At 39.6% G+C, this 144,179-nt stretch overlaps 4 protein-coding genes across 9 annotated transcripts; 3 read left to right on the top strand and 1 right to left on the bottom strand.

Moving 5' to 3' along the window:
- Window positions 1–44,040: 44,040 nt before the first annotated feature.
- On the bottom strand, window positions 44,041–94,239 carry rai14 (retinoic acid induced 14). 3 transcript variants are annotated; one of them, XM_040053477.1, is made up of 21 exons: window positions 93,912–94,238; window positions 92,597–92,678; window positions 69,384–69,514; window positions 66,984–67,072; window positions 66,715–66,779; window positions 65,322–65,379; window positions 65,007–65,077; window positions 56,622–56,728; window positions 56,285–56,469; window positions 55,772–55,797; window positions 55,325–55,411; window positions 53,585–53,674; window positions 53,280–53,405; window positions 52,663–52,764; window positions 48,566–49,276; window positions 47,876–48,354; window positions 47,029–47,197; window positions 46,751–46,918; window positions 46,517–46,675; window positions 46,062–46,127; window positions 44,041–45,900 (listed from the first exon to the last, which is right to left on the bottom strand). In XM_040053477.1, exons 2-21 carry the CDS (start codon window positions 92,630–92,632, stop codon window positions 45,814–45,816), a joined length of 3,012 nt encoding a protein of 1,003 aa, XP_039909411.1. In that variant the 5' UTR covers window positions 92,633–92,678; window positions 93,912–94,238; the 3' UTR covers window positions 44,041–45,813. The 3 variants fall into 3 exon arrangements, with proteins under 3 accessions (XP_039909411.1, XP_039909412.1, XP_039909413.1); XM_040053478.1 differs by lacking the exon at window positions 93,912–94,238 and adding an exon at window positions 93,669–93,895; XM_040053479.1 differs by lacking the exon at window positions 55,325–55,411 and having other exon boundaries at window positions 93,912–94,239.
- Window positions 94,240–97,126: 2,887 nt separating this feature from the next.
- scarb2c (scavenger receptor class B, member 2c) lies at window positions 97,127–118,215 on the top strand. The gene is made up of 12 exons (XM_040053480.1): window positions 97,127–97,346; window positions 100,430–100,587; window positions 104,838–104,982; window positions 106,033–106,230; window positions 106,349–106,440; window positions 107,209–107,328; window positions 108,453–108,631; window positions 109,409–109,527; window positions 111,559–111,632; window positions 114,508–114,559; window positions 115,398–115,550; window positions 117,816–118,215. The coding sequence occupies exons 1-12, from the start codon at window positions 97,224–97,226 to the stop codon at window positions 117,852–117,854; spliced, it is 1,452 nt and encodes a 483-aa protein (XP_039909414.1). The 5' UTR covers window positions 97,127–97,223; the 3' UTR covers window positions 117,855–118,215.
- Window positions 118,216–122,044: 3,829 nt separating this feature from the next.
- Window positions 122,045–123,968, top strand: LOC120714506 (liver-expressed antimicrobial peptide 2). The gene is made up of 3 exons (XM_040000765.1): window positions 122,045–123,021; window positions 123,122–123,261; window positions 123,534–123,968. The coding sequence occupies exons 1-3, from the start codon at window positions 122,956–122,958 to the stop codon at window positions 123,565–123,567; spliced, it is 240 nt and encodes a 79-aa protein (XP_039856699.1). The 5' UTR covers window positions 122,045–122,955; the 3' UTR covers window positions 123,568–123,968.
- Window positions 123,969–125,407: 1,439 nt separating this feature from the next.
- LOC120714457 (iporin) lies at window positions 125,408–141,569 on the top strand. 4 transcript variants are annotated; one of them, XM_040000681.1, is made up of 11 exons: window positions 125,408–125,859; window positions 125,986–126,094; window positions 131,481–132,880; window positions 133,180–133,453; window positions 133,544–134,551; window positions 136,836–136,912; window positions 137,020–137,194; window positions 137,276–137,381; window positions 137,472–137,518; window positions 138,168–138,831; window positions 138,964–141,569. In XM_040000681.1, exons 4-11 carry the CDS (start codon window positions 133,411–133,413, stop codon window positions 139,073–139,075), a joined length of 2,232 nt encoding a protein of 743 aa, XP_039856615.1. In that variant the 5' UTR covers window positions 125,408–125,859; window positions 125,986–126,094; window positions 131,481–132,880; window positions 133,180–133,410; the 3' UTR covers window positions 139,076–141,569. The 4 variants fall into 4 exon arrangements, with proteins under 4 accessions (XP_039856615.1, XP_039856616.1, XP_039856613.1 ...); XM_040000682.1 differs by lacking the exon at window positions 125,986–126,094 and having other exon boundaries at window positions 133,544–134,452; XM_040000679.1 differs by lacking the exon at window positions 125,986–126,094.
- The last annotated feature ends 2,610 nt before the right edge of the window (window positions 141,570–144,179 follow it).

Genomic DNA, 144,179 nt, shown 5'->3' with positions numbered 1-144,179 from the left:
CTTCTTTATGAACGAGAACAATTTGCAGTTAACAATCAGGTCAAATGGCTTTGCAGTATTTATTATCTTGCAAAAATAGAAACATATGATGATGCTGTCACCTCTACTGGTAACTTCAGCGACTCTGTGATCTCAGCCAAAAATGTCATAAAAAAGACAGAAAGGAGAAAACATTCCCCAGAAACCTCGTGGTGGTGGGATGCACTACCATGAGGGTTAAGAATTTTTGAAAAAACTGACACTGATCAGACAAAAAGGGTAACAACACTAAGCTGTGAGGCTCTAACAGCAGAGCGGATGGTGGGACCCTGACACCTGCTCCAATCACATGGCAGCAGCTCAGTACATTTAGGCATGTACAGGTGGTAGAAAAGGACATGCTGAAATACAAACTGAGCATCAGAATTAGTGGCGTGCAGGTCGATACTAATACTGAAAAATCGATTCTTCCAATACCAGATAGTTATATTCTGCAATCGATTCCCATATTAAAATATCAATATTTTAGTAAATTGTGGTAGATTTGTAGTTTGTCTTTAACAGTAACACGGTGGACAGTAACATTCATATTGGGGTCGTCTAAATGATGGTAGGAACTACTTCTTCTTCCGCCTGTCAAAGCCATATGCCAAATATGGCTTTAAAAATGCGTCATGGCTCACGTGTTCTCGGTCACACAGTTTACAATAATGGCTGATCACAAACGGAGCCAAGACGCGGTTTGTGACACGTGTCAAAACCACAAACCTCGTCAAACACAAACAAAAGTAAATCATAACACGGAATTTGATGATGAGATTATGATGAGGCAAACTGAAGGGGAGGAGAGGGAAGGTCAGGGACAGGGAAGGTCTTTAGTGGTGCAGGCACTGTCCAGCTACAGAGCTGCTAACCACGTGTAGCAATGTTGCTCAATTTTGAAAGGTGGCTTAGGCTTATGTTGATGTTTAAACAGCGGGTATTCCCTGCATCCTTAAAACTACAGAATGACATTTTTTTCAAAGTGACATTAATAAATATGGTTCCAAAATATGTAATGAAATAAATACATGCCACAAAAAATACCTGTGCGAGCTAGGTGTCATTAAAATATGCAGTAAAAACAGCTATTATAGGCTTTAAAAATAAAAATACATATAAATATACACACAACTCAAAAACATTTCATACATATACAAATGTTTTCAGCCAGCTTAGATATTTTGTTAGCATTTCAGTCAAATTGTGTGGCAACTACTCAGTATTTTCCTTCTGAAAAACTAATCTGAAATGAGAGCCTTTATCGCCTTTTTTGACAAAAAAAATTGTTTTTGTACATGTTTTTTTTTTTATATTTTATTAACCACCTATTCAAATTTACCATTTACTTTTGTTTTTAGGCTTCCAAATGGCTAACATTTCTGTCTGGCTCAGCAACTGTTTTCACATCACTTGACCTAATTTTCAGCATTTCCATGTGGACAGAAAGTGGAAAATCCCTGTTTTGCAAAATACCCATGTAGGTGTGGACATAAAACACCCACATTATAAAAGTGACAACGTCTTCAGGTGGCAGACTTATGATTCGTATAAACAACTGAGAAGTGATCTGACACAGGACTTCTGTTCTTCGTCCACAACTGTCCACTAACAGTAAAAAGGTGATATTTGATTTCTTAGGGGCAGAAAAGTGTGACTCAATATGAAGTCAGCTAATTATAGAGCTAATTATATATTTGAAGGAAAGTGATGCCATATTTTAGTTTTCAGACACCAAACATCCCATCTGTGAAACAGACATAGCCCTCTGACATCTGCCTTACAGATAATATCCATACACCAGCAGCACTGATGCCATAATGAGCCCCACAGTCAAAAGAAGAGCACTGACAAATATTAACTTCACAGAGCACGGAGCAAGTGTGCGCAGCAGGTGTTGGGTGTTCCTCCTCAATCGGAAGTATCTGTTGCTTCATTTGTGTGCTGGCTCGCTAATGTCAGTATAAACTTCATTATTTAGCATTGTCATTAATGTTTAATGAGGTTAATGTTTAATGAGCATGAAGAATTGCTGTCAGTGGAAATGAGTCAGTCGAACTTTAGACAGATGAAACTGGTCCTGGTTTGTTATGATACAACCTTTACGAGTGAAGAAGCATTAACAGTTTAGGAAAAAGCGGACTCCGCTTTGGAGCACTTTCAGGTTTTGAATGTGACGTCACAAAATCTCATCAGATACGTCTGCAGCCAGTTTCACACTTAATTTATCACGTATTGGTTAAATTATAAACTGTTATTCTGTATATCAGCTGGTGCCGGGTCTGGGATTAAGTTTACATTTTGAAATGTAAACCCAAAGTTTGAAATGCTGCCCAAAGCACTGCTGACAGCTTCTTCGTCTTGTTTTAGGAGCTGGGATGGCTTCCATATTTTAATAATGTTACCTACATGGAAGTAATTATTGTGTGGCCCACGCAGGAGACTGAAAGCAGTCTGAAAGCAGGAATGTTAAACACAACTGCCACTGGAATTGTAAATCTCATGATGCATTTGCTTTGGTAGCGATGCTCATTTCCATCGCTTGACCGGCTGTTCACTTACTGGCAGCCAACTCAGTCGATGAAACGCATTTTGTGATATGACGCCTCATTTATAATTGTTGCATACGCACAAAAACACGGCTTGAAAGACGTGTGTGCCATTTCCGATGGAAAAGAGAAGAATTGTAAAAACATACTTGATGGGGCCATATGCCCACCTTTGTGGAAACTTTGATCGATGTATACAGACAACACAGATGCTGAGGCAGTGAACGCGAGGCTGATGTTTTCCTTTTTTTAATTTCATTTCATTTTCAAGGGAGAATCTGTGAAGCTGGAACAGGGGAGCTTAATTTAGATATTTTAAAGAATGGCACTGAAAGATAAAAACTGACAAAGAAAACATTGGCATTGAAAAAAAAGTGCTGATTTTTGTTAAAAATGAATTAAAACGAACTGTTCTTTTACATTTACAGGTTTGTCTGTTTGATTTTTACACTCAAAGTTTCTTTTTACATTTTTGCTATTCAGTTTCAATTCTGTGGCACTCTTTTAGCATGTGTGAGAGGAGCAGAGCGTTGTACGTCTCGTATGTCATTTTCATATAATTTGCATCCTGCCTTTTACACTTAAGTTTTTGTCTTTCAATCCCATTTTGTTTTGTTTTTTTTGTTTTTGAAAGCATCCTATGGCACTGTTCTGGCTCCATAGAGCACCAGATGTTGGCACATCGTCTAATCCTGGAAATCCTGGAAAATGAATTCAATAGTTTATAGAAGAGAACTTTTCTAGGTGCCTCATAGAGACCGTGATTCATTTTACAGGCAACCAAGAACACTGAGCTTTATAACGCAGTATTTTAATGCAACAATAATCTTTTTGAAACCCAATCAATCAGCTGGTAGAAATGTAAATACAGAAGTAATATGAGAGAAAATGCAAAGATAATCAGCCTGCAGGGGATTTAAACTAAAAGTCCTCACTAGTTAGTTGGTCTTGGTCCATAGTGACATGGCAACACATTCAAAGTTGCTGCAGATTTTTAAGTTGCACATCCATGATCTGAATCTGCTGTTCCACCACAACCAAATGTGCTCTATTGGATTCAAATCTCTTGACTCTCGGGGTCATTTGAGTACAGTGAACTCATTGTCAAGTTCAAACATTATCCTGTTGGAAGCAGCCATCAGAAGATGGGTACACTGGGGTTATAATAGGACGGACATAGCTGTGGCATTTAAACAATGCTCAGTTGAACTAAGAGGCTTAAAGTATGCCAAGAATATATCCCCACACCATTACATTACCCCACAACATGCAGGATGGATCCAAACTTTCTTGGTGTTCATGCCAAATTCCATCCCAACCATCCGAATGTCACAGCAGAAACTGAGACTCATCACACAAGGCAAGAACTGGTCTTTTTAAAATTTTCTGTTGTCTGATTTTGGTGAGCCCATGTGAATTTTAGCCTCTTTTTTCTGTTTTTAGCTGACATGACTGGCATGCAATACAGGTCTGCAGCTGTAGGCCATCTGCTCCAAAGTCCAACGTGTTATGCATCCAGAGATGCTCTTCTGCATACCTTGGTTGTAAAGAGTTGTTGAGTTACTACTACTCAGCTCAATGCAGTCTGGTTGTTTACTGCTGACCACTGGCATCTACAAAATACAATACAACATTTTAGACCATTCTCTGTAAACCCTAGAGATATTAACCTGTCAACCCTCAAACCTACCTGTCTACCACAACCCTGCCACATTCAAAGTTACTTCCGTCCCTTTTCTTCCCCACTCTGATGATGCACAGTTTGAACTTTAGCAAGTCAATTTGGGTTTTTTTTGGTGGGGGCGGGGTAGAGGATTTTCAAGCAGGGCCTCTGATCTGATTAAAACAAATCTACCTGCCTCTTTTGGTCATTTTGGCAAGATTTGTCAAACATGCATCGTTTAACTTCATCTCTCCTGTTATGATGTTTGAGCTAAGTCCAGTGGCGGGTGATGGGTCTTCACTAAAATATTAATGTGGGGACAGGAAATGTTGGTTCTGGGTGAATAATGCAACAGGTGGATTAGTTCTGGTTTCAGAGAAAGCGAGTGGGGGGATAAATTAATAATTATAGATGCATCCATCAAGGTTTTTAAAATTAAATGAATTAAATTAAATTAAATTATGATGGTAAAAAAGGGTTTTTACTCACCCCTTTAAGCATTTTAGTTGTAACTTTGAGGAAAGTAACTGGTTTTGTTGTTGTTATCCTGTTTCTCAATGTAAGCTATTCCTTTTAAACTTTAGGGATATGTTGTTTATTTGAAACAAGTTAACAGAGCACTTTTTATGTAACTGTAATGAAGTTTGACATTTAGCATAAACTAGCACATCTGTCACAGTCCAGACACATATGTAGTTAAAGAGAAACGACAGGAAAGAGGTTTACAAGAGTGAGAAGGAGAGAAGGTTTAGGGACACTGGGAAGTGGAACGTGTAGTGGGGGGGGGAGAGGGAGGTAATTGTCTTTGATGACTGATGATTCTCATGGCTTTTTGTTTATTTCACCAGCCAGGAAGTTCAAAACAGAGGAGCCCTGTGGCCAATCAGTGGTTATCATTAAAAGGCGTGATGAGTGCCAGAACCAATCAAATGCCGGGTGAAGGAGAAACAAGTACAAGATAAAATCCAGTGTATCATTATTCATTACTGCTTAAAAGCTTGGGCTCCTTAAAAAATGTCATTCTTTCCAAGGAAACATTTTTTTTTGTACTGCAAAGGAAAGTAAAACCGAGACATTAGTAAGGTTTAAGACAATTATTTTTCCTTAGAATAATTATTTTATTTTTTAAGCTTATTCATCACATCCCTGCAGACCACAAATGACAGTACTGATACTGTTCACATATGGACACGACAGTCATGAAAATTACACTACACTACATTAGGGCAATTATTGTGGTAGGTGGAATGTAGGTTTCCACCTAGAAACAATTTCTAAGCAGCAGCAGTTGAAAGGTCCTTGGTTACCACTTAAACATTTTGGAAGGGCAACCGTCTATAGGGAGGATTCTGGTGGTTCCATTTAAGAATAATGGATGCTAACGTGGTCCTGGGCACTGTTTGCCTAGACAAACCTTAGGCTACAGTCCCACACACCAACACGAATCTGAATCCTAATGAGGACACATATACAGGATTTCTTCTAGTATTTATGTAGCAAAACAAAGCAAAGATAAAAACCAGCTCAAAGAGACTTCACAGTGATCACCAAGGTGATTTTAAGGTAGAAATATTAACGTAAAAAGGAAAAGACTATCTCTCAAGTGCAGAGTGTGTCCTTGGGCAAGACACTTCACCCGTCGCCTACTGGTGGTGGTCAGAGGGCCCGGTGGCGCCAGTGTCCGGCAGCCTCGCCTCTGTCAGTGCGTCCCAGGGTGGCTGTGGCTACAATGTAGCTTGCCATCACCAGTGTGTGAATGGGTGGATGACTGAATGTAGTGTAAAGCGCTTTGGGGTCCATATGGACTAAGTAAAGCGTTATACAAATACAGGCCATTTACCATTGATTGATGGTCTACTGACCTCACAGCCCATTGTTCGTCTGTGGTGCTAGTTTCATTCATTGTGCAAAGGTACTGTTTATAAGGTTGTGAAAACCTGCATCAACTGAGACTGAAGAAGTCACATGTATGAGTGACGAACCATCCAGATGAACAGAATCAACTTTTTGGGATTTCCGTATCTGGATGATTGAGCATGCATCAGACATACGTTATGTAACTTTTTCTTCCTTTTCTTTCTTTCTGATGATCAAATAGTTCCAAGTGAATATTGAGTAATATGTTTACTCGAAATGTCTGCCACTAAAACACACAGTCAAACACATCCAGTTCCACAAGCTTTTTTCCTTCTTGGCCACTACCAAAGTTCACACGAGAGATCCTCTGTAGGGGACATCTGAGTAACTCCCATGACATGCAGGACTGTATCAGGCAGGAGGTAAAATGGAGGCCAGGTGTGTGTGTGTGTGTGTGTGTGTGTGTGTGTGTGTGTGTGTGTGTGTGTGTGTGTGTGTGTGTGTGTGTGTGTGTGCGTGAATGAGCAAGCACTCAGGGTTTATTTGGCTAAAATGCTCCCAGACCTTTCAAACATGAACACTCCTGCTTTTGACAGAACAGCACAACACCTTTTCTTCATTTTAAGGAACACCCTCTGTGTTCTCTTGACCTTGTTGCTTCCGCAAATGCACCCACCTACAAGCTTGCACACTTACTGACACATAAACACACACACGGAAACGGTATTATATACACAAACTTTTGTATAAAGGTCAGATGAGGGTGAGTCATCAAGGGAAAAAGTTCATCATCTCTTTCCTAATGTTACACTGGATTTTTGTAACCTCCAACCACACAGTAACAAACACACACCAACACACTTGCCCATTACGTTGTTCATTTGGAAGAGGACACCTGTCTTGTTCCATGTACTAAGGTAGGATTTCAGGTGTCGGTTTCAAGTGAGCCATCAGCACCTCCACCCACCTGCACACACTCAGTCAGCACACGACCAGCATACAACTTTAGCTTTATCTTCTACGTATATGAACGTATGGCAGGTGGAGACATCCCACCTCCCCCACAAAACACGCTAGTGAGGGGAGAGAGAGGGTGACACCAGTTGAAAGGATGAAATTATGTCTGGTCTCAGATGAGAGAACAAACTGAGGCAGACAAAGCGCTGTGATGTGGTGAAGCCATCCAGCCATCCCCGGGTACACAGGTAGACAAAAGAGAGTCAATTCAAAGCCCTGCAAAATGTATTCTGTCTAGACATGCGAAAAACCAAAGCAAAAAAGAAAAAAGTCCATACAGAGCAGAGGACATTCCTCTGTAGGTAAGATGAGAACAAAAAACTATAAAGCTCAAAATGTTTTAAAAGCACTTTGAGCACTTGAATTAACCTGTTAAGTATTTGTCTCTATAGTGGGCACTTTAAAGATCAAACATGTGGGATTGTTTTACAGTTTTTTCTATGATTTGAGGTATTTAAAAGTATAGCTCCTGTTTTTCTAAGACATCTTAAGGGGTTTTTTTTCTTTTCACTTAATTCGGCTAAGATATTGGATATGTGTAGGTCTTAAAAGTTCTTTCATAGGTCCTGAGAATATATTAAAGTCTAATTTATAATTGTTTGTGCCAGAGATAGTGGTTGCCATCTGTCAAATTACAGTCACATATTGTTAGCTAGATTTACAAGTAAATCATGAACTGCTCTCTAGAATATGTTTTCAAGTATAATATAGCCATTTTCTTGCCTTTTTGTTATGTTAGTGTTGCTACTGTAAGCATTTTTTTCTTACATCCATCCATCCATTCGCTTCTACTTATCCTTTTCAGGGTCACGGGGGGTGCTGGAGCCTATCCCAGTTGTCATAGGGCGAGAGGCAGGGTACACCCTGGACAGGTCACCAGTCAGGCTAACACACAGAGACATACAATCATTCGCACTCACACTCACTCCCGCATTCACACCTATGGGCAATTTAGAATAATCAATTAACCTATCCCCACAAACTGCATGTCTTTGGACGGTGGGAGGAAACCAGAGTACCCAGAGGGAACCCACGCAAACATGGGGAGAATATGCAAACTCCACACAGAAAGACCCCGGCCTGATGGTGGAATTGAACTTTTTTTTGCTGTGCGGCAACAGTGCTAACCTGCGCCTTGATTTGTCACACCCTTTTGTAACCCCAACATATCTTATCACAGCAGTGCAAGAGTTTTGGGGTGTTGTCTGGGCTCAGTTTCTGATTGACTGAACCTGAAAAGGTTTGCATTTAAGCAAGCCTGAGGTTTGCCTTTAATGAGAACTACTACTTGCTTGACCTCATTACGCTCCCCTTGCTGTTGTCAAGTGAAAAGGTCCAGAGTCCAATCAGCAACCCCCTGGCAACCAACAGTCACATTTCCCAGCCAGTTTGCAAGTGGTTGTTGGAGTTTGTGGGCATTTGTTAATCGGTCATAAAGAGGATGTTGCAGCAAAAAAACCCTTGCTTTGGCTACTAGCAGATGGCCATCATCATCTGTATTTTGCATAGAAGATGCCACCTTGTCTGCAGACACTCACCAACTACTCACTGAGCTGTAGTAAAATTATGAAACATGTGATGCAAACTAAGAAAAATTGGAAAATACACATTTTTCACTAGTAACCAGAGGTTGACAAGGGGTTGTCAAGTAATGTCTAGATCTATGTAACTAAAGTTGCTCAGTAATTTTTTAAAAAGCCTGAAGTCTTGGCATAACATAAATGGGGGGTTATCCGGGATCTTTTGGACTCTCTGGACTGTTTTTGATAGGGTAAACGATAGTTGACCTAAGATGTTCGCTATTATTGAGAAAACACTCTTAGCATTTACTTAGAAGTGATCACCTGGCCCGTGCTTCTCTGATACTCACTATTTTCTGCAAATCTTCCCAGTAAATTTCTGCTGAATATAGGCAGATGTTTCACAGGGCTGATTTCCAACCCTAGACACTATAAGTCTAGTTTATAACATAATCTAATTAGCATCACTGCACTGAATTTAAATTCATGTCTTCTATTCTTGATATAACTTGACATTGTCAATGAACACCACAGTCTTCTTTGCACCAACATAATGCTAACAAATTTATCCTTCCAAGTTTTTTCATGCAGTAATTTAAATGATAAAATACTTAAAGTTACTTAAAGAAATTACATAAAAAGCACAACTTCAGAAATCAAAGATCCAATAGTCTGTCTGATTAAAACTTAAATGAATTTATTACATACAAGCTTTCATTTTCAAGTATATTAAATGTCACCTAATGAAAAGTTTTTACCTTGAAAATAATCTCTTATCTTCCTCTCTTGTCTTGTCTTTCTTTAATCGTTCTCCATCACTATGTTGCACATTAATTTTTTTCCTCATCTCTCTGAAAAACGGTGACTGTATGTTTAGCTAACTAGACACACTGATACAAACTATAGGATGAAGATGAAAGAGTTTTTGTTTGTTGCACTGTTTGAAAAGTTGTATTTGAAATTACCTACCACTTTAAAAAGTGTTATTCCATTGATATTAACCCTTCTCGCAACTTTATTTACATCGCAACATGAACACATCACCTACGGTGGCCCTGAGAGGCCAAACGGACTGCAACTTCAGAAAACACTTGCAAAAAGAAAAATGCTGCAAAAAGAAAAACGCTGCAAAAAGAAAGACGCTGCACTGCAACTTCAAGAAAAACGCTGGACTGCAAAAAGAAAAACGCTGCAAAAAGAAAGACGCTGCACTGCAACTTCAAGAAAAACGCTGCACTGCAAAAAGAAAAACGCTGCAAAAAGAAAAGCGCTGCAAAAGCACACAAAGCACAACGGAAATAGGAAAAAAGACAACGGAAATGTTCCTGGGGAGACAATAACCCGACGGACCAGTTGCACGGTACCCCGCATGCGCAAATCTTACGTCACTTCCTCTCTTTGCCAACATTGCGACATTCAATATATTTGAATGACACGGTTAGCACCCATTTAGCTCCTAGCATTTCTCAGCCTTTTTGACTACCGGGACATTTAAACAATGGATAATCCGTAACCGCAACAAAGTTTTTCTTTTCTCCTCAACAGAGAGCGTTCCCCTATTGAACAACAGCACCGTCAAATAAGAAGAATGGTGCCTAATGACAGAGTTAATAATACAGACTTTATAATATGTCACGTGAAGGTTCATCAGCCAGATGAAGTGTTTACTGGCAATTGACAGTGATAGCGGACATCATCATCACTATTCCAACAATCCTCTCCACACAGACAAGCATAAACACACTCGATTATCACTAAATCAAATGTAACACACGTTTGTGATGACGCTAATTCAGTTTACAATAGGGTTCACTAGCTCAGTCAGCAGGTGGCGGTATCCTCGTACACTGGGGAGTAAACTGCCATTAAACGAACAGAAGAAGAAGAAAACCCCTGCGCATGCGGGTGACCGATCGGGTTTCCGGTACGGATCGGGTAGTGACAGACAGCTTGTTTTGGTTAAAAAAAAAAAAAAAAAAAAAAAAAAGACAGCTTGTTTTGGTTCGTGCAACTGGTCCGTCGGGTTATTGTCTCCCCAGGAACATTTCCGTTGTCTTTTTTCCTATTTCCGTTGTGCTTTGTGTGCTTTTGCAGCGCTTTTCTTTTTGCAGCGTTTTTCTTTTTGCAGTGCAGCGTTTTTCTTGAAGTTGCAGTGCAGCGTCTTTCTTTTTGCAGCGTTTTTCTTTTTGCAGTCCAGCGTTTTTCTTGAAGTTGCAGTGCAGCGTCTTTCTTTTTGCAGCGTTTTTCTTTTTGCAGCATTTTTCTTTTTGCAAGTGTTTTCTGAAGTTGCAGTCCGTTTGGCCTCTCAGGGCCACCGTACATCACAGAGATGAGAAGAAATAGCAGATGTTTAGAGGGCGCAAACAAGTCTGCGGAGTGTAATTATTTTCTTATCACTGAAAACTAATCTTCAGGCAGTCATTGGAAGCAACACCAGGCAATAGAGCACAAAAATTTAACTCATTCAGCAGTAATATGCATTAACCTGCCAATCAAATTTAATTCTCATTAAATAAAGATGCCAGAATGCCATTTTGGATCAGTCCAATTCCCTGTAATCTTGTTTGTTTGTTATTTGTCTTTGTTTTTTTAGTTTATGGTGTTTCATTGTTATTCTGTATGTTTCAAAGTTTGGCAATGTACTACATTTCCGGACTGCTGCCTGCTCACAAGTTTAGCCTTTAAAGCTGCCTTTGTGTTACCCAGCTTGTAAGTTTGAACAACGACTCACTCGAGAGTTTTTGGACACAGGTTTTAATTTTTAAAAAAGAAAAACACCAAAAAACCAAGACTAACAAAAGGAGTGTCCCTTGCACGCAAACCTCTGGTATGCTTTTATCCACACTTCATCAGGTGCAGAAAATAAGCAGTTAAGACCAGACAACACCCTAAAACACTAGCACTGCTACCCCAAGGCAACTAGGGCTTAGATGAATATGACAGCAGTCCATTGTTGATCTAATAGGTAATTGTTAACATAGTACTCACACATGCAAACACTGGAAACCAGATCACAACAACATATAAACAAAAATAACTAAAATAACCATCACAGAACTACTAAATTAACAATTTTAATGATTCCAAGGAGTCTTTAATATTTTATCCCTTTCTTTGTGCTTACTGCAAACTAAATGCTTTTTTTAATCATAAAGGTATCACCATTTACACTGTTCAGAAATCAGTTGAACAGTGTAATTGTAGCTATAATTGAAGCACTGCCAATAGCCACAGCTGCTACTAATAGGAAGTTGATCTAATAAACACACATTGTACAGTGAAGTTGCAGAGCCATTTCTTTCCATACCATGAATCAAATCACAAAGTGAAAATACAGAGATTAGGGTGTCCTAGTAATCCTGTGGATTTGGATAGTGCCCCCCCCCCCTTTTTTTTTTTTTTTTTTTTGCTGCTTTCCTGAATGTTCTATACTGTCACTATCAAATACGGACTGAAAAAGCTCAACATGCTTCAAAAGGTAGAGAAACTCGATTCAGGGCTTCATATGTTGAGTGGTGGATACTGAAGATTCGCAGGAGTGTATTAATTCCAGTATTATGTTCTCACATTTTGAAGTTTTACAGCATGTTATAAACTTACAGAAGTTTGTAACACTAGTTACCAAACTGCTGTTGCAGTGCGCTTGTGGCAGTGTGCAAAATGTCTACAACAAGCTCTACACTTTTCTCTCTTTTGTCGAGAAATGATGTTTTGACATTTATATGCAAACATCATGCGGCGTTCTCCTTCTAGTCCTAATTTGTTTGTGACGGTTGATTGATGATGTAAGTTGTCACTTTACAACAATAACAGACTTGCGAGCTTTTACAAGGCTAACACGAACACCTTTGATCATGTTCTGTGAGCCACTTTGATTCCATGCTGGGCCTCACAACAACAAATGCATCTGCAGCATCAGAAGAAGCGCTGCTACCAGAGATAGCACACACTTCCAGACGCACGGGAACCTGCGGCTTTCAAAACCACAACAAACACTTGCTCCAGAACTAATCCCATGTCTGTATGCAGTGTTTTCTCCTGTTTACACTCAGTAATGATAGGGCCATTAGACATGAGACTTGGTCTCACATAAAAGGAGTCATCACGCTTCATCATCACAGTGGTCTGTTGCGTGTAATGAACACAGTGAGGCTGGGCTTCCCCTCCTCTGCTAACTTGAGTCATGGATTCCCTCCACTGTTGCTCCTCACGTATCCTGGTTGCAGGTGAATCCACATATGTAGATGCTTTAGTCCTCAGTGGACCACTGCAAAGAGGAAAATAATAAATGAAGTTTGCAAAACAGAAGAAACATGTTATGTAAACCATCAAGGATAGGCAGACAGTCTATACAGACAGATAGATAAAACAACGTCAGTGCTGCCTTGTATTGATGATGATAGAGTTCATCTCCCAGAGCTACTCTATGTTGAGTGTGGAAATCACAGGGCTAAGCATTTGACTTGATTTCAACATCCAAAGAGATGTTTTACTAAGTAGAAAGTGGAATGTTACTGCGTTGTTTGCCAGAGTGGATTACATCAGTGCCCCACTCGTCATAGCAATGTAATTGCACTTCAATTTCAGTCTGTGTGCTGAAAAAGAAAAATAAGGAAACTCATCATGACCAGCATCTAGGGGATTGCACTGCAGGTATGTCCAATCTGAGTCTTGGAGAAAGGAAACTGGAGGCACAAAGAGACATAAATAAGTAATTCAATTCAATTCAATTTTATTTATATAGCGCCAAATCACAACAATAGTTGCCTCAAGGCGCTTTATATTGTAAGGTAGACCCTACAGTAATACATTCAGAGAAAAAAAAACAACAATCATATGACCCCGTATGAGCAAAAACTTTGGCGACAGTGGGAAGGAAAAACTCCCTTTTAACAGGGAGAAACCTCCAGTGGAACCAGGCTCAGGGAGGGGCGGGGCCATCTGCTGCGACCGGTTGGGGTGAGAGAAGGAAGACAGGATGAAGTACATGCTGTGGAAGAGAGACAGAGATTAACCCTTGTATGGTGTTCGGGTCTGTGAGACCCGTTTTCAGTTTTTCTCAAAAGAAAAATTAAACAATTAATTATATTTTCAACCTGAAATTCATTGGCTTTGGCTTATTTTCTGTGAAGAACATAAATCCGAACTAATTTTCAATGACCTCATACTGTACCTCCCCCCACGCATTTACATTACATACAAGGTGTTCGGGTCCACTGGACCCAGGTCTAATAAAAGTGTTGAAAGTGTAGGTCCTGTGTTCCCACACTCTGTCTTCCTCCTTTCTGGTGCTGCTGATAGTGTTTTCTTCCCCTCCTGCTCTCGCACAAAGTTGCAACATTGTTGAAAATTCAACTATCAACACCGTCTGCTCTGACATTCCCACACATTTTACCCTCTTTCTCGAGGGATCCAAATTTTATCTTCTCATACCCTGTCCCACCTGCAAATTAGGGGCATAATACTATAAATAAGACTTTGCCAGTGTGGTTCTTTATCACAACTGATCAAGATGGCAAAAGATTATCTGCTGCGAGGGCCATCCAATTGATTTTGGAAGAGAGAGGGGCTTCGGATGATGATGTTGACAAAGAGGTTTCAGAATATTTCACATTTCTGAAAATTCAGAGTCTGACAGTGACTTTGAAGAAGAGGATGAGGTTGAGCACCATTTAGTAACAAAACGAAGACGAGTACCCCATCTGCAGCCAGCTCCAGGACCAGAACAAGCCCACCAGACAGCAAGTGAAGAAATATGGATGTCAATAACTGGTGAAATTGAATGGTCTTCTTGCCCAAGAAATGAGCCACCCTGCAGAGCTGTTACTGTGATAAGCCAGGGCCAACACGGCTGACAGGTACTCATGTGCAGGACATCAAGTCTTCATTTGAGCTTTTCATCCCAGATTCCAGCCAGAAAATTATTCTGGATTGCAGTAATCTAGAAGGAAGGTGTGTTTTTGGAGAGAGGTGGAAGGAGATGGACCAAATTCATCTAAGAACCCCAAAGGCCTACTTTGGGGTTCTTATCCTTGCAGGAGTTTTCAGGTCCAAAGGGGAATCGACAGAATCCCTGTGGGATGCAGAAACCGGCAAGAACCTTTCCGTGGATCAATGTCTCTGGAAAACTTCCACAAAATTTCCAGGATTATCCATTTTGATAACCGAGACGACAGACCAGCTCGACGGCAGAGAGACAAGCTAGCTGCCATCAGGACAGTGTGGGATAAGTGTGTGCACCACCTCCCCCTGTTTTACATCCCTGGGCCTAATGTCACCATTGATGAGCAGCTGATCCCATTTAGTTGTGAAACATATTGCTTCACGTGTAAATGTGTTGTCTTTCCACTCACTCCACTTGATTACAACTGATTTATTTTTTTTATAACATTTTATTTAAAAAAACAAAAAAAACAAAAAAAACGAGAAGCACATTAATTCATAAATGTGATCTAACAAAGGTAAAGGGAAAAAAATAACCATGTTTGCTGTTCATATGGCTTGTAATTGGGATGAAGTAAACATCTGTTGAGTAATTTAACATAAAATTTTTTGATAGTGTTAATTTGGAAAGCCAAAACTCTAGCGGGTCCACCAGACCCATGAACACTGGCTGAGTAACAAAAATATGAACACCACACAAGGGTTAATAACAAGTGCAATTCAATGCAGAGAGGTCTATTAACACATGTTGAGTGAGAAAGGTGACTGGAAAGGAAATACTCAATGCATTATGGGAATCCCTCAGCAGTCTACACCTATTGCAACATGACTAAGGGAGGATTCAGGGTCACCTGGTCCAGCCCTAACTATATGCTTTAGCAAAAAGCCTAATCTTAAAAGTAGAGATAGTGTCAGTACTCTTGCTGCAGCATTTTGGATTAGCTGAAGGCTTTTCAGTGAGTTTTTAGGACATCCTGATAATAATGAATTGCAGTAGTCCAGCCTGGAAGTAATAAATGCATGAACTAGTTTTTCAGTATCACTCTGAGACAGGATATTTCTAACTTTAGAGATGTTGCTGAAATGGAAGAAATCTGTTGTTTAATATGTACATTGAAGAGCATATCCTGGTCAGAACAGCTCCAAGGTTCCTCACAGCGTTACTGGAGGCCAAGGTAATGCCATCCAGAGTAAGAATCTGGTTAGATACCATATTTCCAAGATTTTCAGGGCCGAGTACAATGACCTCAGTTTTATCTGAATTAAGAAGCAGAAAGTTAGCGGCCATCCAGGTCTTTATGTCTTTAAGACATTCCTGCAGTTTAACTAATTGGTGTGTATTATCTGGCTTCATGGATAGATAGAGTTGGGTGTCATCTGCATAGCAGTGAAAATGTATGCTATGTCTTCTAATGATGCTGCCTAAGGGCAGCATGTATAATGTAAACAGAATTGGTCCTAGCACTCAACTCAACACCTCTCTGCATTTAACTATTAGTTATTATTAATCTCTGGCTCTCTTCCACAGCATGTCTTTGTTCTGTCTTCCTCCCCTTACCAATATCCATTTTTGGCTGGTGGCCTCACCTCCCTGAGCCTGGTTCTGCTGGAGGTTTCTACCTGTTAATTAGGGAGTTTTTCCTTCCCACTGTCACCAAAGTGCTTGGCCATAGGGGGTCATATGATTGCTGGGGTTTCTTTGTGTTATTGTAGGGTCTTACAGTGTAAAGCACCTTGAGGCAACAGTTGTTCTTGTATGCTGCTATATAAATAAAATCTAACTGAATATAACTTGAAAAATAATTTTTTTTCTGAGAGAATTTAGCGTTACCAAATTATCAATAGTAGATACAGTGACAGAGACACCAAGTCCCCTCACTGACTGGATCAAGGCTTTTGGGTTTTTATCATTTTAATCACTGGTCTGTACAGTACTTTGCAAAGTGGTTTATAGAAATGTGCAAACAAACATAGACATCAGTTTTAAACACACTGGTTCAGATTTTCAAGATAACTTTTCACCCATGAAAATCATAGTAGGCAACACCTACCTCCAGACATGTGTTTTGTTTTTTGTTTTATAATCATTCATGATCAACAGTGTCAAAGTCTGACAACAGCCCCGTTGCTATATTACTGTTGTTTTTTTTATCAACAAACTATTAGTGCATATGCTGCAGTTCTGTTGGGTCTAAACTCATATTGCTGTTAGTGTAGCACATTATTTGTGACAAATACATTATACAGTCTCCTGCAGAATATTTTTTTATTATCTGAGAGAGTAATGAAATAGATCTCTAGCCTTATAAATTGGTACAATCTGTGTAGCTGTTTTAATTTTTTTTAGGAAAAACACCACTATCTAAAAACGTGTTACAAATGTAAGTAGATTCAAACCAAGTCCAATTATTTCTTGGCCTTAAATAAGTTTACTCTATCAATGATTTTCTTTTCATCGGTATCCCTCATAAAAACAACCCAATTACTTGTTAGTGTTATTCCTTTTTTTTTTCTTTTTTGCTTCAGTGATCTTCCCTCAGTTTTTGCAACTTCTCTGGCCAAACCGGGACCAACACTGACAATGGAGTCATTAAAACGATTTATAATTTCATGTGTCATTGGTAGCTGTATCTTTTATTAGGAAATTATTTTCGCATTCTAGTTTTGTTTTATTGGTTCGGTTGTTAAAAGTGTCAATTAATACTTCCCATGTGTTCATATTATTTTGTTATCCTTTAGTAGTAGTAAAATAAATTGATAGTAATCTATTTTATAATTTCTCACAGTTTTTCAATTTACATTTTAATTTTTATAGGTTTGATCAGTTTTTTTAATTCTTTACACAGCAGAATTGTTTTTCTTACATTCATGTTGCATTCTCTTAGTCAGCCATGGTTTCTTGACATTATCAGTATAAGTTGCATTGTTATCTGTAGACAATATCGACACCTATGTGTTTGCATAAACTGCAAAAGGCAACCTCCTTCTTCCGCAAGGTCTTTAACCTGGTCATACCTGGAGTATATAAAGAAATCTAACCAGTGAATGTAAAAGACAGTTAACCTGGAACATCAGCTAACAACAGCTAATGGGGGGGGGGCACTATCACTGTCACTGGTCAGTATCAGGCTCTTTTCAAAACGTTTTACAGCCTCTTCCAGAATAATGGATGCTTCTCACCATGCATTGACAGCTGAGGTAAACAGTGAACTGACAGCCTTCAACAGATAGGGAAAAACTCTGGGACACATCCATTTACCTCCCATGGCTGACTAAAACACGACTAAACATGACTAAACATGACTAAAAATTTGGAGGTCTAAGAAATCTCAGCTGACTGCAATCTGCAATCTACATCTAACAGTGAAAATTTTACACTGTAACTTTAAATATTAAAAACGTGCATTTCTTGAGTAAAAGGTTCATGGTTCTGTGTCACTTTGGTTCCAGTCCACATAAATGCACAGTGCTGCTGCTTTAAGTCTTACTAGAGTGACAGTTGTCAAAGTGTGGCCCACAGCTTTTTCATATCTACAGAACGGAAGGAATTGCATCTGCAAGACAACCATATTGTGTCGTTTACTGCAAATAATGTTATTTTGGGTCCGTGAGAAACTATTATTATAGCAGATCACACTGCAGTAATCTATTAGTACTATAAGGGGAACTTTTGCTCTCCCTAAAGCAGATTTGGGTAATTAATTTTCCCAAGGGGCTACATTAAAAACTAGTTCTGTTGTGGAGGACCTGCATATATTAATTGTATCACTTTATAAGCTTATTGGTGTGGCCCTTCACAACAGTCCCAGGTTCTTATGTGACACCCTTGGGAAAATTAATTGGCCACCCCCACTCTAAAGGATACACGGCTTTAAAAGGTTTAAACTCTTTCACAGGAGTATCAAATTGGGATTGTGCTGATTTGGTGTGTAATCTTTCTGTTGACTTTACTTTATGGAGGTTTTAAATGGAGCTGACTATAGTTTATAGTTTTCTGCTTCACACTGTACAGCAGCTGTAATCTATTCTGCGCTATACAAGATAATGGTATAAAAAAATATTTCTTGAATAATACTATAAGTATGCCATAAGCTGTTTCATATCTGGATGCCCTTTTACAAATATGACAGTGACATACAGTATTTGGAGCTCTGACATATCTGTGTAAATATCAAAGGGGCTCTTCATATGGCGGCCAGTGCAACTGGCAAGTTGACTTCTCAGTCCTAAACATCAGTATGTGTCAAGTTTGTCCAAGTCACTCATATGGAGGCAACAAAATAGAAATGACGGCATGAGGTGGACTGCCAGTTTCTGTCCGTCTCTCATACACACTGAGTGAGTCGGCAATATCCTTTTGCAGCTTGTAAAAAAAAGTGTCCAATGAAGCCAAATCCCTCATATGGAGGCAACGACACAGAAGAGACGAGATCTTTGATGTCTTAGATGCAGACCCAACTGAGGCCACATGTTTCCCAAAGAGATGATTAATGTCTGATAGAACCAAAGAAGGATTAACACAAATGACTGCAGTACTTGTCGTGAACTTTCTGCACAACAAACAAACATGTCGTGTGACATTTGTTTGCATAGTGGTTTGTTTGTCGGTCTCCTCTGAGCTGCTGATGAGTGATGAGGTAACAGGAGCATGTACAGGGAGAAATGTTGTAGTGATTGTCTGTGGTTGTGTGTTACTTCAGAATTAGCTAAGTAATGCACTACCTCTAGTCTAAAATACATACAGAAATCCTTGTTTGGTAAAAACCAGAGAGGTTATATAATAAATAATCAGGTTCAGGTTGTTTCCTTACCAGTTTTTTGGTTCTTTGTACTCAAAGTGCACTACAGTGGTGCCATTGCAGATAAAATATTTAAACTCCACCCATATTATTTTCTAGTTGCAGTTTTTACACCTAACAATGAGTAAATATGACTTAATTTTACACCAAGTCCATTGATGTTTGCAGATTTTGTCCATTTGTTTATAGCTTGATATTCTCTCTTTAGCTTTGTATGTGAGCAGCAAAACACAAAGTACTTTCCAGACCTCACAAACACAGATAGTTTCCTACATCAGCTCAACACATTCTCTAAAAACGTGGCATGATGATAATAAAACAACAAAAAGACTGGATGCTGTCAGCACTGTCTTTGATGTGATCTGTCAAGCATCTGTAGTAAGTAAGGCATATCATCAGCAGACCAATAAGCCAGCGTTAGCATTGTGTGTTTTTTAGCCATGTGGGCTGAATGACTGAGACAGCTGAGTAAGCTACTAAGTTAAACCTCTCTTGTCATTAACCACCTGCTGCTCTTATGGACAGGGCTTTTCTTCAGAAACAATCTCTGCAGAGGTTGTATCCTTCATTTCATGCTGTAAGTGTTGTGTAATTTTCCCTCAGCTCAGTTGACTCACCGGGAACACATGCATTACTGCTGCCTGGAGACATTTTCACACTTACAGCAGGCCTCGAGGGAAACAAGTGTATCCTGCAAATGTACAGGCAAGCTGTAGACTGGTGGAAAATACTCATGTTGTGTGCATTTTTAACAGTTTATTGACAGTATAAAAATGAAAAAATGACTAGTTTTCCCTTGTATGTTAAATATGGACCTGCGAGGCAAGACCACAGAGATTATTTACAGATGCAGTGAAAGAAGGGATGTAGAGGGTTGGTGAGACAGAGTAACCAAGGGATAGGGTAATGGGGTCCAAAAGAAGAAGGGGAAGATGTAATTGCCATTGTTCATTTTTAAATGATAGTTACATACAGAAGTTCAAACACTGATGTCAACTGGGAAGATGTTATGTAATTTGTCATAACTGTACACTCAAATTTCTAAAAATGACTGCACTAGTGTTAAGACAGTGTGAGCTTGTGTACTTAAAGCAATGAATTTAATTGTCGGCAGCATTACTGGAAGAGTTAATCGACTCATCCAATGTCAAGTCAGCAATTTACATTGAATTAAGTAACATTGAAGACTTAATTTGGATTAGATGACATATCATGAATATACAGTTAGCAGACACTTCATTAGTTGCATCTTCCTATGCCGAGTTGGACAGTTTTTTGCCTTCATGGCTGATTTAATTGTTCATGGCACAGATTCAATAAAGTGCTGGAAACATTCCTCTGAGATTTTGCTTCATATTGAGATAACATTGCAGCTGTTGTTGCAGCTCTGTGACATTCTGCATTCTCCTACTCAAAGCAACCAGTAGAAGATGGGTACACTGTGGTCATAAATGGTCACTAACAATAATCAGGTGTTCCCTGTTAGCTTGTAGCTGTCTGGCCATTCTCCTCTGACCTCTGACCAAGGCGTTACTGTGCAATTGAACACGTCCTGATGAATTTATGCCTCAAGTAACCTAAAGGCATTAGCTTTCAAGTCATGGGCATTGCAGACAATTCCCATGAGCCAACACTACTTCAGGATAATGGTCATCTGAAACAGTCGTGTTTTTACAGCACCTTGAACTGACAGCCTGACAACCACTCAGCCATTCTCCAATTGTGGACTTTATAGCTCTGTTGAAGTGGAGCACTCCTATGTTGTTTGTTCCAATATTTCATATATATTGGAACAAACAACCAATGTGACCGTTTACACAGAAATATCAGAAATATATATATATATATACACACATAACTTTGCTTTTTTTTTTTTACATATTTGACATATACATGTGAGATTTACTTGTTTAAAGGGCAACAGGGTAATCATAGAAAGTACATTATTGGAGTCCTTAGTCGCTCTCCCACTGAGCATAAAACAAACACACGTGATTTCATGACTACTCAACCTTTCAGTGGTGGAGATTACAGTGCTCTGTCCCAGTGGGCTGCTGGTTTGAAACCTCATTATATTGTGTCTGGTTATGGATTTAATCTCAGACCTGACATTGACTGGTCCACTGCACCGAGACAAGACTTCCGCTGTCTCAACAGGAGGGGCATGAATATTAGTCTCACATTCAGACATTTTTTCACCTCTTTCCACCAGATGATAGGCAGCTGTTCTTCTGATTTATCAAAGTAACACTTTTACCTAACAAGGACATGTAAAAAATTTGAATGGCATAGTTTAAAAAAAGAAAAAAGAAATCAAATTTATTATAAAAACGATGCCCATGTCTGTTTAGAAAGTCAAATGCCAAGGAGGTTTGCAGTGAACCCAAGTGTGACATTGGTAAATCAGGCATTCATGGAAGGAGGTTAAAGCAGAACAGTAGAGTCAGTGGAGGAGGAGAAAATGTTCAGAGCTTTTCCTCTGCAGAAAAAAACTTTCACATAAACACAAAAAAGTAACAAAATGCATCTAAAAGCCTTGATGGGCATCTCTTGGTGTCTTAAAGAATACGGCCATCATATGTTTTCTCCTGAGTCTAAACTGTGTAATGCTCTTAAAGCAAGGATTGATACTGAAAGTTTGATTGCTAATCCTGAAAAGTCACCTGAGCTCTCAATGGCAGCATCAGTTGTGAATTTTTTGTTTCCACCCAAAGGACTCAGCCTACTAATGCCTGCATCACATGTCATACATCATCTCTCTACTGAATAATTAGTTATCAGTGAAAAAAAGGAAAGACTGAGAAAATACTGTATTTTGCAAGAAAGATATGCAACACAATCAAAGTCATGGACAAATCATTTTGTCTTGCTTGTCTTGAACATGAAGTCATATGGGTCCTCTACAAATAATGGAATTCTTTGGTTAACTAACAAACAGTGCAGGTGTTTTTTTGCTCGGATCGAATGCATACACACATTTTCACATTACCAAACTTGTATTGTGAGTCTAACCAGAATCTCATAGAAGTGAAACAGAAATTGAGAAATTTCACCATGACTGCTGACATTTTTTAGTTCTTATGACTGAGACCGACTGAGCTTTTTTTCATCTTACTGTCACTCTCCAGTTTTCCATCCTCCCTAAAAGGGTCTGTTTTTCCACTATTAAGAACTTTTTGTTTTCCTTGCTGGCAGTGAATTTTATCCATTTTTCTGTATTACTCTAGCAGACAGAATTGAAAATGCTTGTCAGGGGCAAGTCATGAATTATGTTCCCCTCTGGTGAGTGGTTGAGGTAAATTTCTGTCTATGTGCACGTGTTTACCAATCAGGATTGTTGTGGGTCTTCACTGATTTGGTCACGTCTCTGCAACCTGCAGACAGAGGGAGCCCGGACCCTGTGTTTTGTGGACATCTGTGGCACAGGGCTGGAAATGCTCATTTGGAAAAATGCAAAATAAGTTAGATAACACTCTTTGACTGAAATCAGACTTATCGCTCAGATGCATTGTTATACAGCTGCACCCCATTTATTTTGATGCTAAAATGTAAAACAGCAAGTGCATATTTGAAATGAGCTTCAAAGGTATCTGGATTAATAATAGTTTAACAGCTTTGTTTGGCTGTGTGCAGCCTATTAAAGGCTTCTAAGAGCTGCTGTCACTTCAGCATGTGAGGACCAGCAGGTCATGCCAGTTAACTCAGTAAGAAAGAATGACCCAAATTCTTTTTACATTGCCTGGATTTCAGGCCCTGTCCAGCCTAGTATGTTGCTTTTGTCTCTTTTCTATATACATATTTTTCATGTCCCTAAAAGGTTACAACAGCATTGTTTGGAAGTGGTGTCAAACTGCCAGCCTTAGTGAATTCAAAGATACTGGCCTTCACACCTGTTCCACTGTAAACCCAGCAGATGCGGTGGCCAGTGTGGTGGTAAATCTGTCAGTGCGTCTGGCATCATATACGTCTGTCCGAAACTTCTAGCATATCCAGCCACTAGCGTGAAATCAAGAGGAGTCTGCTTGATTTGGGGAAGTGGGAAAATGATGCAGATGATAGAGAATTCGCAATCTTGTGAATTTTTTATTTTAATCTACAAAGTTACCGTTAGTGAACTCAGATCCAAAAGTAGGAAGCAACTGTTTGATCTCAGGTGTAAGTGAATACAATGGGTTATTCATGCTGAAACATGGCATTATTATTATAATCATTACTATTATTTCTCATTTAATCACTTGATTGACACTGCAACTTTTATACAGTGTTTACAGATGCATCTATGAGCATATAAGGATCGACAGGCAATTTTTTATGGAGTTCCCCAGTTTCAGAGGTTGGAATTCACAATTGCTTGACAAACCAAATGCAGCCTGGTGAGGCTAGTTCCCCAATGACTGTGGGGAAATAATTATTTGATCCCATGCTGAATTTGTAAGTTTGCTGACTTACAAAAAAAATAAACTAGACTAAGTCTGTTATTATAGGGTAGTTTCATTTTAATGGCGAGAGAGCAAAAAAAAAAAGATTACATAAAAGTTATAAATTGGTTCATTTCTTTGTAAGTGAGGAAACTTGGAAATTCAGTGGGAGATCAAATACTTTATCCGTCCACTGTATTCCATGACAAATTAAGAAGATAAAACGATCTGGAGCTGATTCCAAGTACTGAACTTTCATTTGGTTTCTGTTCACTGGAAATCTCAGTATGAGGTCCACATAGATGTTGATGCAAGTGAAGGAGGTCATCATTAGGCTGAAAAAATAAACCTATCTGAGAGATAACAAAAATGTTAAGAGTGGCCAAATCAACAATCTGGTACATTCTTAAAAAGAAGGAAGGCACTGACGAGCTCAACAAAGAGTGTCATTTGAAAACAACTCATTTGTGTAATGTAGTAGTCTCTTTTCTTATTTGAAAGGTAGAGGCTGAATATTGTTTTGGCAATATGTGGCATTTGATGTAGACGGTGATGTCACATTTCATCACATACTGACCATAAATACAGGTGTATGGTCCCTTCTTTACCTGCTAGGAAGATGAAGTCACCCTGCTGCTATTTTTCTTTCTTTCATCTTTTACTTTAGTCACTCAACAAGATACTTTTGTGCTCAGGTAGTTATTTGATGAGTGCTTTTTAGTTGTGACTGCGCACTTATTTTCACAAACACGAACTAACAAGGATGAGAAGTGATACTGGGCAATGAGCTGAAGCTTTGGGGATGTCAGCTCTCGGGGCTATTTGTGCTAAGAGGGGGAGTATCGAGATGAGTGGGTGGGCTGTGATATATGAAACAGCGAATGATGTCATGGCAGCAATTTGTCTGGGAGATAAAGACAAGTGGTGAAGCTGTTACAAAAGAAAGATGGGGGAAGAGAGAGAGAGGGGTTAAATGACAAATACATCACCACTGAGATACATTGTAAGATAACCTCAAGTCAATACTTTATGGGCCGAGAGGAAAAATCCATGTTTTAGAAAACCCGATACAAAGATGGTTTTAGTTTTCTGGGTTAATTTTTCTGCTTATAATCCGTGTGTTTGTTAATAACGTCATCGCTATTAATAACTTTTGTCCTCCAGTGTTGTATATGGAGACATGTCATCAGTGCTCTGCAGATAATGCCGCTGCCCAAGTGCTTTTCAAACTGTTGCAACACTACAGCACGCTCCTGCATTTCTGCGTTTGCAGAGCAGAGAGTTCTTGTAAAAGTCCAGCTGTGAAGACAAATTCCAAAGCTTCCAGGAAAAATGCTATCAGACAGCATAAGCCGAAATAACACTGCTGATTAATCATTTACTAACAGACTCTGACGTCGCCTCATAAGAGAGACATCCAAAGGCTAAGGCATTACTCACACCGCCTGGTGTTTCTGGTAAGACACACATACACACACACATACATGCATGACATCCATGAAGGAGCGCACAGAGCAACAATAACACCACTTTCGAGCTTGTACGTGTGTGCGCGCCGCTCTCAGGCTCTTTTGGCCTGTTACCTGACTGCAGCTCGCACACCAAGTTTGGTTTGTAATTCAAACCTAAGCAAATCTCCAGCAGGTGACAGAGACAGAGAGCGCAACGTGAACAAGACGCTGATTTGAGGTGGGCTTTTGTTTTTTTCCCCCGGTGAGAAATAAACTTCAGCCAGATAAACCGTGATTAATTTAACTGATCAGAAACACATGCTTAAGCTGCTGTAAGCCTCTGATGAGAAGTGAAACTAAGCGCCAGATACTCTAGATCCAATTCATTACTGTATATACATCTAAATTCATTCCCTCATTGACATGAGCGGATCAAAGCAGCGCCGTATCTGCAGATTGGATTACCTGATTTACATTAATGATGATTGTTTTTTACAGCAAGACAAAGGGGAAAAGGTAGGAGCTAATAAACAGCAGAATTTGATATCTCTGCCTCGGTAATCCTTTGTCTGATGACATTATTTTCATGCTGGTGTTTCCCACATTACAGTAAACCAGAACATATGTACGTGGTGTCGTTTGTTTGTGCTTGTAATTAAAGACCTGTCACTTAGCGACTTATAGGCCAAGACACACACAAAGGGAGATGTCTGTTAAATAATAAAACTAAATGAATCATTGTAATTATTGTCAGACGGGGGCTGGAAGGAAGCACCTCAGAGGCCAAGACTGTACTGTCATAAAGCCATTGGCACTGCTTTAGTATCAAAGCTCACTCCAGTAGTGGAGTGTGGATGTGTGTGGAGAAGCGCAAGTACCAAGCAAATACAATCGAGTTTTGAAATACTTGTATAAAATAAAGACATAGTGCAAAAAACTCAATATTTAGGTTAATAAAAATAATTTGCCATGAAAAGAAAATCTGAGACAAGCTGAGTCATTCTGAAGGAAAGATGGGGATCAGGTCAGCACACTGAGGAAAACAGTAGTGGAGACCATGGTGTTGACCAAAAGTGTACAATGAACTTGTAATCTTGTTGCCTTTGCAATGGTTGCTTTAGACATGGAGACCAGGTTTGCTACCACTCACAGCCATCTTCAAAGCAACTTTGGTATGCCATGATGGTAATAAAACAGCAATAAGATGAAGTCATTGGGGAGACCCAAACAGACGTGGAGAAGATCTGTCGAGAGCAAAGTGAAGGCCGCTGGAATGATGCGGACCCAGCTGAAGAGAACGGCCCAGAACAGAGTCCGTTGGCGTGGTGTTGTTGCGGACCTATGCTCCACCAGGAGTCTACAGGAAAATTGATTGATTGAAGATGAAGTCATCTGCTCTCTGCTTGCAGTTGAATGGGGTCAGACTGGCAATTGGATTGCAATCTATTTACAGTAATACAGTAATTAACGGATAAACTGGCAAAAAACACAAATCTCTTTTCCTCTAGATACACAGAAATTCACATTAACTACTTAAATTCAGAGTCCAGCCACAACTTCATAAATCTGAATTCCTCCGTGAACAGTGATGTAGTTACGGGCATGCTTTTATATCGAAGGATAACAGAATACAACCAGCCGAGTCGAGTCTTCTACCACAAAGAGATACCTCACAGATTTCACTCACCAGCACACACTGACTCAGACTCATTCCCAGTCTGTCTGTGTTGATAATTTAGATGGCAGTTACCTGCAAACCTTTACCAGTCTGACAGAGTCAGACAAGTCGCAGGTTGAAAAGTTGTGAAAGCTTGTTGTGCACTTAATCTCTGGGTAACCAGTTGATGGTCTGGTCAGTGGAACTACTTGCTATTGGACCAAAAATAAATTCTGTCCAATCACCCCGAAACCACCAGTTTTTCCTAGTAACACGGAGATTGCTGTCCTATTTTTACTCTGATGTGACTGAGCGATTAAGGACTGTGTGGGCAAAACTGTACACAGTTGGAGGTTTTGATTATTTACATGAAAACATAATCAATGATTACAGTCAGTAATAAAATAAACAATGGCAATGGCCTAAGCTAAAAGCCATGATTAAATGGCAGTGATCTTCAGTGCCTCAGGTCACACTGCATAAAGCACATCAAACTATCTAACTATCTATCATGCAAATAAAAAATGAAATTAAATATTAAATTACAAGTCTCTGAATACCTTATTAATAATCAGTGATATACATATGCAGGTTCTAGACCAAGCTCCATTAGCTTTCATTTCAGCAAGACAATACCAAAGCACATTCTGCTCACATCCCAACAGCATGGCTTCATGGTGGTGAACTAGCCTACCTATAGTCCAGTTCTACTAGCTATTAGAAATATTTTGAGCATTATGTAACAAGGAACGGGGGAGGGGGGGGTGCGACATGATTGTAAAGGTTTATGTCTATCCTCACATTTCTTGTGATTGTGGCACTTTCAGTTAAAAATAGTGTTTAAATATCCTACATACTGTATTTATTTACATTTTAAAATGTTTTGCAAGTCATTTAGAAAAGCGTTTTCAGCTGAATACTTTGAACTCTGTGCTCTGCGTTGTCTTCACATACCCTGCTAGCATGTCATTACACAAAACAAATAGTTTAAAGAGCAATGAAATATGTTTTTTAACTGTGGGGGGAAAAGAAAAGACCAAAGGGCCGTGGGCCAAGTTGATTCAGCTACAAATTATATTTTCATTTTCATTTTTTGGTGCTGCGGTTGGGTAAAATCCTCAGTGCAACTGCTGCAAAGCCATCTGTCCAACTGGAGTGTAATCAGTGTCAGGTGAAATAACATGGATGGACTATGAATCAGTGGAAAAATTCTAAAGCTGATTAAGAATCTGTTTGGGAAGTATAAGCAATGTTTTGGACTTTCTTCTTGGACAAGTGTTTTATTTTTTTCCAGGGTTCTAACATCGCTTTTCTGTGTGATCTGACTCCAGCTATCGTCCACCTGTCGCTGTGTGCAGCTTTCTGCATGTGGCTTAAACACCAGGAGTTATCTGAGGTCATGCTTTTGCCGTCACAAGCTTTTCCATTTACATACAGCACATTTATGGATATAAACTACACATTTACACTGTTATAGTTGAGTTTAGGTGGTGCAAACCTCCAGTGCTTTATTACTGCCAGAAGCTTGATCTGTAACTAACACTGGAGACCAAAAAGTTTTTTTACCCGACAGCAGCAGTATCAGAAAATATGAATCTGTCTCCTCTGGGTCTGGAGTGTTTAGTCTGAGAGCTGCAATCTGCCATCTGCTTTACAACTGCCTGTCAGAAGACCTAATTGCAACCATGATAATGTCCAATTGTCTACGTTATATTAAATTAACATCTAACACAACCAATCAGAAGGTCAGTTTAAAACTCACCAGAGAATCAATTACTGTCATGTTTTAAATGAACAGTTTTGGATACTGATATAAACTTCTGAAAACTTTTTCTTTTCTTTTTGTCATTTTATTGGCGACTAAGTATTATTTTTACTTTTGCTAATGTGAGAAGTACATAGGTGACATGTCTAATGCTCTTTAAGTGTCTGTAAAGTAAGATAAGGTCAAAACTACTCATTCTAAAATTATTAGATTATTAATTGTCTGGCTCTTTGATTAACTCCTGATATTCTAGGCCATCTAGTAGATTAGATACAAGGACAGACAATGTAGTGTTGGGCTAAAGGATCACCAAATCCATTATACAGAGAAATCTTGGGTGCACGTTTTTGTGGGAATTTGGATAAAAGATCAAAACACTGACCTGCTGGTTGCATTAAAAAAATAGAAAGACTCCAAAAATCACTGGGATTATGAATGTCACATTTCATGCCAATCCACCTATTAGTTGTTGGGACAGTTCTCTTATCTAATGTTCATCCATCAAATATTTACTTTTAGCAATCCCATTACCCAAAAAATACACCAGGATCAGCTACAATGCGTTACCGCTTTTACGCAGCCGTCGGAGCTGATAGCAGCTGCCTACAACAATGCTGTACTACAATGCAGTTCCACCAAATGAGCTGCTATTTGTCCGCATCACTCAAAAAAAGCACCGGGTCTACTTTTGACAAAAGCCATGCTGGTCCAGGGCTCTGTTTGAATTACCCATCCATCCATTTTCTTCACCACCTGTGACTCTGAACTGGAGAAGCTGTGACAATCATGTCTTTGAAGGTTCTCAGTCATCCAGGTCATCGTAGTCTAAGGAGCTTGGAAAGAAAAGCGTCTGGACTTCTTTAAGTTGCTTGAAGACATTTCACCTCTCATCCGAGAAGCTTCTTCAGTTCCAGGGTCACATGGTGGAGAGTCCCAGATTTAAGCCCTATGGGAGTATATCCCCAAGAGGGACATGGACCCCCTGTTGATCCTATTGTACGATCTACTGTACAATATAAAGCGCCTTGAGGCGACTGTTGTGATTTGGCGCTATATAAATAAAATAAAATTGAATTGAATTCTACCTGATCACACGAGACAAGGTGTGAAAACGGGTGTAGGTCACAATCAGCCAGGGTTTCGGGTGAACCCACTGTGAAACCTGGCCCCACCCTATCATGTGATTTCCTGAGGTCAGTAGGCCCAGGATGTGAGTGGGCGTTAAGGCGTCTGGGAAGGGATCTCAAAACTGGATTTTAGATGGCAGATAGTTGGTGTCGTAAACCACTGCCTCTGTTCAAAGATGGTTGTTCACAGTGGACATGAATGGCTTATTTCACTCCTCTTTCAAACCATCTGTCCTCTCTGTCCAAAATGTGAACAATGGCATCCTCGAAAGAGTGTCCTTTATCCTTAAGATGCAGATAGACAGCTGAATCTTGACCCGTCGAGGTGGCTTTTCTATGTTGTGCCATACGTTTATGAAGTGGCTGTTTGGTCTCTCCAATGTAGAGGTCTGAGCATTCCTAGCTACACTGCATACACTACGTTGCTAAGTTTGTGTTTAGGAGTTCTGTCTTTGGGATGAACCAGTTTTTGTCTGAGTGTGTGGCTGTGTCCGAAGTACACGGGGATGTCATGCTTGGAGAAGACTCTCCTGTATAAGCTTCTCAGATGAAAGCTGAAACATCTTCAAGCAACTTAAAGAAATCCAGATGCTTTTCTTTCCAAGCTCCTTAGACTGTCATGATCCTTGGTCATCTGACCCAGTGTTTTGAGTTTTAATATATTTTGATGTATATGGTTTATATTTAAGTTCTTTAGGTTATCTAAGTTCATTTCTATTACGCCGAGGTTGCCATCATAGTTCTTAGGTTTATTAGATTCCCCTTGTGTCCTCACTCCCCTGTGTTTAAGTCTCCCTCGCCCTTCATGTGTTTCATGTCTGCGTGTACCTGCGTTGTCAAGCTCGTGTTGTCATGTCTGCGTCTCCTGTTTCCTGTTTTATTTTGAAGAGGTCTGGCGTACCATGTTCACTGTTTTTAGTTTCAGTTCCCCTGTGACGTCATTATGTTCATTCATATCAGCTGTTTCCCCATCTGTTTCTACTTCCCCTGATCGCCTCCTGTGTTTATTTAGTCGGTGTGTTTTCATTCATTCCTTGTCCGATTGTTATCCTACCTTGTTTCTGCTTCATGCCATGTCTCCAGGGTTATGAATTCATGTCAGGTTTCTATGTCTATGTTCTTGTTCTAGGGTTTTGTTATGTTTAGATCACCCAGTTTTGGTTATGGTTTAGTTTTGCCTTTGCCTTTTCTGTTTCACCAGCCTTGAATAAACGGCTCCTTTTGTTGCACTCAGGTTTTGTCTATTTTATGTGTCCGCACTTGGGTTCACCTCCTCACTCCACACAGCCAGACTGTGACAGAAGCTGAACAACATGGATAGATGGATGAATTGTACTTGAATTGTCACACACCAACAAGCAGTGTACAGAAGCTGTAAACTGCATCCATCAACAAAGCCCATCATGCATTACAGCCCGTCTTTCTGTCTTCTGCAGAATGGCAGCTAGATATGGAGCTAATGGGATTTTGTTACTGGTGAGTCTCAGTCTCAGTCGGACACTGGCTCGTCTTTTGAAAAGGAAAAAAATACAAATAATTAGTTGTTCAGTCCCATATGCACTTTTAAGTTGCATATGGGAAACAAAAGTTGAACATTACACCTGAAAGAAACTTAAGTAGAGAAGATAACAAATGTGCAAATGTGTCAAACGTGCTTTAGCCAATAATCTGACATGTTTAAACAAAACAACAACATTTAATCACTATATGTGTGATGATGTTTTGTGCAAAGTTTTGCTCACATTGGCCCACCCATTAAGGAGCAGGTAGGGTACATACATAGTGACAGCTATGACAGCTGCAGTCAGAATTAAAAATCAGTTCCGACATATAGTTTTACAAAAATGGCAAATATGGCCATAAATGTGCCACAGCCATCAGTTGGTCCAGTACAGTTTTGGACTTGCAGAAGCTATTTGGTGAGTGAGTGAACAAGAAGACAGAGCCCTAGTCTTCAACAAGTGATGAAAGCACAGCAAGCCCTCCATCTGAGCAGTGGGTCTCTAAATTTTTCTAACATACAAATTGATGATATAGATTCAAAAGAAAATCAGTATTTTGAACTTAAAAAAGCTAGCATAAATATTCAACTCTATGTTTTTACCTAAACATTCACACTCACCTGCAGTGGCTCTTTCCCCGAGTTTAAGAACCAGTAAGTGTCATGGTGCTGGGTTGTTGACCCAGCGTTTTGTGTTTTATGATTATTTTCCTCTGTTCGGGTTCTAGATTTCCTGTTTTATTCTGAAGGTCTCTGTCTGTTGTCATTGTGTTCAGCTTGTGTCCTCCAGTCATCATGTGTATTAGGATCAGCTGTTCTTCCCTCCTGTGTGTGATTACCCGATTACCTTGTGTGTGTATATTTAGTGGATGTCGGTCTGTGTTTGTTGTCTGCTCGTCTGTGTTTCTAGGTGTCCTGGTCTGCGTCTCTCTGCCTCTCACCCCCGTTCGTATGATCTCCGGTTATTTAGCTTTCCCAGTTTAGGTTTGTTCTGTAAATTCTCTTCCCTCACTGCCTGTTTTTGCCACTCTACCACTTGTAAATAAACGTCACTCGAATCATCAGTCACTGCCTGCATTTTGGGTCCTCCTTTTCCTCCAACAACACACGGCTCGCCCCGGCAGCTGTGACAGTAAAGCTTAAGAATGATATCTCAAAACTACTGTCAACATTGACCTGGGAGACCTTTCATTGACTGCATATAAATGACAGAAGTAGCAGTCATGATGTAACATTTCTGGTCATCTAGAATCCTCAAGTATGGCACTTTGGCTTTTCCATCTTGATTTTTCAGTTAATTAATCAGAACATATTTGAATGGGTGGGCAGCTAATGAGTTATCAGCTAAATGTAGGTCTGGGTGTTAATCTGTGCTAATTTTGGCTAGGAAAAAAACAGCCTTAAATAAAACATACTTACTAGAGAAACTGATCAGCTGAGTGAGTTTCTATAATATCAAAATGCTGAGGAAGCCCCGCTGCGCCTGTCTTCAACCAAACAACAGGTTACTTCAAAGCATTGAATGCTAATTTTTCTTCTCATTGCTTCTGTTTCTTGATGGAAACATCTCCTCTTGTACATTCTTTCCTCTGATTTTCCAAAGAGCCTCCAAATATATCTGAAAATCGTGTCTAAAAACATCTAAGAGAGGTAACACTGAGCAGAGATTGATTTTTTTTTTTTTTTTTTTTTAATTAACTGTGACTTTAAGGGGTTTTTTGTCCTCAGGGAATTTCAAAATGATTGGTATAACCTCTGTCCTACGAATTCCCCTAAACCTCCAACATCAGTTACTCTTTTTCTTTTTTTTTCCTTCCTCCTCTTCATCTTCATCCTCTCACTCCTCTGCCCCTCAGCTCTGACACCAGCCTCGCTTTGAAGTCCTCTTTTAAGAGCACAATTAACCCCTCCTCCAGACACCGAACTCACTTCTCACCTTCTTAATAAGGCACTCATAGACAAGTGTTGGACCTTTTTATTCTTGCTCGCTGTCTCAGACGCTGTCACACACACACGTGCACATTTACAGCCACAGGTTCATACAACGCGCCTGTAAATTTTTGGTCACTTGGCCACAAACTAAGAGACCCCTTCCTGTGTGCATGCAGTGGTACTGTAAGCGTGTGAGTGTGTTTGTGAGAGAGTAGGCAAATGAAAGAGAGACAGAGGTGGTTCCTGGAGGTTTGACTCAGCGTTAATGTAGTTTCCGGTGCTTTGATACAAAGTGAATCAGAAGTGACCGGGGGTGAAATAAGTCATTAAGGCAGTGGACCACCTAATTGCCTCTCAGCATGTGCCCTTTATTTTTGTGCATAATTTGTGTGGAGTTCTGTTCAAGACAGATCATTTGTCTGTTTATTGCACAAACATACACAAAAGTATGTGGATACCCAAACATTATTCCAAATCGAAATCAAGCTACCCCCACTCTCGCAATTTGCCCCCCACACCACCACCACAATCTGTACTTGCTCAGTGCTTCCTGCTCTGGTGAGACACACAGCCTTGGGCTGCTTGAGTAATTTGGTGCAGGTGAATCTGGACTGTGTGACTCAGCTTCTAACAGAGCTCAGCTTGTTTCCTTTGTAATCCAAAATCAGGGCACTGAAGTGATGCACTGCGTTTTAGCCACTTCTTCTCGATTGTGCAGAACTAACAGTGAAAAGTGTGATCAGTAGGTTTTTTATTTTCTTTCAATTCACAGTACTTTGCCTTATGTTTGAAAGCTTCCTCTGTTTACTTGTGGTGCCTCAATTTTTCCCACAGTAATATGCATCACCTGATAGTTTGAGACATAGTCAAACAATATCAAAATGACCTATTCTTTATCCTCTTTTTGTTTTCTGGCTTTCATTGTTGTGTCTCCAGTTTGTTCAGGAAACTGAATGGACAAAGATAGGGATGCATCAAAAACCACCAGCACTTTTGTTCCAGCACCTTTGTTCCTCGGGCATACAGTCCGGAGGCAGTTTCACAGAGATCCAAGCTAATCTCTGTGAAACTACCTTTTAGCCACACAATATTAATATTATTATTGTTCTTTAAATGCATTTTCTTTCTTTCTTTTTTTGTAAGGCTATGGTGGCTAAATGCGCTCACCTCAATAAACTAAACACCTGACTCCTTTAATGGCTCAGTCACAATTGACGGAAACTTCTTTGTGACTGAAAAATGTGCGGTTGCTCAGTGATTGCACTGATTTATTTTGCTTTGCAGTTAGTTGTAGCAACAAAGTGGTGATCCAGAAGTCAAGCCAGCAACACCGTCAACCTCTGTTTGACCATTCACCAGGTGACTGCAAGGTGATTTCCACAGTTTACCTGGTGGGAGGCAAACAATTGCTGTCTATCTTGAACTAATTGCAATCACTCTCAGACAGATTGGTGAATTTTTGCAAATAACTGTCATCTAATTTGTAAGTCTCCTTGCAATGAGGGACTCAACTAATTATTTTATAAAAGCAGGGTTGCTGAGCAAGGTTTGCAGTTAAATTGCCATCCTGCAGCAACTACATCACTATTTATTGAGGAATTTTTTTGAATTTTCGCTGCAAATCTATCAAACTCTGACTGTTAATGTGAATTTCTGTATATATGTAAACAGCGAGAGATTAGAGATTTTCACCAGTTTGTCACAGTTAATCAGATTGCATATAATTGCCTACGCATTTAAACTCAAACTGATAGCAGCATGACTCCATCTTATTGTTGTTGTATTGCTGTCCTAGCACATTGATTCACTTTGAAGACGGCTGCAAGCGGTTGCCAACCTGATTCCTGTCTTTGAAGCAACCATATCAGAGGCAACAAGACTGGAAAGTCATTATACTGCTGTCTCCATTTACCAAGTCCTCTAGTGCGACTGCAGAATGATTGCCTGTGAGTGCAACCAGAAGGCGAACAAGACAAAGGTTTTGAGTGAAAATGGCCAAGCCTCTAATTATGCATAAAATAACTAATTTTTTGTTTTTGTTTTTGCTTTTTTGTTATTTCTTCTTAAAATTTGGATATTGTAACACTGGAGTCTGAAAAATAGCCCCTTTTGGAGCCAAATTCAAGTGGCCAATCGAGGAACTGCAGGTTTTAAAAGTTTTTTTGTCTTTAATTTGCAGCACAGAAAGTTGTCACTGACAGTCCTTTTATTGAATCCTTCCAAAGTCACTCTCTGAAGCATCAGCTAAAAGATGTCCATGTTACGAGCCAATAGAGCATGTGCATTAGCTGCCTCCTCCTAGCTAAGCCATCTGACAGCATCCGTGTGCTCTGCTGGCCGTGTGTGCTCACTTTCTGTTGGTTTCCCCCACCCACTTGAAAGAGATCAAATAAAGTGACCGTTTGAATTTACAAAGTGGATACAGAACGATTCGTATTCAAGTGTCATTTCTCTCAGACACACACGTAATTTCACTGAAAAATAGATGAGCTCTGCAACAAAAAGTTCAAAGAAGTCTACATATACTTGAAACACACACATTTTCCCAAGTCAGTGCATGAACCAGGGTCCATCCAGAGTTCAGCTGCTTTAAAATGAGTGACACGGGGCTAAGCCTGGTGAGCACTGAGTTAAATTGAGAGGATATTCCATATGCAAACACAGAGGTGCTCTTTTCCTATAATAACTTCCTCAGAAGCGTCAGCAGCTCAGCGTTGAGCTATTTAAGACCAGAAAGCCTTTGAGGAGGGTGGATTTTCCTCCTCCACTCCCCCCACCCTGAACACCACCCCACCCCACCCTACCTCTCTTCCTCTCTCTCTCTCTCTCTTTCTCTGTGTCATTAATAATATGATTATTGTCCCATCTGTCGGGGGAGCCAGCGTGGAGCACGTGTTTCCAGTTAGACTCATCAGAACCTGATGTGTGGAGGCTGGAGTGAGCGAGAGGACCTGAAACTAGGAAGCCTGGTCTAGAGTGAGAATGGCGGGGCAGAGCATGACAATTAAATCACCAGGCATCCAGAATGTCAGTGCATAGGTGAACACTGAAGTGACACGTACAAGCTGACAGTCCCGTTGGAGAAAAGCAGCCGATGGGCTTCAAAAGGTGATTCTCCTGCTTTCAATTAATAGTTGTTACAGAAATGTTGTAATTGTGTCCTCTTTTACAATTTGAAACAGCATGCTGCACTTTTTTTCCTTTTTTTTTTTGCTGTTGTTGTGGCTCCTTACCAAAGTTTATTTGCACACATTTTTCATGACATACACACGATCATGTGATACTCTTGTAGGATTTGTTTGGTTTTAAAGTGTAGGTGCCCTGGGACACATTCACTATTAACATATTTGTGAGATGCTTTAATGTAAAACATAAACATGAAAATGGTCTGATCAAAGGCCTTGTTCTGCCCGCTGCTATTACCCCACCTCCAGACTGTATTGCTGCAATCATTCTGTGCTAAATCAGATGCAGAAATAAATATCTCGAGGGGTTGCATCTGTAGCCAAAACTTGCTCAGATCAGGGAACTCATCCAACTATCCCACATCTATTTCAGAGGAAAACAACATGTTTAATCTGTGATGCAGCACAACGATTATGGCTTAAATACTATCAATATTTGAATATTTACTGTGCATACACAAACTGGTAGCTGGCTTATGTTTTCCTGAAACAGCGCAGTAAATGGTATCTTCTTCCTTCTCATGTAACTTCAGTGCTAAATCAGAACAGGCACCTTATCAGTAGCTCTTCTTGTGTTTGCAATAACTTAACCATGGCTTCTATAACCACTCGCAATGCACTGCTTGCAGTGTTTCCGTGGTGGACCCTCCTGCTGAACTTCTCTGTGTCTGCTGTGTTGCGGTCTCCCATAGTGGTGAGTGTAATTGTACCTCAGTGACCTGGGTTGCCACCGCAGTGAGCGCTATGATGTCAGGGAACATCATCGACGTGCCCAGAGATGGTGTAGCATTGTAAAATCCCCTTTTAAGGGACCCAACTTGCTTTTCTCCGAGAGCAAGAAACCAAAGAGTCAAGGACGTAATTTGTGATGTCATTCTAGCGTGCGGCCTGGAGCGACAATCGAGATGATGTTTTTCAAGTCTTCAAATGTACGTTTTTTGTTTGTTTGTTTTTCTCCTCCCCATAGGAAATGTTCCAGTGAACAGCTTTTCCAACTTTCCCAATTGATTCTTTATGGAACTACATGATGGTCACACATTCTTTATCGTTTTTCATCGGCGTGGGACAGCACCAAATGTTCACATGCTGCACCGTATCAGCTGTCCTGGAAATGTTATATTGTAATGGCTTAATTTAGAGGGGATCCCTGTGGTTTTTAAAACTGCTAAAGATCAAATCAGGCCTCTTTCCTGCCTCAATCCCCTCCCATACTGGTCAGCGTTTCTACTCAGTAATGCTTTGTGGGCTTTTATGAAGAGCCAAAAGGAGACTACTCCAAAGAATCTTTGCATTAATATCATCTTTTATCCATTAAACATGGCCGTAAGGAAATGCACGACGTAGATTTTGGATGGGTTTGGTTTGGTTTGGTTTCAGAGAGAAGTGCTTTTGAGTGTTCCCCATCAAAGGATGGCCTCTTGTTGAATTAAAACCTTGCTTTTCCACAAAAAAAAAAAAAAGCATGTGAACCCCCTCCTCCGTTGCCATGCTGTCACTTGGTAACACACTTAGACCAGTTTGTGTTTCCTTCAGTGTGTTTTCTACTTGCACACATGCTTGTGTGTTTGTGCTGGCTTTCACATGCATAAATGTGTGCGAGTGTGTTTGTAGGCCGCGGGCTGCAGGCGAGGTTACATCTTGCAGCAATTAAGCTGCATGCGTCTCTTACGCCCCTCCATTCGTCTGCTGCGGGGTCTTATTTCAAGGCCAGCCTGTGTTAGACAAACTGAGAACATTTGATGGCTTGGTGGCTGAACACAGCAAACATGTTCCACACATCACTTAATTATATGACAATAAAATGCGGTTGTATTAGATGGAATGCAAGTTGGCGCACAGCAGTGACAAACCGTGGAGATGTACAGCAGGGCTCAGGGGTGCAAATGTGAAAAATGAGGAGGTTGGAGATAAATGAGATAAAAAATTAGGTGAAGGATGTAAAGTGAAGACAGAAAAATTGGGACTGGAACCGAAAAAGCAGATTGAAATGCATAAAAATGTCAGACGTGTTTTATTTCACTACCATCAGACCTCCCATTAAAATACACATGTAAACACCCCTGTGGTCTCCATGTTCTTCCAAAAAGAGAGAGAGTGAGAGAGAGAGAGCTACGGATCAGTGAGAATTACTCTGGGGGTTTTTCACCGAGGCCGCTGATGACTTGAAAACATGCAAGTAGTTATCATGGCCGAAATTACTGACATACCGAAACCTTTAACTGTTGATAACAGGCCGGATGCCAAAAGCCAATTGTGCCTAGCATTTCTGAGAGGCACTTAACACAACTACATGTCACAATAGAATGGCTGGTCACTGAACTCAGCAGATGAACAACAGATAAACAATCTGTTGGAGGTGTAGAGTCGCATAAGTTGTTTACGGAGACAATGCATCCACCGAGAAGATAGCTCTATTTTTTTCCCCAGAAACTAGCATATTTAGCAAGCTCTGCTAGGCCTGTGGAAGATGGCTGTAAGATATTCAGTCAGGAGATTCTAATAAAAGTAAATGTAGCAAATCATAAACTACACCTTTATGTTGTTAATGAAATCTTCATTTAAAACACCAGTATTAATATGCTGGTATAACAGCCTCTATCTGGTTGCAGGGATTGGCTCCATCCAGCCAACACACAGTCCGGGAATATTAAGTTACCGTAATATATGCTTCAACTAATTTTCAACTTTTATTTTGGAAGTTCAGTTATTATTAACAGTCTACCATGGGTCTTCCTGTGCCTTTTTCCCCTCTGGCAGCATAGCCAGATCAGTGTTGTTGTGGTGGTCCTTGATATCCATCAGCTGCTTTCTCGAGACTTGCTCTGCAGTCTGACGGACTGCCACTTTAATTAGAACCTGGAATAGGTGGACAACAGTGCCACATGTATAGACAGTACAAATAATGAATGTAGCCATCACCGTAGCCCCACCCTCGTTAGTTTTTGACCCCATCTGAAACTTTACATCAGCCAGCTTTAGCAGCGAATTAAAATCCTTTGTTCGTGTGATGTTTTTGCAAGCTTTTTTTTAAAGCTGAATGCCAATTGGTGACAATCACTAAAATTACTCCTAGGAGATTGAGAGAGACACAAGATATGATCGGTGTTCTCTATGCCTGGCACCACTTATTCATTTTCATTGTTCTGGTTGCATATATAAAAATATATTCTGTGTTATGAGTAAAATAATCTGTCCATGGAGACTGCAGTCAATGAGAAATTGTAAGGGCTATTGGGGCCTGTTAGTGAGCCAAACCATGTAGCAGGAGGCACACAAGCAAATAATGAAGTTAGGAGTCAGAATTTGCTTGTCAAGCTAAAGTTCAGTTTTTCTTTTCACTCAGTAGAGTTTAGAACAGTTGAGGACCAATCCAGACATAAAAGTATCCCCATACTGTTGATCAGATACCTTTAACCTTTGCCTTTAAATATCAGGGGAGCAAATCAATATGCTTTCAGATGTGTGGCTACATGTTGGTGAACTTTTTCCTGGATTATTATTTACTCGTTTGTTTTTTTAAAAATTATTACTATTTCTCTGCTAATATACAGTACATGCTGATAAATATGTACCAAGCTAAACATAAGAGCCTGGTTAATCCCATTTAATCACCCTTAATTGTTGCTTTCAGGGTCACAGGAAGGCTGGAGCCTATCCCAGCTGCCATAGGGCAAGAGGCAGGATACACCCTGAACAGTTCTCCAGTCTGTCATAGGGCTAACACAGAGCAACAGCGAACCATTCACACTCACATTCACACCTACAGGCAATTTAGAATCACCAGTTAACCTAACCCCACTAACTGCATGTCTTTGAACTGTGGGAGGAAGTCGGAGTACCAACAGAGAACCCATGTAAACACGAGGAGAGCATGAAGACACAGAAAGGCCTCAGCCAGATGATGGATTCAAACCCAGACCTTCTTGCTGTGAGGCAACAGTGCTGCTTACACACACATTACTGACCAAAATATTTTGAGCCCTGTAAAATTACAGATATATACAGCAATGTTGCTCTGCACACACTTTTACATGTACAGACGACAAACTGTGTGCATTCTGTCTCTTTAACACTGCATTTTCACAAAGCAGAGAGGTTGATAGCAGACAGAAGAACCTCTAAGCACTCACGGTATCAGATTTGATTAGGGCAGACTGTTTTGCACCTGGCGAGCAGACACAACAATGCCTGTAAATAAATCTTTCTGTAAACTCACAGCAGTTCAAAGACAGGCAAAAAGAGTCCCGGTCCAGATGTCATTATTACCAGCCGAAAATATTCGGAAATAATTAAGTAGGAGAACAACAGAAACAAATACACGACACTTACGCTGACATTACAGGCCAGCTCTCTTAGAGCAAGCATGCGAGTTATGACGCACGTTAGCAAAAAGCCATTCAACAATATTTACTAAGAACACAAATCCTGATTAGCCGGAAATACAGAGTTTAAACAAACAGCAAAAGAATCAACAAAAAAACAGAGAACATTTTAAAAAATGTGACAAGGTGGAAGATCAAAATACACGACTTTATTGCTGCCATTTTTAATCACTAGTAAGTTATGGTTGTCAAGAAAACTAACAAGAGGGCTGACCTCTTCATCAGCAGCTTCCTCTCCTTAGCCTGCTCCTCTCGTGCCTTTGGCAGCTGAGTCGAGTTTGTACGCTACTTCAGAAGAGAGTCTCAGTGGTGGATTAGTCATCCTCCTGGTGATTCAACATATACACTTGTCCCTCTTGATCTGCTGCTCTTGCTTCTCCTTGGGGTTTTTTTGGTATTTTTTTGGCCACAAACTCGCCTCATTTCCTCCCTGAATGGGCTCCTTCAGCAACGGCCTTCCTCTCCTGGGCTTTGACCTTCTGGTATGATTTCTTCCCTTTTGCTTTACTCTGTCTCCTCACTTCTGAACTCTTTTTCACAAAACAGAGTTGTTATTTATTTGTTTGTTTTAGGAAATCTAGATAGTTAGGAACACTATGTTGTAAACGCATGCTCAAAATATATCCAGGCTGTGGTTTGGAGTTCCCCACGGTTCACCCCTGGGTCCCCAGAGATTTACTGTGTCGTGGATGAATCTTTCAACCTCTTAAATTTTTAGTATGACAGTGGTGTGTTTTTATTGTCAAAGAGTGAGTTTTAGGCATGGAAACATAACTGACAAAATTAACGTCCATGATCACACTTTGATATCTTTTTTTTTTCCACAAAAATACAGCTTCTGGTTTTGAGTATTTAAATAAAGATAGTATTGCAGATTAACAGATTATTTCCTAAATAAACCATCTAAAGGATGAAACTCAAAGTTTTTTTTCAGTTTTAGCATATGAAATAAGTAATAATAAATGGCAAATTTTCATACTTAAGCAGCTGCAACCATTAGCAGCAATAACATTGGCAGGATTTCACATTTGGCAGTAAAATACCTGAAATATATCTAATTATTTCATGTTTTATTTCCTGCTTTACCTACACTTGAGTCTTTGGAATAAGCAGATAAAGAAAAATCTACATTTGTGGTGTCTTTATTCAAAGTTAAAGCTTCAGGAAAACTGTGAAAAATCTGTTGAACTGTAGTCAAGTAACCAAACACAAACTCGTAAAAGTTGGGCTCTACTCATCATAAATCATAGCCTCGAACTTTTAGCCAAGTTCATCCTGCCACTCACAGACTCCAGACTTGGAGAGTTTTCTGCAGCTGTGATGCTTGACAAATATGAGTCCTAACTGGATTAGGGCCCACTAACACCCAAGGCCTGAGGACAGAACGTGTGTGAAAGCAAGATTGGGAGGAAGTTGTCGTGTAAAGGCAGAGGTGTGTGTGTTTTTGCATCCTTATGTGGAAGTGTGTCTTTGCCTGCGGGCAGAACACAGGGCCAGGGCAGGAAACGAAGTAGTTGTGCCACCGGTTAGAGGAAACAGAATGGCAGATACATTACTCAAGAGTCAGACTGGCAGGACTTCTGAGAGCCAAAGCTGAGAGGACATTGAAGGAGGACAGAGTGTTGACATGGAGGCTGGTGGGCCTAAACCAACAGAAAAACAAACAATACATCCTAGATTTTTTTTTTAATTCCCTTGATATATTAAACTCTGAAGTGGAGATTTGTGGAGATTTTTTTTTTAGGAAAAAACAATGTAATGTTGAGTCAAAATGGCCTCACTATATCACATACATACATTAGATGCTCTTTAAAACTCTACTGAAGTTATATAACACCAAAATACATTCCCTTGTTTTGTTTCTTGATGGTGTTGTTTGAAAGTCTTTTCCATACAAAGTGGTCAGTTTGGTTGAGATCTCAGCCTGCTTTGCAGGGTATCATTGTAAATTTTATCTCACTTGGTTGTCCCCTGTTAGATAAAGATATCTTTGTAAAAAACCACCTATTAGGATATGAAAGATCTAGTGTTAGTGATGGCCGCCATCTAGTGGTCATACATTACCTGTCCAGTAATTGTTGGCTGGTGATCTTTGCCAAGCATATGTGTGAGTTCATGTTTTAATGACTCTGAGATGAATGAAGAAACCTTGTGGCTGATTCTCTCAAAGTTGGATCCAAAACGTGTGTTAAATCTAATTTTGCTAGAATGACTTGGTGTTTGCAAAGGAGTATTGTAGCCTGCGAATATTGAAGTTGGTCAATACTGGTAAATACTTATGAGGCCAGTGCATCCTGTTAGTCGAGTCACATATACAGAGGTTTTTTGTTTGGTTTTTTTGTTTGGTTTTTTTGTGTGTTTGGTTTGTTTGTTTTTTGGGGCCGGGGGGGGGGTGTTCTACCAGAGGTGCTTGCTGACTGAAGTGCCAGATCCTTAAAGTGTTCTGGTGTACAAGTTCAATAGTTGGTTAGCGTAGAAGAAGTAGTAGAGAAGGTGCAACTCAACAACCACTTCATTAGGTACACCTTGCTAATAGAATATTCACATGACAGAATCACACAGTAGCAGCACTGCGGCATGATGGTTAGCATTGTTGTCTCACAGTAAGAAGGTCATGAGTTTGAGACCTTTCTGTGGAGCTTGCATGTTCTCCCGTGCCTGCATGGGTTCTCTGGGTACGTAGTGGGGTTAGGTAAATAAGTGATCCCCCCATACCATTAAACCACAACCAGCACCCTGAATTGTTGATACAAGCCAGGATCGATCCATCTTTCCATGTTGTTTACACCAAATTACGACATTGCTTTTCAAATGTTATAGCAGAAATCAAGACTCCTCAGACCAGGCAATGATTTTTTTAATCTTCTGTTGTCCAGTGTTGGCAAGTCTGTGCAAATTGTAGGAGTCCATTTCAATCAAAGTTACTTTTCTCTATAAACCCTAGAGATGGTTGTGTGGGAAATCCCAGTAGATCAGCATCAGTCACCATACTACATTCAAAATCACTTAAATCACCTTTCTTCCTCATTTGGACTCTCTGAACTTCAGGGGGTCGTCTCGGACATTTCTACATGCCTGTTGAGCAGTTGAATGTGTGCACCTAATAAATAAACCAATTATGTATTGTGTTATGTAGTGTTCATGTATGATCCCCAATCATATGATTTACTGTTGCCTTCCTATTAGCTATAAGCACTCAGTCATCACTCATTTTCTGGTTAAATGCTACTCTTTCTTAATCATAACAGAAAACAGGTAAATGTGCAGTATCTTCAAAATTTATTATGTGGATAAAATACAGTTGTCAAACAAGTTTCTCTTTTTACTACAAAAGTGTTAGAAAAGAAACAACCAACAGGACAAGCTGCTTCTTTGTTTCCCTTTCTTGGTAAAAACGTTTCAGTCAAGGCTTAGAGAAAACGAGAAGAACTGAAGACACGCATACGATCAAACAATTCTCAGACGGGCGATAAAGACCTGGTCAGTGAGAAACAAAGGTCAGTCACTTAGATACAATTTAATTCAGTATGACTCCAGTTAAACAGTGAACGGGTTGTGTGTTTTAAAAGTGTCCAAAAGAGTACACTGTACAGTGTTTTCCTGCACACACACAAAGGAGCACTGAGAGAAAGAACAGTATTACAAACTGAGGGAAGGGGGGGGGGAAATACAATTTCTGGTAAAGATAAATAAATTAAAAGATGGTACAAAGAATCCTGTTGAAGCTGCTGTAGAACCAAAAAAAATACTGTGTGATTACAGGCACATGATAGGAGAACTTGTGTTTTGTTTTTACACAACTCAACCATCTGATATCAAGCAATACGTTTTACATGCTTTTCATGTAAGAGATTGCAACTCTTAGAAGAGTAGAGGGAATATAAAAAGTAAAACTCTTATCCCCCTCTGTGTCAGAAAGACAAAAATATTCAGCCCACTGCTGGACTTTTGTTACAATTCAGATTTGTTACTTTTTTATTACAATAAACAGTTAACCCCTCATATGTAATAATAATAATAATAATATTAATATTAAGAGGAAAATGTTCTAATTCAGGTGCCACTGGAACAAATAGTGCGTTGTTGTATTCGAGGAAAAACATTGACACAAAACAAGGACATCTAAGATATTAACCCTTATCATTTAAGTACAGTTATTTAAAAAAAAAACAAAAAAAAAAAAAAAAAAAAACACGACAGGGTAAAACGGCTCAATAATTATTATTTTTTTTACAATTTTTTTTTTTAACTGATAGGAAAATATCAAACAGCATTTTGCTTTTTCTTCATACAAGTCCAGCAATTTTTGAGCTGCTGTAGAGCAAAGACTCATGCAGTTGTTAACACAGCAAAATTATTTTAATTCTATCGGGAAAATGTGGACAGTTAACATTTTACAGCAAACTCAGATAATACTAACACTGCTGTATCATAAAATAGACACTTGAACAGAAACGGACTCACTGTTTTCACTGGGCTGATGGGTGCATGTGTGGAACTGCATGTGATTTAGGGTTACTGCACATCTTCAGTGTAGTGTTAACATGTACACACTTTAAATTTGGCTGGTACACACACGATAAACACCTGGTTCCTCTGTTTATCTGAATTATCAGTGAGCTGATGAGCACAACCCTGACCTGACAAACATGCTAACATTAACGCCCCAATTCCACCTGGTATGAACATGCACGCTATATCTAGATCCTAACAGCCGGTCCATGAATGTTTGCATTCATCCTGGTATTAAAACAGCCTCTCATTGTCTTGATTGTGCCTGCGATGTGATTAACAAGAAGATGAGCTGGGAGGACACGGCCGACTTCAACTACATGTGCGTTCACATTACAGTAAGCTACCTAGACATGTTGATACCAGGTGTAGGTTAGGTAACTGGGTCAAAATGACATTAGGTAAAGGCAATGAACACCTGATTGTAAACCAGTTCCTTATAAACAAATCCTCAAGCTTCATCCGGAGGCACCGTGTGTCTGACAACATGCTTTTGGTAAAGCACTCCCTGCTTGTCTCAGGAGGCTTCGTTGGCTTGGCTTGGCATCTTGCACATCATCAGGATCTGCTTCAAGGCTTTCTGGACGTCCTCGTCCATCTGACCCTAATAATATTAAGTGACATTCATTTGAAAAACCTTCCAACGAATCACAAACAAAAGTATCTGAATGCCTGACTTAAAGTTAGTTAGGGCGACCTGATCCCTTAAAAGTGAACATCATTAAGCTGTAGTCCAAGAAGACATAAACAAATGGATGGACTTACCTGAACAGCATAGAGGAGGTGCATTCTGTAAACTGACACTACTTCACTGTGTTGCTTCTTTGACTCCTAAAAAGACATGAGGCAAACCCAAACTTAACTGTACTTTATTTATATCAAAGCTAGTGTAAGTAATTTACAGAGCCCCCAGAAGGTTGCACTGTTGTGACTCCAGTAAGGAATAAGCTCATCAGATCTCTCTGATTATAACTGAAGCCTGGGGGTGACAAACCTGGGAATGTGGCTGTTTCCATGACTGTGCTTTGGCTGTTATACGTGTGTGTGTGTGTGTGTGTGTGTGTGTGTGTGTGTGTGTGTGTGTGTGTGTGTGTGTGTGTGTGTGTGTGTGTGGTGACAGATTGTGCTGTAACTTATTACAAAAGCAGTTTAAGGGAACATTTCTGTGACCTTTGTGGAGCTTTTAAACCGATTCGCTAATTATTAATGAGAAATCTTACAGCAAGCTGGTACTGCAGTTGTTTGATTTGCTGCTGCATCGTCTCGAGTTGCTGATTTTGCTGCTGTCGTTTGGAGGGGGAGCATGAGCTGTAGGAGAGCTGTGATAGGCTGTTTAAGGCATCCTTCAGTTTCACCACCTCTCGAGACAGGTCATCTATCTACAACAAGATAGAACAAGTTGAACAAGTTCACCGTGAAATGAAAATACTTTTAGCTGCCATTTCATTACTGACCCTCTTGTTCTTTTCTCTCTCTGATGCAGTGTGATTCTCCACCAACTGTTTGAGCTGACACACAGCATCCTGGGACTCGGCCAGTTTGGAGGTCAGCGTCTGGTTCTCCTTCTCCTTTGACATAACTAGCTCCTGCAGGGCTTCTCGCTCTGCACCATTATCCCGTGCCTGATGGATGGATGAGCGGTTAAGATAAGTGTTAAGAATAGATAGTACTAAATGTTAGAGAGAAAAGAGCCTTTGGAAAGTGGATATGTTGTTTTTGCCTATCCTCCCACCTTCTGCCAGGCATCTGCAGCCTCCAGGGCCATCTCATCCTGCTTCCTGAGGGCCTCCTGGAGGAGGTGTGTCAGATGGTTCACTTCACCTTCCAGCTGCTCCCGCATTGTGTCATGCTCCACACGGGAGACTGAGTCATCTGGGGTGACATCCTTCTCAGCTGTCAGCCTGTTTGTGAAGGGGACACATGGTAGTAACTAGAACTAAAGTACATTTTATTCTAGCAGGGAGGAACATTTAATGGAAATGGATAAACCCAGTAACCCTGTAATTGATGTGAATATATTTTAATATCTTTTATTTTTTTCATTTTCATATTTAAAAAAAATGAGATAAATGTATTTCTCTAACAATCAAGATTAGTCAGCTTGTTTTTTTCTTTCTTTAACTTGCATAGTTACATCTGCAGGAAACTCAAAAATGAAGTGCCATTCTACAGATATACATTCCTAAACAAGCCATTTAGTATTAGCTGATAACACTAATACTAGCACTCTATTACCTCATTATGATCACTTTTGGCATCATTATGCTAAACTTGAGGCTGCTACACCACAAGACCTATCGGTGATTTTGTGGTACACTATGTGCATCCTTCTTTTATATATAGTCTGTGCCTTAATTTTATACTCATTTACTGATAATCATTAGTACAATATTAGGTTCTTTTACTTGTTATCATTTCACATTATCCAAAAGGTTATTTATACAGGTGCGTCAATGTATAAGTAAGATTTTTGTTGTAGCCAACCAAGGTGGAGCTCAGATTCCCACAAATAGGAAACATGTTCATCATCAAAATTAGACATATTTAGTTTTGTGTTTGTGTCGCTATTTTTCACTCACCTGTGTTGAAGAGCCTCCACCTGTGTGGTCTTTTGATGTAGCTCCTCTTTCAAGGCTTCCACCTCATTTTCCAGCTCTTTGATCGCATTACCCAGAGACGACATCACCTGCATTTGATCAGCAAGAGCCACGGAGCTCTGTGCCTGAACCTCTGCCGCCTTCCTCAGTAGTAAAATCTCCTCTTGAGCAGATGAATATTTCTTCTCAGCCTCAGCTAGCAGCCTCTGCAGCTCCTCCACCTTACTGTTTAACACCTGCACCTGTTGTTCCAAAGTTGGAGAGGGGGAGGTACTCTTCTCAGCTTGAGCTTCAGCCAGCTGTTTCTGAGTGGCATTGAGCTGATTTTTGGTTTCACTGTAGGAGCGTGAAAGTTCCCTGCAGCGGAGCTGCAGTCCAGTGATTTCCTCATCTCGGGCAGCCTTCATCTCTTCAAAGTCTTTGGCTGCAGATTCAACAGGCACTGTGCCCTTTAGAGCCTCCTAAACAACAGAAAGGGGATAAATTGCAGGCCATAAAGATGAATGATATGTGGTGAACTGCATTTTAAAAAGCAGTCTAAAGAAAAGAAAAAAAAAACTCTGCTCCTCTGATATCAGCTAAATCTTGAATTGTCAGCCTCAAGCAGAGATGAAACAGACTACAAAGGTTGGACAAATCAATTTTGTTCATATAGAAGAACCCTGCATTTACCTGGAGCACCCTGACTTCCTCCTGTGCCTCCTTGTACAGCTCCTCAAGTTGTGCTGCCCTCTGTTCTTTCTCTTTAGCGCTCTCTCTATCATCCTCCGTCTTCTTCAGTGCCTCTTCCAGACGTTTGATATGTTGTGTTGCTTTATCTACCTCTGACTCTGATTGGGCGAGCTGGGCCTTTAGCTGCGTTACTTCATGTTCAACTGTGGATGATGTAAGTCTCTGGCTCTCCTGGCCTTCTCTCGTTCCCACCTGTACTCTCAGATTCTCCACTTCCTCCACAGCTTGGTGGTATCTCTCCTGAGTGTCAGTCAGCTTGGCTTGCAGCTCTGCTAGACTCTCCATCAGCTCTCTCTCTCTTCCTCTCTCGCTTTCATTGTCCTCTCTTTCCCTGCTTCGCTCTGGCTTCAGCTGAGCCTGAAGCGACTGGTTTTCCTTCCTGGTTTCAAGCAGTTTTATCTGAACTTTCTCTAATGTCTGCCTCAACAATCTGATCTCCTCTTCGCCTCCTCCTCGTAGTTTCTCCCTCTCTTCTTCCTCCAGTATCACAGAGTCAGCTCCTGGATCTTCCCCTTCTACTTGAGTGGTGGAGGGGACTTGAGGCAATGACTCAAACTCATCCTGGGTAGAGTGGAAAGATGAGTTGGAGGCAATGCTGTTTGGACGACTCATCTCCTTCAGGTTTTCATTTCCTTGGAGGGATGGATGTTTCTGTGGGATGAGGGAACAGGCAAAAGTGAATGAAAGTGAGTGAGGCTGGAAATACAAAAAGCTCAGTAATGAAACTGCAGCTATGTTTTTCTCTCACATTCGCTTTGATTGATTAACTACAAAGCAAAAAAACAGAGGTATTTATTAGACATGACACGATACCACTTTTTATGTCTGAAACCGATATCATAAATTTGGATATCTGCCGATACCGATATGAAGCCGATATAGTGTATTTTGTAATCAATAAAACTGTTTTTTATAAATATCTTGCTGCATTTTTTATAAGTTCATACTCAAGTTTAAATAAACAACAACACTAAAGCTATTCTGTTATACCTGTATGCAAAAAATACACTGCACCCAAAATATTTCATAGTTCAGCAACACTGATCAATCTAATAAACTTAAACCTGCTCAATCCTCCCTATTCTGGTGTTTTAAAGAGTACTTAGCAGAAATATTAAACAACCTAACTAGCAGGGTTGCCAACTCCCAGCAAAAATATTAGGGAACCACCCCCCACGTCACGATGCTGAATCGACGTAATCAACTTTAATTTAATGCAAGTGTAAAACAAATGCACAGAAATCAGTTATTTTTCTGCAATAATTAAATAGATTCAACATCTTTCTTCAATTCTTCAATTGCAGACTGCACAGATGGTACCTTCCCAAAGGAAAAAGTACTATAGCTTACTAGGGTATATATTAGATTTAATAGTTACTATATACAATTATGGATTTCTATACATTTAATCAGATGACCACTTTAGTTGTAAGATTCAGATAACTATTTATTAAAAGTTAGTCATTTTAAATGAAATAACAAAGAAAAGTATTTTTTGTGCCCCCCTTTCCCTGTTAATGCCCTGCCTAGCCCCCCTGGCAAAACTTTGCTAGACCCGCCACTCCACAGTGACCAGCCGTCAGCTACATTAAAAAAAGGATCCTGGTGTTATTTGTCTCTCAGAAACAGTTCATAACTTCCCTTCAACTCATTCTTGTCACCTAAAAGGTAAACCTGTTTCTCAATCACTGTTCAGCTCTGATGATTCAGTAAGGACATCTGGTTTCATCTTCATGTTTCCCTCTCACCACATATCCAAACCGATATCATGACCAGCAGCTTTTACAGCCGTGGCTCCAGCAAACACCAGCGAATACTAGAAAGTAATATTAAATCAATTCTAACAACAGCTGATCACGCTTAAACGTGCTACTGTTGTTTATCCGCTGGTCTCCTCTTTCTGGCGCAAAGTGGGCGATAAACAAACAAGAAAGACGGGACTTGCAACAGAAAAGCCGACCAGCTGATCATTGATCAGTTTCATGGTTGAAGTAGCAACAGGGGAGGAAGGGGGAGAGAATGAGAGAAGAAGAGGCAGCTGTGCAGAAAAAAACAGAATAACTCCAGCTTTGTGTCTTTTTTTCCCCCATTCTAGCTGAAGTACGGGACAAATAGATTCCTTTTCTCCTCAATATGAAACTCCGATGGCCAGTCCAGCTGTCTCTCCAAATACCAGTTGTTTAGCTTAACGCGGAAATACTATTCAAACATTCAGAGATGAACTTATACACACTTGCTTTACTTCTCTGGGATAGTTTTCTCCAAAATTAAATGCCGCGGTTTGGAAGCATCTAGCGAGGCTCCAAATGCTCCACCAGACCGCCGACAGGTCTCGAAGAGACAGCCGCTCTATCACGTGACACATACGATACATAATATCGGATTGGTCCATCTCTAGTATTTATATAGCTGTGGGTGTCTTAAGAATAGGAGTCAAATTTTTCATATAAAATATTTTTTCAAATTTATATTTATAAAAAAAAATTATATGAATATGAAAATACACTATAAACTTTCACTTTTCTATTCTTACTGAACACTTAGGGCACTTCTTACTACAATCCACAGCCAGTGGCCATGTTTTCTTTCTATCACACACAATCTGATGGATTCAATCTCAGCCACATTTACACAATTTTAGGGCACAGTCACTTTATGAAAATACCACAAAGCTGGGTCAACTGTTTAATTTGATCAGGATTGGCAGATTAATTAATAATGCACACACCCACTAAATTAACAATTAGATATAAGATATTACACAAATGCATTATTGCTCATTTACTCAACTGTACTGAGCAACACTTAGCAGCATTAAGGGAGGACAGGAGGGATAATTAGAGTGTCAGCTTTGTTTATTTAACCTCCTAGGACCTGGCGTCCACATATGTGAACATCACATTTTGAGTTATTTAGACCAAAATATTTAATTTTTCTCTACTAGGGCCTGATATCCACTTATGAGGACATTATACTGCTACTGTTCTATCAAAATTTTAAACGAATATCCTCATATGTGGCTCTCGTTTTTCTTAGGAACAAAAAATCAGGTAAAAAAAAAAAAAAAAAAAAAAAAATCTGGTGATTCTTTGTTTTTACACTCATTGGGTCCCAATCAGCCCAAATATCAAAGAGAAATTAAAATCCATGCCGTGGTAGAGTTCGGGTCTTAGGAGGTTAAACAGAAACCAGTGTTGAGTAATATTACTTTTAAAAGTAACATTAAATTAAAACATGTAAAAGTTGGACTACATTTTGGTTACCAGAAATAAACACACCGTTGCACGTGACACATAAGCCAGTAAGGTCATTGCACTGATGCATATGCAGGTTGCCTATAGGTTGCCTGCTTTTAAGAATGTGCAGTTTGCTGGTAATCCTGTTGTTGTTGTTGTTAGGCTGAGCTTTTCTGCAGTTTTCCTAGTGCTCCCTGGCATTCAGCTAACCATAAAGAGTACACAAGTTATTACCTTTTTAATATGCTTTAAATAAGCTCTAGGACAAAACTTAGAACGGAAACACAAACAAAAGCGTAATTATTCTGTGTGTTTATTAATGTGAAAAACGAAACAAAACAATAGTATACTTGATGACGTAAACTGAATCCTGTTGTTCAAAGTCTTAAACGCTTTCAAAAACCACCGCAATCGTCTTCGTAAGCTTTTCAGGCTCCGGCTTAAATCACAAACAAATGTCACGTAATCTGTAGTTAAACTGACACATTCCTATTTCCTAAGTGTAACGAGCACGCTCAGTAAAGAGGCATTCATCATCTTCATGATTTCCCGCCGGGCATAAAAGGATCAAACACCGAAATACTGTAAGCCAACTTCTTCTGTGCTTCTGTTTTTCTCTACTTCTACTACATTATTTGTGGTTTGTTAAAAAACAGAAAACATTTTTTTAAAAATCTATCACTTTAAACAATCTGCAGTAGTAACGTGGCTTAAACAAGCAGTTTACTGTTGTTTCGTTGATTGTTTTTGGTTGTTTGTTTCATAGCTAAACTCCTGAGCATGAATGAATGGGTTACATACCTTAAGTTTGCTTGCAAGTTGCTGGTTTTCCAAAGTGAGAGCCATAATCTTGGCTTGCAGAGCAGAAACCAGAGCAGCAGACGCTGTGAAACTTTGCTCGGCCTGCCAGGACATACGCACACATACATTCACATACCAGACTGAGACATAAAGACAACGCTAAGGACCACTACCTGCCTACTGAAAAACAACACGAGTCGTGGCACGTCTTAAGCTTAGTATAGACCTCCTTCAAGAATGCTGAAAAGCTGTTGTGTTTGTTTAGCACTAAACTACAAAAGCAGGCTGGCTTCTTTGTAAACATATTATACGTAGAAAACAGTTTAAGATTAATCTAAAGTTAAAATATTCAGTTAAAAATATGCACAACACAAACATCTCTGATTCAAGTTTTTCCTAAATGCATGAAAAGAGATTAACTTTCATACAAAATACATATAAATGCAGTATATTGACTCTATGTGGGGTACTCACATGAACAAGGCATGCTAATACTTATTATTAATTTAATTATTTTTCTCCAGATAATTTGGTCTAGTCAATACACCCGGTTTAAAAACCTGCATATATGGAATTTAAATAAAGCACCAAAGTGTTGTCAACTATATATTAGTCACCTTTGTATCCAGCTCAGGACCCGTCACCGTCTCCACCGTTTGCTTCAGGTCTTCGATTGTTTCCAGCAGCATGTTTCTCTCCTTGTCAACCTCCTCTTTCAATGCTGTTCCTCTGATCTCATCTTCCTGTGAAAAAAAAGGGGAGGAGAAAGGAGTGACGAGTGGCAGAAAAAACTGGGAGGAAAAAAGACATCATATGAAGGCTGATGGAAAGAATTTACCCAAGTACTTAAAATGGAAGCCTAAAGGCTAATGCAGCTTTCAGTTTCATATTTCTTTTTTAATATCTTGTGATTTTCTGTTACCTTGTAGTTGAATCTTTTAGGAGTGTCACTTTTGTTGGATGCTGGAGTGCCAGTAGATGTAACAATTGAAGGGGAAGAGGGTCCAGAGCTCTAAAGGAGGATTGTTGCATTAATTTTCCTGATAAATTACTATCATTGATTTGTCCACTTTTAATGTCGCTACCATCTCTCAGACATTTTACAATCCCTAAGGATGGCCTGTACTGCACTGACTGTTTATAGAAACAGCTTGCAAACGCCACACTTTCCACAATTTTTACCTTTGGCCATTGGGGGGAGAGAGAGAGGGGGAGAGAGAGAGAGAGAGAGAGAGAGATTAAATGCTAAAACAGTTGTAATCGCTAAACTTTTAATTGAATTTGGATACAAAAACCTTACAATTAAAGCTGATGGTGTGCACTTTAAACCCATATGTATAACATAACTTACTTGAAATGTTTTAGTAAACAACTAAAATAACATAAATTATGTCATTGCATAAAATATACACACTGGCCACATTAATAGGTTACCTGTTAAACTGCTCAGTATACCTAATACTAAATACCTAATCAGCGAATCACATGACATCAACTCAATACATATAAGCATGTATATTTGGTCAAGACAACCTGCTGAAGTTCAAACTGAGTAACAGAATTTCTGATTATTAAAGAAACTGCTGATCTAATGGGATTTTCCTACAAAAAACATCTCTAGGGTTTACAGAAAATGGTCAGAAAGGGATAAAATATCCAGTGAGCAGTAGTTCTCCGGGTGAAAATTACTTGCTGATGCTAGATAACTGAGAAGCATTGCTGGACTGCGTTAAGCCAATAAGAAGACAGCAGTAACTCAAATAACCACTTGATACGATCAAGGCTTGCAGAAGAACATCTCCAAATCCTCCAAGAACAGGAACGCGAGGCTTTTGATTGGCACAGACTCATCAAAATTAGACAATAGAAGACTGGAAAAAATATGGCCTTGTCTAATGAGTATTGATTTCTGCTGCAAGATTCAGATAGCAGGGTCAAAATTGTGAGTAAGCATGATGAAAGCATGGATCCATCCTGCCTTGTGTCCAGACAGTCCGCATGTGTAATAAGTTCAAACTGAACATGAGAATGGAGAATCTGATGCTTGGCATATATTCTTTTTTTACTTTGCACCTATTACTAACAACTTAGCATCACTTAATACCTGGGTATTGTTGCTAACCATGTCCTCTAGCATAACATGCCACACCACAAAGCTGAAATAATCTCAAACTGGTTTCTTGAACATGACAAGGAATACAGGGTACTCAAATGACCTCCAATGTCACCAGCTCTTAACCCAATAGCGCAGCTTCAGGATGTGGTGAAATGGGAGACTTGCATTATGGACATCTGTGATGCTAACATGCCAATATGGACCAAAATCTCTGAGGAATGTTTCCAGCCCCTAATTAAATCTATGCCATGGAGACTTGTGGCAGTTCTGAAGTCAAAAGAGGCTCCAACCCAGTACTAGAAAGCTGTACCTAATAAAGTGGCCAGTGATTATACATGCACATCAACAGAAAAATTTGGCTGATGTTTTCTCACCAGAAATCAGTTAATAGTTTGTCGAAGAGACCTTTACAGATAGTATGTAAATAAGCAATCACTGATTTTGTTCTTATATTACTTTGTATGAATACACTACAAACATGCATTAATATTAATATGGAGAGTGGCACACTGGTACAAGCCGCCAGACAGAGACACATGCATTTACCTGAGGTGGGCTAATGGGAGGTGGAGGTGCTTTTCGTTTTTTGGGAGTTACGATCCGTTCATCACTTATCTTAGCTACTTGATCATGCTGAAGAGCCAGCAAAAGAGGCAGAGAGGGAAGGTGACAAAAAAAAGAGAAAGAAAAGTGGGATTCAGTGCTGGTTAGTAAGAGGAGTCAATCAGTGGGTGCTACAGTAAGAATTAAGATTTCTTTTTCAAAAACAGCAATTAAAGATTTTTTTTTTCCAAAGCTTGGAATTATGACACTAACATATAAGAGAAACTGAACTTATTTGTAGCTATGAAACTGAAATTAGTCTGAAGTTGGTTTTATTCCTTATTTTACTTCCTAATTCTATAAATCAGTTGGCAGTGCTAAAATGTTTATTCACTGTCATCCGCTGTGGAATTTCACATGTTTTAGTACTTTTGATGGTCGATATCTTACCTGGGGACTTTTAGGAGACTTCGTATCTGCCAAAAAAGATGGAAAGGTATTGTTAGGTACAACACACTAAACATCTAAGAAAAATTGAACAGTAACAGGAAGCCAACTGCAGGTGGCAGTGTTAACTTTGTGTTGAACCCAGAGCAGTATGGATCTCTGTCTCACAGGGGCAGTATGTGTGTTTTTATTGGCACTGATCAGGTTTTGGGAGGGCAAAAAAACCCTGAAAGCATTAAGACTGGATCTCACATTGTTTTTGGTTAGGGTTAAGACTGAGGTTAGGTACAGAGTAAGTTTCCCTGGAAATGTACTGGTTCTCTGCAATGCCCTTAAGGGGGGAGGGGGGAAAAACTAAAAACAAATATGCCTGCCTACCGCAGCCTGAGTGACATTGTCCACAAAATTTACATACAAACCTTTACTGAATACTTCCTCAACACTTGCATAAAGCCACCTGCACTCACTTCCTATCTTTCTCTGAACTGTAGGTTTGTGTTTATGCACAACTCTTACCTGAGACCAGATGCTTGTTTAGTGCAGCTGAAAGGGCAGTTTTGGTTTCAGAGCTGCCTGAGACCTTAGCGTAATGTAAAACCTCATGGCCTTCTGCATCTACAGCTGACAAGTCTGCTCCTCTCTGAACCAACACTTCAACAACAGATACTGCGTTGGACTCTGTTGCGAGCATCAAGGCCGTCCTACAACACAGACAACACAGCATACTGATCGCCACTTCAACATCAATCAATTTTTCCTACAATAAGCAACAATTTATTTGTAATTTTTTCCCTGTCTTATTGTGTGTCGACTTTGTTGGGGTCTTTTTTTGTTGTTTTTTTGTTTTGTATACCTGCCACTGTTGTCAGAAGTGTTGATTTCAGAACCAAAGTCGAGCAAAGTGCTGCATACTTCTGCATGACTGTGTTTGGCTGCCAACAGCAAGGAAGTGAGGCCATCCTATAGGAGAAACAAACATAAAAACGAGAAAACAAAATGACTAAAATCATCCTATAGAGAAAAATAAAAGACAAGACAACATGACACAGATTTAAATGGACGCACACCCACAGCAATATAACTAGTCACAGCGTGGGCCTTGACAGACTATGGTAACTGTGTAAGGTGAGAAAAATCTCAGGCCTGTGTAAAAAATGAGTGAATGTCTACTGCTCTAAATGAATTCCCCAGCAGATAAACAGAAAAAATTCAGATGGTATGTTTAAGATGAAAGAAATAAGAGCATGGGAAAATCCCCCAAATCATATTACTGATTGAGCTCAGCAGGTTGCAGAGAGTTGGTGGATGACTGCAGTATTTCATAAGACAGGCCATCTCATTTTTCTCCAGGACTGTCAGGGTCCGACCCCAAGTGTAACCCTTCACTTAACCTCAGTCTTGTAATGCTCAAGCATAAATATTTGACTGCCTAAGATGGATAAGGGAAATTCCCAGTCTAGAGAGAGCTACTTCATCAAAGGCATAAGGGTATACATTGGCTTGCAAACGTATTCGGCGCCCTTGAACTTTTCCACATTTTGTCACATTACAGCCACAAACATGAATCAATTTTATTGGAATTCCACGTGAAAGACCAACACAAAGTGGTGTACACGTGAGAAGTGGAACGAAAATCATACATGATTCCAAACATTTGTTACAAATAAATAACTGAAAAGTGGGGCGTGCGTAATTATTCAGCCCCCTGAGTCAATACTTTGTAGAATCACCTTTTGCTGCAATTACAGCTGCCAGTCTTTTAGGGTATGTCTCTACCAGCTTTGCACATCTAGAGACTGAAATCCTTGCCCATTCTTCTTTGCAAAACAGCTCCAGTTCAGTCAGATTAGATGGACAGTTTGTGAACAGCAGTTTTCAGATCTTGCCACCGATTCTCGATTGGATTTAGACACCAGACAGGTCAGGGATAAAGTTATTGAGAAATTTAAAGCAGGCTTAGGCTACAAAAAGATTTCCCAAACCTTGAACATCCCACAGAGCACTGTTCAAGCGATCATTCAGAAATGGAAGGAGTATGGCACAACTGTAAATCTATCAAGACAAGGCCGTCCACCTAAACTCACAGGCCAAACAAGGAGAGCGCTGATCAGAAATGCAGCCAAGAGGCCCATGGTGACTCTGGACGAGCTGCAGAGATCTACAGCTCAGGTGGGGGAATCTGTCCATAGGACAACTAATAGGACTAACTAGTCGTGCACTGCACAAAGTTGGCCTTTATGGAAGAGTGGCAAGAAGAAAGCCATTGTTAACAGAAAACCATAAGAAGTCCCATTTGCAGTTTGCCTCAAGCCATGTGGGGGACACAGCAAACATGTGGAGAAGGTGCTCTGGTCAGATGAGACCAAAATGGAACTTTCTGGCCAAAATGCAAAACGCTATGTGTGGCGGAAAACTAACACTGCACATCACTCTGAACACACCATCCCCACTGTCAAATATGGTGGTGGCAGCATCATGCTCTGGGGGGGCTTCTCTTCAGCAGGGACAGGGAAGATGGTCAGAGTTGATGGGAAGATGGATGGAGCCAAATACAGGGCAATCTTGGAAGAAAACCTCTTGGAGTCTGCAGAAGACTTGAGACTGGGGCGGAGGTTCACCTTCCAGCAGGACAACGACCCCAAACATAAAGCCAGGGCAACAATGGAATGGTTTAAAACAAAACACATCCATGTGTTAGAATGGCCCAGTCAAAGTCCAGATCTAAATCCAATCGAAAATCGGTGGCAAGATCTGAAAACTGCTGTTCACAAACTGTCCATCTAACCTGACTGAGCTGGAGCTGTTTTGCAAAGAAGAATGGGCAAGAATTTCAGTCTCTAGATGTGCAAAGCTGGTAGAGACATGCCCTAAAAGACTGGCAGCTGTAATTGCAGCAAAAGGTGGTTCTACAAAGTATTGACTCAGGGGGCTGAATAATTACGCACGCCCCACTTTTCAGTTATTTATTTGTAACAAATGTTTGGAATCATGTATGATTTTCGTTCCACTTCTCACGTGTACACCACTTTGTGTTGGTCTTTCACGTGGAATTCCAATAAAATTGATTCATGTTTGTGGCTGTAATGTGACAAAATGTGAAAAAGTTCAAGGGGGCCGAATACTTTTGCATGCCACTGTAGTTTCTAAAAACTATGAGGAGCAATAGATAAACAACTCAGTGCTGAAGAGTATTAACAGACATTTCCGCCGTGAAACATGTTTGGGGGAGGGGGATCCAAGTCTTTCCTGAAAAGAAAAAAAAAAAGTAGGAAAACGAACTTCAAGAAGCACCAACGTCTGTCAGCATAGTTTTGTGTGTGTTTTATATTACAAGGCTGCTGCTTTCACACACCACAGAGAACAGAACTATGCTCTGGGTTCCTCTGAGCTCTGCTAAACACTTTAACAGGCATGTGTCTGTGTTTGCCCTGTCTGTGTTTTATATTTCTCTGGAATCTAAAAGACAGAAGTAATTTTGTTCTTCTCTGGGTAATAGGTTCAATGCGTGTGTATAAAGGCATGTGGGCGCACAGGTGTATTACTGCTAGTTTGCTGGCATGTGTTACTCACTGTGTTTCTAACTTGCCGTCATCGTGTCTGACATTTAAAGCCATATTACCCAAATATGGGCAACAGTGTAAACGCTGGGCAGAGGTGATGCATGACAAGTTAACTGTTAGGACAAGGTGTTACAGTCAGAGAGGCCTGTCAATCAAGACAACTAAAATAAAAACACAGCTCTGCTTAAACCTGAATACACTCACCATGCAACAGTATTCTCAGCATTGCCATTATATGTTCATTTGCCACCTGAAAACTGGTTTAAATCCAAATAGTGTCTTTGTTTGTATGAACAGGATCCTAAAACCGTCAGTCTGCTGGTTGCATGTACAGTCAATGGCTACTTAATTAGTTACACCTTGCTAGCACTGGGTTAGACCTCCTTTTGCTTTCAGGCCCACCTTAATACTTCATGGCACAGATTCAACAAGGTGCTGGAAATATTTCTTTAAAACATTTGGTCCATATTGACATGACAGCATCACATAGTTCCTGAAGACTTGTCAGATGACACATCCATGATGACAATCTCCTGTTTCACCACACCACAAAGGTGCTCTGTTGGACTGAGATCTGGTGGCAATTCGAGTACAGTGAACATATTGTCATGCTCAAGAAACCAGTTTGAAATATGAGTTTGGTGAAATGGGGCTTTATCCTGCTGGAAGCAGTTAACAGAAGTTGTCACAAAGGGATACACATGGTCAGTAACAATGCTCAGGTAGGTTGTGGTGTTTTTTTAACAATGCTCAGTTGGTACTAAGGGACCAAAGTGTGCCAAAAAATATGCCCCCCAAATATTACACTGCCACCACAAGCCTGAATTGTTGATACTAGGCAGGATAGATCAATGTTTTCATGTTGTTTCCACTAAATTCTCCTCCAACCGTCTAAATATTGCAGCAGAAATTAAGACTTGTCAGATGAGGCAAACATTTTTCCAATTTGTCCAATTTTAAACTGCAATCTCAGTTTTCTGTTCTTTACTGACAGGACTCGCTTCCAGTGTGGTCTTCTCATGCTTTTTATATTTATAATGTAATAAAACTGAGACACACACTTGAAACTGCGCTTCTTTTTCTGAGCTATTTCTGAACTATAATAAAGGTTTAACTAAATTTCTTTACACTGACTGAAGGGGCACTTTCACTGGTCCGGCCCACTTAAAATCAAAATGTGCTATATGTGACCCAGAATATAAAATTTGACAGTTTAACTGTTCTATAGTGGTGGTTGTGCAGGAAAATCCCAGTAAATCAGCAGTTTTTAATATACTGAGACCAGCCCATCTAACATCAACAAACATGCAAAATTTAGTCACTTAAATCACCTTTCTTCCCCATGCTGTTTGAACTTCATTGTAATTTTAATACCGGTATGTTTGTCTGAAACAGGTCTTGCTAGTAAATGAGACATTGAGACTCAGTGGGGTTACCTCTATAAATTAACCTCTATAATTAAAAAAAAATAATAATAATAATCAGGTAATCTATATCTTAAAGGCACTGAGTTTCACAACAAGCAGCTGACCAGCTATACCTAATGAAGTTGTTGATTTTGGTCATTAAACATAGAAGATAATGGACCAGACATCTTGGAGCCTAACAAAACCAGATCATTTACAAGTAGCTGCATACTTTCATTTTCTTGTTTCATGTACACACTGATACTGCACATACATGCAGGCCTCTGCATGTGACTATTAAATGTAAGAACAACACCTCTTACTCATGAAAAATGGCAGGAAAATGAATCAGTGGGAAGAGTCTCAGTTCTCAGGTAGTTGAGCGCCATTAAAGACAACAATCATTTTATGTTGCAGAAATATTTATCTTTGTTTCCAATCTTGCACTCACCCAGCTACTTCCTTGTATACTGTATATGGATGTTCTCCACTATACGAGCCAAAATTTGACTCATGCTTTAATTTTAGCCATGCTGCCAGGAATGCACACAAATGCTGTAATTTTGCCATGTAGAAATGTTTGAGCTATGACTCGAAAGCAGGGTACACATATTACCCCAATGCAGATCACAAACTGTGTTTAACATAAGGAAAATGAGCAGTTACACAGAGCCAGTCATTATAAAGACAGGACAGCTGAGCACCTTGTGATGTGAGCTTTCAAAGGGACAGTTCACTTCAAAATAAAATATAAATTTTTTTTCCTCAGTTTGGTATAATTGAAATGGATCCTAACTGCGCCCACCAACCAAATGAAGGACACAGTTATAGTCAATTTCTACAATTTATGATTATTTCACAAGCAAGACTCTATGATTATGCCCTCCTTCACATTTTTTAAAGCCATCCTGCAGTGATAAAGTTGGCAAGTATATCACAGCTCAAAGGGCAACAGTTCCTACATGAAGCGGCTAACAACTAGCAATCAGTTCATGATTTCTGTAAAGAGACACCGCTTTTTCTGACTTTTTCAATGCATTTTCTTGTCTTTTGCTTTGAGCACCACACCTCTGTCTTCAGCAGGTAGCTCCAACATTTAGCAACTGAATCCTAAGCAATCTAGATGAATAAACAACACTACAGCTCAGAGGAACTTGTACGTTTATGGTATACTACAACCTCAGATGAAGCTTAATTGTGTTTGCAGCATTTCTGCAGTCTTAGACTATTTCAAACATATCTTACTACAACACTGTATTGCAGTAGTTGCTTGTGTATGATCAAGTTTATTCCCAGTTGCTCCGTTTAAAGGGGCTCCTTCAGTTATGTAAAAGTAGTGCAGAAATATTACTTTACAAGTAAAATGTAAACATACTTCATTACTCAGGTAAAAGTAACTTAGTTAAGATTTTAAGTGACCACAGTGAGCATACTCTATCCACAGTTGCTCTCTCACTGTGTGATAATTATACATCAGTGTGTAAACAATTTACTGCACTACTTGCTCAACCTAACTGTTTAATAGATAACAGCTGAATGTGTAATACTACATCATATGAATATATGAGCACATCATATCAATGTCAAATCATAACAGGCAATAAAAAAAGTATCTAGAAATGCCAAGAAACGGAGAGTAAATAGTAGAGTAAAAAATCTCAACCCACTCAAATCCAAATACACGAATGCTGAAGAATTATGAGGGCATAACAATGATTTGCGCCAAAGCTGAGCTTTAAATATTATGCTAATTTTCAGCTCCACAGTTTTATTCTTGGACTCTTCTACAGCTTTGCAGAGTTCAAAAATAATCCTTATTATATTTTAGTCATGTCTTAATCTATGAATATTTTGGGAAGAGATATTAAAGGCACTTAAAGAGGTACTCCACCAAATGATCTGAAGATGCCACTTCTTCAGATGGGTCAAATATTAGAGGAATACTGATGAAAGAGCTAGATGTAGGCACTAATCAAGTGTAGCACAGTTAGAGAGCTTAAACCTGAGCCCTTCATAGTATACCAGTTAGATCAAGAAATAGATATCAGGTGGAACCAACAACATGCTCCCCTAGACTTCAAAAAGATGTCTATCAAATGGAGGTGTCTGACCATGGTGATCATGACTTTGTGATTAGATCTGAATTCAAAACAATACAAGTATTGTTTAGTCCATCTTCTCATGCATACACACAACAGCAGGATTTTCGTTTCTTTCTTCTTTCCCTCTCTTACCATTACTTTTGTTTTTGCTGTTATTTATGTATATTTATTTTAATTTAGTTTGTCTATTTAATTATATCCTCCTGAGAACTGAGGAAATGAGTATCTTTCAGTTTAACTTTTTTTGTGATGTTCTGCCTATTTGGAGATAAAAGTGGTCACCCAAGCACACGAGATATCATTGGAAAGGCCAGGATGTCCTCTTTTGAGCACAACAGGACTTATTAGGGTAGCTCAAATAAGTCAAAAGATATAGACCAAAAACAAATGTCCATTTAAGAGGACATCAACGAAAAGGCTGGTTCTCAGGAGGTTATACCCATTTCCACAATCTGTGTATTTACTTTACCAGTTTTGTTAAGATTTCAAGCTATGGCACACATGGCTCCAAAACAGAAAAGCAGGAATTTGTATTGCACACACCTTAGTGCAGTCCTTCAGTTCATCTTCTGAAATAAGTCGTTTCAGCTATTCTAAGTTAGCCTGCCCTTTAAGTCAGCTTTCTTCTGATTGGCTGCTGCTCTGAAACACTTTTTTTTTTTTTTTTTAAAAACAGCAGGTAGATGGGACTGCTGCACTCACAGCCGGAACTGTGTGCCTGAGACGACCATACAAGGACATCCACTGTCAATGACATCATAGAAGAATCAAGAGTAGGAAAAAACTTTGGCTCACAGAGATTACTTGTACATATCCTGGCCTCTTTATCTGAAACTTTAAAAATAAATGACAGAAATCAAGCAAAGGTTTCCCCTCCCCTTTCATCCAACAACAGTAAGGTTTCATATTACAGTTTACTTTTACCTCTTCTCTTCTATACACATTCTTTGACACATGTCAGGCCTAGCAGCTGTCCCTCTGTTTCTTTCGAGATATTCCTGAGTCTTTGTTTAAGTCACAAATATATAATCAGGTACAGAGTTACTCCATAGTGTATTGCAAAGCAAAAGATCCCTGGTTAAATCCCAGGAGGAAACATCCCAGAAGGCATCCGGCATTTAAAAAAGTAAATAAATACACGCACACACATGCATGGAGCTACCTGCTGTGGTGACCTCTTGTGAATAAGAGAACAGCTGAAAGTAACTTATATAACCAGGTACAGATATATATTACAGCGTATGCCCGAAGCTAACATGCTGGCATGCATTCATGCATTCACAGTCTACATGTCCACAAAACAAAGAAAGAGCTTTGCAAACCTCACATACAGATTTTCAGATTTCGCTGGCTGGACCACTTTCATTCAACAAGAAAATATGAATACCAAAATTCAAATTGCACCACTATTTACAGTTAGTTTCTCACCAGTCCAATATGCATCAAGAAAAATGTTTTGTCTATTATTTATTGTCTATTATTGTCTTACTATTCCAATAAAAGTCACAAGAAACTGGCAGGGCCAGGATTTGAAACTACACTTAAGCTACAACTCCAAAAAGCACACGGTACAAAGTGGTCACAAGAACCAGTTTAAGAAGCTTGAACATACAAACTGCCATTGATTTAAACATGAAAAATTGCTAAAATTAATTTTAATCGGAAATATCAGGACATCTTTTCATATAGGCTGACAGACCATCAGTTTCTGTTGTACACAAATGCACACACACAAAATTTCATGCTCGCACAACCCCAGCCAGACAGAAACCACAGGCATGGTGCGTCACTGCAATGGAGACCACATGTCTGCGGCTTGCATTCCCACAGTACGCTGATTTTTTTTACCACTCACACACACACACACACACACACACACGCACACACACACACGCACGCATACAACCGTGCGCACACACAACACTACAATATTAATCCTCAAGCAGTCAGTTAATGAGGAGCCTTCATAATGTGGATTAACAACTATTTGACATAAAACAATCAGAGTCAATAAACGGACAATGATTCCTCAAACAAATTCAATACATTCCTCCCTGGAAATGGACTCATTGAAGCATTTTTGTGGTCTTTTTTCTGTTTCAGAGCCCCCCAATCTATTGAGCCAGGAAAAATAAGTCTAGGGAATGGACGAAAGAATGGAAGTACATACTGTGTCTTTAAGGTTGATGGGGCTTTTGAGTTCACACAGCAGTTGGACAATCTGGATGTTCCCGCTAGCAGCTGGAAGGGGGTGAAACAAAACAAGATAAATTAAAACAAGAGAGTGAGGAAAAATAGGATTGTGTTTAACAGAAACTAACTGGGCTAAAATGCATTTTAGTCACTTACGACCAAATATGATGATGATTTTATTCAAATAAAATTAGAGCTTAAAACTAGTAGATATTATTCCACATCCCCAAAGCATAGCAGCCTATTTTTTTTTTTTCTAAATCAGTGACTCTCAAGATCTTGATATACTTACCAGCGTGATGCAGAGCAGTCTTTCCTGATCCATCTACAGCATCGATAGGACATTTACTCTGGATAAAGTGGGAAAGTTATTAGTAACAATAGCATACAGTATACGCATACAGCATATGCAATGACTATTGTTAATCAAGTGAAATCATGAAAGGCCCCAAACAACTCAAAATATACGGTTTAAATTTGGTTTGAAGTATCTGTGTGTTGCTTGCTTAATTTCAATTTTTTTTTTTTTTTTATAAACTGTGTATACACACTGGAGTTTATTATCTGAGGAACTGATGCCACAATCTGTTTGCCAGTGGTGCTTCAGGCAAATGCAATTTCATGTAATATTAGGTTATACCATAAATTCATACATCTGCAGTAAACAATTGTGGCACGGGTGTGGTCTCTGTCCCGCTGCAGAGGAGGGCTGGCATGATGAGCTCCCGGGCTGGTGTTGGGGTCCAACGTCACAACAATATATGACTGAATGTTTTTGGTTCTTCTCTTTTTCACAGTACTGTGTTTTGCTATATACAAAAAGACTTGAATGACTATTTGATCAGCCAGGTGCATGTTGCAGAGATGCTGCCGACTATCACGAGGAAGTGAGGTCAGCAGATCAGAGCTGGATGTGTGTGTGTGTGTGTGTGTCTCTGCTAAGATCTGCTGACCAAAACCCAAACACGCACACACAAGAATCAGCAGATTGAAGAAATGAAGCAATAAAATTTTTTGGTTTCAGGCATCTTCACTGAACAGTAAGATGATTCAAGATGTGGGTTTCACACACTGTTATTCATAAACAAGAACAAGTGGTCCTGCTGGGTGACACTGACAGTCACAATCAAAACAATCTTAAGTTAATATTTATATCAGTTCTTTGTTGTATAACACATCTTGAAGTCATGTTGCCTAATCATTTATACCCAACATAATTTATAGCCCTTATATTAAGAACTATGTCAGCGGTCCCCAACCTTTTTTTGCGCCATGGACCAGTTTATGTCCGACAGTATTTTCACAGGCTGGCCTTTAAGGTGTCGTGGATAAATACAACAAAATAACACCAGTACCAGTACAAAAAAGAGAAGATTTATTCATAACACACAGGAAAAGACCCAGGGAAATTGAGTTAACGTTAAAAATGCTTAAAAAAAAAAAAAAAGAAGAAAAAAAAAGATAAAAACCCTGAAAACCATAAATTTCACACCCAAGCCTCAACTCTCGCGGCCCAGGGTTGGGGACCACTATGTCTCATCTTAACACTGAGAGACCAGGGTATATGTATTTTAAATATCTGGCTTGACAGACTGAATCAATTTCTTTTTAATTCAAAGGCATTTGGGGAGGGAAATTAAATAGTTTTAACTTAATAAAACCCAACTTCACTTCATGAGCTTTACCTGAATGAGTTTTCTGCAGCATTCGGTGTGGTTGTTTTTGGCAGCCAGGTGTAAAGGACTAAAACCTACACAAAGGGGAAAAAAAAAGAGAAAAACATGCACGCAGCAAGAAAACAGGCAATGAGGTGCTTGAGATAACGTATGTGAAATCTTATGTATCAGTCCAGACAGTACATTACACCTGTTCATGTTACAGTATTTATAGAGGGAAACTCTCAAATATATGCAGAAACTATTTTTTAAGTTATAGTGAATATAGCTATACATACCAGCAGCATCAGTGACTGACAGGTCAGCTCCATGAGCCAAGATGAAAGAGAGGCAGTCTATCTGACCACGAGCAGCAGCTACATGAAGACTACACACACACACACACACACACACACACACAATTAAAAGAACAAATTACACACACAGTACTTTGTTGCCAGTAGTTTTACAGCAACAGTTTTACAAATATTATAAAACATGGTGCAGCTCTGGTGAGAACCTTATGCTGCAGCAGTGAGTGCAAATAAAAGATTAAAAAAAAAAAATAATAAAACGTTCATCTACTTTTCTGATTGCTCGGCCACACTAGTCCTCCATCTACCACTCTAAATTACACTGAAGAGTGATTTCTTAGTCTCCAATTAAAAGTTTTCACATTTTAGGAAATAAAGTTATTTGCTCACTCGCCTAAGTTTAGATGAGAAGATTAAACTACTCCCATATCTGTTAAATACGACGCTCTGGTCCTTATAATGTAATACGCTTATGCTTAGTTTCTTTAATCCCTCTCAGCAACTTAGCCGACTCAGCGTCTTCCTAGAGCCTCCTCTTGATTTTCGTTTCTTTTTCCTTTTTTTTTTTTAAGCATGTGTGTTAATTGGAGGCTGTTGTATTTAGAATTCATAAACATTTGGACAGACCCAGTCTAGCTGTTTCCTTCTGCCTCTGGTCTTTATGCTCAACCAATCAGCTAAAAGCTGTAACTTTATATTTAGCAGAAAGGCATGGGAGCACCTCTTCTGCTCCAACTCAACATGAAACAAAATACGTGCACTTCCCAAAGGGTCAAACTATTTTTTTTTTAAACCGTGTAACGAGTATGAGATTTGATCTTGTTGATACAAAAGCCAGTATTAATTATGCTTACAGATCAGATCCTTTATTGAAAGTAAAATATCTATTTCTTAATTAATATTCACCATGGAGAAGAAAAAAGTAGGTCTTCAGAGCTTTTTGACTGTCAGTGTTTCAGCCAGTCTTACAGTAGAAGAAGGTATTCACGTGACCCAGGTATGCAAAAGCTCCACTGCCACTGTTTTGCAATATGCAACTGCCAGAAAAACATGTCAGCACTGATAAAAGCAATGGATAAGCTTGGAAGTGATAGTATTTTAGGGAAGCTTTAGCTATAGCAAAAATAAATAAGTAAAAGCAGTTATTGGGCACAGCTTCAGTTCTTGCAATATATACCCATTTACTGACCATTTCTAGAAAAACTGGTAAAGCGCTGACTTGTGAGCAGGAATGCTGTAAGTCGATATGACTGCGTATGCAAAAAAAAATTGCCCTGTGTATGCACTGTGTGCGCAGGTTTGTGCATATGCATGCAGCAAATGATCAATACGACCTCTTTCCACCTCAGTAAGATGAACGGGGGGAGGGCAAGCCTTCAGCCTTCCATCAGTGTGTGCGTAGGATACACATTCACACACACAAACACACAAGTATGTCTACATGCCTTTCAGTCAGGTTTTATCACCATAGAGATACTGTAGACTCCCCCTTCGTGCGTGCTGAAAAGATCGGAGCATTGCGATTCCAAGCCCACACATTTGCCATGACTTACAAAGGCTTTGCATGCATTTGGATGTGTGTTTCTGTGTTCTAGCAGCACACAGAGGAAAAGGCCAAGGATGTGAACTACAGGTGAATGGGAAAATAAATGAAAACCTACATATTTGTTTTTCACTGCATTTATTCCTGAGATTTGATTTTCCTGGCTTTGTGAGAGCTGCTCTACAAATCGAGGTCAGAGGTGTTGAGTTTCAGAAAAAACGAAAAGGGTCAAATATTAACACAAGCCTCTGCGTTATCACTAATACTAAGCGGTGACGCAACAGTAACCTCCACTGGCTCTGCGGAAGTGAACTTGCTTTCAAAACATAGAATCTCAGAGAGGCTGAATGAATGTCACCGTTTCAAGAAAAAGTAAGAGACATATTTTTAGATTGGCCATTCATTTTTAAAACTGTGCTGTGGAGCATGAAAGCAGTTATATAAGGCCATTACTTGAGAATCTGAGCATATAGTATAGACATATGTTTAATCTTTGAATTGAAAGGAAATGAGAAAATTCACTGTGCTTTGCTGGATATTTATTTTAAAACATGTGCAAGCTTGCCAGACATAAAACCATGTTGGTGTCAACACTTAATGCATTTCTCTGGTTTGCAGCCTCAAGTCAGTTTGCTTCCCCCATGTCATCCTCATTCTACAAAAGGCACTGCAGACTGTGATCTCTGTGTGTCTATATCAACAAATTAGTTTTTATTTTAAGCAAAAGTTATGCTTTGACTTTATCATCACCTCAGGAGAATCAAATGGAATTCTTGCACTGGAAACATAAACATTTAAATACCATCAGAAAAAAGTAAGTGGATAAGTCCAAGACCACTTACGCTGATTTGCCTTCACTGTCCAGCTTTACAGGATTGGCACCTTTCTTGGCAAGAAGGGATGAGACTTTCTCAACCTCGCCATGCTCCACTGCAGCAAGCAAGCGTTCATCGTTTTTGTTCCACTCATTTGTCTAAAGACAGAGGACAAAGAAGGAGAATAAAAGGTGGTGAAGAATATACGAAGACTACACAAAATATAAATATACAAATATATAACCCCATAAGGTTACAGTTAGGTGAGACGCTGTTAAATGGCAAGAATTTCATGTCAGCAACACATCTCAAAAAAGTAGGGACAGGGCCATGTTTACCACTGTGGAGATGTAGCGTTGACGTTGCCTTTCCACAGGCAATGATGCACTCCTGTACCATCAGAGATGGATGGTCCCTCTCCTCTTTAGCCCAGAGGACATTCTGTCCAGGTTTTCCAAAAAGAATTTTAAATTTCTGACGATAAAACTATGTTTCTGGAAGTGAACCCAAACAGTGACTTCCATGAAAGAATCATGCCTGTTTTTAATGCAGGGCCACCTGAGAGCCTAAATAATATAGACATCAGATACTGATTTTTGGCATTGTCACTTGCACACATAGATTTTTCCAAATTCATAGGATTTGTTGAAATTATGTACTGTAGATGATGAGATATTCAAATTTTGCACATTTTTCCACCATTTGTAAATGCAGCTTTTCAGACTGGTGAACCTCTGCCCATCTTTAATTCTTTAAATCTCTGCCTCTAAGATGTTCTTGTCATACCCAATCATGTTACTAACCTGTTGACAATTAACCTAATTAGACAGAAACTATTCTGCCAGCTTTTTCGTCTTAGTACCGCTTACTTTCCAGCTTTTTGTTGCCCCATGTAAACTTTTGAGATGTGTTACTGCCACCACCTTTTTTTTTTTTTTTTTTTTTTTTTTTTTATAAATGCTACACTATCCCAGTTTAAATATTTTCTTGTTTTGTTGTGAATAAACTATGGGTTTTATGATATTTGCAAATCAGTGTGTACTGTTTTTATTGTATTGCATACACTGTCCCATATTTTTCATATTATCAAAGACTTTTACTGACTTTAAGACTTATCTCCTATCTACTAACTTATCAAATAATATCAATAATAATGTGAACAAATGGTATGCTCCATTTGTTAACACTCATATCAGCATGTTTACTTTGCAGTCAAAGTCACTGTGATGCCCAAAATGTGAGTAATGTTTCTCACAGGGAGGAATGTTTCTCGGCTCTGCTGTGGCCCACACAAAACATTTGTTATCATATGTGTACAAGAGCACACACTCACAGTATCCAGTCTAGACACACTCACCAAAGAACGCATACACAAACCAAATGGCCCTTTATACCACTGATAGGCTGCTCACACAGAAAGAAGTCAGCTATTGGAAAGCTTCTAGCCTGATCTCATTCAAAGACCATCTTACTACAGAGCAGTTTGATAGTACAAGATACCGCACAGCAAGCTTTAATTGCAGGATACAGCTATGAAATGAGCAAGATTTGGCATAGCTGAAACACTTCTATAATGACCTACTTTATTAACAGGAAATGTATTTAAGGAAACCTTTACTGGGGAATATTGGAAGAGGTTCCTTAAATCTAATAGCAGAATCAGGGAGAGAACTGAATCAATGACCCCAAACATAACAGCAAACAAGTTCATGCGTCAGCTATTCCTACAAAAACCTGTGCATATTAGGATGCAGTACAGTATTAGATCTTGACCTGATAGCCCACTGACCTACACGTGACAAGGAGGTGAACTCTCTGACTCTAGAAATACCTGTGGTGGTAGACTGGACGCTATTTTAGGAGCGCAATAAGCAGGCAAAGCAACACAGAGTGTAAGTAACCTCTGTGGCAAACACCCAAATGCAACCACTGCAATACATTTTGCACAACTGGTGGAAAAATGCTGGGCTATAAAAATCCTGTCACTCCTGTCACCGAAAGAGCAAAGATGACCACTGAGCTCTGCAGCCTAATAAGCCACAAGGTAATTAACAGATTATTGAGTATGAAAAAATATTAAAATGTGTTTGTGTTTTCAAATGTAATGTGTAAGATGGCTGAGAACAGAGGAGTATTCCTGCTATTTTTTAAAAGCTAACTCTGGAAAAGCAATTCTTATCCAGCTGTAACTCAATACCACCCCCACGCACACATGATATCCATGTGGTAGCACGAGAAGGTTCTCTGACAGACTGGAAATAACAGATTGGTTAGAAAAACATTCAGCTGGACATTGAGAAGACACAGGAAAAAAAAGGGGGGTAAGATTTGAGGTGTGCAAGTTGAAGATGGGCTCTATCAGGCACATGTAATACATCCAAGAACCATTACAGATTTGATTTTAAATAAATTACAGAGAAACACTCCCTTAACACACATGGTGTTAAACTATAGCAACGTAACAAACAAAACCAAATAAGACTGGAAAACACCTGCACACATGCTGTACATGTGACAAAACATTTAATAAAGGGCTTTTAAATGTTTTATTAATCTCACCACACCACATACAATTATTAGTTCTTTCATTTAACCAAGAAGCACCACTGAGATCCAACTTCTTTTAAAAGGGAGAACTGTTTAAGGTGGGAGCCATATAAACTCAAAACATGCACAAAAACAAAAATGCACATTATATGTTAATGGAAAAAATACATGCAAATATAACTTCTGTTTGTTTACATGAATACACAGGAACCTTTAAATTAACAGGTTTTTACAGCTTTCGGGTTTTATTTCCACCAGAGGACTAAGATTTACAATGTATAGCACATATGGGCAAACCCAACTAAACCCAAAAATTTTGGGAGGAAAAAGCAAAACAAGGCCATTTTCACACATTAACTGCCATATATGTCACATGTTGGAAATTATCTGAGACATGATATTAATTAATTATTAGTTAATTAACTAACATTGCTTTTTACTTTTACATTATTGTAAGTCTGGTGATTTCCTACATGCAGAATGTACTTCAATCACTTATACAACATAGTTGTGCTTGGGATTGGAATAGAAATGACAAAAAATGAGGTTAGAAAATAGAAATTAATACCAACTCTGTGCTTGTTTCCCCAAAACTTTGACTAATATAAACAAACAAATATAAGTAGTTTATTTACACAATTCAAGACATTTAATTAAACAGGGACAGTACTTTAGTTTAGTGTGGCCAGTGCTTTCCTTATCTTGTTTTGTGGAAACCAGGAAGGGCAGAACCTACTGTGGTAATTGAGTGCCTTTGTAATCCAGAAATAGTAGCAAAACAAACCCACCCCCTTGGATGACAGACTGAATATCAAAGCAGTCAGAGACACTTATTACTTAATTATAAATACTTGCAAAAACCCACCCTATGTGCTCTCTGGGCACTTTTTCAAATTCTTCATTTCACATTTAGTGGCGAGTTCAACAAATTCCAGTATGAATGCAAATTTTGGTGAGTGTTAAAGTTACATTTGGTTGACATACGCTGAACATGTGACATGAATCAAATGCAAATGGAAAACGTAACAATGCATTTGCAGGGTTATGATGAAATGAACGTAATGTATAGGAAACTCAAAAGAGTTGGTATTTATAATAAACATAAAAACATATAGATGTACATAATTGCTATATGCATGGCGATGTTTGTGCAAAGTTTCATTCAGATTGGCCCACCCATTAAGGAGGAGATAGACTAGGCTATTTAATACAAGCTGAAATTAAACTAATGCCTTTTCCTTGAAATGTGATCACACCCAAGGAGGAATAAAGCTCCCCTTAAAGATGGTCAGTCATACAAGCCTAAGGATCGGTGAGCTGAAGTGATGTATTTTTTTCAGTCAGGAGTTTTACTCCGCTATAATAAACACCACTAGTACAAGCGTAGCAGCACCCTGCATATTTGCTTCAGTGGACATTTTTTCATGCTTTTGTTGGTTGTCAGTTACTTTGTTTCAAAGAACTTCAGAATATTTAGGTCACAAGAACAGAGTAGAATGGCCCACTATCCCCATCTTTTAATTACTGCCTACTTCACAACATCTTTCACTTCAAGTACACTTCATCTAAAAGCCTACAATGTCTACAGTGTAGGGCGACACTTTAAATCATTTTTACCACTTCGCACTATTTTCAAGCAAGTCTTCCTTCCTGTGCAATAAAGTACTATGCTGGTTCTTAAATACCTACACAACAGGTGATGATATAGTTGGGATACAGTGGGATAGTGAATGCTGTGGTCCCATTAACAAGAACTGCATGTTGGGATAAAAATTGCCACTAGCACTGATGTCTACTATAACATGATCGCTCCTAATGGCCTATGTGACTTTGCAAAGCCGAAGAAAGAATGAAGGGCAGTCGCATCAGAGCAGCATGACAGCGATAGCGTTAGACTACATTGTATTGGACAGATTTAAGTGGAGCGGAATGCACTGCTCCACTTTCAGCCACATACACAACCGGTGTCATCAACGGGAGGCTGATGAAATAATCATGTAGTGGCAGAGGTGATGTAATATCAGCAAAGATGTAAGCTCCAACAAAAAGGTTGAACAAGAAGTGTATTTTCAAGTTTTTCTACAACAAAAAAAATGTATACAAATGTAAGACAGGCTTGGGGCATCGGGGGATTCCCCAAGAGCATCTTCCTCAGAGGGCTCAACCCAGGGTTGCGGTCATGGCCTATTAAGGGCTCTGTTGGCTCTTAGGTGACGGTTTCCTCGTGGCTGCGTGCAGCGGGGCCAGGGGAGGGTCTGTGCTGACGGTTACTGACCTGGTAGCCTGGCTGCCCCTGGGTGGGTCCGGGACGGGCGTGGGGTTCTGTGGGTGCTCCGTCTCTGGGCTGGGGCCCTGGCTGGGCGTAGACATTGAGGGCTATCAGGAGGGGCTGTGCGCTTACCAGCTGCTCTCTGGCAGGTAGCTCCATGCCCTCCTGGGTTTTTAATGCACCTTAGAACACACATGCATCAACACTACATATGAGCGGGCGGAGGGAGGTTTGGAGTCTTCACACACCCCCGTTCTCCGTTGCCTGTTGGAGCGGGGGGTCTGGGAGGAGGTGTTGGCCGTCCAATTGGGGTCTGGAATGTGGGGCCTCCCTGCTGCTGCCGAGTCAGGGCAGTCTGCTCCTCTCCACCCCATGGAAAAGGGTAACACTGCCTGGGTCTGGGTGCAGTTTCCCCCTCCAGGGGCAAGGGTACCTAGATCTGGGGCTTAGAGTACGCTTGGGGAGTGTGATTGTGTGTACAGTGTCTCTTTATGTCTAGCTCCACGTTGGGTGAGTGTTGAGTAATTGCATATGAGAGCATGAGGGTGGGAATGGATGTTTGTATCTGTGTGTGCCTGTTTGTCTGTGTCCATATGTCAGGTCGGGTATCAGACGCCACCTCTCTAGGGACATCTCAGGCCCTCAAGGTATTGAGGCCTATCTCCCCCAAACACTTCCCCTGCCAGTGGCAAACGCCCTCAGACATCGGTGCATTGGTGGTTCTTGGTGTCCGGGGATGGGCGTCCAGGTACACACCGGCTCATTCCTGGTGGCTGCTTGTCGGAGCCTGGGGCTCGCTCGGGCCACTTCGGGGGTGGGGTGCCCTCAGCCTCTCGGCCTGGGGCTCTGTCACTCTGGCACAGCTGGCTGCCGGCGGAGCTCACGGGCACGTCACTGCAACCCCCCCTGGCTTCTGCTCCGCGGTTGCTGAGTGAGCCCTCATCTGGGGCTCTCCTCAGCTCTTTCTGGGATAGTGGCGCGGCTGCCCCTCTGTTGGTCTTCCTTGGTCTCTTGTTCTGAGGGTCTCTGGATGCCTGGAGTTTTGATCTCCTCCATACCTGCTTCATGCCCTGGAGGACGGGGCCGTGGCTCCCCACAATAATGTTTAATATTTAGTATTTATTCCCATAGATCATCGTGATGTTGTTTATTATATTGCTCTTTTTTTTTTCCCTTCTGCTTATTTTCTTTTTTCTTTTTCAACAGGTGATCCAGGTGATTGATATATGTATTTTTTGTCTGCTTATTTAGTTGGTTTTTGTTTTTTGCCCTTTATCCCCGTCCCTCTTCCCCACTGTTTTTCTTTCCCTCTTTCTTTCTCCCCTTTCTTTTCCCCAGTCAAGTCTGTCCCGTATTTAGCAAGTGAAAATAAAATAAAATAAACAATAAAAGGTGAATCAAATAGACCATTATGGCAAGGCTGGGACGGTCCATTTGGTAAAGTAAGTCCGTTGGGCATCTTTCTTCGCCTTTAGACAATAATTCTGATGGCAAAAGAGCCAAACGGGACAGGGAAAAAAAAAGAAAAAAGAAAAAGAAAGACAGGAAAATGTATAAGCTAGCACACCACCAAGGAAAGATGAATTATTATTTGTAATGCAGAATTTCACTTCATTGAGATTTATTAGTGAGTTTATTAAGGATTATTAAAGGATTATTATTAAAAACATGTCTAATATTTACAAGTATAATAGTATGTCAGGTATATTAGTATTTAAATATGTAGCTCCTGAAGGAAAGCATTTTTTTTTTCTGAAAAGGAAAGTCAATTTGAAGACAATGACGGGGTTAGATTTTGAGAATCAAGTCTTTAAAATGCACAGAAATGTTCTGTTTAGGTGATGCGCTGGGCACCTTGCCTCTACTCTCCTTATGTATGGCCTTATATAATCGCTATTACATTAACTGTGAGTCTGATCTCTCCCTTTCTGTTCCCACCAGCCAGCCAAACGTCTTTCATGTGGGTTGTTTGTTGTCTCTATGCTAATCTTTTTCCTCTATGCTCACCCTGCCCCAACCAGTCATGGCAGATGGCCAACCCGTCTCACAGCCTGGCTTAGGCCTATAATGCCTGAGGTCTTCCTGTTAAAATGGAGTTCTTCCTCACCACCACATCCAAGTGTTTGCTCACAGGGGATTGCTGGATCACAGGGGCTCTTTCTCTAATATTGTAGGACCTTGACCCTACACTATATGAATGTTTTTATCTACACCAAAAGGCAGACCAGTCCAAGTTTTTCTCATTAACCTTGAAGTGCTCATTAGAGCTGAAACAATTAGTTAACAGATTAGTCAACAAATATGATTTTACAGTGTTTTAACATAAACAATTATTAATCTGATCAAAGTAAAACTTGGCAGATTAATTATCACTGAAAAACAATAGATTAGCAGAAGTTTTGTTCCTTGTAATGTGTAAACTGGACACAATGAAGCAAAAAGCAAAACAGATTTGAAAAACACTGACATAAGTGAGTGCACAACACATGAACCCTGAATAACTCTGAATAATATACACGTGCTTTGCCTAAGCAACATGTCACAGGTCACTTATTCTGAGATTATTAACTAGTAAGACCCCGCCATACTGCTTCTACTATGGGTTGTTACTTCCTCTCTCTCTTGGTTTCAGTCAGTTTCCCCTGCCTTTGGCTGTTTGGCGGTGTTAGTTTTAAGATCCCCCTTCTTTCTATTTCTAAGTCTGCATCAAGTGTTTACACTGCACTCCGAGTGTGTGTTCCCTCTCTGTCTTTGCCCTGACGCTCATTAAGACACACAAAGACTGTGCTGATAACACTAAGCGATTCCTGTTTGTCCAAGCCTGAAGCAGGCAGAAAGGGCAAGAACAAGAGAGCAAGAAGCCAGCATTTAACAGTAGTAAAGACCCAAGAAAAAGGAACTGTGTTAGAAAAGATACTGAGAGACAGAAATATTAAAGTGGCATAACTCTGACTTCTGTTGACTTGTACTCTTTTCAAAGACTCACTCTTTTTCTACATGTGTTTCACGGGTATACATTTCTCTGTCAAGCTCTGAAACTCCTCTGCCCTTCTAAACTAAATAGCAAACAGATGCCTATTGGTTGTGTGTGTGTTTGTGTGCCTGTTTGTTAACCTAAAGATCTGTGCATAAACAATTTGTGTTTTCCCTTCTTCGTTCTCAGAAGGAAAAATAAACTAATATCAGGAAGTAGTAATTCCTACATCAGATTCTGTATGTTTGTAGAGTTGCACTGCTAAGAGCAGATGTAGTTTAACACATAAACATTTACTTTCGGAAACCCAATAGTATTACCCTCAAATGACATTCATGTTGATCTAGGAATGAAAAGGTGTTTGTTCTACTTTCACTTTTCATGTAGTTCTGTTTACTTTCAGTATGCTCTAAATCACTCAACAAAAAAAAAAAAAAAAAAAAAAAAAAAAAAAAAAGAGAACAGGACATCAACTTCTCTGAGCCAGCTGGTTAAGATTGACCCAAGAATCAGAAACACCAGAAGGCATCTGAGACGCTATTGTTCAACAGATCTATGCAAAACCTTTCCCAGAAATTCTAATGTATATCCATGGTAAATTTCATTGAAATACAACAATTGCTTTGCCAGATGTCCTGTCAAGGATTAGGGAGTCAAGGAAAACTCATAAAAAGCAAAATCTGCGTCTATATAAGTAGGTAACAGACAAGGTAAAAAACTAGACATTAGAATTAAAAAAAAAGAAACACTGTGCCAGACAGGTAAACTTATTTAGTCACACACACACTACACTACTCGATTTGAAACTTGCACCAGTTAACTCACCTACATTTATCTTCATTATGTTTACTGGAGATAGAATCTTTTTAGCTTTACTCACATTAAAAGTAGGTCAGACACAGATACAACAAGGTTTAACTCCAGTGGGGAAAAACACATCTATACAAGAAAGGGTATTTTCAGCTTGAGAACAGTTGAGATTCAGAAGAAGGCAGGACATACAGGAAGTGGTCAAGAGGATGTAAGAAAGAACAGTGTACAAAATAAAAGGAAAAGAAGCAGAAGAAAATACAGAGATTGGTGCATCAACAATATCTCTGCCCTTTGATCAAGCTGTGGACGTTAACTTCAAACCCCTTATCTGTAACAAAACAGATCCTCAAATGTCCTCAGACAATACATCCTTTCTCTAAGGCCACAGCTGAAACTGCTTACTGCCCTCTGTAGTACAAAAACACACAAGCACAAGTCCACACATACACATCACAATGGTTTAATAGACTCTGAAAGCAAGAATAGAAAGGGTTAGCATAGAACTGTCAAACAAAGACCAGATGGTTGCTTTTGTAAGGAAAGATGCTGCCACATATTTCACAACACTGCCGAATGTGGGCCGCACGTTTAGATAATCAGACAAATTTACATCATGAGAGTATTTTCTAGTTTAACGCTCTTGTTTATAAATCTCCAGCAACATTTAGCACCACCCTTTCTTAACAAAAGATATTCTGCTCTAAAACTAGAGCATGCTGTAGTGCCCAACATAACATGTTTTGTGCACTGGACCATCAGGAGAGAGATCAGCACAAAAAAGCTCATGTAATTACTTTTTATGCTTCTATCTTAATCCATAGAAGCATAATTTATTAGATTTATATTTTCTATTACCAATCCTAATATGCAAATTAATTAGTAACCTAAGCTTTAAAATGTTATATAGACTCAGCTCTGCTGCAGGGATCACCAAATCAGCAGTGGGCAGGAGCAAGTGAAAAGATGTCTTTCATTCCCATTTAAATGGTTCGATGAAAAACTTTTATTCAATTATATTCCATTTTTATTAATATAGTGCCAATTTACACCAACAGTTGCCTTGAGGTGCTTTATATTACCAAGTAGAGAACATATAATATTAGAGAGAAAACCCAAACAATCAGACGATCCCCTGTGAGCAAGCACTTGGCGATGGTGGGAAAGAGAAAACTTCCTTTTAACAGGAAGAAACCTCTAGCAGAACCACGCTTAGGGTGGGGCAGCTGCCTGCCTGGTCCAGCTCGGGGTGGTGGGGGTTGGCTGGGGGGGGAGTATATAGAGATGAGGACAAAACACAAACTGGTAAACACTAGATACACACTATAAATATGTGTGTGTGTGTGTGTATATATATAAATAAAAATAAAAAAGACACACTAGACAAAATACTTTACAACTCCACAACTTTATTAGTGCAAAAAATCCCATCAATGTATTTTCACTCAAACAAGCAGCTGTTTTTTTATGTGCATTAAAGTTATATAAAAATTTAACAGTACAAATGCAAATTCCTTGCTGACAGTTAAACCAAAAAGCATTTCCAGTGGAAATTGGCCGACATATCCTCAGCATAACCATGTATAATATCCACAAAACTTGAGTTATACACACACAATACGGTAATATTATGTTGAAGCACAGTATGTATCACTCAGCGAGGCTCCTGCCTACGATAGCCGTAATGCTCCGACAATCCATCAAGCGGTGCAGGTTCGTAGCTTAGCAAAGTCATACTAAAACATTTGACAGATTTTTGAGCGCCTTGTACGACATAAAATCATTTCGAGGTCAGTAAACACAACTAGAATTCATACATAAGGCACACAGGATTATAAGGGGCACTGTCGATTTTCAGAAAAATCAAAGGATTGATTTTAGGTGTGCCGTATTTTCCAAAAAACACGGTAATAACGACGGCCGGCTAGCATGCTCTACCACAAATAGTACTTTGTTGTGTATCTGACGGACGAAAGCTAAACCAGTTCCACACCACTGAAGTTGCAGCATTTTTACAAACCAGTTCTGGTTCATCCGTTTCATTCAACGATCCGCTTTCGCCCTGCTCATTCTCCGCCATGCTTTTTCCGCCATGTGCGTACGAAAATAAAAGGCACTGCGCATGCGCGTTTTACCCATATTCTATCGCGAGATTTTATTTTCTTATCGTTGCCCAACATTATACCGGTATTACTGTGAACGGTATGATATGGCCCAGCCCTAGCAGACACATTTTTGTTGAAAAATAAATAAATAAATAAATACATACATACATACTTGTAAGTGAGCACTCAGCCAGCTTGCTTCACAGGTGACTGTGAAAAACTGCCTGACATACTTTACTACTGACCGTTAACTAACATTAGTTAGCTGTGTAGTTACAAAGACTACAAGATTCACTATAGTATATCTATAATACTGTCTAATTCTTGGTGGACAGTTTTTGGAGAATTAGAATACAAACTAAAGAAACGAACAGAAAACACGAGGTCTTCTTTCTTGTCCAAACCTGGACCTCACACTACAACTCAACCGCTAATAGTTGCATCACAGATTTGGGTGTATTACACTAGTGGTGATGACTAAAGTGGTCAGAAGCCAACAAAAACAATGACCTAGAGATTTTCTTTAATATGTTGAACCTACCCATCCTTATTTAATGGATTACTTACATCAATTTATCAGACTCATCAGCTCCCTCTGACGCAACAAAAAGATTACACAACTTCCTTCCCCCAAACGTATACAATATTCACCATGACCTGTAAATAGACTCCATTGTATAAAAATAGTGAACTTAGTTAAATGGTGCTCTCATTAACACCTGATGTCGGCCAATGAAGATGATTTATTTATTAATTTGTGCCAACGTACCCAAAAACCAACACTGCCATGCAGAATATTTGTCTTGGATTCAGTGACCAAACATACATTTCAAATGCATTACATCTGCATGACTATGTTGGCCTGCCTCACTGTTATATACAAATGCAATTTGATTGAATTAATTTCCAGCATTTTTGTACATTTCTGTTTCAGTCATAGAAGTCATTAAATTTCCACAGTAAGTAGTGAATGCTCTGTTCTTTGCATTGTGTTTTACTGCATAACTTTTTGTTAATCAAAGTGAAGTAGATAAAGTAGCTGACTTGTGTTAAAACAAGACATGACAATGGTTGACATGTTTGCTTTTCTTTCCATCTTTCCCAGTTTTTTAAAAATCACTAGCCAACACTGCAGTACACATAAAGACAGGGAAAAAAAAACTAAACAACAAACAAAACTGTGAGCACATCCATAAATTCCCTCCATTCTTTTCACTTCTTCACTAAGCGCTGTCTTATTAAAACACACACACAAATTAACAACACAAATTAGTTAACCTTCCTAATTGCCTCTGCTTTTATAGCTTTAATTGTGCTCCTGTCATAAACAACTTGTGCAGTTACAGGAACAATAAGACCAACTGTTGAGCAAAGCCCACTGTAACTATGTGCTCATTCACATCTGCTGTGAATACAAGGATCAGCTAATTGTGTACAAGCTAAAGCTTTAATGAACCAACTGTATTACAGACTGCAACCTCCTTAGACTATAAAGAGGCAGTAGATCACTTGAAACCCATTAACAATTTTTTTTTTCAATAAAATACACTACTTCGAATCAATTTTAAAGCCAAAGGACTGCATAGGATGTCCAGCATGGGGGCTTTGTGTGTGCAAGGGGACCTCCAGTTAAAAAAAATAGTTCTCGTACAACACTTCCTCCTGACACAAATAGCTTTTCCTGCCCTATAAATAAACACTGCTAGACTTGGAAAGCGACCAGCCTCATTACACTAGAGGGCTGCTCATAAAGTTGAGGGAGTATAAAAAAAAAAAAAAAATACACAGTTCCACTTCAGTCAAGATAGGAGCCAGTTTAAACACACTCAACTGTAGACTCGCATGTGTATCAAGTTTTGGGGGTTTTTTTGTTTGTTTTTTTAAAAAAGACATTGTATTGAGCTAAAAGCTAGAACTCTTTACGCCAATCTTATACATAAACCTGTCTGTACTTAATTTTAAACCATTACACAGAACAAGAAACACATCTCGCAAACTGTTCTCAGAAGTACAATGCCAAAAGTCTCTTAAAAAGGAAAGTCTCAGTTTTTTCAGATGAACTGTGTCTAACCCTCCATCCATCCATCTCCTAGCATGAACATTGTTCCAGTTGTTCAGAGAAGGCCAAACTAAACAACCCGTCTGAACTGAACTGGGGGCAGGGAGCCTAAGTACCCTTCTCAGAGAAATAGGCTTTTTCTTACACACTTTCATCCTTTCCTCATCATTTACAATCACTATTTCTTTGCTCTTGTAATATCATCTTTTTGTCACATTTTGCTCATGATGACTTCATCGCAGTATTCATTCCCTACTCCCCATTAACTGAACTCCTTTCACTCACCTTATCGGTTTCTGTCTGTTTTAAAGGTTCCGCCATTTTTATCAGTGATTTGTTGGGTCTTACTTACTTCATTACTTCATCTACATGTAGTGCAGTCATGCTATGCTGGATGTAACACATGCTTTTTCCTAAACCCAGTCTGATAAATGTCCTTTCTCTCAGACATGATTACATCAATACTCACACAAGGCAGCCAACAGGCTAACCTTACATCACCACTGATGTCTTCACACCCACATGAGACAACAAACTAGCCCATGCACAAACATACACCCACACATAAATGAGCATGCAAACACATGCAGGCACCAGGTTCGTCATACCCGGCTCTTCTTTACACGCTCTGCGTTTCATGTATTTGCTGACGAGCAGGTTTTCTAGCAGTGTGTCTGCAGTTCATGTGCACAGGCGATAAGAAATAAAGGGATCCCATGGGAAAGTCCTGTTTTAATTGGATCCATGTTTAAGCAGACCCTAAGCTATTTTCTTCTGCCTTTCCTTGGATTAATTGAAACTAGTTCAAGGCTGTATTCTTTAATATTCTTGTGGAGTAAATCTGGAATGATGAGAGCATTGCAAGTGCTGTCAGCAGTTAACTAACTCCAGCCTATAAAGAACCAATACTGGTATACTAAACATGCATCTCAAAGGCTCACTATCCAGCTAGATGACCAATTTTCAATCAATTAAATGGTTAAGTGATGAAAGCTTTTAGCTCCATTTCATTGTTCATGCTGGTGAGCCGTACCAGGTTTCTAAAGCTCCTGTGACTATATGGCAAGTGTTTTGAACCTATAATCACCATTACATGTGCGTTTTGACATTTTGGAATATTCTCTCAACTGATTCTAAGATACAATATTTTCAGATTGTATGCAGCAAGTGTCATAATTATCCGTTAGAGTTGTGTACTCCCTAATCTCCTGCTGACAATTGACACACACACAGACAGATGCAAACCCTTCCTCCTAGTCTCCCAGATTAATGCCCGCCTGTCCCTAAGGGTTTACTGTCACTCTCAGTACTAATACCCTTTTCACTACACCCAGCCAGAACAAACCATTAAATGCCAAACCAACTTAGACTGGGCCTAATCAAACACTGCCAAGTGCAGTCTATGGCTTACTTATAAGGAAAACTTCTTTAATTGAAGAACAAATATATTACAGTGATTCTTACACTTTACAGGGGGGAAAAATAGAATGTAATGTTTTTCTAAGATTTTCCTTGATGTTCTGCATTTATAACCCAGTAAATTCTTTTGGTTCAATGTTTAACCACCCAGTGCAAAAGGCATTCTTTTATAAATGTTTTCAGATGATCAGCATGTGATTATGATTGCATTGTTGCACCAGTTAACACCAGTGATGTCCATTCCTCCCGTTTTTGCACAACCACATACAGACGCTACATATTCTGAATATGGCAAAAATACAGCAAAAGCTACGTGTACAGTTTAGATTCTAACAGCTCCGTTAAATTTATGCTATGGAACAGCTGTGCCAAGTGAGAGGAGACCGCATAATCCACACATGAATTAGACACAGAGAGGCTGGATGATAAGGCATGGGTATGTGTGTGTCTGATAGTGGTCTTTGCGCATGAATGTGAATATATGCATGTGTTTGAATGTGTGTGAGTGTGTAAGCCTTGAGTAATCCTGCTTAGTCCAGCAGCTGGGGGAGCAGGTTTAAGCAGTCTGGCAGTTTGAAGGGCTGGAAGAGGATATAACACCAGGACCACTGTCAACAATAATTGAATACACAGACAATAACATGCAGTCAATCAGTGTGTGTGTAAGTATGTGTCTGCATCTCAGTCCACAACTGTCCAGCTTGTGAAAATGTGCTTGGGGGAGGGTAGTAAGACGCTGAGAGTCAGATAACAGCTAAAGCAAGGTAACTCATTTATAGAAGCTTTGCTCAAACCGCAGGGACCAAGCTGTTAATGCGGCCTCAAAAGGTCGAAGCACACGAGAGTCAGTGAAGATTTCTCAAACTCATGACACAATCAAGAAAAAGTATGCTACAAAAATGTTACATGACACTGTAAAAAAAAATTACGCTGTTTTGGTGAAAAGTTAAATAATTAAAAGAATGCCTTTGAGGAAGAAACAATACTGACAGTATGCTACTGTAACTTTTAATGCCATATAATACAATAGTTTCTTTCTTTTCCAAGCTTTAAAACTGATGGAAACACTGTTCTTAGAAACCATCAAAACGGTTTCTAAAAAGAGTGTTAAGGTTTAGCTAGTAATAGGCAACCAGACTGGCCAGCAGCTGTCTTCAGGATGTTTGTTAAAACAGCAGCATTATCATAACTCTGCAGTGCAGGAAATAGGCCAACTAGAACAAAGACGATTTCTTGGACAGTACACCAGGAAACAAACTAACTGTGCTAAAACGGTTGTTTTAGATTACAGATTACAATAGACAGAGTGTAAAATGAAAGTGAAAAGCTATCAAATCTAGCTGCCTGTAATTTACAGTTTAACAGGGAAATTGTGTAGATTACCTGGTGCACAATAGACGTGATAGGCACTTTTTATACAACAACCCAATGCTGCGTTCAATTATATTTCTGTTGTGCATATGCCATGTACATCGAGTATTTTTATGCAAGTTGTTTTTTTGATATGTGGGGATATGTGGTTATGGTAGATACAATAGATAATAAGTGACATTGTAACACTCAGGAAAGTGACTACAAAAATGTACTTTTCTAATGCTAATGCTAATTTAACAGTAACAGTTTTGATCAAGCACTGCCAATTCCTACTGTGTTTGCAGTAGCTTCAGAGTTTACAGCAGGAATACTGTAATTTTATTTTTACAACAGCAACAAAGCTGAGAGTATTAGACTGTAAAGTCTATATTCTAGAGCAAAGTACTACTTTTTTATAGTAAGAATCTGTTGCCATAGATTTGAATAGGTACGCTGTAAAATAACAGTCAAAACCTTGTAAATGTAACTGTGTGTACTGACAGTTTTTAACTGTGACATTAGTTAGAGCGTACATGTTTTTAGAATAGTGTTCATATCATATCACTGTAAGTATGTATTATACAGTAGTAGCATTTGGGAGGTGTTCTGAAATCTCAATTATTTCTGTTATCAACCAAAAAGTGTTTGCACGACCAAGAACTGAAAGAAGCTACTCAGTGCTGGAATTAAATACTTGTTCTCTTCCAAATTAAAAGCCAAAAGGCTGCTTTCTACACAAAATATTTAAATCCAAAAAAACAGTACATAGTTTAAGCTTAGTTAAAGAGAAAACAGACTTGCACGAAACAATCATATTAAACACACAGTAAGGAAAGCTTACTATTGGTATGGGTGGAGAAATTCAAATGTGATTTTGCAATACTCCCATATTGAGTACTTCCATATTCATCTACACTAATACAGAACTAAGATAATACTTGCCAACACATTATTTCAACACAATATATAACACATGTATTAAATATACAGATTATATGTAACATATGATAGAAGTGTTACCACATATGGTTCTGAGCATTGGCCTATATTCTACACTTAATTAATCTTCGACAGTTCAGCTTAGACTTAAATTAATTAAAAGTACATTAATATTACATTGCAAAGCTGGTTATTAATAAACTGAAAGGCGTTTACATCCTTAGGGTACCTTACTTTAAAGAAGGTTTTGGGCTTCAGGTTGTTTTTTTTGTTTTTGTTTTTTTACATGTTTAAATAAAGTAACATTGACCTAACTGAATTTAAATTAAATTATGTTTTAATTCATTTTAACAAGACAGTTAAAATATTTTTTAATAACACTGCCAATGCACAGTTTTTGAAAGCTGACTGTTCAGACATGGCTGAAGCAGAATGCTTTAAATCTCACTGTGGCTATTTGCCAAACTCATTCCCAGAAACCAGATTACACCGTCTGCTTTTCTTAAACACAAGTCTCTCTCCAACACACACACACACACGCACGCACGCACCCTCATTATACTGGTTGTTTGGGTAAATAGGCTTAGCTGAAATGATCCACAAATTCCAAAATGTCAGTAGCATAGTCCAAAGAGATGCTCAGGCACAAGGACTACAAGGCAGACACAAAGTCTAGCAGACAAGCTTACAGCTACAAACATAGTTATTGTGGTATTTCTCCATTTAACAGTAAAGAGAAATTCTTCTGATTCACTGACCTTGCATAACTGCACACCTGCTCGCAGATTCTGATAAAGCAAAAATGGCGCCACTCCCTCTATATCAAGCATTGGTATGCACTGAATTTGTGTCAAAAGACAGAGCACAGCTCAGCCATGATGACCCCAGTGCAGAAAAACCCATGTTATTATCGCTGCCGTATAATCTGTGACAAAAATCACACATTTAGCTGTGTTCGCAGTCAATTCTTTGTACAGCATTAACACTGTTTAATATTAAACTTGGAAATGCATGATCACCTCAAGCGTAGGAGGCATTTTCACACTACTCAGCCTCGCAGTGCATTCACAGTGCAGCATTTGAGGAAGCTGATCTACTTAACCTGCCTGCATATTCTGCTGAGTGTGCCTGGCTGTACAGTTTTGAGCTGGTTTCTACATTCATGTCTATTATTTCATCAAACCTGTTGTTACATGCTGTAAAATAATTCAAGTAAATGATACTGGATTTGCTAAACATAATGGGGAAAGAAAGCCCTGGTTTCTGTCATGGATAATAGAGATGATGATGCGAGTTTAGTAAAGCCATAGTGGAAAATGGCAAATGTTGACTTATGATAGAGGTGGCATTTCACGCAAACAGAGTTTTATATGCCACAATATCAGATTTTAGCTGCATTAGTAACCAATTACAATGTCTGGGCTCTATACCCACTGTTTCAGTGAGTCTATATAGCACAAGGATGGCAAAAAAAAAAAAAAATCCTATCACACAGGGGCAATGGTTTTTTCCTGTGTGGTTAAAAACTGATCAATTAACCCCAATGGCTTCTTCCCATCTTCTCTTTCACAAATAATCACACTTAAACCTGAAGGTGACACACCCTGCCACAGCAGCCTAAACATTAAAGCAACACACCACAAAGACAGAGGTGTTTTAATTATTCGTGCCAAGTTTGACGTCGTTAAAACTGTTAACTTTTTATTCAAGTAAACACAAGGTCAAAGAAAAATCACACTATACACTGGTCCCTCGCTATAACGCAGTTCACCTTTCGCAGCCTTGCTGTTTCGCAGAATTTTTTTTTGTGTGTGCAATTTTGCATGCTTTTTTTTGTAAAAACAGCACGTTGTGTTCTGCGTCCTGATTGTCTGTAGACCATTGTCAATCAATCCTGTGCCGTGTCTCCTGCACAGCACAGAATGCATTCAGCTTGTCAAATTTACATAAATCTTTGATCGCTAGCAGTGTGACTCCGAAGTGCTGTACTGTGTGTTTGTAAGTTTTCTCCCCAACAAACACAAAAATTGTCCACAAAACGTTTTGCACCGTCAAAGGCACCTGCGGTAGCACCCAAAAGGCAGACGAAGATGCTAACCATCGCACAAAAAGTTGGACTTCTGGACATGCTAAAGGAAGGTAAAGTTACCGTATTTTTCGCACCATAAGGAGCACTGGATTATAAGGCGCGAATCAAATCCGTCAGATAAGTCAAACGTTACTCAACTCATTCTTCTTGCTTCCTCTACTTCCGTACCATTGATTCATTAATGTTGAATTCTCTCACAGCTGCTGTATTCCCATGTTTTGGACCTGAAAACAAGGTTTGATCTTTGGTTTCATTCTATAATACTGGACTTATTTTTCTACAAAGGTTTGAACTTTGAGAATGTTTAAACAAGAGAGAAAAGTGTGAAAATGTTCGTGCCTGTCTGAGAAAAGTGTATAAAGTGTGTAGTGAGGGGTTTTAAAGCCTTAAAACATCTATAATAATTGTAAAAAATAAAGCTGGCTACTTCGCGGATTTCACCTATCGCAGGTTATTTTTAGAACGTAACTCCCATGATAAACACATTTAATATTCACTATTCATGCAAAGTGTTTGTGTCCGTGTCTTTATCGCAGATTAAGTTGTGCAGGGGCAACTGGCAAAAAGGGAGTGTAAAGGGTGATCAGGTGTTATGTCATATAAACATATTAGTGTTACTGTATACTAGGTTTAAATATTAAACTTTAAGATTACACTTCTAGTTGTTATGCTGCACTAAATGGAAAATTCTGCATGTCACATTTGCACAATTTCTGCAATTAAACATGAGAAGAAGGAAGAGTAGCATAAAAGGGTTTCACTTATTGATGCAAATTACTTAGCTTTTTTAAATGGGGTTTAATTTGTTTATAAAATACAATTTTGTATATAAAATAGCCAGAAATAATAGGAAAAAGCACAGCTTTCTCTCAAGTGAAAGCCTATTTTGAACATTCAAATTCTCTCCTCTCTGTAGATACAGTTGGTGAGAAAGAAACAAATAAGTTTATTGCCCCAATCCAGATATCATGTGACACAACACATGAAACAGCTTGAGAGCATAGCATTTGAATGCATTCTTTTTTTTCCACTTCTTCACTTGTTTGAGCAGTTATATATAGTTAATAGTAACTTTAATAGTAATAGCAAGTTTCATTATTATTATGACGGTAAGGAGGACAGGACGTCAGAAAAAAAGCAGAGTGCAATCCAGTAAATATTCAAAATAAATGACCCCAGTTTCTAACAATGCAATGGTTAGAACAAAACTGAGTGGGAGACGTGGCATTAAAGACACGAAAAGGGTGTTTTCCTGGTTTTAAATAGAAGTTTAATTTTGGTAAAGTAATCTGTTTCACGTGCTTTTCCTTATGTGAATAAAATGTGTCATTACAAAGTTCATATACAGCTACGCTACGGCTTGAATAAATTTTCATCATGAACCCTTCTCAAACTGGAAAAAAACATGTATTCAATGTGTTATCATTGACCTTCTATAGCTCATAAATCACACTGTGACATTAACACAGGCTGGTCTTTTCCTGTTAAGCCTCGTGTTGTAGGCTTGTTTGGCTGAGCTGGAGAAGGATCATTAAAGTGAAGCATTTATTTAAGATTTGACACTGAACCACAGTTTCCATTGCACATTGTCTGGAAATACCTTAATGTCATAAAAAAGCTATTTATAAACTTTCTGTTACTATTGTTTTTTGATTTTCTCTTTTAAAGGAGTCTCTGTTTTTCAGGGAGACATTCCTGAGCATCTGTCACTGCCAGACTGAAATAGTACTAATGGCTGTTAAGGGTTTCTGTAAAAAGCAATGGAATGACTATAGGCTAAGGTAAACACAGCAGCCTGTGAAACTTTGGTGCCGCATATCCTAATCACGACCAGTAGGTTTTATCACTCTGTGTGGACTGAAGTCCTGGTACTGTTTCAACCAGTTTTCTACAGCATAAAAACAAGTGTGTGCTTTACTGAAAGTTTCTTGATTTTTAAATAAAAAATTAAGTAAGCTTCTTTTAAGCATCTGTTCTTAATTAAATGGTGAAAAAAATCTAACATTTTAGAAAAAAAAATGTTGGCTACTGTACTTTTCAAGCAGCCAGTAAGACAGAAACTGTTTTTCTGAATATAGTAAAATCAATACAAGACACACTGAGGGTGTTATACTGACTGATGGTGAGGAACATGTACCATAAAGAAACAGACACTTTTGCAGGGAGATCAATGAGGTTATTAAATTATTTAAAAATATGGCCTACTTTACAGCAAAACATTGCCTGAATATAGTCAATTTGACATGGAATTTTACAAGAGAGACAGCTATTATCAAAAGACTGTCTATGACTTATGCATGGCGCAGAAGTGCAGGTCCAAACATCAAATTACAAATACAAAAATGGGGACCAATTACATAAAGTAGGAGACAAACCAATGAATTGTCCAAGCAATCAAAAGTGCAATAGTGTACTGTATGTGGGTGGCAGGTCTGCAAAGGCATGCATGACAGTAAACGGCATCGGTTCTGTTTCTAAGCAACGCTCACATCCACAGCTCTCTCTTTCCTCTCTCATTCCACCTACGTCTGGCTATTTTAGTGAGGATGGGCATTTCACTGTAAAAGCATCTCGAACAATTTGCAACTGCTACTGATATAACAGGGGCTTAGACAGGAAAACACCTGGCAAGGGTGACGCAGACACCATCCATTACACGCACTGTGAAGGAGCTGTTTGACCTTGGAGCCCAGTGCTGGACTCCACATTTTCAAGAACAATTGACACTATTGTACTCCTCCCACATAAATGAATGAATTTGCAATAATTTACTGATATTCGGCAGTAGAGACATAACAGAGAAAACTGGGTCATTTTTGTGAGAAATCAGCACGTGCTAAGACCAGCCCACATGGTGGTGTGACACTTTAAAGGTTTACCCAAAATCACTTAGGTATTTTGATGTTTTCGTCAGTTAATTATCAGAAAACAAAGCAAAAATCCAGGGTACCAATGCTTCTTTCTGTTACTTTCTATCACAGACGCTAATTCGGTGCAGGCTTGCTACTGAAACTATAATGTATGCTCAATGTCGCTTGCAGGAAAAAAAATTTAGCTGAATAATTGTGATTTAGGGTTTAGGTTGTGACATCGAGAGTAGGTGTAAAAATGATTTCCATTCTGACAAACCTTTCAGCTGTGTACCTAAAAAGTTATGAAGGCTCAAAATGCTTGAAAAAAATAACTCAAATTAAAAAGCACCAGACTTTGGGAACCATTAACTGACAAAATATTCATAATAACAACCATTTATTTTTAATGGTTTCGTTAAATATTCTGATGTTAATGTACAAAAACAGAAAATGTATTCCAAGGGGGGGACCTTATCTAAGATTTGATTGATTTTGACTACACGTTTCTTTTCCAGCTATTTATTTATGAGTGACTTATGTATGTATATATATGTATATATTGTACTATTCTTAGTTAGCGTATTGTCTGTCTTGTCTTAATGTTGGTTTATGTTGGTTTATAATGGAGCACTGTAACAAAAAATAATTTCCCCCAGGGATCAATAAAGTATTCTGATTCTGATTTTATATGCAATGACGCAGCTTTAAAAAAAAATGGAATCAAACATTAGGAATAAATTGCTGATACTGTTTTGTTGTTCCCAGAATAATTTTAAGTGCACATTTTATTGTTTTCCTTGATGTTTTACGTGTGGATCTCGAGGGGGATTTCATTTTCTCCATACTAGCACACATCTAGCCCACTACACAATAATCCCGAGTCGTGTTATGCCTTGCAGCTCATGTTGTGGGTATAATTGAATAAAAGGGTGCATGTACTTCACCTAATTCCTCCTCTGCAGATCAGTCTCTCTCCCTCTCCCTCAGCAGAGCATGCCATTAAATCAGAGCTCACCATCCTGCCCCACCACACACTTGATCACATGGAAACTGTTTACATAAACCAAGCGTCTCATTTAGATACCATTCCTCACTACAGCTGCCAACATCTCCACTTCTGACACACCCTCCTTAAATCCAGTAAACTCTGCAGACCTTTCCTGTCTTGCCGTTTGGCTCTGTGTCATTAGGGTCACTGTGACAAAAGATGAGTCAGACGCTGTGGAGACGCCTAACTTCCTGTGAGTGTGGAGCATCTCAGACTGTGACCGAACAAATGACTGAACTACCTTGGAGCAATTCCTCCCAAAAGAATGATTCATAGTCAGCAGGATCAAATTCTCATTCGGAGCAATGCAGAGTCAGACGTATCTGTGGTTTTTGTAGGATTCATTTAAAAAGTTTCCAAAGTGACTCAAAGAGAAACGCATATAGCTTCTACGTTGTCAAGCAGGGTAAAAAAAAAAGCAAAAAGCTACCACAATAAATAGTTCTGCATCCTTTTTTGGGCCCTTAAAATCCCATGACATGCCAAGCGAAATCAAGTATGTTTATAAAGAGCTCCAAAAAGGATTACACGGGCATCATGATTTGTTTTAGTTCTCTAAACCCATTTATTTTTTTCTACAGCAAATATCAAAATATCAACAAGCCACAGGCTTCTGCTGCGGAGTCCAAAAACTGAGGAATTCTGCCAAAAATCATTGCCGACTGTTCAAGACATACATGCACAGACAGTGACTCATCCATGCAGACATGCACATGTGCACACACGGTTGCATGTACAAAACATACATAGCCAGAAACACATGTTACATTACTTACATCAGTTTTTCTAAACTTGGCTTTGAGGCTCTTCATGTTCAGTCCGACCCATGCAGTCGCTCACTCAATCGCTCAGTCGAGACTGCGAAGAAGAAGGGAGGGAAAAAAAAGCCACACAGATGTTTAAACTTAGCCTCTGTGATGTTAGTTCCCATTTTAAATGTGACTCAGTGTTTCTGAAGACTTGATTTTTGGGCTTTTTGTAACATTATATTCGCATAGGTTAGCCTTGGTGAGCTGTAAACACAGAGCACAGAAGCAGAGACAAAAAGTAGTCTGTAAAAACTAAAGAGCAGTGTTTGCTAAAGCCTCATCAATGAGTTGTAGTGTAGCGCTAAGGGACAAAAAGAGTCCTACATTTGTTATATGTCAGAAGCACTTTTTCATTTAATTTCTCCTCTTTTATAGTACCACATGCAATTCTCTTTTAAACCTGTTGCTGATTACGATGCCTCGCTTTCTATCGTTTCCTACAAGGATGTTATAAATCACAGCAGAACCCTTGGGGATGTCTGGCGACTGTATTTTTGCAGCCTGACTGCCTCAAGTAATTTTCAGTTCCTCAAGTCTGAAATGACCTTGTCAGTGATTTAACCCCCAAATATCCTTTGGCACATTCCTGCCGAAATTGGGCATCTAACTTACTTCATTATTTCCAAGGTCTGCTTGTATTACAACTCAGAGCACAGTGTAAGCAATTTGAGATTCTTTGCAAACATTACTGGCAGTCTGGGGTGCAGGAATAAACATATTTTAAATGTGTAGAAAGCACAGAAGCATAAGTTAAAATCTGATTAACTCTTTCTAAGTCTTATTGGAGAAGTGGGAGGGTGCAAAATAACCCCTGCAATATCTAGCCAACATTCAAGCTATTTGCCAACCGCATTCATAAGGCAACCTTGATCCTGCTTTGCGTACAATGAAACTGGCGTGTGCTGTTATAATTTCTCTGCAGAAAGCACAGGGAGTAGAATAAAAAAAATAATTGTCCAGGATGTCCCGCTGAAAAGCAAACTTCACTACTGACTGCTGTCAACAAGCATCTCTGACCCGAGCGTCTCAAGCAACTAACCTTTGCATATTTGCCTCACTGCACATCAAACAGCCACATTTCTTTCTTCTTCTTCTTCTTTTTTTTGTACACGGATATTATGGATACGCGGAGAGACACGGTTAAAGCTTGGATATCAGATTGGACTTACACGAGAGCTGTGCTCCGTTTAAATTCACCAACGGGACTCACACAGAGTTCAACTCTTAAGCATCATTTCGACCTAAACTGCTTACATGATGTGAAATTACCGGACACACTTACCCTAGTCCTTGTGCCGAGAGTCGCGGGGAGCGCGAGACACATAAAAGAAGAGACAAGCGCTTTTTAAAAATAGCTAAAACCAGATTAGCCGCTGAACAAGTGTGAACACAGCGAGTCTTTGTGGAGCTATGTCGACCAGGAGGGAGCATACGGAAGGCGAAACCGGCGCGACCCTTCACGGCGGCTCTCCTCGGCCCGCATTCATTAAAAGTTGAGCTGTTGGTGGACTCCTGCTCGTCTCTGGTTTGGGACTCAACTCAACGGCCGCTGCCCGGTTTAGGAAAGTGACGTCACTCCCCTGGAGCTCTCGTGACCGCGGCGAGCGAGCCCTGTTCTGTTCTCTATTGTACCCCCCATTCATGTTGTGGTTAAAGGGGCATTTCCCACAAAACCCCACCGGAGGGGTGCACATTTGAGAACATTTGGACCCTCGCCCACTGAACAGGCGGTCACGCGTTTTCATGCATTAAACTTCTGCTTCAGCTATTAATTCAACTACATAATAATAATATTAATGCAAAAAAATATGTCTCGAGCTTTTATAGTGATATTACACTTGAAAACACTTTAGGGTTACAATTTATTTATTTGTTAAAACAAAATAAAATAAAATGTATTTTGAACAATTACAGCTTCCTTTGCCATCAGTGCCACAGGCAGGTATCATGCGTAAGAGCTGTGCTTTTATCAGGTTAAAAATATATTTAGGTTTTTTTGACATTTAAAATGGTGTAATTATATAAAACTATCAAATATATTATAAACATGACATAGCATGTTTTTGCTTAAGCATTTATACAACATGTCTCATTTCTTCCATTCACACACATTCACTCTCTTCTACATCTATGTGCTTTCACATTCCAATGAATGCATCAGAGGCAAGTCAAGGTTAGGTATCTTGCCCAAGGACACTTTGGCATGCAGATTGGAGCACCCAGGGACTGAACCTCCAACCTTCTAACTACAGGTGACCACCTCAATCTCCTGAGCCACAGCGACAAATGTTTTATGTATGTATGTAAGCTAAATATTGTAAAATAATGGTCCCCTGGAGATGTGCCACTGATGTTACATTCTAAGAAAAGTCTATTATTTAGAAAGGACACATCACAGTGATGAAACCCTATAGAGCTTTCCTGAAACTCGAAAAGCATTGTTTATGGTAAGTCCAGTGTCTCTTTTCTTTTTCTTTTGTTTCTCTTTTTTTTTGGAACATAGCTCAGGAAATTTACTCAAATGCTTTGAGGGGATGTGCTTTATTTAAGTAATTCTATGTAATGTTTCACTATATTTTAGATGCAAATGTTGTACTTTGTACTGATACCAATTATCTTTAAGCTTTAACTGCTAATAGTTTGCAAATGTTAAAGCATCCATTCATTTTCATCCAATTGTCCAATTCGGGGTTGAACCGCAAAACAGATGAGCCTATCTCAGCTGTCTTGGTTTGAGAGATGGGGTACACCCTTGGTGGGTCTCCAGTCTATTGCAGGACTAAAACATTTTTTGGTCACTTAGGTTGGCCGACAAGCTTTATTTAAGGGAGCTAGACACCTGATTTTCTAAACAGTTGCAAAACACTTACTGAATGAAAATAATTTTGAAACTCTGTCATTTTCACTGTACAGGGAAAAAGGGCTGTGCACTAGCCTAAAACCCATACCCAGTGTTTTTTTTTACACCAATTATTGTACACTGATTAAATAGTCTAATTTCTTGTGGAAACCCTCTGTCTGGTGTGCCACTCCTTTTAAGAAAAAAAAAAGTCAACACACTTGAGTCTTACTCAGAAAGAAAAACATTGATGTATGGATAAATCCTGAGTAAAAGCCAAAGATGATTACTAGACAGAAAAGCAACAGAAATAAAACTTTTGATTGTATTTTATGTTGGATGGTGAAGATCAGCACAGCAGGACTTAATATATCATAACATTTCTGCCCTAATATTATTCAACCTCCACAAATCTGGACTCTGCACTTCAGTGCCCCAGAGATTGTGAATGGGTGTTTGTTTAAGTTGTGCACAGGGTGTCACCTGGTCTCCAGGCTGTAAATTCAGTGTGCATCATCTCTGAAGTTGAGAAATGCTGCTAGCTGAACAAGTCATGTTGATGTTATGGGTCTATGTTGCAACAGGACTGCGGTGAAACGTAATAATACAGGTGTGAACCTGTCTGAGCTGTAAGGGTTTGACGTTTATGTCATTTGTTAAGGTGTGATAATGTATGCTAGGATAGCTCACTGTGTCATATAGTAGCCATTCTTTCAAAGTTTTTTTCCCCCTTATTTTAGGGTTTTTGTGCTTGTAAACTATACATTTTTACTAAATTGTTGGGTTTTTTTTTTTTTTATAATAAACTAATATAAAGTGTGTTCTGATCTGCTTCTCAGATGAAAATGAGCAGCATTTTTTTTAATGAAGCGGTCTAATTTGGGAATTTCTGATCAGAGAAGAAAAAAAAAACAGAAAACAAAGTGAGACAAAGACTGACACACGTTGTTACTCATAGTTTAGTCTGGTTAGCCGAATGACAACCCCGGTATAAGGTCCGCTATAATTTCAGGTTAGAGGCAGCAAAGAGAACCAGAAATCTTAGTAAATGGTAAGACAGGGACATCTAGTGGAAAAGCTGTTTACTGCTATGCCACTTCCTAAAACTTAGCGCCTGGTGTTGTGTGAATAAAGAACTGTAATTTGTGATTCGCAGACTGAACCTGTCCGTCCTGCCCCCCGTGACAGTTGGCTTGTCTTGGTTCTTTTGTCTTTTCCTCTTGTCTCTTTATTGCAGTTTGTTGTTTTTAAAAAAAAGCTTAGTCCGAGTCGCACTGAAATGAATGACACAATTTTATACTCATATTTAACAAATATGTTTTTTTTGTTTGTTTTTTTAAAGTCCGTAACAAAAGGTTTAAACTGCTACTGCTTTAGATAAAAAAAAACAAAGAATGTTTGCCTTCAAGATAGATAGCCTACTCGTTCTGCGGTTCAGCTATAATAACGACCAGCTATTGTGGAGGGAGTTTAATTTGTTATGTTTTTCATACATCATATTTCACCATTGAGCCCCATAACAAAGGTTAAATAGATTATTTAAAATCACTGCAGCTTCTTTTTTACGGCTGAATGCTCACTGACCCTATCGACTGTCTATGAAACCGGATGTGGTAGGAGCGAAGTGTTTTATTGCGGAAGTGAGTCTTTGCTCTACCGAGCAAGTTCCTGGCTTCTCAAAACAAAAACAGCAAACAGTGGGTAGCTGCTGTCAGTGAAAGCTGAGAGTCGTGTTTAGCCTTCTACTGCCTCGTCATGGTGCTAAAGTCATGTTGCGTTTACAGCGTCGGAGTTGTTTCTGTACTGATGCTGATTCTCGGCATTTCGTTGGTTTTGACCAGCGTGTTTCCACATTTAGTACAGTCGATGGTTAAAAAGGTAAGCATCTAATTTAGGCTAGCCTTTGCAGTAGGCGTTAACCTCAGATAAGCTAACATGAGACATTGTGATAGTAGCTAAAGTTAGCTCATTTAGCGTCTAAGAAATACAGCGTGGAATTATTTATGGAAGTGTTTTTAACAGTTTTAAGCGTTTGAGGTTTGAATGTTGAATGTTTTACAAATGGCTCGCCTTAGGATACAATTTCAGATCTGTTCTGTCACCCATTTACTTAAGTAGCAGTGTTTATTTCTAGGGTTGAAAAGATGAGATCACACAATGTGTACATTATGTATCCTAAACATGCGGAAATCTTTTGGTAGCACAGCTAAAATTAACACGGCTTGTAATAGTTTAAATAAATAGAATAATATATCAATAACCGCTCAGTAAAAGCAAACATAATTTGACAAAAGCCAAATCTCAGTATGGTTCAGACCTATTAAAAATTGTAAAAAAAAAAAAAAAAAAAAAGCGAAATGGCGCAAATTCAACAAAGTATTACAGAATGTAACACGTCTTACTAAATGTAATAAAAACCAGGATAGTAAATCAGATGATTTTAAATGGGCACAGACAGTGCTGTGCAGTAAGAGCTTTGAGTTTGTCTTAACTGTTTTGATTGTACAGGGTCTAAAAATATTTACATGAGAGAACAGGTGATTATCTGCTAGACAGATCTGTTGTAGACAGTTGAATGAAATTTATATTTTGTGTGGATCAGTTGAAAAAAAAGTTCTCCACTGCTTATTCGACAATTGGCACAGAGAGTATTGTATGCTTTTATAACATTCACTGTTAAATATAGTTTAATATGTGACATAGATGCCATCTCAGTATTTCGCATTTGATCATTTTGCCTTTTATTTGTGCTTTTTGATTGTCACCAAATATTGTGTATCATATGTGGCATAAACACTCACTGGACACTTTATTAGGTACACATTACTAGTATCAGATTGGATATCCTTTTGCTTTCAGAATTGCCTTAATTCACATGGTCAAAAAAGGTGCTAGAAACATTCCTCTGAAATTTTGGTCCATATTTACATGATAGCATCACACAGCTGCTGCAGATTTATTGGCTGCACATTTATAGTGTGAATCTCATGTTTAACCACATCTCAAAGGTGCTCTACTAGATTGAGGTCTGGTGACTGTGGAGTAGGGCTGGGCCATATCATCCCGTTCACGGTAATACCGGTGTAATGTTGGGCAACGATAGGAAAATGACATATCGCGATAGAATATGGGTAAAACGCGCATGTGCAGTGCCTTTGTTTACATACACATGGCTGCGACGCAGAATGAGAAGAGCGAAAGCGGATCGTTGAATGAAACGGATGAACCTGAACTGGTTTGTAAAAATGCTGCAGCTTCACTGGTGTGGAACTGGTTTAGCTTTTGTCCGTCAGATACACAACAAAGCACTATTTTTGGTAGCGCATGCTAGCGGGCCGTCGTTATTACCGTGTTGTTTGGAAAATACGGCACACTTAAAATCAATCCTTAGATTTTTCTGAAAGTCGACAGAGCCCCTTATAATCCCGTGTGCCTTATGTATGAACTCTGGTTGTGTTTACTGACCTGGAAACGATTTTATGTGCACGGCGCTCAAAAATCTGTCAAATGTTTCAGTACGACTTCGCTAAGCTACGACGCCGCACCGCTTGATGGATTGTCGGAGCATTACGGCTATCGTAGGCGGAGCCTCGCGGAGTGATACGTACTGTGCTTCAACATAATATTACCATATTGTGTGTGTATAACCTCTTTTTAAGTTTCGTGGATATTATACATGGTTATGCTGAGGATATGTCGGCCAGTTTCCACTGGAAATGCCTTTTGGTTAAACTGTCACCAAGGAATTTGCATTTGCACTGTTACATTTTTATATAACTTTAATGCAGATAAAAAAAAAACAAAAAAAACAGCTGCTTGTTTAAGTGAATGATTATTAGTGCAAAAAAAACATCAAAGTTGTGGAGTTGTAAAGCATTTTGTCTAGTGTCACTTATATCGTCAGTTATATCGTTATCGCAAATTTTCAAAAGTATATCGTGATAAATACTTTTGGTCATATCGCCCTGCTCTACTGTGGAGGCCCTTTGAGTACAGCGAAATCATTGTTATGTTCAAGAAACCAGTTTGAGATGATTTGTGACATACTGCGTTATCTTGCTGAAGCAATAGCCATGGTCACCAACAATAATCAGATGAGCATCATGTAAATACTACATGATGCTCAACTGGTACTAAGCATTGACTGTAGAAAACTGTTTTCTACAGTCAATGGTACTAAGAGGTCAAAGAACATATCTAAACACCATTACACCATCAGCTCCAGCCTAATCCTGCCCCTGCCACCTGTATGTTGTAGCAGAAATCAAGACTCCTCAGACTGGGCAATAGTTTTTCAATCTTCTATTGTCCAATTATGGTGAGTCTGTGTGAATTGTAGCCCAAGTTTCCAATTTTATAGGTTGCGTTGATGTGTTATGGGTTTAGAGATGCTCTTTATCATACCTTGTTTGTAACACATAATTACTGTTACTGTTGCCTTTCTATCAGCTTGAAGTGGTCTAGTTATTCTCCTCTAACCTTCACAATCAACGGGGCATTTTCACCAAGAGAACTGCCTTTCACTACATATTCTTTCTATTTTCACACAGTTTTCTGTAAAATCTAGTTGTTTGGGGAAAATCCCAGTAAAACAGCATTTCCTGAAATACTCAAACCAGCCCATCTGGCACCAGCAGTCATGTTCAGAGTCACTTAAATCACGTCTCTTTCCCATTATGATACTCAGTTTGAACTTCAGCAGGTCCTCTTGAGAATGGCTACGTTGCTAAATTCATTGAGTTGATTATGTATTTGTGCCGAAAAGCAGTGGCCTGTGTGTGTGTGTGTGTGTGTGTGTGTGTGTGTGTGTGTGTGTGTGTGTGTGTGTCATGACACCAAATGATGATTTCATCTGTTTCAGCAGGTTCATACCGTGTAACGTGAAGTGAAACTGCATATCATCAGCACAGTAGTCATCTAAAATAACATTTTTAACCCCACCGCCCTTTGTCCCCCATTAGCAAGTCGTTCTGAAAAACGATACAGATGCGTTTGAGGCCTGGAAGGATCCACCGGCACATATCTACATGCAGTTTTACTTCTTCAATCTCACAAATCCCCAAGAGGTGTTGGATGGGGAGAGGCCAGCTGTGGTGGAGATTGGACCGTATACATACAGGTGAGGGAGGGAAAGGAGAAACGCTTAACATTTGTTTCTCCATTCATCTCTTGATTTAAAGAAAACAAAACAACAAAAAAAACTAAGTGTCAAGTTACTGGAACATTTTAAGAGGTGGAGGCAAAGCAATGATGTATCAGCACCCATAATGGGAGCTTTTAAGATCCAGTGGTGCCAGTCTTACGATGTATATTAAGAATAAATGTGATACAAATTTATTGACTAGTAATAAATTTGACTAGTGAAGGTGTTGAGTTAGATGAAAAAGGTTTATAAAAGCACAATACATCTGATTTGGAAAATCAACAACCTGATAAAAGTAACAAAGCCAACACTGCTGCACACAAACTGTGGAGCAGTTAAAAAGACCAGAAAAAGACACTACAATAGTAATTAAGCAGGTAAATAGCAGCCAGGTCCGGCTAATCAGATGGCATTAGTTAGCATCTAAATATTACACTTCATGACAGTTGGAAAAAGACTGAACAAGCGTGGCTTGTTCAGCAGGATTTCCAGGCAGAAGTCTCTTCACTCTAAAAAAAAGAACATGACAGCACAGCTTACGTTTGCAAAGTTGCATCTGAGCAAACCACAAGATTTCTTGAACACTGTGCTTTTTTCAGATGGACCAAAGAGATGATTGGCCACAATGCACAGCCCTACTTTTAGGAGAAAGCCCAACACAGTGTATCAGCACAAACGCCTCATACAAATTTTCAGCCAGTTTTGGAGGAGTGATGATTTGTTCTTGTTTTGCAGTCATTGATTAGATCATGAACTGCTCTGTATACCAAAGTATTTTAGAGCCAAATGTGAGGCCTTCTGTCTGACAGTTAGCTTCAGCTGAAACTGGGTCGTGCAGCAGGACAATGATCTCAACCACAGCAGCAAATCTACAACAGAATGGCTGAAAACAGAAAATGATCAAAGTGTTGCAATGACCCAGTCAAAGTCCAGACATCGACCTGACTGAAATGCTGTTTCAGGGCCTTAAGAGAGCTGAGCCTGTAAATCTCAATGAACGGAAACAATGCTGTGAAAAGAGCAGGCCAAAATTCCTCGACAACAATGTGACGAAGTGATAAAGTCAATACAGAAAATTGTTACATCAAGTCATTTCTGCTCAAGCTTTTGAATCCCAGGGTGTGCTTAGCTCTCACAGGACACTGTCGTCGCACAGTGTCCTTGATCCAACACAGCTGATTTAAATGGCTAAATTACCTCCCAACATGTCTTGAAGTCTCTGGACACATGTCTCCAGAGGCCTGGTAAGGAACTAATTATTTGATTCAGGTGTGCTGATCCAGGGTGATATCTAAAACCTGCAGGACACTGGCCCTTGAGGCCTGGAGTTCCCCACCCCTGGTCTATAGTGTGTTTAAGAAAAAAACATGTGAATGTTGTTAGAGATAAATTTAAAGAGATGCAGAGCAATACTGTGCTTGGATACCTGTAAGCACCTGAGAGACAGCATTTTTGTACTAGTTTTGGTGCTGAGACTTACGAACTGTGACACGGAGATGTTTATTTTTCCGAAAGCACATTTTATTGTTTTTTTTATTGTGTTCATTCAGTGGTATTGTGCCATGAAAGGTCAATGTGCAGTTTATTTTCTACCCAGTCCACACCCACAGGATCTCGATGTTCATAAAACTGGCTTTTGATTAAATGTGCTTTACATATATTACTTACTTTGTTTTACATTTTTAACTTACTGTTTGACTTGATGTTATTTCATTGTTTTCCCTTTTCAGATCTTTTTATTTTTATTCGCTGATAGGTTAATTTATTGGTTTAATCATTTGACAGTTTGGTTTTCCTGTTTTACAGTGGGGCAAAAAAGTATTTAGTCAGCCACCGATTGTGCAAGTTCCCCCACTTAAAATGATGACAGAGGTCAGTAATTTGCACCAGAGGTACACTTCAACTGTGAGAGACAGAATGTGAAAAAAAAAATCCATGAATTCACATGGTAGGATTTGTAAAGAATTTATTCGTAAATTAGGGTGGAAAATAAGTATTTGGTCACCTCAAACAAGGAAAATCTCTGGCTCTCACAGACCTGTAACGTCTTCTGTAAGAAGCTTTTCTGTCCCCCACTCGTTACCTGTATGAATGGCACCTGTTTGAACTCATCATCTGTATAAAAGACACCTGTCCACAGCCTCAAACAGTCAGACTCCAAACTCCGCCATGGCCAAGACCAAAGAGCTTTCGAAGGACACCAGGAAAAGTATTGTAGACCTGCACCAGACTGGGAAGAGTGAATCTACAATAGGCAAGCAGCTTGGTGTGAAAAAATCAACTGTGGGAGCAATCATCAGAAAATGGAAGACATACAAGACCACTGATAATCTCCCTCGATCTGGGGCTCCACGCAAGATCTCATCCCGTGGGGTCAAAATGATCATGAGAACGGTGAGCAAAGATCCCAGAACCACACGGGGGGACCTGGTGAATGACCTGCAGAGAGCTGGGACCAAAGTAACAAAGGTCACCATCAGTAACACACTACAACGGCAGGGAATCAAATCCCGCAGTGCCAGACGTGTTCCGCTGCTGAAGCCAGTGCATGTCCAGGCCCGTCTGAAGTTTGCCAGAGAGCACATGGATGATACAGCAGAGGATTGGGAGAATGTCATGTGGTCAGATGAAACCAAAGTAGAACTTTTTGGTATAAACTCAACTCGTCGTGTTTGGAGGAAGAAGAATACTGAGTTGCATCCCAAGAACACCATACCTACTGTGAAGCATGGGGGTGGAAACATCATGCTATGGGGCTGTTTTTCTGCCAAGGGGACAGGACGACTGATCCGTGTTAAGGACAGAATGAATGGGGCCATGTATCGTGAGATTTTGAGCCAAAACCTCCTTCCATCAGTGAGAACTTTGAAGATGAAACGAGGCTGGGTCTTCCAACATGACAATGATCCACAACACACCGCCCGGGCAACAAAGGAGTGGCTCCGTAAGAAGCATTTGAAAGTCCTGGAGTGGCCTAGCCAGTCTCCAGACCTCAACCCCATAGAAAATCTGTGGCGGGAGTTGAAAGTCCGTGTTGCTCGGCGACAGCCCCAAAACATCACTGCTCTCGAGAAGATCTGCATGGAGGAATGGGCCAAAATACCAGCTACTGTGTGTGCAAACCTGGTAAAGACCTATAGTAAACGTTTGACCTCTGTTATTGCCAACAAAGGTTATGTTACAAAGTGTTGAGTTGTATTTTTGTTATTGACCAAATACTTATTTTCCACCCTGATTTACGAATAAATTCTTTACAAATCCTACCATGTGGATTCATGGATTTTTTTTTTTTTCACATTCTGTCTCTCACAGTTGAAGTGTACCTCTGGTGCAAATTACTGACCTCTGTCATCATTTTAGGTGGGGGAACTTGCACAATCGGTGGCTGACTAAATACTTTTTTGCCCCACTGTATGTAGCATTACGTTTTTAAAATGAATTTTTATTGGCCTTATTTTGTTCACTTGGTGTATACATGATCTAAAGTTTATTCTGTTTAATTTTCTTTTAATATATGCCAATTTTAATTTGCCTTTTTTTTTTTTTTTTTTTTTTTTTTTTTACCTGTAAAGCACTTTGAACTAGATATACGTGTAAGGTGAAAAGAAAGTTTATTTGATTCATATTATCTACTGTATATACCCAGTGATAGTATAATATATCGCTGCACACAGCTGATAACCATCTTATCTCTTTTGGCACTGACTTGTTTTCAGTAGCACTGAAAGCTAACGTAAATACTTACATACGTTATCTGGGTCACCAAATCAGTTAAAATAAAGCAGTTTTAGGAAATTGTTATTGAGTTATTAAGAAACAACTCACCATTGACACGCTTTATGGTTTTAAAAAAAAAAAGCTTCTTCTTTTTTTCCAGTAATTGCATCACAGTCACATGTCACAAACACAGTCACAAACTGCACAGATGTGTGTCAAGGGAAATTGAGCCACAAAAGATGAACAATCTTCAACCCACTTTTCATGTAGAGTAAATGTGACATTATCAGTCATGTGAAGAACTGCATGTCTTAATATCCCCACACTTTTTTCATGTATTGTGCTTTATATAACATGGCGTGTTAAAGAGTGCAGATGCAAAGTAGGGAGTTATGCTATAGCTTTTTTTTTTTTTTAATCACAAACAAAGCTAGTTGTTATGTTTGGCTGCAGCTCTGTAACAAAGAATCTTTTCTCTTGTCTAAAAATGTTTTGCTTTTCCTCCACAGAGAGTACCGGCCTATGGAGCAAATTGACTTTCAGGATAATGGCACTAAAGTAACAGCTGTCAACACTAAAACCTACATTTTTCAGCGTAACATGTCCCGAGGTCCAGAGAGTGACCTCATCAGGACAGTTAATATCCCTGCCATGGTGAGCAATAGTCTACAGCACCGATCTGATCTCCCACTCACAGTATTATAGTTTTCTCACATTGGACGAATATTAAGGTTTCTCACATGTGGGCATTGCTCATGTATATTCCTCAACTGGTTGTTGAGTGGTTCACAGGAGTTGCTGGTTGTCGGTTGCATGTTGGTTGCAAAGAAAGTGCTGCAGAAAAGACCTCTTAGGGGTCTTGCTCTGGTTGCTAGTAGGTTGCCCAGTGCCTATAGCATTTCCTGTGGAGCATTTCCTATATGGAGAAGGTTTGTCTTCAAAGTAATGTTTTGCCTCAGCGCTACAGTCAACATGTTTCAAAGGGGGTAGATTTCTGGTTTGTGCTGCACTTTCTACGGTTTCACTACAGTTTGGAGAGTAGTTGGGTAGTATTTGTTGACAAGTCTATCACTTCCATTCAGACTCTAAATGGAGGTTAAATGGTGATTCCAAATGGCCCACGGGTGTGAATATGAGTGCGAATGGTTCTGTCTTTCTGTGTTAGCCCTGCAACATATTGGCGACCTGTCCAGGGTGTACCCCACCTCTCGCCCTATGGCAGCGGGATAGGCTCCATCCACCTGGTGACCCTTAATTGAGTAGGCAGAAGAGGATTGATGGATAGCAGTCAAACGGAGGTTTTTTCTTGGAGATGAGATGTTTTTCCCTAGCAACTGGTGGTTGCCAGAGGGTCAATATCTAGGTCTGTGTGACTGGGGGCTTAGTCACTTGATCCTACATTGTCACCATGATTGTCACTTGTCCACAATTGTGGAGAAGTTCACGTAACATGGTTAATGGGCACATGGGCATGTGGTTTGTGTTCACATGTCTGCAAAACCTCAGTCAATCAGCAAGATTAAATAAGGAAGTTGTTCTCTTAATATGTTTTTATATATGTATGTATGTATGTATATATGTACGTACTTACTTACGTACTTACTTACTTACGTACTTACTTACATGGCCTGCTTTATGTTTAGTCAAACCAATAATCCTGTAACGGCGTTCTTCTCCCTTTTTTGTTTCTTTTTATCCTGGTAGACAGTGATGGAAAGATTCAAGGATAAATCCTTTGAAGCCAACTTGATCTCTGCCTACATGAAGGGCACCGGGCAAGGCCTTTTTACCACTCGTTCAGTGGGAGAGCTGCTGTGGGGATATGAAGATGGACTTCTTAAAGCCTTGAAAACCATTAGACCTGATCTGGATCTGGATGATGTTTTTGGACTTTTCTATAAGGTCTCTTTAATGCACATAAATGTGTAATTGTGTTCTTTGTGTAAACCTTTTTTTTTTTTTTTTTTTTTTTTTTTTATATTTAAAAAAAAACAAAAACTTTTTTCCCCCCATCTTACAGAACAATGCTTCCAATGATGGAGAATATGTGTTTTTCACTGGTCAGCAGAACTATAGGGACTTTTCCAGAGTGGACATGTGGAAAGGTGAAAGGTAATTGTCTCCTCTCACCTGTTGCACATGTTGGATTTACAGTTTAATAGTAAAATTGTTCATCAGTGAGTTTTGTTGGTGACATGAAGTTAATGGATGCACACCAAGTGATTTGTGTCATATGATCAAGGTGGGTTTAACTGTGTTCCTGTTGAGTTTTCGTTCTCTTTCTTATATCACCGCCGATAGGACACTGAAACTGAGTCTGTTTACAGACATGTGACCAAAATAACCACTGGCTGCTAGTTTGGCTTATATACCTTTTATAATTATCATTTCATTTCATAGCCATTAAATGAGGAAAGTCAAACCATGTTAGCCAAATCCCCCCAACAGCAAAACAGAATCACTCACTGCAGGGATCAAACGCTGATGTTTCTCCCTTTAACATCATTTTAAAAAATGTAATCAATAATGAAATAACTACTTAGGTAAAGCACCAAACTCTCTTATCTTTGTCACAGAGAAGAACAGCCAACCATCGGCTCTGCATCTGTACTCACTAAACCCCCAAAATATGATCATCTTTCTTGCACTGCCTTTTATCTCTGCCTGTCTTACAAACCTAATTGTTTTAAGACTAGGCTGTTGTACCTTGAGCAGCAGTTTTTGGAAACACACTTATTTTATAGTGTGCTTCCTAACCTACAAATATATCCAGTCCTCTTTGCCCAGCAAATGGCTTTCCATGGCTTTTAGCTGGGCATGCTAAATGTCTGAAACATTTTTAAACCTTCGAACTTTGTAACATTTTGAATATCTGTGCAGCTCCTTGAATTGGTGGACGTCTGATGAGTGCAACATGATTAATGGAACCACTGGAACAGCCTTCCATCCTGTAATCACCAAGAATGATATGCTCTACATTTTCTCGTCTGACCTGTGCAGGTGAGTAGAGCAGAAAAGCTGTACCAGTGAAAGATTCAATCTTTTGATTGCATATACAGTACTGTGCAAAAGTGTTGAGCCACCCCTCATCTCTTACTGGTGTGCTAGTAAATTGGGAAATAATTGCAGTAATTTAATGAAACACATGGTGGTATGACCACCTTTATTCTTGAACACAGCCTGTCAAACTTTCTTGTAATTTCTTGAAGTAGTCTTCAGGAAAAATTCTCCAAGCTTTTTGAAAGACATGCAAAGCTCTTCTTTGGATGCCGGTTGCCTTTTGTTCCATGCTCTGTCAAGACGATCCCACACTGCTTCAGTAATGTTGAGGTCGGGCTCTAGGCAGGCCAACCTCCAAAACCTTCAAATTTGGATTGAAGCCGTGTGACTCAAAATGTAATTATTCTTTTTTGATTATTCTTAAATAAAATAAAGAACACTTCTGTTCTTTATTGAAGAAAGACACATTTAATACGTCACTTGAATTTAAAAGGTTGTGTATTTTAAAAAAACCCCAAAAAACTTAAATGTAAATTTAAAATATTTGAATTTAGAAATGTATAAAACATTCATTGTAAATGTTTGTTTCTATTTTAGTCATTGTAGCTGAATGTGCTTTTCAGCTGAGCATCTGGACTTTTTTAGTTTCATATGAAGGTTATTTCAGTTCAGTTTCAAGCCATGTTCTGCTGACTCATGCAGCATTTGCTGTATTTTCCGTCTTGGCTTGAGCTAGTGAAATGGCTCCCCCCACAGCCTTCCTGAGCCTTTCCCTAGTCTGAATATTGGATTAGGGATCCTAATTCAGTTTGGCTGGTTTCAAGGCTGGTCAGTGTTAGCCTCCTAAATGAGGCCACAGCCTATTTAATGCTGCTTAAAACAACAAATGTCAGTCCTCTGTGATTGTTAATATATTAGAAACAGAAGTCACATTTACAGGTCATCTAACAGCTTAGTTAATAAGAGGTGTCAACACAACCGTTGAAAAACTGGTGTAACCAGTTTGTTCAATGCAGGTTTTCTGTAAATCAGCTTATCGCTGAGCTCATGAATTCAAACCATGTGTCATTGTCCAGTAACGCAGTGCATCCAGAGATTAACAAGCATGTAACTCTCTTTCTAAGGTCTCTGTACACAGTGTATGAGGAGGATGTGACAGTGAAGGGGATCAGTGGGTATCGATTTGTTCCTCCCAGCTCAGTGTTTGCCAATCTGACTGTGAACCCAGACAACGCAGGCTTTTGTGTGCCTGCTGGTAATTGCCTGGGGTCTGGCCTGCTGAATGTGTCTGTATGTAAAGAAGGTAAGACAATGTTTTACTGTGTTAAACATAGCCAAATGATCTTTGATATGCTGCTTTTTAAGTTACATTAGTTCAGACTCATTTCTTTCCCCCATGGTGTGATTTGTGTGGACAGGTGAGAACAAAGAAATTGTGTTTTAATTGTGTTTAAAACAAAATAACTAAACCAATGAACTGTGGAAATGTTTATTTGCGGCAAAAACATGATCTGACCGAGTTGTATCATGTCAGGCGTGTCGTCCCCCCCCCCCCCCCCCCCCCCCACACACACACACACACACACACACACACACAAAAGGAGTAATGCTTGCTAGCCAGAGACCGTCTCCATTACAAACGCATCCACTAGTCGAAAGCACGAGAACTTGTTCCCATATTTACTTTCTGGCTCCTCAGACACAGTAGAATAAGTGAAGTGAAAGTTCTCTTGTGGTTTGTTGTGATGTGCTCTGGTGCATCTGATTTAAAGCAAACAAACTATGGTTGTTAGTGCTGAGTAATAACTTGCATCATTTCCTCATTGCACTGTAAAGAATATGGAGTCAACACTTAGCAAAAGACTCCCTGAAATTAATTCACTGACTGTAATTTCTGGGGCCTACTTTAGCAGTGTCCCTGACAAGTGTACGCTGTGTTTATTACAAGCCATAGCATTATTAGAATATTGATGTTTTACATTTACAGGTATGTTTTACACATGGCATATTTTCCTCAGGTTGAGTAAGATGTTGCCTCTGCTTTGTTAATACCTTCTGTAATGTTTTTCCTGCTGTTTAGGGGCTCCTATCATAATGTCTTCACCACACTTCTACCAGGCAGATGAGAAATTTGCTCAGGATGTATTCGGAATGACGCCAAACAAGGAAGAGCACCAGACTGCCATTGATATCAATCCAGTAGGAATCACAACTTTAAAGCTTAAATGTTTAATTCGTTCTCGTGTTGTTGTGAATCTCTCTTCAATTTATAATACATATTTTGTCTAATACAATTATGATTTATATAGTATTAAATCTTCAACACTAGATGGAGTAGTGTCTCAGCTTTTTTTTGTCATGACTAGCCAATAGTTGAGCTTCTGTTTAAAATAGTGGTTAAAAATTAAATCAGAGGTACGTGGTACGGGGCTGTCACGAAAGATAAGCTCTAACTGCTCTTATCATGATAATAATACTCTAATTACCTGGTTGAACTTGTAGTAAAGTCTTGATAGCGAGAGACAGACTGGAAAAAAAACACCTCCAGCAGCACAACGTGTAGCTGAACATACTGTGTAGTGCTTAACAAATGTATTAGACCACCATCCAATGAAAGATTTATGCCACAGCAGCCAAAAATTAACAATTGCTATATGATATAATTTTCTGATTTTATTTATTTATTTATTTTTACAAATTTTACATGATACACTTTCAGAGAAAACAGAAAAAAAATGATGAATGATTCTGTAATAATTAAAAGTTTAAAAAAAAGTGCAATCCCCAAAAATAAATAAACTGTATTACATTCACAATAAAAGACAGAAAGCATTCTTCTTCTTCATGATGCTCCAGATGTTTTCAGTGGGTTTACAGCTGTTGTGATAGATGCAGTATGGAGTTTAGCATTGTCTTGAAGAAATATGGCAGTTCTTCCCAGACAAGATTAGAGCATATGTTAATGTAAAGCCTGTGTATAGCTTCATATATGGCTTCCATGGGCACTGATGCACTCCCATACCATCAGAGATGCAGGCTTCTGAACTGAACACTAATTTACAAGCCAGATGATCCCTCTCCACTTGAATCTGGAGGATGCAGCGACCATGTTTTCAAAATTTAAGAGAAAATACTTTTTTTTTTTCTTCTTTTTTTGTTACACCAAAGAGATTTCTCCAGATTTTCTGAGTCTTTTGATCATGTTATTAGATGATGAGATACTTAAAGTCTTAGCATTTTTACATTGTGCAGTATTTTTCGGATTTTTGTTCACAATTTGCAGATGCGATATTTTGCAGATTGGTGTACCTTTGCTTGTCTTTACTGCTACGCCACTCTTAAGATGCTCTTTGTACACCAGTTTGACCAGTCTAACACAGAACTCTTTCTTACATTCGCTCTCACGCTTTCGTACAAAAGTACACTTAATTATTTCACACACCCACATATAAAGTGGTGGTTTTACGGTTACAAAAGTATTGAATCCAATAAACAAGCTACCATTTTTTTGTGTTTATCCTCCTTGATCACTCTGCCACGGCATGATATCATTAAGATTGATCAAAGTCCTGTGACTTTTATCATAACTGCTGAGTTGTGATACCCTCAGCCGTCTTCCCTGCTTGCCCAGAGCTGTGAAGTTATTTTTGCCTACAGTAAAGATATTAAGACTACAGGCAGTACTATGCAAACAGTTTGGGGTAACTTTAGATAAATACATGATACATCCTGAGATTTTTTTCTCTCTTTTAAGTTTTTCTAATGCAGAAAACTGAAGAAAGAAACGACTAAACTCCCAATTAGGTTTATTTGACAGCTGCCATGTCTCACCGTCTTCCGTTTTTTCACATAATCTCAGATTAACTCAGTTTATTTCTTTTCTTTTCACTGAAGTTACCTTTTTATCACTCCAGCTGTATGTTTGAGGTCATTCTCAAGCTGCATGAGGAATCTGGGCCAGAGCACATGCCTCCCTGATGGTATTATGTAATGGATGGAAAATCTGCTGTACCTAACTAAAAACCTTTGCATAGTTCTGTGTTTTTCTATCCAGTGGTTTGTTGGTTTACAAATAATGTCAACATGTTACTATAAAGATTATGGCCATAATACAGTGTGGGCAGAAAACAATTATTTAGGTGTTTAGGTATACGTGTTCATACATCAGGAGTGACAGGAGTTTTTCCCACATTCTCTGTGTCCCTAACAAAATGAATTTGTGTTTTACAGCTGACAGGAGTGGTTCTCCAAACAGCCAAGCGACTCCAGATTAACGTCTATGTAGAGCAAATTCCCACCTTCAGGTAATCAGCAGCTCTTTCCATCAGTTCAAGCAGCTGAATAACCTGATTTTTCATGAATTTTACTTTCACTATATTAGTATGAAGAGTGAAGCCGCAATAGCTGCATGAGTACCCATGTCTGTGAAGGGCTGCCAGTAAGCGAATTGTAAAGCAATAATGCCACCATCATCATTATGGGTGGACTTTTGCACAGACCTGGCTCACTTGTTACGTGTTTATCTGAATTCAGAAGGAACTAGCAGCAAGATAATGAGACTGTATGTGTTTAGATAGTTACACATTACTGTTATTTTTATTTGAAATAAGATAAAATAACAAAAGCTATATTAAAGTGGCGAGTCAGCTTTAATGTGAGTAGGTTTACATCAGTATTTTGAAATGTATAAGGTTGGAGCCCTCAAGACAACATTAGTGGCCAGAATTTATTATACTGAATAATGTTAACAATGTCTCTTAAACGTACTGACATCAGTAGATAATTGGCTCTGGTTATGAGGTTTGGCCTTTTTTTTTTTTTTTTTTTTATGTACAAGGAAACACATTGGCCTACATCCTGGAGAATATTTGTAATTTGCCATAGAGTCATGAAGGGGCCTTTCTTTCCCATGCAAATCATTTTGCTTTCATCTACAAGATTTGTGCTCTTCTGTCCACCAGGCTATTTTGGATCTGTCCTGTGCATGCCTTCTGCTTTTAGAATATACCTCTTTATTTTTGGCAAACTAACTTTTGCGAATCCATCCATTTTGTTCCGCTTATCTGGCGCCAGGTCGTGGGGGCAGGAGCCTAAGCAGAGAAGGCTAGACCTTCCTCTCCCTGGCTACCTCCTCCAGCTTATTTGGGGTAAAACCAAGGCGTTTCCAGGCCAACTGAGAGATCTAATCTCTCCAGCGTGTCCTGGGTCTGGACATGCCAGGAACACCTCACCCAGTGGGGGATCTTTGTCAGATGCCCGAAACACCTCAACTGCCTCCTTCCAGTGTGGGGGAGTAGCAGCTCTACTCTGAGCCCCTCTTGGATGGCCGAACTCCTCACACTATCTCTAAGGGAGAGGGCAGCCACCCTTTGGAGAAAGCTAATTTCTGCTGCTTGTATTTACGGCCTCGTTCTTTCAGTCACTACCTAAAACTTGTGACCATAGGAGAAGGTGGGGACGTAGATGGACCAGGAAGGAGGAGTTTCCCTTTTATGCTCAGCTCTCTCTTCACCACGATGGATCGGTACAGCGTCCGCATCACTGCAGCCGCAACATGAACTTTTGTATCATTCTAATAGATTTTTATTCTCATTTTCATTTGCACAGTCACTTTATTTATGACTCGGAATGACAGAAAACTCTTAACTTCAAGTAAGCTAACTGTAGGTACTGTAGTCTCGAATGGGTGCTACACAGTCCACACTTACTTTTGTGAATGCAACAACCACAGTGTTGTGCATTACAAAGAAAATGATGCCAGTCGGTGAAGAAAACCTCTTTATACTCTCTTTCTTCACTGTAGTTAAACTCAGATAATAAAAGTATTTATGCTGTTGGTAAAAAACTGTTCAAATCTACTTTTTTCCCATGGAACAAATGCTCATAAGCCCCCAGTAACTGAGGCTTAGAAACCAGTCTCTGGTCGTTAGGGGAAAAATGTGTTTTTCCTGCATGGATGACGAGCAGTTCCTCGAGGTTGCTCGTGGTTGCTGTGAAATAGATTGCAAAATCTTTAGACAAGTAAAGGTTGTGCCTTACTGCAACACACCAACATGTTTCAAAAGGTGAAGCTTTTACTTTAAAGTAGTGCTGCCAGCGTTAATCTTGTTAAAATGACATTAACACCATAACTGCATTAACACGGCAAATCTCAGTTTGCGAGTTAGCGCGGATTGCCCCGTGCGCGGGGCTATACAGTACTAACGCGTAGACGAGCTAACCGCGCTAACTCACACTGTTTCTAATTTCACTACCACTTAGCAAGTATTTGGTGAGTGTTTTGCACACGAGTGCAAATTACAGGCAACTGCTGCTATCTGCTAGCAGCAAAAGCACTCACAATGGTGAATACTTTGGTCAGAGAGAGGCTGCCCCCTGTCTCTGGGGCCTAAGGGAGTAAATATAGAATCCAACTTATAAACAGAACTGATGTTGGGGCTGATATCAGTAAAATCTTATCAAATTCAATCCCTAGCCAAGCGTCGGCTCTTTTGTGCAATATTGAACTTTGAAAGGAAAGTTTGTGCAGTTCTTTTGATGCCAACAAGCCCAGATATGGCACTTTTATGTTATATCTGTTATTCTGTTTCAAATTAAAGGTGCTAGAGACAGAGCTTGAAGTCCAAAAATAAATTATATAACTCTCCACATAATTTATGGTGTGAGATTAATACGTAATCAAGCTTTATTTATGGGGCGACCGTGGCTCAGGGGGTTGGGAAGCGTATCTGTAACCAGAAGGTCGCCGGTTCGATCCCCGGGCTCTCTGTCCTGGTCGTTGTGTCCTTGGGCAAGACACTTTACCCTACCGCCTACTGGTGTTGGCCAGAGGGGCCGATGGTGCGATATGGCAGCCTCGCTTCTGTCAGTCTGCCCCAGGGCAGCTGTGGCTACAACTGTAGCTGCCTCCACCAGTGTGTGAATGCGAGAGTGAATGAATAGTGGCATTGTAAAGCGCTTTGGGTGCCTTGAAAAGCGCTATATAAATCCAATCCATTATTATTATTATTATTATTATTATTATTATTATTATTATACAGATAGTATGAATTTACAGAACATGCCCGGGAAGACATTGTATAAGTATATTTATATTACACAAGTATATTATATTGTGTTTTCCAAATTGCTATTTTTCATTACATCATAGTTAAAGATTATCATGTCATTCTCTTTCAGTCAAACGGGAAATGTAAGGACAGTAGTCTTCCCTGTGGCTTATCTGAATGAGGTACAAACTCTCTCTTTCTCTCTCTCACTCACTCTCCCACACACACACACACACACACACACACACACACACACACACACTACACACACACACACACACACGTACGTGTGGTTTCCCTAGCAACTTACCCTAATCCTAACCATCAAAAATGAATGCCTAACTCTGACCCTTAGCCTAAAATTAACCATAACCTAATTGTAACCCTGACACTAAAACCACATTTTGAGTCTCAAAAATGCCTTCAAACTCGTGGGGACTGGGATTTTGTTCCCCACAAGGGCTGTCGGTCCCCACAAGTAAAGTAAACTTCCAATTTTTGGTCCCCACAATGATGTTAATACCCGTACACACACACCACAAAAGCTGTCTGAGCTCTGGTTTATATACATTTTCTGTTATAACTCTCAGTTAAATACAAATGATTCAAAGGGAAAAGACTCCCTTGAGTACCCTGTAGTTAAAGGAGGCATTTTTGTTTTCAGTATGTACCTCGTGTTTTTCTCTTTATGTATTAAAGCATTGTGTAATCCTGCTCAGACAGACTGCAAATTAGTAAATCTAACTTGTGTGGAGGCAAAAAAAGAAAAATACAGAGGTAGATACTATGATTCCACAGAATCAAAGCTACAGAAGACTAATCTAATATAAATCACTAATCAGTAAATTTAATATTACTTGTTTATAGAATTCTTATGGTCTCAGTTTCTTCATAAACTTGAACACCAAGATGAACAGACGGTAAATGAAAGGGCCGTAAATGTACCATTTACTTTTGTAGGAGCTGTGTTTTGTGTTCTTATGTGCTATAACACAATATTTTCTCTTACCGTCTTAACAGAGTGCCACCATTGATGACACAGCAGCCAAGAAGCTAAAGGCGATTGGTGTTCAGCAGAACGTTGTGGAGAACATTCCCTTCATGCTGATTGGCCTGGCCATCATTGTGGGAGGAATCTTCATGTTCTTGGTGTGTCAACAGAAAGTCCCCGAGGTGAGCTTGTGCAATAAGCAACTGTGTGATGTCATTATGTTGGGACAGATGGCCTGAGCCTGGTTCTGCCAAGTGCTTGCTCATACAGGATGGCTCAATTTTTTTCCATTCAGATTTATGATGGTGTATGTGGTCAATTTAAAATAATCTAAAAAATAGTTCAAATAAATTGATTTATTTTTGATTATGAAGCACCTTAGATTAGTCCACAGCATGCCCCAAAAGCCCTATAAATGCTCAAGAAAAATAACTTAGAAAATACAAATCGAACCTGTTTAATTAATGCTATGCTGCGCTCCACTCTAAAGAACTACAAACTACAACAAAAAAACCCCGAATTAACTGAAATCAGTTAATGGGTGAGTCTATTCAAATTAGGGCTGCCACGATTAGTCGACTAGTCACGATTACGTCGACTATCAAAATCGTCGACGACTATTTTAATAGTCGACGCGTCGTTTGAAGCTTTGTAAGATCCCAAAAGACGCAGGAATAAGTAGTAGGATTTAAGAGTGTAATAATGGACTGAAACAGAAGATGGCAGCACTGCATGTACAAGGATGCCAGCTGCCGTTAAACCCCGAAGAAGAAGAAGTAGCTCTGTCCCAGAATTCATAGCGCAGCCCTGCTCAGCTTCCAACAATGGCAGAAGCTAGTTGGTTTTAATAGTACTCTTATTATTCTTTTTGGGCCACAAAATAAACGTTTAACATATTTTCAGGCGAGAATGTAGCTGTGTAAACCTCAAATATCTGCTCAGTTTATCAAGACACCACATATTTTCAAAAGCGCTCCGACGTTTTCGGAGACGTCTGTTACCCACTAGCTCCAGTGTTAGCCGGGGTTCAAGGCTCACTAGAGCCGGTGAGAACACCGGACTCCTGGCAAATCGTTTTCAAATCCACCGCCGTCTTTCGCTACTCAGGTTAAACATGTAATATAAGTCACTTAGATAACTTAAAAATGTTATTGTTTGGCTTTTTTTTTAGTATTTTATTTGTTCCTGAGTAAATCGGTTTGGCTGAGATTAAAGTTATAGTTTTTACACAGCTGAATAAACGTCAAGCAGACAACTGATTATCAGAAGTGTGAGATGGTAGAGAGTTTACTCCGGTGTCCTGTTATATTTTAGATAGCAAGGAGCAGACGGCTGAGTTTATTAAAATTTCACCAAAACAATCTGCAAATTTCATTAAAATTTAATAAACTATCATCTTGTCTTTCTTGTTAGTTAGCACAGACCTTAAACATGCATGCTGGTGCAATAAGCTTTACGTCCAATGGATGCATGATCTGATTGTCGACTAATAGCAAAAATAATCGGTGACTAGTCGACTATCAAAATAATCGTTTGGGGCAGCCCTAATTCAAATATTGTAGTAGATTTTAAGACTATTCAGAGCAGATACTGTTGCCTTCCTATGAGCTAGCAGCAGTCTGGCCATTTTTTTGGCCATCCTCTGGCATCAACAAGCCATGTGCACCCAGAGAACTGCTGCTTACTGGATATTTTTCTGAAATGCCCAGCCCAGCCCCACTGGCACCAACAATCATGCAATGTTCAAAGTCACTCGAATCAACTTTTGCCCCCCTTTTGATGTTCAGTTTGAACATGAGCAGCATCAGCAGCTAATCAATTGCTGCCTTGTGATTGTGTGAATGTGTAAAGCGCTTTGGGCTCCTTAGGGACTACTAAAGCGCTATACAAATACAGGCCATTGTCTGATCAGATATTTAGGCATTTGGATCATCTGCCTCCATCTGACCTTATCCTTAGCATTCTCTCCTGTCACACCAATCCTCTGCATGTCCCTCCTCCATTATATCCTTGTGTGAGGTTTCCCTCTTTTCCTCCTGCCTGGCAGCTCCATCTTCAGAATCCTTTGTCCAATATCTCCACTACCCTTCCCCTTTAAATGTCCAAATCATCTCAGCCTCGCCTCTCTAACTTACCTTAAACCCATTCCCCCTAATTAGCTCTACTTCTTGCATCTTTATCGATCTATATGCATCTGTCTCATTCATACACATGCATTTTGTCCTCTGTGAATTTAAATCCCTCTTCTCTCCATTGCATATTTCCACCACTCCAGGATCTCTTCCATCTACTCCTTACATGCATGTCCTGAACAACCCTCACATACTTCACTGCCTTTCCTGACTTACTCATGCAGCATCACAGTTCCTCTCTCAGTACTTTAAATTGTAATATATTTGCATTTTATATATTTATTTATTTATTTATTTATTTATTTATTTTTTCAGAGCACTGCTGCCGAACGACAGCCCCTGCTCTCATCGTAACAGCAAACAGAACGTGGAAAGAGGAAGATTGCCTTGGTTGCAATACAATTCAAGGGGTTCACCCATTAATTCTCAAGTAACACTAATACAGTGGTTTTCATATTTTAATCTACTTTCGCATTCATGGTTGTAAGAAAGTGGTAAAAACTGTCTTTTTGTTGTGTTTGTTGCTGGGTTTGGAGGATAATGTCTTCATTTCAAGTTGTAATGATGCTGAAATCCAGATTTTCCAGTCAATCTTAAATTGAGCTTGTTTTTATTTTAACTCCTAACTATGGGATTTTTGAATTGGATTAACACGAGGTTAGTTAACCCCCTTAAACAACCCAGCTTTGAATTAATCAGACATCCTGGAAGTGGGGAAAAACACTGCACTGCAAAGTGGCCATATATGTGTGAGCTGTTGCTGTGTTTCTGAATATAAAAGACGTTGTGTCTATCTACAAGGCAACTGGCTAGAGCTTGAACAGTTACTAGATTCCCAGACTAGTTTGGGAGTCAGAGTTAGTTTTAAAAAGCAAGAAAAAACAGTATTAAGAAGCCAGGTTGGTTGTATGTTATAATGAAGTGAATGTAAAAAGTCAGGCTAGTAGTGCAGCCTGTTCGAAGTGCAGATTACTTTGGGCTTGTCTTTCAGCCTTTTGGCTTCAGATGCTATGGCGATGTGGTCTTGTTCATTTTAAAATGATGTTCTGTGTTGTAGCCAAGCTCAGTAATCTACAGTGTATATTAGGGCTGCCACGATTAGTCGACTAGTCACGACTAATTTAATAGTCGATGCGTCGTTTGAAGCTTTGTAAGATCCCAAAAGACGCAGGAATGAGTACCGTAATTGTCGGGCTATAAGCCGCTACTTTTTGCACAAGCTTTGAACCCTGCAGCTTTTAGTCAGGTGCGGCTTTTCTATGGATTGTCCATGATTTTTGTCATATCGTAAGCGGATTTGTTTTGTTTGTTCCGCTGTTGTACGGCACTACGTTGCCTGGCAGAAGGATCGGGGTTCAAGAGTGGTATGTTGGTCACATGTCCATCCGCCAGGCAACATAGTGCCGTACGAAGTAGCGGGAAAAACAAACTTCAAAGTAGCGCTATGTGTTCAGTTGGAGGCGTGGATGATGAGCGGCGGTAAACTTGCGAAAAGCAAGTTATGCCCAACTCCACCGGTGGATTCTGACAGCGTGAAAACATCCACGATCACCAACGGATTTCGAAGGGCTGGACTGCTGCATGATGGAGAGGAGGACACCGCAGTGCGCAGGAAGAAGAGAAAGATGGTGAATGACTGACTTTTCTTCTTGTTAAAGCCGTGTCACTGCACCTGAGCCTAAAAGGTAGTCCGAATCTATTTTTCTGGTGTGCTGTAGGTTATTGTTATGTACTACATTGGTTACTCATTCATGAAGCACAGTACATGTTTCGTACTTGTAATTACCGCTACTTGTACATATACCTAAAAAGTTATGCAAATATGTACCCATAACTTGTTTTTCAAAATATAGTTTCAAAACCCCAGAAGAAGAAGAAGTAGCTCTGTCCCAGAATTCATAGCGCAGCCCAGCTCAGTTTCCAACAATGGCGGCAGCTAGTTGGTTTTAATATTACTCTTATTATTCTTTCTGGGCCACAAAATAAACATTTAACATATTTTCAGGCGAGAATGTAGCTGTGTAAACCTCAAATATCTGCTCAGTTTATCAAGACACCACATATTTTCAAAAGCGCTCCGACGTTTTCGGAGACGTCTGTTACCCACCAGCTCCAGTGTTAGCCGGGGTTCAAGGCTCACTAGAGCCGGTGAGAACACCGGACTCCCGGCAAATCGTTTTCAAATCCACCGCCGTCTTTCGCTACTCAGGTTAAACATGTAATATAAGTCACTTAGATAACTTAAAAATGTTATTGTTTGGCTTTTTTTTTTTTAGTATTTTATTTGTTCCTGAGTAAATCGGTTTGGCTGAGATTAAAGTTATAGTTTTTACACAGCTGAATAAACGTCAAGCAGACAACTGATTATCAGAAGTGTGAGATGCTCGAGAATATACTCCGGTGTCCTGTTATATTTTAGATAGCAAGGAGCAGACGGCTGAGTTTATTAAACTGCACTGAAACGATCTGCAAATGTCATTAACATTTAATAAACTATCATCTTGTCTTTCTTGTTAGTTAGCACAGACCTTAAACACTTAAAGCTGTAAGCTAATGATAGTTATATAAGAGCAGACTCATGCTGGTGCAATAAGCTGTACGTTTTATGTCCAATGGATGCATGATCTGATTAGTCGACTGATCGCAAAAATAATCGGTGACTAGTCAACTATCAAAATAATCGTTTGTGGCAGCCCTAGTGTATATATACATGTGTGTCCTCCTTGTGATCCAATCAGTATTAACCCAACAATGACAGGATGGCTTTCTGCCTGTTGTGAATGTCTAATACAATATTATTTCATTTAATTCCAGTACTGTCATAAATATGTTAATATAAATTATACTGATTTACATTGCTGAAACCGGCATATGAAGCTTTGTGGTAGTGACACTGACAAACACACAAAAACTTTTGAAGCACTTTTAGACTGATTTTGTTTTTTCCCCAGTTTAACTTCTGTAGCATTTTATAACTTTATTGAAGCATTTTTAATAAAAAAAAACAACAACCCCACATTGTTTTCCTATTGGCCTATGAATTTTTAGAGCACATATGACTAAATGTTATTTTTCTATCCAACGTTGCACACAGTTTCACTATAATATAGATGTTTTTGCCATTTCAGTCACTATTTTTCGCTGACAAAATCTTTTGTGTTCAATTTCTTTTTTTTGAGTGTGTGTGTTTGTTTTGTGCCTAAAAGAGAACATTGTTTACACTACTACTACTCCCTGGCAAAATCGGTACTTAACTATAATCACGATTTATACGCAAATCTCTCATTAGGGTCACATGTATGACAGTTTGCACGTTGTCGTTTGCTATGACTCAACAATAAACTTTCTATGCTATTCCCTGAAGGTGTGTTTGTAGTTCCTGTCTGACATTGCAAAAGTATTGAATCATTGTTCTGCAGATGACCAATAAAGCATGACTGGCTTTATGACAAACTAAGGTCTGACTAATGCATTGTTTGCATTTCAGTGTTGAAACTTTATTATTCACAGCTACATTACTCGTGGCTGACACCTACAAATCTGCTTAAAGTGAACAAAACCATTTCTGGTAACAATCTAAATGCCCAAAAGTCTGGGCCACCTACACATTGCACCCATAGGAGGTGCTCTGTTACAGAAATGCATGCCTTTGAAGCTTTGTTATTTTAAGTTTGCGATTTTAACATGGACTAGCCTACGGTGCACTGCTTTTTCCCTTCTTTATGTTAGCGCTGTATGTAGGTTGATAACCAAAACATCTTTTTTGGTTGTAACAACAATATAAAGATATATTCAGTCATTGTCTTTGCAAGCTTTTGAGAAAACCTGATTCGTTTTTAAGGAGAAAAAAACTTAACCTGTAAACCTTGGGTTCTAATGTTTACGTGGGAAACCGTAATACCATAATGTTGGTGTGACCGGTAGTAATCATTAAAACACACACACACACACACACACACACACACACACACACACACACACACACACACACACACACACACACACACACACACACACACAACCCAATTGTATTGTAGCCTTCTGGATTCACATCATGGCTGCTGATCAAAGTTTGCCCACAGGCTGATCATTTAGTTTAAAATGCTGCCTTCACTGTCTTTCATCTATATTTTAAATCGGTATATCGCTACATGCAGAACAGACATGTGTAATATAGGAATGAATAACAACAATTAAAGGTTTACATAAAACTTAGCAGTACTTGCCGTAGCATTCACGCAAGTCCTGATGGTCGTCGTAAACATATTCAGTATCGCCAGAATTTGAATTTTTGTCTGTTATGTATCTGTGATATTTAAAGACTTTATTTCTAATTCTTCGAACAAAATTCGTCATGAATACAAATATTAGTGACCATGGTTACATATGGGCAACACGTGAAACAATAAATTTATTTATTTATTTATTTATTTTTAAACACATAGATGTTAATAATCAAAGTGTGGTGATGGTCATGAAGACTTTTGTTCAGAATGGCCCAACCATTACGGAGGATGTAGTAGTAGTAGTAGTAGTAGTAATAATAATAATAATAATAATAATAATAATAATAATAATAACTTGTAATATTTATGATGCATAAAGACATGCATACGCTATAAATACGCTTGCTATATCCTAGCAAGAAGATATTTATGAAATCATTTTTATTTATTGCCCCAAGTGGTCTGTCAGTGAACTGCAGTTTAACCCCTGATATTTACGGGTGCATATGGTGTAATAAATTTTTTTCCATTAGAAATGGTTGTTTATATCTGCATTAACTGTTAGTTTCTTTTTTCCAGCTTCATGTAAACTTCAGTGCACAAAATCCTAAATTCTTGAATATTTTGATAATTTGTGGGAATTGCATATTCATATCTGAATGATTTTTAAGTTATGTTATTAGTTAGCTTAGCTTACAGTCTGGAAGCGGTCTCTCTGTTCAAAGTTTTGTTTGGGCAGAAACTAAACTGATTGTAGGGAAAGGGGGGAATTCAGGGAATCTTCAGGAAGTCACTTCATCAGATCTTGGACATCTGATGAAGCAACTTCATTTAATTTTTTAAGTTCCTTCCGGCAAGACTCCATGGGTGGAGCAAATGGCTAAATGCATAATAGTCTAAAGTCACGTTAGGGTTTCACTTAGAAACCTCCGACGTGGAGTTGGCCTCATTTAGTAGGTTGAGGTCCAAAGTGTACTTTGGAGTCACATAGATAAACTTTGTCTTCAGCTGTGTGATAACTACCACTGTGCAACAGATTCCCATCAGTGACTTTGACTTGACCTGCTCAGTCTGCCAAACCTTACGCCTTAGTCAATAAAGTAACAAATTAATGAATTATTCAGAAGGTAACTCCTCCCCAACCCAATTAAAGCCTTTAATACAGGCGTAGCTCACAAACCAAGCCTGCAGCAAAACAGCCCCTGTCTTGAACGTCATCTGCAAGCAGCATGAGGACTCTCCAGGAAAAAATTATCATCCTTTCTGTTTTTCTGTCTTTGTTATGTGTCGTTCAGGTAAGTTATTTATTGTTTGTTGAACTTCCATGGAAATATTTTTTTTTCTAATCAGTGTTTTATATGACAAAGCTAAAGGATCAAGTATTTGCCTTTACAGGTCCATTCAATGCCTGTGCCTGACGAGTGGCATGGCTTAATTCAGCGGACCAAACGTTCACTGTTGTGGCGCTGGAACAGTCTGAAGCCTGTCGGTGCCAGCTGCAGGGATCACCTAGAGTGTGGCACAAAATACTGCAGGTACAGCTGAAGCTTAAATATTTCATGACAGTCCATCGGTTTACCTGTCTTCCTGATACTCCTGATCATTTTTTGATTATTTTACATTACCTCTGTGTAGCTCTTAAATGTCAAACTCAGTATCATATTCTTTTTTTAAAAAACAGTTTTCACAGTGTGTTCATTACTATGCTGTACATAGGCAGTATGAAGGTGTGTACACGTGTATTTTGCATGCATGGTCTGGATAAAGTCAAAGGGTAATAATGGTGCAATCATTCTTATCTTTACAGGAAAAATATCTGTTCTTTCTGGATCACCACCTGAAAAAGAGATGCACAAACACCATCAGAATCTACAAAACAGACATCTGCTTTATGGACCACAACTGCCTGTTTTGTTTTGTTTTCTAAAACCTGCCCGCTCCTTTATTCTGGCTCCAACATTCATTCTGAGCAATCAGATCTTTTTCCACCGCGCTGTGTCAAAAACAAAGCTGTAAAATCCAGGCATGCATAACCAATCAAATGGCGCCACCTTAAGTGATTTGTCTAAAACGCTGCTGCACATCACACAAGCTGTGTAATCTGAATGTGTTTTATAAGAAAATATAAATATCCATGCAAAGTTTGAGCCGCTCTGGGTTTATTGGTTCAAGGTTGTTGCTGTTGTTGTTGTTTTTTTAAGAGATTTTTTTATGTATTTATTTGTAAATATTGTAAATAATGTAAAAAATTCAAATATACTATACATTTTTTTTCAAGAGGTTGTACTGCCCACATCTTCATTTTCTTTTTTTAGTAGTAAAATAAATCCAAAACACATTTATATATTTCTCACACTTCCTGCTACTCTTTCAGTCGAGGAGCTTGAAAAACAGCTTTCCACCCAGCTAATGCGTAAGCTGCATTACTCATCCAAACCACGGCGCTGGGGATGTTGTTTTAACTTTTCCAGCATTCATAAAACTTATTTTAAGGAAGAATAAGAAAGATTATAAACGCATATTCATAACCACTTCCTGTGTTAAAAGTGCCAGCAAAAAGCTTACAGTAACCCAGACAAAGGCCACTTTTATCCTAAGAGAAGTAGTAGTACTGAATTACAAACCCTGAATGTAGTCGATAACAACAGCAGGGGTGAAAATGGCTGATCTTAGGGCTCAGTAGATGAGAGAAACGCATTTTGCATCTACCTAATCTAAGCTTTGCAGGAAGGATAAACAGTCATAAAACAAGGAGTTGCTGACACTGAGGTCGTCGAACCTTTTCTAAAAAAGAATTTGGGCTGGAACTTTGTGCCAAAATCTACTGTCATTACTCATACCTGCAGTAGTACTTAGTACTTATGCCTCTGTAGTTATTCTGACATGTTTGGCAGCTTTTTAAAAATGCCACAAATACTGCCTGAGCCCATGACCTCACACCAATGAGATTTGAAGATACCTGCTCTAAATGGTTTATATCTCACATTAATGAGGAGAACTGATTTGCCCTCTGAGGTGGCCTTAAAACTGTAGATTCAGAGCTGCGTCCTCACTCTTATTATGCTTTGATAGATGCCCAATTCTCTCCTTCAAAATCTGGCTTACATATGAAAGCAGAGGTGGCCATATTTCCCACCAGTTGGGTTTACATGGGGTCAGCCAGCAGAGCGTCAGCCAGTATTACAGAAGGTCTTGAACATATCACGTCTCTTACTTGGACTGAAGCTGTTATTGATACCCTCACCTAAAAGGGGGTTTAGAGCTGTCAATCACGTGAGAATGGGACGTGAAACACATCAACAACTGAACCCTAAATCCTCAGTTTCACCGCTAGAGGGCGAGCTGGGGCTGTTTAAGAAGTGAATATGCTATGGCAAAAGCACGTTTGAGACGTACAGGCAGGCCTGCTGTCCGCCAAATAATACTCTATTATTAGAGCAGCAAGGGCGTATAGTTTTGAGACCTAATGGATCATGCCTTCACTGTTTACTACACCCACCACTTATATTGTTTATTATGAGTGTGGATTGCCCCCCCCCCTTTTTTTTAAATAGCCTAGATAAAATGAGATTGTTATTATTATTATTAATAATAATAATATTTATTCTTGAGTAAGAAAAATAGATGTCAGCAATCAGACGAGGCACTGAACAGCATGTTTATTTTTATCGTTTCCACCCCCGCCAAAACAAAACAGAAAACAACAATAACAAAAAAAGAAAAATCGAAGTATTTTAGGTTTTACTTGCTTCCTACCGGGTGTCTTGGATACTTGAGTAACAGGAACTTCTCCCTCCTCATTGGCTAACCTGGTCGTGACGCAACAGCCCATCCATCCTGAGCGGTGGAGAAGCGGCGGCGTGGGGACCGCTGTGTCTGTGGGGGACTTCAATGCCGGAGCGGTTTCATATTACCCTAGTGTTTATTAATAGTTATGAATAAGAGGTTTTAACCGGAGATATCTGACAACATAGATGAAAACATTAGCTTTCATAATACGCCTTTGACGGCTCTAGTGCGTCGAATAGTCTCGTCCGTAATAATAAAAAAAAGTGCATGTTTTTGGACCAAACCGCATCCACATGAAGCACCTGCACGGATGGAGATCACCTTTAACTGACGGCTGTTTTCAAGTAGGTGCTGCTTTGAATGCGTTTTGCGCTCCTGCTATGCTGCCTTTCATTAAGTGCTTCAGCTCATATCTTGTTCTCGTATTTGGTCACTTCACATTTTCTTGTGTGTGGGTTTGCTATTTCTAGAAGCTGGCTACCTGTGTGCCCTGCCTCTTGTTGTCTAACGTGTCCCACTTAAGCCACTTTGAATATTTCTTTGCCATTGTGTAGATGCACACAAACACCTGGCCGCAAGGTAAGATGCAGGTCAGACATCATCTCTGATTCTCGAGATCCTCGTGAAACTTTCCCTTCACATTAACTGGAGACCACGATGAGCAGTCACTGATGTTGTCTAGTTACAGGGCATCATCGCTCTTAACAAGCACAAGCACTGTCTGGGCCTCTTTGCTTTCATGTAACCACAACATCCATCCTTCAGGTTGATGCTAACTAGACCTGACAGATATTTCCAGAGAAGCAGCTCAGTTAATCAGAACCATGTCCATGCGCTCCAGTACGCAGAGGGCCGGTTTGATTGGCTTAGATATTTGAGGTGCAAGGTAGGAGGACTACCGGCAAAGATGAGGAGTTGTATCCACTTTGCAGTGATGTTGTTGCAGACAAGTAGTCTGAGGTTCTGGCCTACATTCCTGTTATATTATAATACTGAAAATAAGGTGACTCAAGGGAAACTAAACTAAAGGACTGATATTCGTGTAAGGTTCCAAAATGTTGACCAAATAACTTAAACCGATTTGTTTATTACGAGTATGGATAATACTTTAAATAATAAACATGACTATAGTTACATTTTATGAGCAAATCCCTTCATAATATAAGGTAGACAAGGGTTAGAAGTCAGAAGCAGCATGTGCTGAGGTTTGGGATACTGACACTTGATGTATAGATGTGACTCGTGATAATTCAGCGGTTCAGTGGGATTCTGAGACCTTCCACCATACATACCTGGACTGAAATTCATAAATGCCTTTATTTTCAGTATAGCTGTTGATACTAATGTCAAATTTAGCTATAATATCTTACATGTTCCAAGACCATCAGGGAATGATGGCCCATGAACAAGGCTGTTATGCAGTTGTGAAGTGGAAAAGCTTTCATTTCTAAATTAATCATGTCCTCGTATTTAAGGAGCCAAAAATGATCTGCAACAAATGAAATGAAGAAATAAAGACAAACACAGAAAAACATATTCAGGTTCATAACTTGTTGGACAAACATTGTTGAAATTTGCCTCTGTACACCACCACAGTTGGTTTCAAATCAGACAGTCAATATGTGACTGAAGCGCAGACTTTAAGCTTTAATTCAAGGGGTTTACTTTTTTAATACACAGTCCTCATCTCCAGAGGCTCAAAATTAATTGGACAAACTAACATCATTTTAAAAAAAATAAGCATTATTTTTAAAAGTTTGAAAATCCTCTGCAGTCAGCGACTGCCTGAAGTCCCCACAAAAACACTGTTTCCTCCCACGAGATGCTCTGCCAGGCTTTTACAGCAGCCACCTTCAGCTGCTGCTTGTCTGTGGATCTCTCTGCCCTCACTTTTGTATTTAATAACTGAAAAGCTGAGATCAGGTTACAGACTTGGCCATTGAAGAATATCTCGTTTCTTTGCCTTGACAAATTCTTGGGTTGCTTTTGGAGCATGTTTTGGGTTTTTATCCATGTGCACAATCAAACTCTGTCTTATCAGTTTTGCAGCATTTAGTTGAATCTGAGCAGAGAGTGTAGCCCTACGCACGTCACAATTCATGCTCCTGCTTCTATCAGCAGTCACATTATCAATAAACACCATTGACCCAGTTCCACTGGGAGCCATATATGTCCATGCAATAACATTGACTCCATAAAAATTAGACAGGTGATGTGGTACGTTTCAGATAATGAGCTGTTTCACTTCTTCTCCAGACTTTTCTCTTACTATTATCATTCTGCTGAAAAATTCATCTTGGTCTGTCCAAAATGTTTTTTCCAAACCTGGCACTTTCAGATGTTTTCTGGCCGTCTAATCTGGCCTGCTAGTTCTTGAGTGTAGCCAGTGGTTTGTGCCTTGTTGTGAACTCTGTATTTACATTCATGCAGGCATTTCTTGATTGCACACTTGGACCAATTCCTTAAGTTGTTGCTGTCTCTCAAAGCTTCAATTGCATGATTTTTACACCCCCCCCCCCCCCTTACTGTCCCTGACACCTCTTTTTGTCAACATGAGGTGAAATATATAAAATATGAGTACAGAATTTCAATCAACTTTATTTGTCATGATATAACAAGGGAGCAGGCCTCACCTGGCCATTAAACTGTCAGTCAATTGAAACGGTCAATCTTGAAAACCAGGTTTATTACAAAGAGTTGAAGTGTGACATGCACTAAAAAATGTAATATAATCATTCAAAAATATGTACCAGAAACAGGATTTTGTGTCATATGATGTGATTATATGTTATGTGCAATAACCCATGTAAGCACGAAAATACACAGAATGTACTTTAATCAAAGATAACTCGTCTATATGATGGTGATAACTGTATGCCTTTTACTTTATGGCCAGGCGTGACATGCATATTTTAATAATATATATTTTATATTACCTGAATTATGATAATTGTAAACTGTGTAATGTTGTTTTATGAGCGCTGCTGTCCTGCAACTGTTATTTCAGTCCCCTAAGTGAATTTTTGCCATAATATAAAAAATTAGCTGTCAAAAAAATTAGCAAAACTCCTACAAGAAACAAAAAAGTGTACAATTGTTATTTTAGTATGTATGTGTTGAATTACATTACAGTTACATTACAGTGTTTAAAAAAAAAGCGTCTGCGAAATCCAAATCTGCGTAATCTGTCCCAATGGATGGTTTTGGAAAATGTAAAAATTGTAACGAACTCATTAATAGAGCAGGGCGATATGACCAAAAGTATTTATCACGATATACTTTTGAAAATTTGCGATAACGATATAACTGACGATATAAGTGACACTAGACAAAATGCTTTACAACTCCACAACTTTGATGGTTTTTTTGCACTAATAATCATTCACTTAAACAAGCAGCTGTTTTTTTTGTTTTTTTTTATCTGCATTAAAGTTATATAAAAATGTAACAGTACAAATGCAAATTCCTTGGTGACAGTTTAACCAAAAGGCATTTCCAGTGGAAACTGGCCGACATATCCTCAGCATAACCATGTATAATATCCACGAAACTTAAAAAGAGGTTATACACACACAATATGGTAATATTATGTTGAAGCACAGTACGTATCACTCCGCGAGGCTCCGCCTACGATAGCCGTAATGCTCCGACAATCCATCAAGCGGTGCGGCTTCGTAGCTTAGCGAAGTCGTACTGAAACATTTGACAGATTTTTGAGCGCCGTGCACATAAAATCGTTTCCAGGTCAGTAAACACAACCAGAGTTCATACATAAGGCACACGGGATTATAAGGGGCTCTGTCGACTTTCAGAAAAATCTAAGGATTGATTTTAAGTGTGCCGTATTTTCCAAACAACACGGTAATAACGACGGCCCGCTAGCATGCGCTACCAAAAATAGTGCTTTGTTGTGTATCTGACGGACGAAAGCTAAACCAGTTCCACACCAGTGAAGCTGCAGCATTTTTACAAACCAGTTCAGGTTCATCCGTTTCATTCAACGATCCGCTTTCGCTCTTCTCATTCTGCGTCGCAGCCATGTGTATGTAAACAAAGGCACTGCACATGCGCGTTTTACCCATATTCTATCGCGATATGTCATTTTCCTATCGTTGCCCAACATTACACCGGTATTACCGTGAACGGGATGATATGGCCCAGCCCTACTCATTAATCGCTTACATTTTTCAGTAATATGAACTCCTGTTCCTCTTGTGGTGATGATAGGATTATACAGGAGTGAAAATGGTTGGAAAATTGAAAGTATTTCTGGATGTAGACAAGATGCTTGACTATAAAACATTAATGTGCAGTTACTAAATATCCACATGTGGAGAATTTATCCCTTCTTACTGAGATTCCACTGTGTGTTCGTGTGTGTGTGTGTGTGTGTGTTCACCTATCTCTGGTTGTTAATCAGGTTTTGTTAATAGATCACACACTAAATGACACAAATATTTTAAGAAGATTTCGCTGAGGGACGTCTTTCACCGTTCTTATCGTTCTTATGGTGTCAGCTATTTCAAAATTTTGACTGTGGTAAATTGAGTTTGACACCTCTGATATATAAAGCCTGAATCTGAGCCAGAATCATAAAAATGGTATTTTAAATATATTTTTCTGTGAACCTGTGCAATCAAATTTCAAATAAAGAAAATAAGAGATCTAAAAAAACCCTTAATAGTTAATCAGTAACACATTACACATTTAAATTTGAAACAATCATATCTGTAAGTTCTTGACTCTTGAAAGTTTTCACTGCGCGCGTTATATGAGTCAGGATAGGAATATAAACTGCAGGCTTTATGGGTCAGTGAAGGCCTATAACTGCAAGACGGTAATCACAGCCACTCATCCATCAACATAATCTCCATTACTGACTGAGCTAATGTGGGTGAGGAAAATCAGACACTTGTTTTGTTTTCAGGAAGCTACTTCACTTGTTCCTAAACCTCTATTCTACTTTGTTCTTTATTTTTCCAATTTCAGTCTGGTTTAAAGTCATAAAACAACACTACAACAACACACTTTTCTTCTGTGACTGAACATCATTAGCGCTCACCACTGGATGAATATTTTATATGTAGTTTGCACTTGTTTTGTATTTATGTTTTTTTCTTGTCCTCATTATTTTATTCCATGAAGGGGAGATGTTTTTATTTTAAACGAGTGTGTGCAAAGTCAGCAGCACTACACGTGAACATGATGGAACACTTTCAATTAACTAAAGTGATGTGAAAGTGTATTTACTCTTAGGAGTGCCAGCGGAGCAACTCTGCAGTGCAGCTGCCCTAGTTACAGAGCAGCCAGATGACTGTGAGCGACTGTGGTTGGCCCAGGCTGAGAGAGGAGGAGTTTGTTATGGTTGACTGAATTATGGAGTGTAGGCTGCTAGAAGCAGACTTGGATGGCAGGACCGGTGGGGTAAAATGAGGGAGAAGACTGTGACAGCAGTAGCTTGCAGATGTGTTTTAGGTTTTTATCTTCTTCTTTTTTTAACTCCAGATTTGAAAATGCATTTTTTTAAATCTAACAATAAAATGTTTAAGTAGGCCCCTGAGCTGCATATACAGTTGGAAAATCCACTTGATAAACTGTACACTCTCGCTTTTCTCTTTAATCTGTTCATGTCATAAAACATTGAGCTGCAGTAATCACTGAGGTAAGAAAACAGAAAAATGAGAAGCACGTATGCAGTAATAGACAAATCCTCATGCAAATGGCAACAGCAAATATATTTTTTAAAAAGATGTAATTGTGCTTTGCACAAAACTCTAAACGTTTTCAGTTATAATTAATGCTTGTCAGTGTTAGCTGATGGCTGTACATAGAGACTGAGCATTCCATCAATGTAGTGTACTTAATACTGATTTTATCTTCACTTGTACAAGCTTCCTGTTGTATAATTCTGAATGAATTTCTGCAGAATCCCCAAAATTTAATCTATTCTGTGTTACTCTTCCAGGATTAAATTATAGGAACATGGAGACAGCTTTCGTTGTCCAGCCCTATCCAGAAGTATGATTGGAGCATCCAGTCTCTCTGGGGACACCTTGATAGCCTGCCACTTCCCTGTGGTGCAGCTTTCCACTTGGCAGCTTCCTGTCCAGGCGCTGTGCAGCTCTGCCAAGAGGCCCGGCCGGCTGTGCTCAGCAGGCCTGACTCGGGCCGTGTCCCTCCCAGAGCAAGAGTCGATAAACTGTGAGCATGCCTTCACCGGTGACCGGAGACATTTTTCCAGCAGCTACAGCAGCCTCAACGAGGACCGGACGGAAGAGGAGGGAGGCAGCGACGGAAGCTGGAAGTACGAATCCACCTCGTCGCCCGAAGAGACGAGTTCCCACCAGAAGAAGGAAAGCTCCGTGCCTAGAAGCAATGTCCGGTCGCGCAACTCCTTCCTTCCCTGTACAGAGCTAAATGAGGACGAAGAGGATGAAGACAGCGACGGAGATAATCTGCACAAATATCACGAGGACTCTTCGTTTGTGCTGCATGGAAATTCCAATTGGCCGCTAAGTAATGTCGCCACAAATTACCCAATATACCCAATGCCCCACGGGAACCTGGACAGTGAATGGGGCAATGAGGGAACTATGCTGGTTAGTGAGAGTGATCAGGAGTGGCTCTCTAACCAGTCCAACCAGATGGACTCACTGCCACCTGAATCCCAGTGCTGTCACATGAGCAGATCTGGCATCACGATGTTGGCTTGTTTGGAGAAGGACTCAGACAGACTGGAGGATAACATGTCCTGCTGCCTCCACGGCCAACACAAATGTTCCCCAGAGCTTCTTTCCAACAACCACACAGAGTATGTCAGTGACTCTTCCTGTAACAGTTCTGACGGCGTCTTGGTTAACTTCTGCACTATGTACAACAGGAGCAACAATCCTGCCACACCTCATGATCTCAGCAGTCCTGCAGCTCACCCCTCTGGGTCATCAGAGGGATGTGTATTCCTCAACCTCCAACCTGTCCCCCAAAGTCAGAATGAAGAAGTCAAACTTGATAGCATGACTGTTTACTCTCCTCCGAAAGAGGAGGTTGACATGCTGCTCTCTGCTTCCCGCCTGTCCCCTCGGGGCCTTGACTCTAACTGCAATCTGTACTCACTAGAGGTGCTACCCGCGGGTCTCTCCTCTCTAGAGGTATCAGACCTGACTGCCTGTCTTCAAAGCCAGGCCACACTGGCCATGGGGACCAACCAGAAGTACTACAAGCTTGTGACTTGTGACCTCTCTTCCCAGTCACCCAGCCCGGCCTGGTCCAGTGTCACCTGGCTGCCCCGAAGGTCACAGCAGAGGCAGCCCCTTCCTTCTCAGTTTTGATCAGAAGAAAGAAGGACAGCAGAATGAAATTGAGAAGGTAAAAAAAAAACTTTATAGTGTTTGAATGATTAAAAAAAAGATTTAGAAGTAGTGTTTTTAGATCTATAATTTTAATGTGATTTGCAAATAGAAGAAATGGAAAATGACTCAATTAAATTATGTACTAATGTTTTATATATCAGTTACACAGCTTTGATAAGAGTAATGAACTTTGCTGCTGCACACAATGTTCCCTTTTGACAATCTGACCACCTTTTGGGAACAGCATTTATAAACTTGATAGATTATTGTCATTGAAACTAAGCAGTTTTTCCTTGCTTTTTCTCTTCCCATCAGGAGAAAGAGGACCAGCAAAAGGAGACGGGTGTTCAGTTTGACTGTTCTCATTTTCAGATCCAAGATTACCAGGTTGCAACCACCTCCACTGACAAAGCCCTCTGCAGAAAGAAACAGGCAGATAGCATCCAGAACCTCTCCCACACGCCTTGCTCGCTGTGCCCCAGCCAGTGTGGCCCACATAGCAGTAAATGCCAAGACGCAAGAGTGGCAACCACACAGCCATCTGTGATGCAGGACCAGGAGCACAACTATCCTTGTGATACTGAGAAGGGTAAGGATGTGGCTAATAGAAAAATCCAGTTCTTTTGCTTTGTGTCTGTGATTTTGAGTGAAAAATCTTTATCTTACATGTCCTTCTCAGGACCAAGTCCAGATGTGGTGCGCTACAGTAAAGCCCAGAGGCCAACCTCGCTGCCCATCCAGCCCTTTGTTCTGGTTCCTGCAGGAAAGCCGCAGCCGCCGTCCCAGCCCCTTGGCTGCCTGCTAGAGCAGTATCTAAATAAAAAGAGCAGTAAGACTGCTAACATGCAGCCGGCCTTCAGTTTCAAAGGAAAAAGCAGCCAAAGTTTTTCAGATTTTCACCCATCACCGACAGACAACCACTGCTCCATCTTCCTAGAGGCTCCTTCTAGCTCTGATACCTGCTCCACCTGCACACCGAGCCCAGAGTGCTTCATCCGCACGCGTTCATGGAATCAGTTGGGTGAAAGCCAAGACTGCACCGGTCCATGCACGTCAAACAGCAGCCTGGATTCACATCATACTAGTTGTCCCACAGAGGCCCAAGAGCAAGACAAAGCAGGCCCACATTCAGGCCAAACTCAGGCTAACACTTTGCTTAGTCTTGTCTCGGCTCCGAATCGATCCAGTCTCGTTAGGATTCCCACCTACCAGGACTTGATCAGTCTCACCTTTGAGCAAAGCCAAGTGCGCGCCGAGCCTAAAAGTGCTAATCATTCCCTTAACTACACCACCTATCATTCAATATTGTCACAAAACCCACCCACTTTAACCATCACCACTGACACCCACCACCCAAACTCGCAGGTGTCTGTTTCTCCTCCCAAAACCTCACTGCCACAGGAAAAGCTCCCACAGTGTGGAGCGGCACCTGCAGCTGACTCAGGCTTTTTTCACTCTAGTTTCACAGCTGCCCTCTCCTCAGTGGCTCCTCTCTCCTCTCTGAGTTCTCTCCTCTCCTTGGCCGCTTCAGGGCTGCAAATCCAGGACTCTGCTGGACACAGTTTGAAGCCAAATCAGAGTCATCACAGTGAGTCTCTGATCCTGAGCGACAGGCCGCCCACAGAGTTCAACCTCTCACCCGATACGTCTTATGAGTCCATGTCTATCAGCCATCTTCAGAGGAGAAGTGAGCCTCAGTTGACTGCTGATAAATGATGTGAAATACTGTCAATATATTATAATTGAAATGTAGTAAAAAGTGACTGGATTGTCTAGCCGGTGATGAGTTGTTAAGAGCAGCAATAAAGACTCACAGTGCTGCAGCAGTGCTTTGAATACCCTGAAGGGGCTTCCTCTCAAACATGACCTATTTTTAACTCTCCCAGCACAGGATTGGCTGAGCCGTCCTCTCTGTAGCCTATGTGTGCGCGACTGCGGGACAAAAGAGAGAAGGATGCAGTAGAAACAGTGTTAATGATTTATATCGCAATCACTTTGTTTTAGTGCTATCATATAAGTCGCTTGGTGTAAATATAGTTATATAAATGTAAACCATTTCCAATAAGGTAAAGATTAGTAATAGAGGAGGCATTTGCACAACTGCAAAAAGTCTATGTGGTGCAGCACTGCAGGCAGCATCAACATGCATAAAGAATTTACTGTGACATTTGCAGAGGCTAGCCAGTATGAGAGATGAAGAAGAGAGACAGGGTGAAGCAAGTCATTGAAGACCGCTGCTGAAATGGAAAAAACGACTCTTTCATCTTTGGTTCCCTTCGACATTTGCATTCCTGAAATATGATAATGAACCCCGAAACCCTGCTCTCCTATAACTGTGTATTGACCCAGTTAGTGAAAACTTTCTTGAAACACACGCTGATAGTCTAGTGCAGTGGTTCTTAACCTTGTTGGAGGTACTGAACCCCACCAGTTTCATATGTGCATTCACTGAACCCCTCTTTAGTGAAAAATAAAATATGATTTTTTTTTCAAATTCAAGACATAGATATGTTTTTTATTGGTGCACAAAATGAGCCGTGCATGTCACGGTGGAGGCTCTGCCGAACCCCTGAGACCAACTCACCGAACCCCTAGGGTTCGATTGAACCCAGGTTAAGAACCACTGGTCTAGTGTCATGATTTTAAACTGATAGTACTAGGAAAGTCCCAAAACAAGCTGACTTATACCAAAACCTACCTAGAACTATCCATCTCCAGAGTTTTAATTCATCATTAAAAGAAGATATGGCTTTTTGGAAAATAATCTACATAGAGAGACAGCAATGCAGCAAATCAGTCGCACTAGGGGGAAACAGTTGGCCAGTATAAAATCTGAAATTGAGGACTGAAATAAAAAAAAAACTCCAGCCATCCATTTTTCTTTTCCTTATCCAATTCAGGATTGTGGAGGGGTTGGAGCCTGTTCCAGCTAAGAGGCAGAGGTCACCCTGGACAGGTTGCCAGTCTCTCCAGGCCAGTCCCAGTCTTACAGGGCTAAAGTGGAGCTGTGTCTAGCAGTTAGAAAGCTTAAGCTTCCTGAATTAGTTTTTGAATTTCATTTAATACATTTTGAACACTGTCAGAATCCTTAACTTACAGAAATACGCTCACTGGCCACCTTATTAGTTACAGCTTGTCAGTACAAGGTTTGATCGCTTTTGCCATCAGACTGCCTTTAATTCTTCGTCTCATCGATTCGACAAGGTGCTGGAAAAATTCCTCTGAGATTTTGATCAATATTGCTATGATAGCACATGCATTTACTGCAGAATTGTTGGCTGCACATCCATGATGTGAATCTCCAGTTCTACCACATGCCAAACATCTATTGGACTGAGATCAGGTGACTGTGGAGGCCATTTGAGTACTTACTGTCATGTTCAAGAAACCAGTTTGAGATGATTTAGGCTTTGTGACATGATGGCGTCATGGTCAGCAACAGCATGTGCCAAGAAAATACCTCCCATACATTGCACAACCAGCAACAGCCTGAATTGTTGATACAAGGCAGGCCAAAGTTTTGGCCAAATACCTTCTGAATGTCGCAGCAGACCAGGCAACATTTTTCCAATTTTCTGTTGTCCAATTTTGGTGAATTCGTGTGAATTGTAGGCTCCCTTTCCTGTTAGAAACGGCTATTAAAGTTGCTATTTAAGTTACTGACATTATCCATTTCCACATGTCTGAATACATTGTTCCTGCCATGGAACTGGCTGATTGGATGGCAGTCAAAAAGTTGCACCAAAGTGTCCAGTGAGTGTATATCAGCCTAAAACTGACAGTTTCTGGGTGTTACTCATTGGTTGGTCATGCATCACACCACACATAAGCTTTAACTAGCAATGAAATCAACAGAGACACCTTAACACCACACCAGTTCATGCTCTTGAACAAGTATAAAGTATAAAGTTGTCAGATTTTGTATCTGAATAAAATTCATCCTGTCCAACTTGCTTGTTTGGTGTCTCCAGGGTTGCTGAGGTCTGTGAGCAGGGCGGTGGATCTGATTATGGCTCATTTTGGCAGCAGCAGAGATCCTGAAGAAAAGGTATTTTGCTGACCTTAGCATTGTTATTGACATATCACAATATAAATGTGCCAGCAGGTATATTGTGTAAGCAAAAAATATAATGTATAACATTTCCTCTGGCTCAGATGCGCCTGGGGAACAGTTCTTACAGTCCTACAATCGCTGGTCTGGTCCTGGAACACTTGTGTCCAACGATCCAGGATATTCTAGAGGACGGTCTTAGGGATCACAAACTGGATTTTATAATCGGACAACGCCGCAATCATGCCTGGAGTGTGGTCGAAACCTCTACTAGGATTGGTAGGCTAAAGGGTCTCATCAGTTTGCCCAAGCAGGATTCTGTGGTCTTTGATATCGTTTTATAATCTCTGTTTAACACAGGTCCATCCACCAGAGTTCTTCACAGTCTTGTTTCCAAAATCAGACGCTGTCCCCAGCTCACCAGCCACTGCATGAAACTGAGAGCCTTCATCATGGGCCTGCTTAAGTAAATACCTTTGATGTTACTAATGAGGCAAATAAAGATGTGCGAAGAACATAACCTTTGATGTTCTCTTGGTTGTTTCTTTTCTTACAGCTTGAGAGCTTTGGAGTTCTGGCTCAGTCATCTTCAGAGTCAAAAAGGTGAGGCGACAGGCAATTTATAGTTCTTTATTTCTGCCTCCAGGGAGCCATAACTCAGCTTGTGCACCACTTTCGCTGACACTCAGTGAGCTTAACAACTAAATGGATTGCAACGACTCTTGAAATAACATAATCTCCCACCTGTATCCTGCTTTTTTTTACTCCTCAATACTTTCAGTCTGTTGGCTGTCTTCTTTGGATTTAGCACCAATTAGGGAATGCTATCAGTCTAACAACCTAAAGTCAGGTTAACCAGCTAAACAGCTGTAAGCTTATCAAAAACTTGTCAGTAGTTATCTATAGTACAGGAGCTGGAAATCTTAGCTCCTGTCGCTTTAAGGCTGTCTCCCTAGAAGTTCAATTTTTCTGACTGGTTGTCCCTCGTCAGGAATGTCGGGTCAGTAGAAAAAATGTTGGAGAATTTGTGTTTGGAGTCTTTCTGAAGCATACCAGGACTAGATTTATCTTATTAATTGAACATTTATCCATGAAAAATATGAGCATCCAACTTTAAACAAGGTAAGACATAATACAGCTTTTTAAATGCTCTAGTCCAAAGTACCCATGATAAAAACTGAACCCAAGCTATCAAAATATTATTGCTTATGTGTGGATCTGTGTGTGATCACTTCCTTTACTTTCTTCATAGATGTTGTGACAACCTACTACCATTCTTGGGGGTTCCTGTCTATGTCCTTGGGTCGCTGTCATCCTTTGTTTCAGGAGCTGCTTCTTCTCCTGCAGCCACTCTCTGTGTTGCCCTTTGACCTCAACTTGCTTCTGGAGCCCCGACTGTTACGCCACAGACAGCTGTGGTCAGAGGAGCAGGCTCTCTCCCCACCTCAACCGTGCTCAGCGCTTTTAGCAACCAGCTGGCCAAGACTGCAAGGCGGCAAAAAGGAAGGCATCAGCTACTACAGTCAGATTTCACACCAGATTGATTTGCACCGCCAAGAGTCTCTCAGCTCTCACAGTTCAAGCTGCAACAAGCAACAGTGTGGTTGTATGCAGACCAGCAGGAGTCCAGTGTTAGCTCCTATTCCAGAGTGGTGCCCTAAGGAGCCTGACGTTGTGGATGGAATGGAGGACTGTAGCCAAAATCATACAGATACTTGGTTTCAAATAAGTATGGACAACAAGAAAGAAGAAACAAAGGTGGAAAAAGACTGTGGCATCTCAAATCCACCTACTACTGAACAGGCACAAAGTCCTTGTTGGGGTGGGCTTCGCTGGGCTAAACTGTTTGGAGCAACTGGTACTTCATCCACACTGGGAGCAATTTCTCAGAGTCACACAGGAGCACAAACCACAAAGTAAGAACCAGTGAGCGAATGAGCGAGTAATCCTGAGTAGTTGTTGTTGTAGTTGTTGTCTTTGTGAGGATGCTATCCAGACAGTGTGTTACTCTACTCATGAGCATTATCTCTTTATCATTTGTTTTGAAGCCACAGGCGACCATCACAGTGGCTACGTTTGGACCGATCACAGCTTGGACTCTTGGCTCAATCCATCAGGTCCATGAAGCTAGGAGGAGCTCAAACAGACAAGGACTGCTGAAAACTAAACCCTCCATGGGGGAGAGCCAGACTGCGGATTATTTACTGTAAGAACAAAAGTCTTAACTGGATGAAAGTGCAGCGCTTAGCCATGCTGCAGAACTGAGAAGAAAGCACAAAAACGCAAGATTAACAGCATTTCGCTCTTACTCAGCAAGCTTTGCATTACACCAAATGTTGTGAATCAAAGCAATGTTTTTGTGTTCTTGCTGAGTACCTGTTAAATATCAGCTTATCACCATGTTGTGCTTTTAAAACAAATTAGCGCTATGGACAGGGGAGGGTGTAGCATCACAAAGTGTAGCACAACAGCAAAAAAAGACTAGTTTAAGTGGCAGATCTTCACATCAGACTAATAATGTGTCAATGTATAAATTAATTGTCTATGTATGCAGAAACGTGTTACATATAGTATTCATGAAATTATAAATGTCAGGAAAAGACCTAGTGATACTGATATAATAGCTCTCTAACTAGTCACTCAAATTGGATTAGATATGCACTCACTTCATAAGCTAGACCTGTTCAACTGCTTGTTGATGCACATCTAATCAGTTAGTCACATGGTAGCAATCCAATGCATTTAGGCAAGTATACAAGGTCAAGATGACCTGCTGAAGTTCAAACTGAGCATGAAAATAGTTGCTAAATGGGCTAGGCTGGGTAATTTAGGAACCGGTTTACAGTTTCTAAAATACAGAGAATGGTCAAAAAAAGGCCAGGTGAGCATGGCCATACTACTTTGAGCTGATAGGAAAGTAACGGTGACTCAAATAAGCATTCGTCACAATCAAGGTTTGCAGAAGAGCATGAACGCACAGCACATCAAACCTGGGACCTTGACACTCCTGTCCGCAAAATTGGAAAACGAGATCTGAAAAACACTGCCTTGTCTAATGAGTGTCGATTTCTGTAGGGTCAGAACTTGGCGTAAATAACATGAAAGCATGGATTCATGCTGTCTTGAATCAACAGTTCAGGTTGTTGTTGTTGTGATGGTGTGGGGGATATTTTCTTAGCACGCTTTGGGCTCAGGAGTAACCGAGCATCATTTAAACACCACAGCCCACCTGAGTGTTGTTGCTGATGACGCCCATCCCTTTATGACCTCGTTATGATTCAAATCATGGATGTGCAGCTGAAAAATCTGCATCCGTAGTCATGTTGATATGAACTAAAATTTCCAAGCAATGTTTACAGCAACTTGTTGAATCTATGCCATAAAGAATAAAGGCTGTTCTGAAGTCCAGGTTCAACCCAGTGTAGCAAGGTGTACCTAACTGCGTACTGAATGGTTTAGATTCGGTTTGAGCATGTGCAGCGACAAACCTTCTAAGAGCCAGTTAGTGTGTTTGCAACCTGCAGATGGTTGCTCAGTAGGTTGCTTAGTCTGAGGTTTCAAAAAGGGAGTACAGCAACTGGTTCTTTTTTTTTCTGTGGAGTTTTGTCATTTGCGCCATAAGTTGTCAGATATGACTTGATAAATATGATCAGGCTAACAAAAATACAAATGTATTTAAAAAAAGATGGGAAGCCATATAAAATCTTAAAAAACCCCAATAATAAACAAACAAACAAACAAGCAAAAAACAGGAATAAAATTACCTGCAAACAATTTAGCCCATCATTTACCAAAAAATAGAAAAAGACAGCATCAAATATTGAAAATGGTAAGTAATTGGTTTTAAGCAAATTTTTTAATTTGATGCCAGTAACACTTTTCAGAAAATAGGGGACGAAACAAAACAAAAATAAGCACTTTGTGAACCATCTTTGCAGTCTAACGTGATTAAATGATAAAAAAGAGCATCATAGAGGCGCTGTCTGTCCGAAGTAAAGATGGTACTGGTGATCTTTGGGCCCTTGAGGGGCAGCATTCGCTTTCGAGAACATCTCGACCGTCATTTTCTCGGAAGATTAAACTGATATCAGGACGTCAGCACCTGTTCCAGCATCATGGCTGTAGTAGAGACTGGGAGGTTTCTGTGTAAATACAACATATGACACAGGGTGCCCCCAGCAGTTGAACAGCTGAAAAGCAAACAAAAAACAAAAAAACCAAACAGCTCTGTTCCCAAATTCTTAAAAATGCTGTTAAAAGAAGATATAATGCAACAGAGTGTAGCAAATCCCTGTGTCATCTTTAAAAAAAACGTAAAAAGTGTCGCTGGCGTTCAATCAAAATCCTCTGCAGCATTGCAACGTTTAATATGCTGGCTTTGTACCTAATACCAAATTTAAATGATGAGCATGTTATTGGATTCTTTTATAAACAAGAGAAGTGTGTTTAAGCCAAAATCGTTTCCAGGAAATTGTTTGATGAGCAAGACAGATGAGCAAGGGCCACTGCCCCGATCTGATTTGTGGACTAACCGTGATTAGGTGATTATGTTTCTCCTGCAAGACGATGTCATTCATACAATGTGAATCTGTTGTAGACAGATGTTCAAAACTTCCCGTTTCTCACATTACTTTCCGTCATTGTCATTTTATTGATGAAAAAAAGAAAAAAAAAAAAGAAATAGATGCTTATCAGTGCCAGATACGCCACACACACACTCACACACACCAGCCTCCTGTAGTAGATTGTCAGTGATGGTTTTATTCCCAGTAACTTGCCTTTCTTCTCCATATTCACAGCATGGATTTATTGTAAATGCATGTTGAGTCAGCAAAAGTACAGAAGGTCGTCCTGTCTTCATTGGATCTCTCAACTTCCTTTTGCTGCTTTTCTCCCCTTTGACGTTTTTACAGGTGCAGATTTTGTTCTGGACATTTTCTGGCATGGAACTTTTAAATGTGTAGAGGTGTTTGGTTAATACTGTAGCATGCCTTCAGGTCTTCCAGTGATGTTAACCACATAAGCCACCTTGTGGCCGTTTCAGGTATTTAACTGTGTGTCAGGTATACTTTGATTGACTGGTATTGAGATAAGATGGAAGAAATTGGAGGTAAATGTGACTTTCATTGAATAGTATGAGGTCTGTTAAGTTTTTCCTTGTTCCTATAGTTTTTCTTTTCCCCCGAATGCTTCCTCTAATGCCCAGTGACAATCAACCTGTTAATAAAGACTTGACATCTTCACATGTATTCACCTTTTTCTTTTTTGTGTCTTTACATTTAACTGCTTGTGATTTGAAAGGATTTGACAAATTTTACAACTTCATCATGCTGGTTACGATCATTTTATTGGGATGTGTGGTATTTTTTTGACTTGCTGCTCTTTTCCAGTGCAGTCTGGGAAGGTTTACCAAAGGTATGTCCACACAGGAAAAGGTACCCTGTAGGATGGTGTAGGAATAGACATATCCCACTTGTGGGAGCTGCCATGTTGCACTTTTGGAGACAGAAGGGGGGGGTGTCCAAATTCATAGGCTGCATCCTCCTGAGGTCACATTTGTAGGCCGATTATGTCACAGGGGCGCAACAAAGGCGGTCCAAATTCATAGACTCCTCCAAATGCGGCCAACAAATGCACCCTCCTTTTCCCTAGATTTGAAGGATGGGTCAGGTGTATCCTTCGTGGCCCACAATATAACAGAATTCATAGCGCGGCCCAGTCAATTCCAGTTTCCAACAATGGCAGCAGCTACTTAGTTGTAATATTACTCTTATTACTCATTCTGGGTCACAAAATAAACTTTTAACATATTTTCAGTCGAGAATGTTCTAGGTCTTAACTAGGGAACATATATATATATATATATATATATATATATATATATATATATATGTGTGTGTGTGTATATATATATTGTGTTCTGCTTACTGCCTCGTCTGTTTTTAACAGTAGACAGTGATTCAGTTTGTGTCTCCTTTTATTGTCTTCATTCTGTGTTTATGGTTTGGTCCTTTTGTCTTTACTCGTCATGTTTGACTTTATGCCTTTCTGTATAGTGCCTGGGATGCCCAGAACTCAAATTGCACTGTTGGAAGTTTAAATTGGTGTATTGCAAAAATAAAACTATGAAGACACTCAAAATAAACACATCGCTGTCACTGAAGCTAGTTGCTTGCAGGTGCCCACCTCAGAGTTCTGGGAAAACAGTCAGAATTCTGACTGTTTTCTCAGAATTCTGGAAAAGAAAAAAAAAGATCTGTCCACTTCTTTTATTTTTGGCGGGGGGGTATTTCTCCATGTGGAAGCACACACAGGAAGCAGCGCTCGGCCTCCTGGTTGCACTGTGGTGTTTACCAGTTGCTACAGAGAATTAAATTGAAACAAACTGATGGAGCTCAAAGTCCTGATGGAACCAACGAGAGCACCGAAACCTCTCCCGATAGAAGACTTTAAAATGTTTGCTAGGAAGTGCACAGTCTGTGGTCTGGTGATTTTATTGTGCTCGCTAACAGAGCTGAGACGTTTCTGTTCAGTCCCGTTAACAGATTATCGGCTCCATTTATTCCCCCACCAAAAAATATTTGTAGTCGAGTAAGCAGCATTTCATCTCAGAGAGGGTTTCAAGTGATAGTTTTCTTCATATAAGTAATATTTTATACAAATACACACACCAAAAACAATAATAAAATAAAATTCTGGGAAAACGCTCAAGGGCGACCCCTAGCGACTGTCAGCAGGAAGGACACGTGACATGACGAAGATGGGTGTGAGAACGTTTCACAAATTGTTTTCAATGGAAAGAAGATGAACTGTGGATATCTTATTCTGGGAAGAAACGAAATACCATTAACTAAAACTCCTTAGAGGAATTTTTCAAGAGACTTACTCAAAAGGGATCATAAATTATAGATTAACACTTTATAATATGACCAAGGCTGTAAATCCCCCTGTAATTAAATAGAATGTCAAAGTATTTTATTTCAGATTAGAATTTAATTATATTTGCCTACAAATTCTTAAAAAGAAGGTAGAATAAGGGAGCAACAAGTCTATGGGAAAAAATAATTATACTGTAAGTACATTTTAAGTAATGTCTAAGTAATTTTACTTAGTGCACGAGTAATTCTAAATATTATAAGTATTGCATAACTTTACAGGAAAGGAAGCACACAGTATTGTGTAAGCAACTGTAAGTACTGCATAATTTTTATGGTTCTTTTGCAGAAAAACAAACATTCTTTCCTCATGTCTTACATTGTTAATG

Source organism: Simochromis diagramma, unplaced genomic scaffold (assembly GCF_900408965.1).
Source record: "Simochromis diagramma unplaced genomic scaffold, fSimDia1.1 OVJJ01000596.1, whole genome shotgun sequence".
NCBI lineage: Eukaryota > Metazoa > Chordata > Actinopteri > Cichliformes > Cichlidae > Simochromis > Simochromis diagramma.
Note: the sequence above shows the minus strand (reverse complement) of the source record. Positions and strands in the feature narration are given on the sequence as shown.

Bases quoted from the DNA above. Each gene is read 5' to 3' on its own strand.
- LOC120714457 (XM_040000679.1), top strand. From the start codon at position 133,411: ATGCAGGACCAGGAGCACAACTATCCTTGTGATACTGAGAAGG. The intron at 137,382-137,471 runs GTAAATACCTTT...CTTTTCTTACAG, and splicing joins TTCATCATGGGCCTGCTTAA to CTTGAGAGCTTTGGAGTTCT. The intron at 137,519-138,167 runs GTGAGGCGACAG...CTTTCTTCATAG, and splicing joins TCATCTTCAGAGTCAAAAAG to ATGTTGTGACAACCTACTAC.
- scarb2c (XM_040053480.1), top strand. From the start codon at position 97,224: ATGGTGCTAAAGTCATGTTGCGTTTACAGCGTCGGAGTTGTTTCTGTA. The intron at 108,632-109,408 runs GTAAGACAATGT...CCTGCTGTTTAG, and splicing joins TGTGTCTGTATGTAAAGAAG to GGGCTCCTATCATAATGTCT. The intron at 115,551-117,815 runs GTGAGCTTGTGC...TTATTTTTTCAG, and splicing joins GTCAACAGAAAGTCCCCGAG to AGCACTGCTGCCGAACGACA.
- rai14 (XM_040053477.1), bottom strand. From the start codon at position 92,632: ATGAAGAGCCTCAAAGCCAAGTTTAGAAAAACTGAT. The intron at 69,515-92,596 runs GTAAGTAATGTA...CTCTGTCTTTAG, and splicing joins CCAAGTTTAGAAAAACTGAT to ACAAATGAGTGGAACAAAAA. The intron at 67,073-69,383 runs GTAAGTGGTCTT...GTGTGTGTGTAG, and splicing joins GACAGTGAAGGCAAATCAGC to TCTTCATGTAGCTGCTGCTC.
- LOC120714506 (XM_040000765.1), top strand. From the start codon at position 122,956: ATGAGGACTCTCCAGGAAAAAATTATCATCCTTTCTGTTTTTCTGTCT. The intron at 123,022-123,121 runs GTAAGTTATTTA...TTGCCTTTACAG, and splicing joins CTTTGTTATGTGTCGTTCAG to GTCCATTCAATGCCTGTGCC. The intron at 123,262-123,533 runs GTACAGCTGAAG...TTATCTTTACAG, and splicing joins TGTGGCACAAAATACTGCAG to GAAAAATATCTGTTCTTTCT.